This window comes from Muscardinus avellanarius, assembly GCF_963383645.1.
Source record: "Muscardinus avellanarius genome assembly, chromosome: 8".
Taxonomy (NCBI): Eukaryota; Metazoa; Chordata; class Mammalia; order Rodentia; family Gliridae; genus Muscardinus; species Muscardinus avellanarius.
In genome coordinates, this window is record NC_137794.1 from 71,189,892 (window position 1) to 71,310,433 (window position 120,542).

Consider the following 120,542-nt stretch of genomic DNA (forward strand, 5'->3'; position numbering starts at 1 on the left):
GACCAGTTTCAGCAACTTAGTGAGACCCTGTTTCAAAATGAAAATTTAAAACTAAGTTTGGGAGTATAGCTTGAAGGTAGAATGTCCCTGGGTTCAATCCCCAGTCACTCACACACACACACACACACACACACACACACACACACACACACACCAACAAACAAACAAAACCCAATAGAGCTGTTTTCACTCAGTGCAGTTCTTCTCCATACCTGTGATTCAATCATGACAAAGAGAAGAGGACTTTGGGGACAGCACTTTCTCAGGCTGGAAAGGGTTGATAAACCCTAGCAGCTAAGCCTAAATGAGCAGATAAGAGCAGAAAAATATTCTTTTGCAGTGTTTTGCAACATTAGCAGGTATGATAAAGCATGAGCTACTATTGTTTGGAGCCTGTTTCCTTGTGTGGAAAGCAGCAACCGTTATGTCTGTCCTGAAGACCCAAGGAAGCTTTTAGAACAGTGTCTGCCCACATGAAACACATTCTAATTGTGTGGTTTCTTCTTTGCAATCAAATTCTATTGAAAGGCAAAGATTGCATTGTTACTTCCTACATTTATGGCTCAATCATACCTTCACTACAAGCAAGATTACACTGACCACCAAGGCTACTGAAATTGTGCTCTGGGTTTTATTACTGTTATTTAAAAATTCTTTTACAGTCTAGAAAATATTTAGAAAGGATGTAAGGGATTGACTTTATTTATTTGATGCTTCTTTGGATTCTTGGCAGAAAATGAATTACATTTGTATGAGCAACACAACTATAAACATCATCATAATGAAAAGGCTTTTCCTAAATATTCAGTTCACTCTGACCAATCACGCAGTCCAACCACGGTCACCAGGTTGACCTTCAACCCCTAAAATACTCATCTTGCACTGTCTCATGTCGCGACCCTAAGGCTCTGACCAGCAGAGCCTAGGGAAGAACACACAAATGCTGAGTCTGCTGACGATGCTTCCTCTTTAATTCTTCCCTCTTTAATGCTTCCCCCTCAATGCGCTTTAATGCTTCCCCCTCAATGCGCACATCAGGCAAATATATATCAGTCTCATAACCCCTCCCTCATCACTCCACCAACCCCAAGCTTCCCACAGCTAGGGCATGCACATTTCTAACCCTCTCATAGGCGGGCTGGTGGTAGCATGAGGCGCTGTGTCACTGATCATCCGTAGGACGCCTGATAGGGCTCACTGCACAGGCTCAGGGCACCGCCAGCCTCGTGAGCCTTGTGACTTGGCAACATGCCTAGGCGCCATCTTGAGCCACCGCCCCATCCCAGTCTAGCCGAGCGGGCCCTGACAGTCTCATTCGGCAAACAGTTGCTGTTTTCAGAGAGGCTTTCACCTTGTACTTGAGAGAGCAAGTTTAGGCTCTCTCTAGAACACAGAAGCAACTAAATCCAGCTAATGGGAAGCTAGGGTTGAGTTGAATCACTTACCCAGCCTGCTAGCATTTCCTGCCCCCCAGTTAATCAGTCAGTCAGTCCGTCCGTCTGTCCATCCATCCACCCAACACCTCCTTACACCTCTGCTCTGCTGTATGCCCAGCCTGCTACAGATCTCTCATCTCTCACTACTGATTCAGCTCTCTGCCTTTTCCTGCTCTTAGAATTAACTTATTTAAAGGCTTTAGGAATTTTTTTGTTCTTTGGTATTTTGCAATTTTACTACTATGTGTTGCCCATGAATTCATTGTATTGCTTGGGATTTGTGCTTCTTGTACTTTAGGATTTGTGTTTATCAACTATGACAAATTCTCCTCCTTTTTCATTCCCCCTCCTCCCTCTGGATTGAATCTAGGGTCATCCTACTGCCAAGCTAAATCCCCAACCCTTTAAAAAATTTATTTATGTTAATTAATTAATTTTGGTACTCAGGATGAAATCCAGGGGCATTCCACCTTGAGCCACACCCCACCCCTAGGCCCATTTTGTTTTTTATTTGGAAACAGGGTCTTGCTAAGTTGCTGAGAGCCTCACTACATTGCTGAGGCTAGCCATGAACTTGCAATTCTCCTGTTTCAACCTCCCAAGTACTGGGATTACAAGTGTGTACCACCACACTCAGATAAAAAAAATTTTTTTTTTTTTTGGCGGTACTGGGGTTCCTGGAAATCCTTCTCTGGGCTACACTCCCAGACCTATTTTATATTTTTATTTGGAAACAGGGTTTCTTAAGCCAGTGAGGCTGGCTTCGAACTTGCGCAATCCTCCTGTCTCCACCTCCCAAGTGTGGGGATTACAAGCGTGCGCCACCACGCCCGACCAGATGAAAAATTTTTAATTTTGAAACAAGGTCTTACCAAGTTTTGAGGCTGGCCTCAAAATCGTCCTGTAATTTGGCCTCCAAGCATTGGGATTACAGGCATAGACCACCAAGCTCAGCGTCAGTCCTCTTCTTTGTTGTTTTCTTTATTCTCTCTCACTCTGGAATTCCCATTAGGTACCCATCAGAGCTTTTCATTCTATCACTTGAGTCTCTTAATTGATCTTATTTTCTGTTCATCTTTCTGTGTTGCATTCTGGGTAAATTCCTGAAAGAAAATACAGCGTGGTGGTTGAATGAGACTTCAGATTGCCTGATGAAGAGCTACTATTGTTTGGAGCCTGTTTCCTTATGTGGAAAGCAGCAACTGTTATGTCTGTCCTGAGGACCCAAGGAAGCTTTTAGAACAGTGTCTGCCCACATGAAGCACTGTATAGGATTACATACATTCAGGTCACCAGCTATTTAGGAACTATATAGAGGATACCCATAGCCATTGAGATTTTAATTTCACTAAAAATTTAAAATATTCTAGATGTCTGCTAAGTATGGTTGGTGCACATCTGCAATTGCAGTATTTGATAGGAGGGTCAAAGGTTTAAGATCAGCCTCAGCAGTTTACCATGGCCTTCCACAACTTAGTGAGACCCTGTTTCAAAATAAAAATTAAAAAAAGGACTAGGGTATAGTCTGTGGTAAAACACCCTTGGGTTCAATCCCCAGTAACACACACACACACACACACACACACACACACACACACACACTTCTAGATGTTCTATTTATTTGTTTCCAAATTTGTGCTTTTCCATATTTGGTATTTTTCTTGAGTTTTGACATCTTCTTTTAACCATCTGAAATCTAATTTTATTTTTTTTCTCTTTCTAGCCGGGCGTGGTGGTGCACCCTTGTAATCCCAGCATTTGGGAGGCTGACACAGGAGGATCTTGGTTCAAGGATAGCCTCAGCTACTTAGTGAGGCCCTTTGCAACTCAGTGAGACTTGGTTTCAAAATAAAGAATAAAAAATAGGGCTGGAGATGTAGCTCGGAGGCAGAATGCACCTGGGTTCCATCCCCAGTACTGCAAAAAAAAAAAAAAAAAAAAAAAAAATTTAAACCTCTTCCTTTAACACATCTCCTCTCTCCTTTATTGTTCTGATAACATTTATCAGTAATTGCATACATTTTTTTCATTTTTGTTTAGTTATTTGTCTCTCCTACAAGGCTGTATCCCATGAGGAAAAGGATTTGTCTGTTTTATTCTCTGTATATCCTCAGTACCTTAAACAGTTCTCAATTCAAATGTTAAAGGAGTAGTTTTGTGGGCTCTATCCTGTTTCCACCGACTAATTCATTAGTGTGTGTGTGTGTGTGTGTGTGTGTGTGTGTGTGTTTGTGTGTTTTATAGGATTGGAAACTGAACCCAGGGGGTGCTCTGCCACTGAACTACATCTACAACCCTATCTATCTATCTATCTATCTATCTATCTATCTATCTAATCTATCATGCATCTATCATCTGGTATTAGGGATGGAACCCAGTGTCATTCCACCTCCTGGCTATACTCCCAGTTTTTATTTTGAAACAGGACCTTGCTAAGTTGCTGAGGCTGTCCTTGAAACTGCAATCCTTCTGTCTCAGCCTCTCAAGTACTGGGACTATGGGTAGGCGCCATCACACTGAATTTATTTTTTTAATTTTATTAAAAATTTTAAATGTATTTATTATTATTATTATTATTATTATTATTATTATTATTATGTAGTACTGGGGATGGAACCCAGGGGCCTTCTACCTCCGGGTTACACTCCCAGACCTATTTTATATTTTATTTGGAAACAAGGTCTTTTAAGCCAACAGAGGCTGGCTTTGAACCTGCGGGATCCTCCTGTCTTCGCCTCCCAAGCCCAGGAATTACAAGTGTGCGCCACCATGCCCAGCCTATTTTTTAAAATTTTAAATGAAATTTTCTCAGTTCTCTTCCTTGTGAAAATCTTAGGATAGTATCTTTTCATAGTGGCTTTGCATTTGCTTGCCAAGAACACCAGGTAAATTCGCCAGATAAAATACAGAATAAATATTAAATTTGAATTTCAGATTTTTTTTTTTTTGAGCACTGGGGATTGAAAGCCAGAAGTATTCTACTTCTGAGCTACACCCTCAATCCTAATTTTTTTTTTTCCAGTACTAGGGATAGAACCCAAGGGTATTCTACCTCCAAGTGATACCCCCAGCCTTTTTTTTTTGGTGGTTCTGAGGGTGGAACCCAGAGGCTTTCTACCTCCGGGTTATACTCCCAGACCTATTTTATATTTTATTTGGAAACAGGGTCTCACTAAGTTGCTGAGAGCCTCACTAAGTAGCTGAGGCTGGCTTCGAACCCGTGCGATCCTCCTGTCTCAGCCTCCCAAGCGCAGGGATTACAAGCGTGCGCCACCACGCCCGGCTAACATTTGGGATTTTTACAATAACATTCTTTTGCTAGACCTTTTTTCTTCTGTGGCAATCTTGGTCAGACTTTGTTAGCTTGTCAAAAGCAATTTAGAATTTTTTTCTTTACTCTTACGGCAATACCTCCCTTATTTCTTATGTATTTGCATTTTTTTCATGAGTAGTCAGCTGATGGCTGTCTTTTTCTTTTTGGTAGAAGTGGGGATTGAATCCAGAGGCATTCTACCTCTAAGCTACACCCCCAGATGGATTTTATTTCTTATTCGGAAACATGGTCTCTCTAGGTTGATGAGAGTCTCACTACTTACTGAGGCTGTCCTTGAACCTGAGATCCTCCTGTCTCAGCCTCCCAAGTATTAGGATTATAAGTGTGTGCCACCAAACCAGCTCTTGTCTTTTTCCTTTGAAAATTTATTTTAAAAAAATTAGTTCTACTCCCTTTTTACTTCTGGGTACTGACAGCCCACCTGTTACAGCTTTAGGCTGAGCCAAAGATGCCCTGAACCATGGTGAGAATGACAGAAGAGAGCATCTAGTGAGGATGACACCTCCCCACGCGTCACTAATGTTCTCTGAAGAATGTAAGGTGGTATGCATAAGGCAAAAGATATTTTGATTCCATAAGTATCTGTTGGTGAAGAAAGAAAATGTTATAATCTCTCAAGGATCTATGAATCTATGTGAATTTTCAGGAGTTTTTATTTTCTGTATTTATTCAATTATAGCAGAACCATTTTTCATGAATTTCTAATCTAGTTCAATCATCAAAGCCTAGGTTCCATCAAACCTTGTGCTGTTTAAAAAAATGAAATTGAGAAAAGAAAGACTGAGGGGCCTATAATTGCATGTATATTTTCCTCTCTTTCTTTCTTTCCTTCTCTCTTTCTTTCTTTCTTTGCCGCACTGGAGGTGGAACCCAGGGGCATTCTCCCTCCAAGCCCTATTTTTTATTCTTTATTTTGAAACAAGTTCTCACTAAATTGCAGAAGGCTCTTTCCTTCTTTTTGGTTTATTATAGTAGAAGGGGTTGGAGTCATGACTCTGACACTTACTAGCAGTGTGGTTCTAAATAAATGTTATAATTTTCCTAGTTTTCAATGTATTCATCCTCAAAAAGTGATCTTCAAAAAGCCCTCCAGTTCAAATAGGTTAAATAAATATTACACTTAGAATCTGTTGCCCCCTACTGGCAATTCATCAAAGTACAAATTCTACCCTTCCCAAGGTTGTGCTAATTTTTACATTTTTGATTTGTATCTTTTTTCCCCCTTATCAGGCCCAGCATATCCAGTCAGGCTTTAAACCTAGTTACAGGACAGGCAAAGGGGAGAGAGTAAGGGTAGGCTACTTCTGTAAGACCAAGGGATCCAGTAGGGACAGCAGAGGCATGAGGCCCCCATGACATGTTTCAAGGTTCTAGGTTTTCCCTATAAGGGCCTTGACTTTAACAACACAGCAAGGCCTTGGCAGAACATTAAAGTCTCTGAAACTTGGCCACTTTAACAATCAGATGTTTAGCCTAAAGCTTAGCTATTTTAATCCTCCCATTGCAGGAAGGCCTTTTTGAACCCCCACCCCATCAAGAACCTCTGGCTCTCATTTAGGCATTAAAATAGCTAGAGTAGGAGCTGGGCGTGATGGTTACACTTGTAATCCCAGCATTCGGGAGGCTGAGACAGGAGGATCCTGGTTTGCGGCCAGCCTCAACTACTTAGTGAGGCCCTTTGCAACTCGGTGACACCCTGTTTCAAAATAAAGAATGAAAAATAGGGCTGGGGCTGGGAATGGTGGCACACGCTTGTAATCACAGCATTTGGGAGGCTGAAATAGGATTGCTGTTTGCGGCCAGCCTCAGCTACTTAGTGAGGCCCTCTGCAACTTGGTGAGACCCTGTTTCAAAACAAATACAAAATAGGACAGGGGATGTAGCTTGGAGGTCAAATGCCCCTCGGAGGTAGAATGCCTAGTAACACACACACACACACACACACACACACACACACACAAATCTTGACCATATCCTTCAGTCTCTCACTATCCATCTGTTCTTCTATTGATCACTAATGCAAACTAGTAACCAGGCAACTCTGATATTTTTATACTGTTCTCCATATATTTTCAAATGCCTGTATTACTGAACCTCTAAAAAGAATTTTCCTCCATGGGGACATTTTCCCAAGTTACAATCTGTCTGAAGTCTCCAAGACTACCCTCAAGTTAAATGATTTGCTAGGAGGACCCATAGAACTAAACATGAGATCATACTCAAATCTATGATATATTAACAGAGAAGTTCTTAAAGCAAAATTAGTAAAAGGAAAAGGCACACATGCAAAATCCAGAGTCTTCTCCTAATGCTTTGGAACAGGAGTGCCGAATTCCTCCAGCAACAATGTACCACAATGAAGTGTTGGTTCACCAGGGAGTTGTCTGACTGAGCACAGGAGTGCAATTTCATGAGGGTCTGTCATGTACGCAACTTCTCCCTACCAGGTACCAAAATTCCCAGTTCCCATAAAGAAAGCAGGTGTTCAATGTAAATCCTGTTGCTGTACAAACATTTCAGGTACAGTAAACTACCCTTTCCAGTTGCGGAGTTCTGGGAATACTTGTGAATTATGTAGCTGGACACTAGCCAAAGGTCAATCATACACTCAGGGCTTTCTAAAGATAACAGTTCATGCCTGCCACGTTAACTCTTTTCTGTGTATCTTTTGTGAAACGTTGAGCAACTGGGCTGTGACCTTTTGGCGGGTACTCTGTGTATTTCACTTACCAGCCAATATGTCATCCTCTTTACCTTGTGGGGGTGGGAGATCCAGCTCCTAATCCCCAGTTTATCCAGTTTCCTCGAATCTCACTTCTGATCCACTTGTATTAGGTAGGGCCCTCCTAGAAGCAGACAGCAGCATCAGAAAGAAACCTGCTGTGCAAATAGATTTATTAGGGGCAAAGCTGGTGAGAAAAAAATAGATAGGGAGCTTGGAGACAACCAGACCACAATGCAGGCATGATCCCAGGTCAGTGACAACAGGAGGAAGCAGTCCAATGGGAGTTTGACAAGACTGTCAGCCAACGTCCAGGACTCATGCTCTCCCATCAGAGCAACCACCACGGGCCAAAACCTGAAGAGAAGCCGTGGCCTGAGCTGGGGGACCTGACCGTTCAGCGCGTGGCAGCTGGGCTTGCAGCCGGCTCTACCCCTCCTGCTGGAAGTAACAGGTGTGCTCTCATAGCCGCCACCATGGTGGCGGTGGTACTCAACATATACCTAGAAAGGATCTATTATCAAACCAAACATTCAGCACCAATAGCACACAGTAAATTTCAATATTTTTTAAAGCTAGTTATAAAACCCTTAAAATAAAACATAAGCTAATAATGAAAATACAAATCATCTTTTACATCTTAACAAACTGGCCAGGTGTGGTGGTACATGCCTGTACTCCCAGTACTGGGAGGCTGAGACAGAAGAATTGCAGGTTCGAGGCCAGCCTCGGCAACCTAATGAGACTCCGTTTCAAAAACAAAAAATAAAAAGGGCTGTAGGTGTAGCTCGGAGAAAGAATGCCTATTCCTCGTAGCACCCACACAAATCTTATAAACTGAACAGTATCATAAAAGAATGAATTCTGGAAAAAAGCCTTTTTTCAAAACAACTTGGTAAATTGGAAGCTTAATCTAACACAAGAAACATGTAAGTATTGGAACTAAATCAAGGTTATTTGGTGATAAATAGTAAGTTTTTCTAAAATAGTTGTATTTCAAGATGCTTTCTAACAATTTAAACTATTAATGCTTCTTAATTTATTTCACATATAATTTGGGAACTTCCTAGTTATAATTACTTAGATGTTAAAATGGAAGACTATCTTACATACTAATGGGACTGGTTTTTTTTTTTTTTTTTTTTTGGTGGCACTGGGAATTGAACCACTCTCAGCCCAATTCGTGTCTGTCTGTCTGTCTGTCTCTCTCCTCTCTCTCCCCTCTCTCTTTCTTGCTATGCCCCCGACCTATTTTATATTTTACCTGGAAACAGGGTCTCACTAAGTTGCTGAGAGCCTCAGTGAGTAGCTGAGGCTGGCTTCGAACCTGTGCGATCCTCTTGTCTCAGCCTCCCAAGCCCTGGGATTACAAGTGTGCACAACCACACCCGGCTTTATTTTTTATTTGGAGGCAAGGTTGCTTACTTGCACCAGGTTGCTGAGAGCCTCATTACATTGCAGTAGCTGGCTTTGAACTGCAATCCTCCCATCTTAGCATCCCAACTACTGGGATTACAAGCATGTGTCACCATGCCCGGCTGGTTTTCTCATTTTTACGGATATTAGCCTAAAAAATAACATTGGCTGTCAATATTTATAACATAAAACTAAGCTGTATAGATCAGGGCTTTTGCCATCTGCTAAGTTAAAATAGAAAATGATCCCATAGTTGTTCTGACAGCCCCTTCCAATAATTTTTTTTGTGTGTGTGGTACTGGGGTGGAATCCAGGGGCCTTCTACCTCCGGGCTATACACCCAGACCTATTTTATATTTTATTTGGAAACAGAATCTCGCTAAGTTACTGAGAGCCTCACTAAGTAGCTGAGGCTGGCTTCGAACCTGCGCAATCCTCCTGTCTCAGCCTCCCAAGTACGGGGATTACAAGCATGCACTACCATGCCCTGCTGAAACATCAGTATTATATAGGTTTCTTTCCTACAAATGTTAAGATATGAAAATGGATTCCCTGTCTTTTGGAAAAGGCTTATAATTCTTAGTTTATTCCCAAAGACCACATGTTCTAAAATGAACTTTCCCCTAGGTATTTTCTGACGTCTGCCAGGAATCTCACAGCAGCAGCCGAGTGATGTGCTCTCACGGCGAAGCAGGGATGAAAAGAAGACTGGTCTGTGGAATCTTAAACTACTTAGAAAACTTTTATTGTTTATCAGCCCTTGAAAGGAATTTATATCATAACCATTTCATACAATCTTTCAAATTATACACAGTGAACTCACAAAAATGCCAATCTAAAGTTGTAAAGAAAACCTTCTTTCATAGATGTTAGTCATTCTTGAGAAATTGAAGGATTATAGCTCAGTTTCCCAAGGACTCAGTCATAATAGATAAAGAATGATCTATGAAAAGATGCCATGGTCATCCTATCAAGGCTACATTTTGAGATGAGAAGAACATGGTTTCATGTTACAGCAAAAACTTTTATTTTACTTTATTTATTTATTTTTTGTGGTGCTGGGGGTGGAACCCGGGGGCTTTTCTACCTCCGGGCTATACTCCCAGACCTATTTTATACTTTATTTTGGAAACAGGGTCTCACTAAGCTGCTGAGAGCCTCACTAAGTAGCTGAGGCTGGCTTTGAACTTCAGCCTTCCAAGCGCTGGGATTACAAGCATGTGCCACCATGCCCAGCTACAGCAAAAAGTTTTAGATCTGCTACTATTTGTTTTTATTATATGAATACACTAACTAAAATCCAGTTTACAGATCTCATGTTATACACGGGGATGTGTGTTTGGCACAAAGGGAATGCATGGGGGAAAAACCGATCTTTTTCTCTCAAGAGGCCTAGCCTGTCAGTAGCAAACAATAGTATGTAACTTGCTTATTCATTTGTATAATTAAATACTAACTTCTTACAGCCAATGTTAGTGTTACTACAAAGTATTTTATAGTAACAATATACACTAGGAAGTACATTTCTAGTTACAAATTAACATGGTGCTATACAGATGAACAAAACCACGCAAACCATAAATGAGCAACGGTTAAAACATTAAATTTATAAATATAAAAATCATGAAATAAAGTATGTACATTTTATAGATTTAACTTTGAACAAATATATAGTGCATCTGGGAAAGACAGGAAAAGTATTATATCAACAAAACATCTGAATACTAGAAATGAAGATACTGATAATATTCTAACACCTTGCAAGCTTTCTCCTCTTTGTTACTTAAATGTATATCCTTTTAAAACAGTGACATCAGCAAAAATCATCACTTTTATAAATGGAATCAATGTTTTGCTTTTCCCAGAAGGAAGCAATGGCCTGTAGAATGATAAATAAGACACTATGCTTAATCTTGGAACAAGAGAACTAGCAAATTCTTAGAGTTTGTATATGAAAATTGCTTTAGTCTGACAAACTAAACCAAAATAATTACTGTATCAAAATGTCTTTACCTCATCTTACCTACCTTAGCCCCCAGCTTCTTAGTTCACTGGCAAATCAGGTACTTAGAGAAAACTACTTTTTGAATGCAATGTATTTCATTACATAGGAACAAATTCAAGCCTTTCCAGCTAGAAAAAAATGTATCTTTAAGTGCTAGGATTATCACAAGAAAGACAAACTTTATGAACAACTCAAAATGTATTCATCCTCTCTCATGGATTGCAGAAAATAAACATTTGAGGCAAAACATTAATAGCATAATGCTCCAATAACATGCACACAAATTAACATAATTGACAACAGGTATTTTTACGTTTATATCCATTTCTTTTAAAAACCAAAAGTAAAATGTACAGTAACTTTTCAGAAACTATTTCTAGTGCAGCATTGATTGATAAAGGATTGCTTAAAGAAAACTATTTTGTACTGCATTGAATAAAGCTGGAAGGCAAACTTATTATAATAAATGATCATGAAGAACTGATTTAGATACCAGGGCGCACAATAAATAAAAAAAAACCCAACAATTCTTTTAGTTAAAAATGTCAGGGCTACATTTCTTCAATTCATTCAGTCAAGTTCTGTCCTTTGAAACACCACAGTTAAGATCCTGGTATATATAATATGAACTGATTTACTCTCTTGTATTTAGAAGCTGTTTTTTAAAATATATATAAAATCCAGTTAGCACTGTCCTGCTAAATAGGAAAAAAGAACCAAACAAAATAGTAGCATTTCATTTGGTACTTAAGAGCCTAGTAATATTCGTTTAGGAAACACATGCTTTGGTGCTTACAGTCTCAAGAAAATCAAAATTGTTTTACATGCAATAGCTAATTATGGTATACCACAGAAAACAGAAGGTTTATGCATTCAAAATTGTTCACATGAAGCCCTGAGGTACCCGCCTTTCTTTAGGCAACAAACAGCCTCCTTTCAGCTTGGATAGTCTTGGTCATCATCTTCCCTAGTGCCACAACTTCAAAATAGTCTGATTAACAATCTTGTAATGGAGACAGTCAATTTAATACGATTTTTTGTGATACAGACTGTGCAGATCATCTAATTTTGAAGCACTGTCATCTAGTGGAGCTTCACTTGAAGTTCCCATGTCTCCATTTTCATGTGTGTCAGTTACTGGCTTCTTATTATATCCTGAAAGGAAGAAAAGAAAAAAAATAGATACTTTCTGGTATAAAAATATACTTATTTCTAGAATTTTATTACACAAAACACCAATCAAATGAACAAAACAGAGGAATGCTCATTGTCATTAACTGTAGTAAGAGGATGTAAAATAACAGGGTTCTAATCAAGTTAGCAATTCCTAACAAAAGTAATTTTGATTTTTTTTTTTTTTTTTTTTTTTGGTGGGTCTGGGATGGAACCCAGGGCCATTTGACCTCTGAACTACACCCCTGCCCTATGTTCTTTATTCTTTATTTTTGAAACAAGGTCTCACTAAGTTGTGGAAGGCCTAAGTAGCTGAAGCTGTCCATGAATCATGATCCTCCGGTCACAGCCTCCTGAATATGCTGGAATTACAAGCATGTGCCACCATGCCCTGGTAGTAATTTTCATTCTCAAGGTAGATTTCAAACATAGAACAGTTTTTTTTTTTTTTGTTTGTTTGTTTGTTTTTTTGGTGGTACTGGAGCTCTAACCCAGGGGTATTGCAACTCCAAGCTATACACTAGACCTATTTTTTAGTCTTTTTATTTTCCTTCCTTCCTTCCTACCTTACCGTACTTACCTACTTATTTATTTTTGCAATACCGGGGATGGAACTCAGGGGCATTATACCTCCAAGCTACACCCCCAGCTCTATTTTTAGTCTTTTCATTTCTGAAACAGGGTCTCACTGAGTTGCGGAAGGCCTAGCTAAGTAGCTGAGGCTGTCCGCAAACCTTGATCCTCTGGTCTCTGCCTCCCAAATGCTGGGATTATAAGCGTGTGCCACCATCCCCGGCTTCAAACATAGTACAGATTTTAAAGTATTACCTATCAGATCTATCTGCAAATTGTATAAAATTTCCTATCAAGTTTTCTACGAAATTTAGAATTGATACATACAATTATAAAGTTCAGTCAATTGTACAAAAGTACAAATATTATTGAATTGTGAATTATATTTTTATGTTACATTTTTATTTTCATATTATTTAACTTCAGTTTAATGAAGTATATATTGGCTGATTGCTAAAAATCTAGTTGGTTAACAACATCTAGCTAAGAATGAAAAGTAATTGGTTAATCCACAAATAGATGATAGGCGTTAAGTAACACTTAACTATCTCCTAATTTACTGAGCAATACAGTATGAACATATGCCAAACAAGATCAAATACATATATTTGTGATTTGGGTAGGTTGATAGTAACATATCATGAATGTTATTGGTTTTTCAGTCGTATTTAAATTGTCTGCAGTTTGCATAAGTAACAGAGAATTCTTCTAGCTTTATCTCAAAGAAAGGAAGGAACAAGCTTTCTAACCCAGACAAAAAATGAAAAGGGTAAAAGACAAACCATGGGGAGAACAGCTCAACAGTGTAAGGTTCTGACATATTCCTCAAATAGTTTTATTTAAGAGGCATACAGAACCAGGTGTGGTGGCACATGCCTGTCATCCCAATACCTGGGATGCTGAGACAGGAGGATGCAGGTTCAAGGCTAGCCTCTGCAACTTAGCAAGGCCCTCTCCACTTAGTGAAATCTTGTTTCAAAATAAAAATTAAGATAGGGTTGAGGGTTAGCTCAGAGGCAGAATGCCCCTGGCTTTAGCCCCCAGTACCACCTCCCCAGGGGTGGGGGCAAGGGAGGTACAGAGAGAAAAATAATCACTACTGATGTCTTTGCACTGAGTAACACAAAGGTTTACCAAATAGGCCATGAGTTCTCCAACACTTTGGCCTCAGAATGTTTACACTCTACGTACTAAGGACTACAAGAAGCTCCTGTTTATGTGAATTAACAGTTATTGATACTTAACATATTACTTACAGAACTAAGAAATCTTAAAAACTGCTTCATTAAAATGACAGGAATAAAGTCAATAAATGGTAATATAAGCATCCTATTTAATGAGAACTATATTTTCCAAACAAAATTTTAGTCAGAATAGCACTGTTTTTCAGTTTTGCAAATCTCTTCAATATATAGCTCTACAAAAAGCTATATATTTATAGAAGATAGGTCATTCTTATCTCTGCTTCTGTTCATTCTGCTACAAGTATATGAAGGAAGTTCAGCCTCACTCAGATAAGATATGCAGTTGGAAAAGAGAAGAGCAATATTTTTTAGTAGCCCTTTCAAATAACTGTCAATATTATTTTTGACATAACACCAAACCTTGAAAACATGAAATCTGATGTCTTATTAATGAGAAATCTGTTACATTAAAATCCATTTGCCTATCTTGTATTTTAAATTTTGGATGAATTTTTTACCTCTGTATAATCTCACACTTGATAAGTGTATCAAATGACACTTGTCATTTGAGAAATATTGGATTACTAAATTACATAGAAATTCCAAAGCCAGGCATGGTGGCTCAGGCTTGTAATCCCAGCATTCGGGAGGCTGAGACTGGAGGATCACAGTTCGCAGCCAGCCTCAGCTACTTAATGAGGCCCTTTGCAACTCAGTGAGACCTGGTTTCAAAATAAAGGATATAAAATAGGGCAGGGGGTGTCACTTGAAGGTCAAATGCCCCTGGGTTCCATCCTCAGACTCGCAAAAATAAAAATAAAAAGATAAAGAAATTCCAAACATTGACATATTTCATTTTACTACTATCAAAAAAATCACATTCAGAGCCAGGCATGGTGGCACACGCTTCTAATCCCAGCATTCGGGAGGCTGAGACAGGAAGATCGCGGTTCATGGACAGCCTTAGCTATTTAGTGAGGCCCTTTGCAACTCATGAGACCCTGTTTCAAAACAAAAAATTAAAAATAGGGCTGGGGGTGTAGCTCGGAGGTCGTATGTCCCTGGCTTCCATCCTCAGCCCCCCCCCTAAAAAAAAATCCCATTCATGGGCTGAGGATGAAGCTCAGTGGTAGAGTAAACAAATAAGTGTAAACATGTGCCGAGTAAGAACAAATAAATAAGAGTGTAGCTAGTGCCTATAGGCCCTGGATTCGATTCAATCTCTAGCACTGCAAAAAAAAAAAAAAAAAAAAGGAAAAAACTATAATTCATTAATATTACCATCAGCCTCATTAAAAAAGGTATTGAGGGCCGGGCATGGTGGTGCACGCTTGTAATCCCCGCACTTGGGAGATGGAGACAGGAGGATCGTGCTGGTTCGAAGCCAGCCTTACTGCCTTAAGAGACCCTGTTTCCAAATGAAAATGTTAAAAAATAGGTCTGGGAGTGTAGCCCGGAGGTAGAAGGGCTTCCAGGAACCCCAGTACCACCAAAAAAAAAAAAAAAGTATTGAGAAGCTGTCAGTGATTGATATGTTTTTAACAAAATTCTACTTTTCACCTAAGAGCTCACTAACAGATATTACCAGTTGTCTTCCTTAAAGTGATAGATTGTTAATTTTTAAGAAAATGGCTGCCCTACAGAATGGAAGATCTTTACCAGCCACCACTCTGATAGAGGGCTAATATCCAGAATATACAAAGAGCTCAAAAGACTCTACACTAGCAAAACAAATAACCCAATCAAGAAATGAGCACCTGAACCGAATAGACACTTCATAAAAAGAGAAATACAAATGGCCAATAGATACATGAAAAGATGTTCTACATCATTAGCCATCAGGGAGATGAAAATCAAAACTACGCTAAGATTTTATCTAACCCCAATCAGAGTGGCAAACAAAGAAATCAAACAACAACAAATGCTGGCGAGGATGTGGGGAAGAGGAACTCTTTTACACTGTTGGGAGTGAAAACTATTTCAGCCACTACAGAGATCAGTGTGAAGATTCCTTAGAAAACTGGGAATAGATCCACCATATGATCCAGCTATACCACTCCTGGGTATCTGTCCAAATGGGTTTTAAATCGAGACTTCTGGGAAGATGGCGACGGAGAAAAGCGGGGCTTACGAGCCCCACTAACAACCAATCTCTATTACCACAAAATCAGCACCTTTCATAGCCAGAAAACTACATCAGCAGAGAAACAAAAAAGCACCAGGCTCCAGAGAGGAGGGGAACTCAGAACGGAGTTCAGAGCCAGAGAGGAGATACGCCGGCCTCACGGCCGAGGATGCAGCAACAACACCATACTGCCAGTGGCAGCGGTGACTTCACCGGATGGCACCAGACCAATGCACTTAACAGCCCACCAGGCTCCAGAGAGGAGTGGCGGACAGTGAGCCGAGGTGAGCCGCTGCGGATCAGCTGGGCGGGATTCGGCAGATTTTTCGGCACAGGGAGAGTCTAAAACTCCCAGGGGCTGGGCTCAGCACACCCTGCAGGGACTCAGAGTGGAGCTCAAAAACAGAGAAGAAATAAGCCAGCCTCACAGCCAAGGGCGTGCCAGCAGCGCCATATTGCCACGAGGGGGTGGGGGGGACGCAGCAGCGAATTCACCAAGTCCACTACAGCTCCATCGGCGCACTCAACAACAGTGAGTCAAATTGCGGCCCCCACAGGAGAAATCCCAGTACTGACTCGCAGGGACTTAACCCAGTGGGGGAGTGGCGGTGGCAGAGATATAACACTATAGTCACAACTCCATGAAGGAGAACGCCCAGCCTGGCATCCCCCATGGTCTAAAGCAGCCTCAATTGACTCCCTGGGTTTGAGACTTTGCGATACAACCCAGTAAAGGAGTAGTGGTGACTGAGATACCACAGACTCGATATTCAGAGCACCTTAAGTGAAGTTGTAGTGACCCAGGGAAGAACTCAGAGAAGGTAAAAACTTCCGAAATCATGAAAAAGAGAAATAACAATGGAGCAGTGAATGCCCACAACCCCACAACATCAGAACCTGATAAAACAGAAATTCAAAGATTTCTAGAAGATCAAATCAGGAAAATAACTGCAGAAATAATAGAGGTGTTTTGAAAAGAATTCAGAGAGAGCCAAAAAGAGATAAAGGATGTAATCAATGAAGCAAAGGCCTCAATTCAAAGTATAAAGAACCGATTAGACCACATGGAGAATAGAATCTCGCTCCTAGAAGAAGATCAGTCCAAAAATGAACACATAGTTTCTAATTTAGAAAAAAAATCCGACAGCAGGAATCTGACATTGAAAAAATATGGGCCCATTTTAAGAGAGCTAACCTAAGAATAATTGGAATAGAGGAGGGAAAAGAAAGTGAAACCAAAGGGATCAACAATCTCTTCAAGGAAGTAATAGCAGAAAATTTTCCAAACATAGAGCAAGAGGTCGATACACAGGTCCAGGAAACTTATAGAACCCCCGTTAGAGAAGATCCGAGAAGAAGATCCCCACGGCACATAATTGTCAAAATGACCAATGTGGAAGCCAAGCAGAGAATCTTAAAGGCAACAAAAACAAAGGGCCAAGTGACATCCAGAGGCAAACCAATTAGAATCACTCCAGACTTCCCAAACCAAGTCATGAGAGCCAGGAGGGCTTGGAGGAACATATTCCAAATTCTGAAAGAAAACAACTTCCAGCCAAAAATCTCCTACCCAGCAAAACTTTCTATCAAATTTGATGGGGAAATAAGAAGCTTCCATGACAAACAGAAACTGAAGGAATTTATGTCTTTAAAACCAGCACTAGGGAAAATACTCAGAGATTGACTATAAAGAAGAAATAGGAAACACATACCAGAACCAGAGAAACAAGATTTTCCATCCAACAGACAACTAAGATTGGCTATCTTTGGAGATTCATTATTTTTTTTAAATTTATTTATTTTTATTGGTGCACTGTATTCATACATCATAGTAGGATACATACTTTTGTAGACATACATGCACACTTTTCCCAGTCAGCCCCCACCCAATCCCCACCCCATTCTCTCCCTATCCCTCCCTCCCATGCTTGGCTTAGTAGTTGACATCTAGTATTATGGCAATTTATCTAAAATTAAAAATGATAATCTCACATAACAGTTTCATTTGTCTGATACCAAGCTTTTGATGACTTAAAGATAACATTTCAATATTTCTTTTTGCTTTCTTTCTTACCAGAGAATATTTTTTTCTATTTTTTAGGTGAAACTATCATATATTTATATATTTATTTTTCAGAAAAAAATCTATCCTAATATGGAATATGGACTCTAGGTACCCAAAACGATCTTGAAAAAGAACAAAGCTAGGAGATATATATTTTCTGATTTCAAACCATATAAAGCTACAATAATTGAAACAGTGTAGTACTATTCTAAAGGCAGATATATAAACCATGGAAGTTAAATAAAAGCCTAGAGCTAAATTCTTCCATATATTGTCAAGTTATTTTTGACAAGGTTTCCACGAACATTTGGTGGTAGAAATATTAATCTTTTAACTAAATATTGTTAAAAAATAATAATTACATGGAAAAGAATAAAGTTGGACCCTTACCTAATCCCATATACAAATATTAACTCAAAATAGATAATAGACCTAAATATAAATCTTAAGACTATAAACTTTTAGGAGAAAATCTGGGTCATAAAACCTCACAACATTGAAATTGGCAGTGATTTCTTGGTTATGATTTCAAAGGCACAGGCAACAGAGGAGTATACAAACTCCCTAAAAAAAAAAATTGTATATCCAAAGACAATGTACACAGAGTTAACAGTTACTAATAGAATGGGATAAAATATTTCCAAATGCTATATCTGATGGTGTATTAATATTCCAACTAGGAATCCTAAAAATTAACAACAATAAAGGCAAACAATACCCTTTAGAGATAGGTAAAAGACTAACATAAATAATGAATCTCCACAGATAACCAATCTTAGTTGTTTGTTGGATGGAAAATCTTGTTTCTCTAGTTCTGGAGTGTGTTACCTATTTCTTCTTTGTAGTTAATCTCTTTGAGTATTTTCTCTAGTGCTGGTTTTGAAGACATAAATTCCTTCAGTTTCTGTTTGTCATGGAAGCTTCTTATTTCTCCTTCTAATTTGATAGAAAGTTTTGCTGGGTAGGAAATTTTTGGCTGGAAGTTGTTTTCTTTCAGAGTTTGGAATATGTTACTCCAAGCCCTTCTGGCTCTCATGACTTGGTTTGGGAAGTCTGGAGTGATTCTAATTGGTTTGCCTCTGAATGTCACTTGGCCCTTTGTTTTTGTTGCCTTTAAGATTCTCTGCTTGGCTTCCACATTGGTCATTTTGACAATTATGTGGCGTGGGGATCCTCTTCTCCGATCCTGTCTAAAGGGAGTTCTATAAGTTTCCTGGACCTGTGTATCGACCTCTTGCTCTATGTCTGGAAAATTTTCTGCTATTACTTCCTTGAAGAGATTGTTGATCCCTTTGGTTTCACTTTCTTTTCCCTCCTCTATTCCAATTATTCTTAGGTTAGCTCTCTTAAAATGGGCCCATATTTCTTCAATATCAGATTCCTGCTGTCGGATATTTTTTTCTAGATTAGAAACTATGAGTTCATTTTTGGATTGCTCATCTTCTAAGAGCGAGATTCTGTTCTCCATGTGTTCTAATCGGTTGTTTGTGCTTTGAATTGAGGCCTTTACTTCATTAATTGCATCCTTTATCTCTTTTTGGCTCTCTCTGAGTTCTTTTTGAAGCACTTCTATTATTTCTACAGTTATTTTCCTGATTTGATCTTCTAGAAATCTCTGATTTTCAGTTTTATCGGGTTCTGATGTTGTGGGGTTGTGGGCATTTATTGCTCCAGTATTATTCCTCTTTCCCATGATTTCGGATGTTTGTGCCTTCTCTGGGTTCTTCCCTTGGGTCACTATGACTTCACTTAAGGTGCTCTGGATCTCGAGTCAGTAGTATCTCAGACTCCACTACACCTTTACTGGGTTGTATCACAGAGTCTCCGACCCAGAGAGTCGATAGAGGCTGCTTTAGACTGTGGGGGGTGCCAGGTTGCACGTTCTCCTATGGTGTGATATCTCTGCCACCTCCCCTCCCCCACTGGGTCAAGTCCCAGGGAGTACAGTACTGGGATTTCTCCTTTGTGGCCCGCAATTTGACTCACTGTTCTTGAGTACGCAGATGGAGCTGTACTGAACTCGTTGAATTCTCTGCTGCTGCCGCCGGTGGCAATATGGCGCCGCTGCTACGCCCTCGGCTGTGGGGCTGGTGTTTTTCTTCTTGGTTTTGGTTTCCACTCTGAATCCCTGCAGCGTGTGCTGAGCTCGGCCACTGGGAACTTTAGATGCTCTCTGCGCGGAGAAATTCCGCCTGGCTGTTCTGCAGTGGCTCACCTCGGCTTGCTCTAGCTGTCCCGTGAATTCGCCGGCAGTATGGCGCTGCTGCCGCCGCGTCTGCCGCATCCTCGGGCGATAGGCTGGTTATCTCCTCTGTGGCTCTGTTCTCAGTCCGCTTTCTCTCTGGAGCCTGGTGATTTTTTGTTTCACTGGTGATGGTGTTTTCTGGCTATGAAAGGCGCTGATTTTGTGGTAATGGAGGTTTGCTGTTAGCGGGGCTCTTAAGCCCCGCTTTTCTCGGTCGCCATCTTCCCAGAAGTCCGCTTCTTTTTTATTTTTTTATTTTTATTTTTTTCGAGATTCATTATTTATGTTAGGCTTTTACCTATTTCTAAATTGTACTGTCTGCTTTTATTGTTGCTAATTTTTAGGATTTCTAGTTGGAATATTAATATACCTTCATATGTAGCATTTGGAAATATTTTATCCCATTCTATCAGTAACTTTTAACTCTGTCTACATTGTCTTTGGATATACAATATATTTTTATTTTTTAGGGAGTTTGTTTACCCTTCTGTTGCCTGTGCCATTGAAATCATATCCAAGAGAACACTGCCAATTTCAATGTTGTGAGGTTTTATGACCCAGATTTTCTTCTAAAAGTTTATAGTCTTAAGAGTTATATTTAGGTCTTTTATCTATTTTGAGTTAATATTTGTATATGGTGTTAGGTAAGGGTCCAATTTTATTCTTCTTCATGTAATTATTATTTTTCAACAATATTTAGTTAAAAGATTATTATTTCCTCCACCAAATGTCTGTGGAAACCTTGTCAAAAATAACTTCACAATATATGGAAGAATTTATCTCTAGGCTTTTATTTAACTCCAATGGTTTATATATCTGCCTTTATAGCAGTACTACACTGTTTCAATTATTGTAGCTTTATAACATTTGAAATCAGAAAATATACATCTTCTAGCTTTGTTCTTTTTCGAGATCGTTTTGTGTATCTAGAGTCCATATTCCATATTAGGATAGATTTTCTCTGAAAAATAAATAAATAAATGTGTGATAGTTTCACCTAAAAAAAAAAAAATATTCTCTGGTAAGAAAGAAAGCAAAAAGAAATATTGAACTGTTATCTTTTAGTCATCAAAAGCTTAGTATCAGACAAATGAAACTATTATGTGAGATTATCATTGTCAATTTTAGATAAATTGCTATAATACTAGATGTCAAACACTAAGCCATGGGAAGGAGGGATGGGGAGGGAATGGGGTGGGGATCGGGTAGGGGCTAACTGGGCGATGTGTGCATGTATGTCTACAAAAGTTTTTTTTATACCATTATGATGTATAAATACAGTGCACCAATAAAAAAAAAATGGGTTGAAATCAGAAAACTACAGTAACATATGCATAACCATGTTCATAGCAGCACAATTTGTAATAGCCAAAATATGGAACCAACCTTGGTCTCCATCAACAGATGAATGGATTGCAAAATTATGGGAAATACACACAATGGAATTCTATTCAGCTATAAAGAAGAACAAAATTATGCCATTCGCAAGAAGATGGAAAGTCCTGGAGATCATTATGTTAAGTGAGATGAGCCAAGCACAGAAAGAGAAGGGACACATTTTCTCTAATATGCCCAAACTAGGGAGCATTGGGATACCAGAGGTACTCCAGATAATGGAGGGGAAATCTCAGCAAAACTAGAATGGAAGAATAGGAGAGGGAAAAGGCTGAGGTTGATTAATGGAGGAGCTACATCTGAATATGTATAAAAGTATGAATATAGCATGGTTAACCTGTACACTCATTGTTGGGAGGAGGGAAGGGAAAAAACGGAGGGAAGGGCACTAAGCACAGTCTAAATATATTTTCAATATGTTCCACATATAAATAAAATTAAAAAATATTACCTTAAAAAAGAAAATAGCTGCCAAGTTTTTTGAATAACTTTAATTTGCCCATCATCTTTTCAAGTAAAAATTATCTTCAATGAAAAAAATTGGGCAGTTCAGATAATACATAAGAAGCTACTTTCCCTTGAGACAAGCGTCTCTGTGAATTATACAGGATGAGTGCTTTCTGCATATTTATATCTCGTCATCAGAATGTTAAAAAGTGATATACCTTAAGGGTCAATGTTTAGTAAATATCAACAGTTTTTATGGTTTCATCCCCAAATGCCAATTTCACTTAAAAATAAAAAAAGTTGCCCGGCGTGGTGGTGCTTGCTTGTAATCCGTGTGCTTGAGAGGCTGAGACAGGAGGATCGCATGGGTTCGAAGCCAGCCTCAGCTAGTTAGTGAGGCTCTTATCAACTTAGTGAGACCCTGTTTCCAAATAAAATATAAAAAAGGTCTGGGAGTATAGCCCGGAGGTAGAAAGGTTCTGGGTTCCACCCCCAGTACCACCCAAAAATAAATAAATAAATAAATAAATAAATAAATAAATAAATAAATAAATAAAAAGTTATTACTGTTTGATCAAGAATATCTTTAAATGAAACTAGCATTTTCTTTGTTTTTTTTCAGTAAGCATACAGCAAAGAAGAAAACAATGATATTTAGTATAGTTGGTGCCACTGCCTTGATCATGCTAAGACACTAATTGAGTTTTACCTCAATTACTTTTGTATGATCAATGCAAACATCAATATATAGATGATGTCTTGGTATTATTATAAAAAACTCTGACCTTGTGAATACCCTACCACCGCCACCCTGAAGACCTCAGGGACTCTCAAAGATTCATGGATCGCAATTTGAGAAACATTGCTCTCTCTATTTAAAAAAAAGTGCTATAATTTTTTCCTTAAAATGTATAAATGAGCTGGGCATGGTGGTGCATGCTTGTAATCCCAGTACTTGGGAGCCTAAGACAGGAGGCTCACAGGTTCCAGGCCAGTGTCAGCTACTTAGTGAGACAGTTTCAAAACAAGGAATAAAAAACAGGACTGGGGCTGTAGCTCAGAGATAGAATGCCCCTGGGTTCAATCTATAGTATCTGTCTGTCTGTCTGTCTGTCTGTCTGTCTGTGTCTGTCTCTCTCTCTCTCTCTCTCTCTCTCTCTCTCTCTCTCTCTCTCTCTCACACACACACACACACACACACACACACGCAAATGAAAGCAGTGGAATCAAATCAATGATCCTCAGGATCACATATCCTGATTCAAATAAGTTATAACCACTTATTCATATACAGCCTCAATTCACTGTATTATGAGAGAAAAATTTTCATTAAGTAGATAACATTAAGAAACATCTACTCTAAAAAGGTATGTTGGACTTTTTTAAGAGTCTAGAAAATGTGAACATTCTTTGTTATTTAAGTCTAGGATAAATAGAAAAATATATACGTAAATACAATTTTAGCACAGTGGTATACAATAAAACTATAAGCAAGGAAAAGTTATTTATTCCTTTGGTTTTCTTCTTTTTTTTGGGGGGGGTGTGCAATCCAGAGGCATTTTACCTTAGCATTAGACCCCCAGCCGATTTTATTTCTTATTTGGAAACAAGGTCTTAACTAGGTTGATGAGAGTCTCACTACTGCTGAGGCTGTCCTTGAATCACTAATCCTCCTTTCTCAGCCTCCCAAGTACTGGGATTACAGGCATGTTCCACCACATCTGGCATTCTAATTATGAAAACAGTGTTACTTGTTAGGCATGGTGGCACACACCTGTAATTTTAGTACTTGGGAGGGTGAGACAGGAGGGTCACAGGTTGAGACTAGCCTTGCAATTTAGGAGACTCTCAGCAACTTAGTGAGAACCTGTTTCAAAATGAAAAAGGGCTGGGAAGGTATCTCTCCCAGAGCTAGAAGGCCTTTGGGTTCAATCTCCACTAGCACAAAACAAAAAAAACCAAAGAGGGCCAGGCGTGGTGGCGCACGCTTGTCATCGCCGCACTTGGGAGGCGTAGACAGTAGGTTTGAAGCCAGCCGCGCTGGCTTAAGAGACCGTTTCCAAATAAAAAAGTATAAAATAGGTCTGGGAGTGTAGCCCGGAGGCAGAAGGGTTTCCAGGAACCTCAGTACCACCAAACAAACAAACCCCAAAAAACAAAGAAACAGTGTTATTCAAGAACATCTGATTGTTTTTTTAACACTTAAAGAATTTAATAATGAGTATACTCATAGTAATTTTCAGAGCGATTTTTACCTTGTAACACTTTGATTTCCCCACTTGTTTCTTTGCAACTAGCACCAGGATTACTACCTCCTTCTAACTCATCAAGGTACAAACGGTAACGATGTCCACTCTCATCTTCATACTCTACATTTTCATCATCAGAATCCACTTCAGGAGCCACATAAACTACTTCGAATTCAATTTCTCCTCTCTAAAACAGGAGAAGAAAAGAAAAAAGTTATTAATAGCTGTGATTTACAAAGAATTTCCACAATCTTTTGGAGGTGAGGACACTTCAGACATAGCTCCTTTCCAGATACCAAATAATGAAATTCTAGAATCTTAAAGTGTAGAAAAGGTGAAAGACCATGATGTTTAGACCAATGCCATAAATCTCCTTTACATGTAATTTTCTTTTAATTGAACAGTAGCTCTACTGATCACAATTATTTTTGCTGACACATCTAAAAGTTTATAAAGGATGTTTAACTAGTAAATTTACAGAATTTTTGAGCAATTGTTTGGTTTAAATGTCATTTTGCAGCTGGGTATGGCAGCACACACTGTAATCCCAGTATTTGGGAGGCTGAGATTGAAGGATCACAGGTTCGAGGCCAGTCTCAGCAACTTAATGAGACTCACAGCAACTTAGCAAGACTCTGATTCAAAACAACAACAAAACCTAAAAAGATTTGGGGATGTAGCATGGAGGTAGAATACCTCAGTGTTCAACTTACAGGACCAAAGTGTGTGTATGTGAGGGTCATTTTGCCATTTCATATTTTACACAGCAAGTCAGCAAATCCACTTAAATAGATATTAAATAAACTTGTACATAAGAGGATCACACAAACTTTTCCTTACTAGTTCATGAAACTCATACATAATGATTTATTTTTTCTTACTGGATAAATCTTAAACCTTTTCTTCACTTCACTGAGTACCAAAAAGAGTATTAATCAGGGTATTCTGTCTAGTAACAGTAATTACTATATTTATTGTGCAAAATTATAGCCCTCAACCTTCGGACTAACCTCACTGTAGTCTCCTTTACATGTGAGAAACTCCAGTGAGTACTGGAAGTACTTCAGTACTGGAGCTATTAGGAAAATTTCCTAATATAATGAACAAGTATACAGAAAAAATCCAAGTTTGATTCCCAAATCCTTATTCTTTCTATTGTTGCAGATTACATGTGTAATATTTTTGTACTGCTATTCTTTAAATAACTTCATGTTCAAACACAAAAACATAGATCATTTTATGTTTTTTGTTTTTTGTTTTTTTTGGTGGTACTGGGGTTCCTGGAAGCCCTTCTACCTCCGGGCTACACTCCCAGACCTATTTTTACATTTTTAATTGGAAACAGGGTCTCCTAAGCCAGCGCGCGCGGCTGGCTTCGAACCTGCGCGATCCTCCTGTCTCTGCCTCCCAAGCGCGGGGATTACAAGCGTGCGCCACCACGCCCGGCTAGATCATTTTATGTTTTAAAAAATCTAAGCTAGCTGGGTGTTGTGGCACACACTTGTAACCCCAGTTATTTGGGAGGCTGAGAAAAGAGGATTCTGGTTCACAGCCAGCCTCAGCTACTTAGTGAGGCCTTCTGCAATTTAGTGAGACCTTGTTTCAAAATAAAGAATAAAAAATAGAGCTGAGGGTGTAGCTCAGAGGTAGAACACCCCTGGATTCCATGCCCAGTGCCACACAAAAAATCCAAGCTATAATTGGGGCTTAATAATAGATTATGATCACTACATATAAGTCTGGTATTTGCAACCCTGAAAATTATGACCTGCCTTTGTTCAAAAGAAAGCATGCCTTTTTTCCCCTCTGTGCTGCTGAGGACTGAACCAAGGGCCTTGCACATGCTAGGCAAGTGCTCTACCACCAAGCTATATCCCCAGCCCGAAAGCAAACCATTTTTTACTGCTACCTACTGAGTGAGTTTTTTTGATGCTCTTTTTTACAAGCTGCTGGAAAAGGTATACCTGATATATTTAATAGGGACTTAGCATCTCCTTACAACTTATTACTGCCTATCTGTAGCTCCATTATCATAGCTGCCATACATCCCACTCTTGTGCTACTCAACACTAAACTAGATAGAGAAAACACAAACTAAAGAGGATACAAAAGCCGGGCTTGGTGACGCACACTTGTAATCCCAGTGCTTGGAAGGCTGAGACAGGAGGATCACAAGTTCTTGGCCAGCCTTAATTACTTAGTGAGGCTCCCTCCACAACTTAGTGAAATCCTGTTTCAAAATCAAGAATAAAAAAATTGGACTGGGGGTTTAGCTCAGAGGTAGAATGCTCCTGGGTTCCATACCCAGATCAGAAAAAAAAAAAAAAAAAAAAAAGTTATGTAGCATTCTTAGATCTCTTATCAGAAAATGCTTTAAAAATACCACTTTGAGGAGACAGATGGTAGATAATGCAGTGTTCTCCAGTGAAGTTCTAGATAATATAATTAAATCTGTGGTTAGACAGGGATTTCAGGCTTTAATATGAGGAAGAGCTTTCAAAAAATAAGTACTATACAATAATGTAATCAACTGTACTATCATCAGTAAATATTCTTTGTGTGTGTGTGTGGTACTGAGAGTAAAAATAGGCTTTCAACCTCCAGGTTATACTCCCAGACCTATTTTATACTTTATTTGGAAACAGGGTCTCATGAGTTGCTGAGAGCCTCACTAAGTAGCTGAGGCTGGCTTCGAACCTTTGCAATCCTCCTGTCGCAGCCTCCCAAGCACTGGGATTACAAGCGTGTGCCACCACACTGGGCTGTAAATCTTCCTTTTAATGCAATTATTTAAGTAGTTATACTATAGAGGACATATGTGTATCATGCAGACTGAACCAAAGAGCTATAAATTCACACTCAACAAAGATTCAATTCCACAATGGCATGCTACCTGAACCCAGATAATCTCACTGCACTAACAATAACTCTCTAATTCTCTCAATCCTAATATCAAAGGAAAAACTTATATAACAGTTTTAAATACACTGTATAACAAATTTAGCTATTAAACTCTAATTCTATAATTTATTTGCTCTGCAGCCTTAAGCAAACTCTTTAACCTCTAAGAACTTGATACTCTATTTTTATTATATTGTTACTACTATTATTATTTTTTGGTACTGCGGGTTAAACCCAGGGGTATTCTACTTCTGAGCTATTTTATTTTTTATTTCAAAACAGGATCTCAAGCCAGGCATGGTGGTGCATGCTTATAATCCTAGCATTTGGGAGGCTGAGACTAGAGAATTGTGGATTGTGGACAGCCTCAGCTATTTCATGAGGCCCTCTGCAACTTAGTGAGACCTTGTTTCAAAATAAAGAATAAAAAATAGGGCAAGGGGTGTACCTCGGAGGTTGAATGCCCCTGGGTCCCATCCCCAGACTTGCCCCTCCAAAAAAGTAATAATAAACACGATTTCACTAAGTTGCTGAGATTTGCCTTGAACCTGCATGCTTCCCATCTCAACAGGAGAGGGAGAGAGGGAGAGAGAGAAAGGGAGGGAGGGAGGGAGGGAGAGAGAGAGAGATAGATTGATTTGGGCTAGTTGATTTTTTCCCCCAGAGAGAGAGAGAGAGAGAGAGAGAGAGAGAGAGAGAGAGAGAGAGAGATATTGATTGATTGATTGATTGATTGATTGATTTGGGCTAGTTGATTTTTTCCCCCAGCACTGAGGATTAAACCAAAGGGCATTCTACCTCTAAGTTATACCCCCAGCCCTATTTTATTCTTTATTTTAAAACAGGGTTTCTGTTTCAAACAGGGTCTCTGCAGAAGGCCTTACTAAGTAGCTGAGGCTGGCCATGAACCTGTGATTCTCCTGTCTCAGCCTACCAAGTACTGGGATTAAAACCATGCATCACCATGCCTGGCCTTGATGATTTATTTTTTATTTTTTTGGTACTCAGAATTGAACTCAAAGGCATTCTACCATTGAGTTACACTCTGGCCCCCATTTTATATTTTATTTCTAAATAGAGTCTCACTATGTTTTTGAGGGCCTCACAAGATTGCTGAGGCTGGCCAAGAACCTTCCATCCTTCAATCTCAGCCTCCCAAATATTGGGGATTACAAGTGTGAACCATCATGCTGGCTTGGTATAGATGGTTTCTAAGGATCCTTTCAGTTCAATGTTCTATAACTAAAATCAATTCACTTCTAGTGTTGTCTTTTCTAAAATACCTTACATGTGCAGTGTTTCTGTTATTAATGATGCTGCTTTCTAAGCACCATATTGTGTATTTTATAGGTCTATTTCAACCCCTACTGCACAGATGAGGAAACTGTGGCACAGAGGATCTAAGTAACTTATTCCAAGTTACGGAGCCATGGAAAAGAGTAAACAAAATTGCCTGTTCAAATGTCATCTATAAAAGCTCTACATCAAAGAAAGTGTCTAGCTGTAAATACTTTATGCCTTGATAAACTTCATAGGAGTATAAAATATAAAAATTGGTAACAGGAGGAACTCTAGATGAAGAAGGAGAGCCTATAGAGGAGCAAATAAGGTGATCTAACTTAGGGGATGGGAGGGGGGATAGAAGAAAACTCTAAAGCACATGATATACTTAAACATATCAATGTCAATCACTAAGCCATGCAGGGGAAGGAGGGATGGGGAAGGAATGGGGTGGGGATTGGGTAAGGGCTAACTGGGTGATGTGTGCATGTATGTCTACACAAGTCTTTTATCCCATTAAGATGTATGACTACAATGCACCAATAAAAAAATTTAAAAAAGAAAACTAATTGATAGATCCAATTTTAATTACATAAAGGAAATTTACCTGTTGGGAAAGTATGGTTACAGCTTCTTTATGCTTTGTGTCCCTTAGGTTAACTCCATTGACTGCCAAAATAGCATCCCCAACGTGTAGCCCTCCACATCTATCAGCAGGTTGCCCTGGATGGATCTCAGAGATGAGGATTGGAACACCATGTTCCTTCCCACCCTAACAATAACAACAACAACAAAAAGGCAGTAAATTGCCAACTATAGTCACAGACTATTCTAGAAATAAAACATTTTCTTAAAAATACCTTTCAATGAACATCCATACCATCTCTGTAAATGCTAGGTGAAATTTTATTTGCTACTCTGGTAATTATAAATAATTACAAGTATCAAAGAGTTACACCTGGCAAAATGATTAACAATAAGTGCTTTTCTAAAATATATTCTAAAGCCAAAACCACAAAAATGCCCCAAATCCATAAAAAATAGCCTATCCTCTTAACCATAAATAAAAAAATTTTATTTATTAGTATTCTACACTATTTTATCAAATCTAAATTACAGTGTATGATAAGACTATTGTATGTACCACACAGCAGATAACTGTGAAGTAACAAGGTGAATCTTAATTTTTGAAATACTGAAAAGTAAAAAAAAACATGCAGCATAGAATTGGAGAAATAGAGTAATCAGTATCTCTCTAGCCTATATCAGACTAGACAGTGTGTGCGTGTTATTTCTCCTAAAATTTATGTACTTTGAGGGCAGAGAGTTTGAAAATGTACATATTCAATATGTAGATTAGATGAACATTTTATTAAGGAATATTTCTACATTAAGCAATACTAAGAAAAAATGAACCTGAGAATTACCAGATGAAAATTAAAGCTATCTTTTCAGTAGAGCATTAAGACTAAAACAAAATTACTCCCAATATATACTAAACTGCTCTCAGGAATGTTGTCCAAGAAAAGTCTGTAAAGGTAACAAATTAAAAAAAAAAAAAACAGGTAATATCTGGATCCAAGAATAGTGAAATCTGACATCTAAGAATGAGATAAGAGAAAGATAACAAATATCCTAGAGAGAACAACAATACACTCTGAAGCCATTTAGCATAGAAGGAAACAGACATGTCTGGTCCCAAAAAATGCATTCAGTATATGATACAGAACTATGCCTTGAGTCATAAAGAAAATGTTAAACTATGCTTCCCAAAGAAATACTTAAAAGTTGTTAGAAAGATTTATATGCAAAAAGTATTTACACAAAAGCACTGGCATCCAAGTGTTGGAAAAATGTATTTATTTAAAAAGATATCCAGCCAAGTGTGATGGCATACCCTTATAATAATCTCAGTATGTGGGAAGCTGAAACAGGAAGATTGAATAGTTAGCAGCCACCCTCAGCTGCTTAGTGAGGCTGCAACTCAGTGAGACCCTGTCTCAAAATAAAGAATAAAAAATGGGCTAGGGGTATAGCTCAGAGGTAGAATGACCCTGGATTTAATCCCCAATACTTAAGAAAAAAAAAAATGTGTGTGTTTGTGTGTGTAATCCAGAATATTTTGTTCCACAAATGATGTACAACAAAGAAACATAATTATACTAGATAACTGTACAAAAGGAAACTGGAAGCACTACTTCTTACTGTAATTGAAATGCCAAGGCCTTCATGATCTTCTTTAAGGAGGAGAACTTTCCTAATTGGACCAACTCCTTGGCTTTTCTTTAAAGAGTCTTGATCCTTATGGGGGGGGGGGAAGAAAAATTAGTGCCTTTTAAATAATATAATAAATAGAGTATACTCATACTATATAGCTTGCTTTTAGAAATTTTTAAAAATTATCTAGTATAGATATACAGTATAGTTAAGTAATTAATAGGTAAAATGAAAATATAATGTTAATATGGAAAATTTCGAGATAATTTTCTTACCCCTTTGTCAATTTTAAAAAATATTGAGCCAGGAGTGGTGGTAAAAGCTTGAAATCCCAGTACTTTGGAGGCAGAGACAGGAGGATCCCAGGTCCATGGCCAGACTCAGCTACTTAGTGAGACTCTCTGCAAATTAGTGATACTCTGTTACAAAGTAAAGAATAAAATAAGGCTGGGGGGGGGGGGGGTGTGAGTTCAGAGGTAGACTGCCCCTGGTTTCAATTCCCGGTACTGCAAAAAACAAACAAAAAAACAAAAACAACCTTCAAAAAACCCCACATTGATACATATCTTTTGGACCTATATAAAACATTAAAAAATTTATATATATACAATTTTAATACCTACTTAATTTTTTTTTTTTTTTTGGTGGTACTGGGGTTCCTGGAAACCCTTTTACCTCCGGGCTACACTCCCAGACCTATTTTTATTCTTTTTTATTTAGAAACAGGGTCTCTTAAGCCAGCATGGCTGGCTTTGAACCTGCGCGATCCTCCTGTCTCAGCCTCCCAAGCATGGGGATTATAAGAGTGTGCCACCATGCCCGGCCCTATGTAATTTTTTATGGTACTCTGTATTGAACTTAGGGGCATTCTATCTCTGACCTATATCTCCAGCTTCCCAAGAACTTGGATTACAGATGTGTGCCCTCATGCCTGGCCCTCCCTACTTTTTTTTTTCAGTAATGGGGAAATAATGGAGTATAACTACCTCCTAGTTATACTCCCTGACCTATTTTTTATTCTTTATTCTGAAACAGTGTCTCACTAAGTTGTGAAAGGTCTCATTAAGTAGCTGAAGCTGGTCACAAACCTGCAATCCTCCTTTCTCAGCATCTGAGTACTGGAATTACAAGTGTGCACTACCATGCCCCGCTCATCTACGACTTTTTAAAGAATTAACATCCTCCTCTTTTCCTGAGAGCACAGGCAAAGTTCATACTCGGTATATTTACTTCCTTGCCTCCTTCATTTATTATTCTGATCATTATAATTCAGGTTTTGCCTCTAACCTCGATAACTGCAATTTTCTTCTCTATGTTCACTGGTAACTGATATTGCTATATTCAATTACTCTCCTCCTTCCTCCTACACACTTTTTTTTTGGTACTGGGAATGGAACCCAGGGGCATTCGACCCCAGAGCTACACTCCCAGACCTATTTTTTATTCTTTACTTTGAAACAGGGTCTCACTGAGTTGCAAAGAGCCTCACTAAGTAGCTGAGGCTGTCTGCAAATCGCCAACCTCCAGTCTTAGCCTCGCCAATGGTGGGATTACAAGCATGTGCCACAATGCCCAGCTACACACCTCTTTTTAGTACTGGGGATTGAACCCAGGGGAATTCTACCTCTAAGTTATACCTTCAGCCCCTTGTTGCTGAGGCTGGCCTGGAACCTGCAATCTTCCTGAATCAGCCTCCTAAGTCCTGAGAACCACCACACCCAGCTTTAATTAACACTTTTTAGTTCATACCCTATGTTGAATTATAAGAAAGCACTGGTCCCCACCCCTCTTGACACTGGCTCTTTTCTTTGGTTTTAACCACACATTTTTCCTGGGCATCCTCTATCTTAGAGGTCCATCTCAGGCTTCTTCATTTGGTGATTCACTTTCTTTCTTCACATTGTAATTTTCCAATCTAGGTCTCCTTCTCTTCTTCTTCTTCCTCTTCTTTTTTTTGGTGGTACTGGGGTTCCTGGAAACCCTTCTACCACTGGGCTACACTCCCGGACCTATTTTATATTTTTATTTGGAAACAGGGTCTCTTAAGCCTGCGAGGCTGGCTTCAAACTTGCGCGATCCTCCTGTCTCCGTCTCCCAAGCGCGGGGATTACAAGCTTGCACCACCACGCCCCGGCTCTCCTCTTCTTTTTAATTTATACGTACTTTCCCTGATGACTTTATCAATTCCATGGTTTCAATTTAACAACTGAATGATTTCTGTTTTCAACTCAAGGTTTCTCTCCTGTAATCTGGTGATACATCCAACTGGATGGATATTTTGGATGTTCTACCAGCACCTTAAACACTGCCATCTAAAACCGGTATCTTTCCCCCAAAACTTTTTTTCTATTTTTTTTTCTTTTGAGTCAGTGAAAGCGAGATCACATTCTGCTGGCCAAATCAAAAACTTACACTCTTCCTTCTAATTCACCTACTTATCCAATAGCAGTCTAGGGCTTAGTCAAGTTCTAATTCTTAAAGCTGTACTTCCTCTCAAATGCCATTTCCTTTGTCTTCATCATTTTCTCCTTAGATTGTTGTATCTTTCTGATAGCTAGCTAGATACAATATTATAGTATTATGTGTTATATTAGTATTTTGCTTAAAAGTCCCATGACTTAATATTAAAACACCTTTATTTAGTATAAGTCTTATCATCAGCCTTATCTTCAGCTACGTTCATAAGCATGTTTTCATTACTCAAGCACACATGTCACTAACTACTTTGTCTTTCTCCTAACTTCTCCATTTCCCAAGTCTACTGGATCTAGAAATTAATGGAGATCACCAGTGTCTTAGAGAAGTCACTGGCATAAATGTGTACTACAAACCCCATTCCTCTTCCACCAACAATATGTATATATCAATTTTTCTTAAAAGTAATTTTTGCAGAGGCAGTATGCTATTTTACTATTTAAGCCCTGTACTAAGATATGTGAGCTACTAGATAAGAGTCAGATACATTTTCATATGATAAGGTCTGTATTATCAAACATTTATTATAATAAAATTATTTAATAAGGATTTATACAGTTAGAAAGAAAAGCTCCTAGTCTGGCATGGTGCCATAAGCTTGTAATCCTAGAAGCTGAGAGGCTGAGACAGGAGGATGGCAGATTTAAGGACAACCACGGGAACTTAGTGAGTGCACACTTGTAATCCCAACATTTGGGAGGCTGAGACAGAAGGATCACAGTTCACAGGAACTTAGTGAGGCTCTCAGCAACCTAGTTAACACCTTGTTTCCAAATAAAAAATAAAATCAGTCTGGGATATAGCTCGGAAGTAGAATGCCTCTGGGTTCAATTCCCAGCAAACACACACACACACACACACACACACACACACACACACACACACACACACAAATATATAAAAGAGAGAAAGAAAGGAAAGCCCCTGCTGGATGTGGTGACACACACACTCAGTTAAAAGCAACTGTAAGGCTGGGCGTTGTGGTGCACACTTATAATCCCAACATTTGGGAGGATGACACAGAAGGATCACAGTTCACAGACAGCCTCAGCTACTTGTTGAGGCTCTTTGCAATCAGTGAGACCCTGTTTCAAAATGAAGAATAAAAAATTGCCCTAGGGGTGTAGCTTGGTGGTAGAATGCCCCTGGGTTCCATCCCCAATAAAATAAAATAAAAAATAAAAGCAACTGTAATCCCATACTTTGGAGGCTGAGACAGGAGGATTGCAGATTCAAGTCCGGTATGTGGTAATTTAGTGAAACTCTGCTTCAAAAATAAAATAGGGCTGAGGTTTTAGCTCAAAAGTGAAATGTCTGGGGTTCAATCCCCAGTAACACACAGAAAGAAAGAAAGAAAGAAAGAAAGAAAGAAAGAAAGAAAGAAAGAAAGAAAGAAAGAAAGAAAGAAAGAAAGAAAGAAAGAAAGAAAGGGAGAGAGAGAGAAAGAAAGAAAGAAAGAAAGAAAGAAAGAAAGAAAGAAGAGAGGGGGAGAGAGAGAAAGAAAGAAAGAAAGAAAGAAAGAAAGAAAGAAAGAAAGAAAGAAGAAAGGAAAGCAGGAAGAAGGGAAGCTTCTATAGGATGGTGACTACAGAGCAGTCAACTAGACCAATTCTATCTTAACCCAAGACCAAATAGGTATAAATGTTCAAAAATCTACATTTGGATTTGCTACCAAAAATTCCTTACAGAACTTCTCTCAAGTATTTGTCAACTTATCAAAATAACTACACTCTTAACTAAGCTTGAAACAAATTGAGGCATGCTCATTCAGGATGCAGGGGAATTTTGAAATATGATTCAAAGTATCACCAAGGGATCACTGTCTAAAGAAATATCACTCTTGGGGCATTAATTAGTGTAAAGAACCATCAGCCGGGCGTGGTGGTGCACACTTGTAATCCCAGCATTCGGGAGTCTGAGACCAGAGGATCGCGGTTCGCAGACAGCCTCAGCTACTTAGTGAGGCCCTCTGCAACTTAACGAGACCGTTTCAAAATAAAGAATAAAAAATAAGGCAGAGGGTGAAGCTTGGAGGTCAAATGCCCCTGGGTTCCATCCCAGACCCACACACACAAAAAAAAAATTGTAAAGAACTATCAAAATCCCTTTAGGTTACTGACACTTTTAATATGTATCTATTTTAAATAAATTGATTCACATTCACTCTTTTAGTAAAACTTTCATATACTACTAAAAGAAAAAAGAATAGAAAGAATTTGTGATGAAGCAAGAAGGAAGAGGTTGGGTAGAAAGCAGTAGCAAAGCAACATACGTGGCCGGGGGGTGCTTGCATGGGTCGTTTCAAGTCATTGCGTCCTCTACAGGCTCTGATGACGGTTTTGTGACGATGCAAATGTATTTCAGCTTCTAACTGGTTCCAAAGTTTATCATGAGCAGGTCCCTTCATATCTCGTCCTAGTAACTGTATTTGTTGGACCCTTCGTTTTGAGAAAAGAGTTCAGTTAGTTTTTCATCATATAGAGAGAATACAGAAAGATTACTGAATATAAGTAGCTTTTATAAAAATCTCTATTGGAAATAAAACTTAACGAGTTTCCCAATGTTTCTTACAACAATATAAAACCTGAAAATGAAAAGCACCTTCAAGGAAAAAATCAGTTAAAAATATTTTTTTCAAAAAAGAAAGCCAGGCCTGGTGGTGCATGCTTGTAATCCCAATACTTGGAAGGCTGAGACAGGAGGATCAAAGGTTCGTGGCCAGCCTCAGCTGCTTAGTAAGGTCCTCTGTAACTTGGCGAGACACTGTTTCAAAATAAACAATAAAAAACAGGGCTGGGGGTATAGCTTAGAGGTAGAATGCCCTGGGATAAATTCTGGGTACCACAAAAAATACATACATACATACATACATACATACATACATACATATGACTGATAACTCCTTTAGTCATATACTTAATTCAAATATATATAACACAACTTATGAGATGGATGTTGGTGTTTTATATCTTACATATAACCAAGTTAATTAAGGGACTCAGATATACACTATTAAACATCAGTTTCTTTGCTTTTTTTTTTTTTTTGGTGTTGGGAACAGAACTGAGGGACCTTCTACCCCTGAGCTATACTGCAGCCCTTTTTGTTTTGAAACAGGGCTCAAGCCTTGAACCCGCAATCCTCCTGTCCAAACCTCCCCAAAAATGGAATTATAGGTATGCTCTCAGCTTAAATATCAAGCTTTTACATGGCACTGTATAAAAACATTTCTTTTAAAGAGTTTCTTTTACAAAATGAGTGAATTAAATGTGATAGTTATTAGAAAATTAGTGCTTTAAAATAAAAAGGTTTTTTTTTTTTTTTTTTGCTTTGGGTTCTCTTTTTTATTTTTTGGTCATACTAGGGGTGGAACCCAGAGGTTTTCTACCTACAGGATATACTCCCAGACCTATTTTCTATTTTATTTGGAAACAGGGTCTCACTAAGTAGCTGAGGCTGCTTTGAACTTGCGCGATCCTCCTGTCTCAGGCTCCCAAGCGCTGGGATTACAAGCGTGCGCCACCACGCCCAGCTTGCTTTGGGTTCAAGTAGAATTAAAACAATAAGCATAAAGGGACTTTGAACTAATAATAAATCACCAAAGCTGAGCCAGGTGTGGTGGCACACGCTTGTAATACCAGCATTTGGAAGGCTGAGACAGGAGGATCACAGTTGGTGAACAGCCTCAGCTACTTAGTGAGGCCATCCACAACTTGGTGAGACCCTGTTCAAAATAAAGAATAACAAATAAGGCTGGGGTGTAGCTCAGAGGCAGAATGCTCCTGGTTTCCATCCCCAGTACTGCAAAGACAAAAACAAAAAATCACCAAAGTTTATTAATAATTAACTTAACAAAGTTAATGATAGAACTCATTTTTAATGATAAACTATTGTTCACTTAATTCCAACTTTTTTTTGAGAGGCAAGATTTGTGTTCACACACAGAAAAAATACAGAAGTTCTGCTGATCATATGAACAGTATCTGTTATGGCATCAAGGCCGAAAACAGTAGAAAAGTGCTGCTCTACAGAGCTGTCAACATTTCACAATAAGATATTATCAGTATTTGTACATAAGCCACACTTGTTTTATATGTATAAATACATTAGCAATATATGATACTGTCAATAATAACTTAACAAAATATAATGTAATTGTAAAATAATAATATTTTTTTGTGGTGCTGGGGATTGAAGCCAGGGACATTCTACCTCCACGCTACAACCCTAGCCTTGTTTTATTTTTATTTTTGTATTTTTATTTTTTTGCGGTATTGAGGATGAAACCCAGGGGCACTGTACCGCCAAACTACACACCCAGTCCTATTTTTTAGTCTTTTTATCCTTTGAAACAGGGTCTCACTGAGTTGCAAAGGGCCACCATGCCCGGCTCCTATTTTTTATTCTTTATTCTGAAACAGGGACTCACTGAGTTGCAAAGGGCTTTACTAAGTAGCTGAGGCTGTCTGCGAATCGCAATCCTCCTGTCTCAGCCTCCCAAATGCTGGGATTACAAGCGTGCGCCATCACTCCCAGCTTCCTATTTTATTTTTATTTTGAAACAGGATCTCACTAAGTTGTTAAGAGCCTCACTAGTTGCTGAGGCTATTCTAGAACCTGTGATCCCCCTGTCTCAGTCTCCGAAGTACTGGGATTATAAGCATGTACCACTACGCCCTGCTAGCTGTAAAATAATTCTGAAGATAATAGTTAATATTTCATTTTAACAGGTAAAGTTAATCTCATTAAATATTCACTTGTCACCTAGGAATACAAGTAAGCCCAGTTTTTACACACCTTCCTGCCAGTTCCTTATCCAAATACTTGGCAGCCAGTCTTGCCCCATAAACTTCAGCCTGGAGAACAGCTATGTGTCTACGAAGGGCCTCGTTCTCTTTTCTTAACAATCTCACTTCAGCTTCAAGTTGAGCTTCTTTCACTTTTTCCTTTTTGTTTGCTTCAAGCTCTCTTTCCTATTGTAATTTAAAAATATAATTTAACAAGAATTTCTTGATGACTCAACAGTAGACCATAGCAGTTAAAATATACAAAAGCACACAGTCTATAATACCAACAAGATGGCATATGACAAAAATTGCCACTTCTATAAAATGGAAAAGTTTGTGTATGTGTGTGTGTGTGTGTGTGTGTGTGTGTGTGTGTGTGTGTGTGTAGGTTGTTGAGAATCTTGCTATTTGCTGGCTGAAGTTGGCTTTGAACTTTCAACTGTGATTCTCCTGTCTCAGCCTCACAAATACTAGGGTTACAGGTGTATGCCATTGTGCCTAGCTTGGTGTTCTTTCTAAATTAGTACCATAATGTCTTAAAATCATTTCTAGTTTAGATAATTACATGCCATGAGGCATCCTGATATTGATGATAGTAAGAGAAGTGTTTTTCTATAACTAGATAATGGAATCTGCTATTTACTTTCTAAAAATGACTTAAGACACTACAGTAATAAAAAGGTAATCCCTGTTTCTTCCAAATATATAATTAACTTTAACATATCAATTCTATAAAGCAAGTGAAAACCATTTAGTCACATAGGCTCATTTTACATAAACTTATCCTGGAGGACCATAAAAATATATGATGCTTAAATTCTAATTTTTAGAAAACATTTTATTATTTTCTCAGTATATAAATTGAATCTTTTATTTTTATTTATTTTTGTGGTACTAGGGATTGAACCCAGGGGCATCTACCTCTGATCTAAACCCCCAGTCCTATTTTTTATTCTTTCTTTTTGAAATAGGGTCTAAGTTATGAAGGGGCTCACTAAGTAGCTGAGATTGGCCACAAATCTGCTGTCTCAGTCTCCCAAGTATGCGGATTACAAATTGTGCCACCATGCCCAGCGTACTGCTGGTAAAAACTTCATTTAAACATTTATACATTAGCTGGGTGTGGTGGCCGATGCTTATAATCCTAGTACTTTAGAGGCTGAGACAGAAAGATCTCAGGTTCAAGGACAGCCTTAGCAATTTAGTGAGGCTCTCAGCAACCTATTGAGACCCTGTTTCCAAGTAAGAAATAAAATTGGTCTGGGGCATAGCTCAAAGGTTTAACACCCCTAGGTTCAATCACTAGTACCACACACATACACATGCACACGCACGCACACACACACACACCACAAACCATTTACACATTAAAATTTTCTAAAGATAAGTATATCTAGATTGTCACTAAACTTTGAATCTGGCTCATCTATTATCCTGTATGCTTAAAGTAAATGCAGAACTGTTTTCTGAGGAAAACAGTGGCCTCTCTGTCTCCTTAGAAGTAAAATGTTCATGTATTTTCAGCTCAAATAAAAGAATGTCAGGAGGCTGAGACCGGAGGATTGTGGTTCAGACAGCCTCAGCTACTTAGTGAGGCCCTCTGCAACTTAGTGATACCCTGTTTCAAAATAAAGAATAAAAAATAGGGCTGGGGGTGTAGGTCAGAGGTAGAATGCCCCTGGGTTCAATCCCCAGACCCGCAAAAAATAAAAAATAATAAAAACATTTAAAAAATAAAGGATGTCATCCTATGCTCAATTTGGTAGGTGGTCCATCTAACATGAAGAGGTGTTAGCCAGGGACTACAACCTCCAAGACCTTTGACATTACGGTATTTATCACAAGTTCATATGTGAGAAATAATGTTCAATTTACCTTAAAACATAAATTACAGTCTATATATTCCTACAAATTATGTCTTCAGGATTCAAGCACAGAACAGGCAGGCAGCTTCAAGACAAAGTAGAGTACAAAACAGAAGGGACAAGTCCTGCCTGGGGCAAGCAAATTCAAAATCAAATAGGCACATGTGTGTGGCCAAACAACGCCCTACTCAGAGTCAGATATGGGCCCCAATAGGTATTCTCAGCGTTATTTTTGGATCAAGAAAACCACCTAAATACTTAAAGCTTGTATATTCTGAGTAGAACTACTTTTACTGACTTTTCATTTACAGAATCTACAAATCCTACAAAAATATGGTTATATTTATGAGATGCAGAAGACATTGTTCACTGTGCCACTACATCTCCTTTAAATAAAAATCTACTTTATCACCAGGAAAAAAAACCTGCTTCTCTTCAGGAAATGACAATGGTATCATTTCTACTATATGGGCACTGATTAATTATTTCCATTTTTATGCTGGAGACTGAAAAGCTACAAAACAAATTTAAGCAAACTTTTAGCAATTTATTTAATATAACTTGGTACTAATTTAATTTTGAGCAATATAAAATATGATACATTCAGCCAGGTGTGGTGATACACAACTATAATCTCAGTACTTGGGAGGCTGAGGCAGGAGAATCACAGGTTCAAGGCCAGTCTTAGTAACTCAGGGAGACCCTAGCAACTTAGCAAGACCCCATTTAAAAAAAAAAAAAGAAAAAGGCTGGTGGTATAGCTCAGAGGTAGAATGCCCCTGGGGTTCAATCCTCAGCGCACACACACACACACACACACACACACGATAATAATATTAATACTAACAATCCCCAGTACCAAGAAAAAAAAAAAAAAAAAAACACCAGTATCTAGAAATTGCATTGTAGAGCCAGGTGTGGTGGCACGGTGGTGCTTGGGAAGCTGAGACAGAAGGATCGCGCAGGTTTGAAGCCAGCCTTAGCTGGTTTAAGAGACCCTGTTTCCAAATTAAATATAAAATAGGTCTGGGAGTATATCCTGGAGGTAGAAGGTCCCTGGGTTCCATCCCCAGTACCACCAAAAAAAAAAAAAAAAAAAAAAAAAAAAAAAAAAAAGAAAGAAATTGCATTGGAGTTATATAAAATTTCTTAATGAATTAAAAAAATGTCTACTAATCTCTCTTCTGTGAGTCATGTATTTAGTAATTTTTTGTGTTTATGTGTGTGTGGTGCTGGGGATTGAATCCAGGGGAATTCTACCTCTGAGCTACACCCCCAGCCCTATTTTTTATTTTGAAACAGGGTCTAAGTTGTGGAGGGCCTCACTAAATAGCTGAGGCTGGCTGTGACCCGGATCCTCCTATCTTAGCTTCCCAAATACTGGGATTATAAGCATGTGCCACCACGCCTGGCTTAATAAATATTTTAAACAAAGAAAAATGACAAATATAGTCAACATTTGGTAGTTGTTATTAGTTCTATGTATATGTATGTTTATGTACTTAAAATATATATTTGAAAATATGTGTATACTTTTAAACATTATAATATTATGCAATTGTCCTATTTGAATATATCTTTTTTCTGTGTGTGTAGTACTGGAGATTGAATCCAGGGGCATTCTATCTCCAAGTTACACCACCAGCCCGTTTTATTTTTTATTTTGAAACAAAGTCTCACTAAGTTGCTGTGGCTGGCCTTGAACCTGCAATCCTCTTGTCTCAGTCTCCGAAGTACTAGTTTAGGTGCATATCACCATGCCTGTTGATATTATTTTTTAAAGATTTGAAAAACAAATAATATAAAATACTCCTTTTTTTCTTTTTGGTGGTACTAGGTGTGAAACCCAGGGGCTTTCTACCTCTGGGCTATACTCCCAGACCAATTTTATATTTTATTTGGAAACAGGGTCTCACTAAGTTGCTCAGAGCCTCACTAAGTAGCTGAGGGTGGCTTCGAACCTATGCGATCCTCCTGTCTCATAAAATACTCCTTTTAAACAATTTTAGAATTAATAACATCTCAACACTTATTTCAGAATCTATTTCTTTTTTCTTTTTTTTTTTTTTTTTTTTGCAGTACAGGTTATAGAACCCAGGGGCATTCTACCTCTGAGCTACATCCCCAGCCCTATTTTTTAGTCTTTTTATTTTTTGAAACAGGGTCTCAATGAGTTGTGAAGGACCTTGCTAAGTAGCTGAGGCTGTCTACAAACCACGATCCTCCAGTCTCAGGCTCCTGAATGTTGGGATTACAAGTGTGTGCCACCACGCCTGGCCAAAAACTATTTCTTAAAAGGACAGATATTTGTCTCCCCAACCTCAACAAAGTTTTAAAAACATAAACAAAAATCTTATGACATTTAAGATTGGTACCATTTATGAAAAGCATTCCTAGAAGAACAGTATTTCTTTGGTTTATGATGACTTTCAATTACTTTTAATGAGCTATTATACTATATTAATGAAATCTGAGAAACATATTAAGCTACTACTTTGTTTTAATGATTCAGACCCCCAATGAATACAGAAAACTCTCAAGCCTCAAATTAAGAGATGTGAGCAAGAATAGGTATAAGGAAACAAAGTTTATTATTTCTAAATTTAAAGACAATTTTTTTGTTTCTGAGTCGTTATCAGGTAACCACGAGAAGTTTCTTTTATATTTATTTATTTATTTATAATTTATTATAATATGGAGGACTGAACTAAGGGGTATTCTCTAACCTATACCCCTACCTATTTTTCCTGCTTTATTTCTTATTTTAAAACAGGGTCCCACTAAGTTACTACACTCTGGCCTCAAACCTGTGATCCTTCTGTCTTAGCCTCCTAAGTACTGATATTACAGTTCTTTTTTATTTAAATATCCAACAAGTGTATCTTTAAAAGAAGTAAAGCAATAAGACAAGTTGGAACTAAAAAGAACTTACATACTATTATTTTCTAAACTAATTTTTGGTAAGGAATTTTCAAATCCAGTTGTTTTAAAACCACATAATTATTCTCAAAACTAATGAAAAATTCTAACACATGCAAAAAATGAAGAAATGAATATGCCGAGTCTTTTTCTGGGTGTAAATTTAAGTAGAAGCTTAACAGGGTTAAAAACTAGGCCTGTTTAATGTATCTTTACTACCTACCCCTCATGTGGGCAAACCAGTGGCTCTTTTGAAGTAGAGGTTGAGCAAGTTTGCCAAACTCAGAATTATCAAAAATTGATGTGCTCTGAAAATAATGGTTATAAATCCAAACAAAACTCTTCAACATCATGCAGTGAGAAAAGGATAATGACCCATCCACTGAATTTCTCAGGTATCAACATTAAAAAACTGCCATCATTAACACAGTTTTCAAATACAAAGACGACATATAATATGCAAATAAAACAGTAAGAACACTTCAGCATGGCACATTAAAGCAAAACAGAAATAACATACTTACCAGCTCCTCCACAGAAGGGACAGACTTAAGATATAAGAAAAAAGTTTTATAATTAGAAAATCATCACACAAATGAATTTATCTAGTGGTATAATCATTATAAGAAGAAGTTTCATATGTTGAATATCATTTGGGTAAAGTTCATTAGAAAAAATATTTGCAAATCTATGAACAGTAGTAACTATATAGCATAAGATTAAAGTTTTTGTTTCATCAAAATTAGTGAACACACAGGTTAAGTATTTCCTTCCTCTATAGTGCCCTGTTTCAAATTTAATGTTAAACTTCAGGTAAATCCTTTTCTAGTGAAAATGTAGATTATTCTTCAATGTTACTATCAAATACATCAAAGAAGCAGTTATGATCTGACTTTTACTTCAGTTAAGTAAACTACTACTTAGTAAATCTAGATTCAAAGAACTTCAGAATTTAAGAGGACTTTAAGAGAATATGAATGTTTAAATATATTATAAAACATCAATATAAGAAACCAATGAAATTAAGCGAATCAAACAAAAGTTAACTGAAATAAGTCAAACTTTAAACTGTATTACTCTTATCACATCAACATAATCTCAAGTCCTTCCTCTTCAAAGCTTTACCTGTCTTACTTAATGCTCTAATAAAAGTTAATAAAATATCTGATAAACAGTATGTACTCAATACAAATGAAGTTAAACTAAAAAAATGAAGCTTTAAAATTATTTTAACACCGGGCGTGGTGGCGCACATTTGTAATCCCCACGCTTGGGAGGCGGAGACAGGAGGATCACACAGGTTCGAAGCCAGCTGTGCTGGCTTAGGAGACCCTGTTTCCAAAAATAAAAAAAGCATAAAATAGGTCTGGGAGTGTAGCCCGGAGGTAGAAGGGTTTCCAGGAACCCCAGTACCACCACCACCAAAAAAAAAAAAATTATTTTAACCTAGTCGGGTATGGTGGCACATGCCTGTAATCCCAGTACTAGGGAGGCTGAGCTAGGAGGATCACAGGTTCGAAGCCAGGCTAGAGGTGTAGCTCAAAGGTAGAAATGGATCTGGGTTTAATCTCCACTACCAGGGAAAAAAATTTAACTTAAATAAACTATATTACTTAAGAAGGTAATGGTTAATTCATACAATGAAACAACATGTAGACATTATAGAGTGTGCAGCAGCAGGAAAAAATGTATTATACCAAGAACAAAAGAAAGACTGTGCTACTGGCTGACATCCAATTCCATTTTCTTCTTCATTCTTACTTAAGAATTCAAATTTTACTGGACATGGCAAGATGACGATCTATGAGACTGACCTGCAACTAGGGGATAGCCAATGAGATGTTGGCAGAAATTGCTGAGTTTCTTTAAAAAGTGTTTTAAGCATTTGGGAGGCTGAGAAAGAAGGATTGCAGTTGCCGGCCAGCTTCAGCTACTACTTAGTGGAGGCCTTTTGCAATTCAGTGAGACCCTGTTTGAAAATAAAGAAATACCAAAAAAAAAAAAAAAAAAAAAAAATTTTAAAAAGGCTAACATAGCTGGGTGTGTTGGCACATCCTGTAACCCTACTACTTAGGACTGAGACAGGAGCATTGCAGGTTTGACGTCAATTGCAGTAACCTAGTGAGAATCTGTTTCAAAAACAAATAATAAAATAGGGCTGAAGATGTAGCTTGGAGGTGAAATGCCACGGGTTTAAGCCCAGTACCACCAAAAAAGAGTAAGACAGGTGAGAAACATCTTTGTGCCCTTTCCTTAAAGTCTTTCTTCTTTCTGCCTGGAATGCAAGCATGAAGAAATTCTGAGGATGGAAACCATGAGCAAAAAATGGCAGAGCACAATAAAAGAAGGACCCTGGACTCCTATATCTCAGAAGCTGCCGTATATCAACTCTGGACTGCTGCCTTACTGGCGGGGACCACGGGTGTACGTGGGGGTAGTGTGTGTATATGTGTGTAGGTATTTGTATCCAGGGATATTCTATCTCTGAGCTATCCCCCAATCCTATTTTATTTCTTATCTGGAAACAGGGTCTCACTAGTTTACTGGGAACCTCACTAAATTGCTGAGGTTGGCTTCAAACCTGTGATCCTCCTTTTTCAACTTCCCAAATCCTGGAATTACCAGCATGCATCACTACATCCAAGGTTCTTTCAAGAGAAAAATAACTACTATTTAAGAATAGTTCCAGTGTTACTTGGGATTTTTTATTTTTGGTGGTACTGGGAATGGAACCCATGGGCCTTCTACCTCTGGGATACACTCTCAGACCTATTTTATATTTTTTATTTGGAAACAGTGTCTCTTAAGCCAGCTAAGGCTGGCTTCAAACCTGCGCGATCCTCCTGCCGCAGCCTCCCAAGCGCGGGGATTACAAGAGTGCGCCACCACGCCTGGCTCATTACTTGGGATTTTTATTATATGCTGCTGAGTTTAATCCTAACTGATACAATAGAACAAAATATTGTCTATGTTATATATTGCAAATATCTTTAAAAATATATATACATATGTTTTAAATAGGAAAATATTCTACCAATTGATTATTGATATTATTCCTTATCCTCTGGAGATGAGATTGTGGATGAACATATTAATCATAAACTTTATACTTCCTATATTTTCTAAATTTCCCACATTAATAAATATATCAACATTTTTAAATAAAAAAGCAAAATTACAAATATCCTCTAAAATACATGTAAATACATGTTATTCTTTAAATACTTACCAATTTTGCCTTAATGGTACCAGAATCAGCACTTTGGCCAGTTTTAGCATGAAGTTGAAGCTGAATAGAGTGTAACTGTAAAAGCTGATCATGTACTTCTTTTTCCAACACAACTTTCTCCGCTTGGGTCTCTGTCAACTCAGATCGTAGATCTACCAACTGTGCCTTATAAAACAATAAAAACATTAAGTATGCTTAATTTTCTTTTTTGTGGCACTGACATTGAACCCAGGGGCATTCTACCTCTGAGCTACAACCTCAGTCCTATTTATTTATTTTTGCAGTACTGGAGATGGAACCCAGGGGCATTCTACCTGAGCTATACCGCTAGCCCTATTTTTTATTCTTTATTTTGAAACAGGATTTCACTGAGCTGCAAAGGGCCTAAGTAGCTGAGGCTGTTCGTGAACTGTGATCCTACTGTCTCAGCCCCTCAAATGCTAGGATTACAAGGATGCACCGCTAAGCTTGGTTATTTTTTTTTAGTTGAAGCACTTTAGTCTAGCATCATAATGTGGATCACGTTGACAATGGCATATATTCACACAGTACTTGGTGTCCCCCCCATCCCCACTTCCCCCTTTCCCTCCCTCCCAATAATGACTTTGTGTGTGTGTGTGTGTGTGTGTGTGTGTGTGTGTGTGTGTGTGAGTGTGTGGGTCTAGGAATGGAATCCAGGAGTATTATACCTCCAAGCTATACTCCCAGCCCTAGTTTTTATTTTTGAAACAGGTTTTCAATGAGTTGTGAAGGACCTCTTTTAAGTATGAGTCTGTCCACGAACCGTGATTCTCCAGTCTCAGCCTCCTGAATGCTGGGATTTGAATGCTGGGATTACAAGTGTGCACCACCATACCCAGCCTGAGTTGTTCTGAAACAGGGTCTCATGAAGTTGCAGACAGCCTCACTAAGTTGGTGAGGCTAGCCTCAAACCTGTAATTCTCCTGTCTCAGACTGCCAAGTATTATTAAATTCCTGGGGAATTTAATTTTAAAATACTCAGACTGGTATTACAAGCATGCTCTACCATGTCTGGCTATTTTGTTTATAATAATTATTATTCAAGAAGGCAAAGCCCAGCATGGTGGCACACATGCTTGGGAGGCTGAGACAGGAGGATCGCACAGGTTCAAAGCCAGCCTCACTGGCTTAAGAGACCCTGTTTCCAAAGAAAAAAATTATAAAAATAGGTCTGGGAGTGTAGCCCGGAGGTAGAAGGGTTTCCAGGAACCCCAGTACCACCAAAAAAAAAAAAAGGGGGGGGGCAAAGAACTCTCTTTGACAAGTCAGAAAACAAAAACATCATTAACTGAATACAACAAGACTATTAACTGACCAAGATACCCATCCAGACTGACATAAAATCAAGAGTACAAGTGAAATATTTGAATGGCAATAAAGTTCTGCTATAAACTATGTCTTCTAATAACACAGGATGCTGTCCCATTTTACTTTGCTCACTTTAAGAGGTCTTTTTACTGTTTTGCTTTTATCTTGAAAGCTTATAAAAATACCTAAGTATGGGATGGTTCATCATCCTGTATAGACAGTATGTGTTATGGTGGTCCACTAACATTAATAGTACATTAGAGGAGAGGCCAATAGGTGGTGTTCTGTCCTAGCCCAGAGACTAGAAGGCCAAGTCAGCCTAATCACTAGCTAGTAATGCTACTCTCACTGCTAAAGTATCAACTACTGAGTCCACAAGGATCAGAGTCAACTGTAAGCTTTCAGTTACAGCCCAACAGAAAAACTCATCAGGACTCACCCATTTGATTACGTTTTTCATTTTTGCACAACTTGATAATATTTTACCACTGAACACAGGATGTATCCCTTGTCTTTGGTCTTCGCAACTAGCCAACCCAGCAGATTAGTGACCAAGATCATACCACTCTTGTTTTCTACTCAACTCAATATAATTTTACTAAGAACTGAAGGCCCAAGAACTGTGCTGGCACCCTGAAAAAAAAAATACTCTTGAGCTTTCATGTAACTGTGGTGATAAATATGCATGTAACCAACTTTTTTGGGTGGAGTACTGGGGACTGAACTCAGTGGTGTTCTACCTCTGAGCTACACCCCCAGCCCCATTTTAATTTGAAACCAGGTTTCATTAAGTCGCAGAGGGCCTAAGTAGCTCAGGTGGCTATGAACCTGTCATCTTCCTGTCTCAGTTTCTCAAGTACTGAGATTACAGGAAGAAGGCACCACGCCCAGCTGTAACCAGTTTTTAAAAATGAGGCAAGAGCCGGGCGTGGTGGCGCATGCTTGTAATCCCTGAGCTTGGGAGGCAGAGACAGGGGATAACGCAGGTTCGAAGCCAGCCGCGCTGGCTTAAGAGACCCTGTTTCTAAATAAAAATATAAAATATAGGTCTGGGAGTGTAGCCCAGAGGCAGAAGGGCTTCCAGGAACCCCAGTACCACCAAAAAAAAAAAAAAAAGAGGCAAGTTACAGATTAAATATAGAGAGAACTGGCCCTGTCCCCAGGAATTTAAAAGATTTAAAGAAAGTCAGTAATGAAAGCCAGGTGTGATGGGGTACACACCTGTAATCCCAGTACTTGGGAGACTGAGATAGAAGGATCACAGGTTCAAGGCTAGCTTCAGCAGTTTATTGAGATCCTCAGCAACTTGGGAAAATGCTGTTTTAAAATATGGGAGGGATGTGTGTGTATATACATATATATATATACACACACACACATATATATAATCATATATTTTTCATATATATATGAAAAATTCATACTCAAAATGAAAGGCTTTTAAGAAAAATGAAGAGATGGGGAAAAAAAAAAGCAGTGATGAAATCTAGAGATGGGACAACTAGCAAAGGCAAAGAGATAGAGACACTGGAAGTACCTTAGGTAAATTTTGGAGGGCAGTACTGAAGATCGAACCCAGGGCCATTCTACCTCTGAGCTACAACCCCCAGCCCGATTTTTTTATTTTGAAACAGGGTTTCACTATGTTGCAGAGGGCCTCACTAAGTAGCTGAGGCTGGCCTCAAATAATATTTCTTTTTTTGTGTGTGGTGCTGAGGATTGAATCCAGCGGCATTCTACCTCTACCCCAAGCCTAATTTTTATTTTTTATTTAGAAACAGGGTCTTGTTAAGTTGCTGACTTCCTCACTATATTGCTGAGGCTGTCCTTGAACCTATGATCCTCCTGTCTCAGCCTCCCAAGTACTGGGATTACAAGTGTGCGCCACCATGCCCAGCTAAATATTACACTATTCAAGAGAACAGTAAAGTCACTAATAGAAACAGTCATATCAGGATAGTAGCCAATGTAGACTTGTGGAAGAAAGATGGTTTAAATTTTAGACATGCTGATCTCTGTGTAAACCATGATATAATCAACAATAACTATCCCCTTAGAATGTTGGAAATAAACAAGTGAACAGTCAGGTCTTGTGTTGGGATTAGAAGCAGAGATGTGAATTAATCTTCTAAAACTAAGTTACAGGGAGAAGAAAGTGCTAAAGACTTGGGATTAGAAAATAACTAGTCAGGGATGGCCTGAGAGAGGATAGAGGTGGCGTGCTAAAAAACAAACAACAAATCCCGTGACTGATGTGACTTGATGGCGCATGCTTGTAATGCCAGTACTTGGGAGGCAGGAGGATCTCACATTCAGGGCCAGCCCCAGCAACTGGTGAGGCTCTCCAAAATTTAGTAAGACCCTGTTTCAAAATAAAGATTAAAAAAAGGGCTGAGGATATAGATTGGAGATAGAATGCTCCTGGGTTCCATCTCCAGTAACACACACACACACACACACACACACACACACACACACACCCAAAAGAACCTGCATCCCAAAATGTGGCATAAAATATTTTGCTGCTTTCGGTTATTTATTTCTTTTACTTCCTGATGTAATACTCCAATTCCAATATTGGTAGAGCTCCCAGGTTCCTTTTTTATAACATTTAAAAAAATTCTTGTATAAACTCACAGAAAAGTTCACAAATAATGAACTAGATAAACATACCAATTTAACTACGATGCAGGTCTTTATTTTTTATTTATTTATTTATTTTTTGCTGGTCTGGGGATGGAACTAAGGGGTATTTGACTTCTGAGCTACACCCCCTGCCCTATTTTATTCCTCATTTTGAAACAGGCTCTATGTTGCAGAAGGCCTAAGTAGCTGAGGCTATCTGTGAACCACAAACAGCGATCCTCCAGTTTCAGCCTCCCAAATGCTGAAATTACAAGCATGTGCCACCATGCCCAGCTTCAGATTTTTTAAAAAATATCAGGGCTAGCCAAGTATGGTGGCTCACAATTGTAATCCCAGCATTTGGGAGGCTAAGACAGGAGGACTGCACAGGTTCGAAGCCAGCCCAGCTACTTAGGCCCTTTGCAACTCAGTGAGAGCCTGTTTCAAAAAAAGAATTAAAAAAAATAGAGCTGGAGGTGTAGCTCGGAGGTAGAAGGCCCCTGGGTTCCATCCCCAGTACCTTTAAAAAAAAAAAAAAAAAAAAATCAGGGCAATTTTAACACCCCAGGGCCCTCCCTGTAAAACCCCTCTCAATCTCTACCTCCACTTTCATCCAGATAAGACAACCATCAGAGTAACACCCTGACTCAAGATACGGCTAATAGTGTTGGTTTATTTTTTAATGTTATGTAAGAGGAATTATACAATGTGAACTTTTATTTATTATTTTTCTGCTGGGAATTGAGCCCAGGGGCATTCTACCTCTGAGCTACACCCCCAGGCCTAATTTTATTTTTAAACAGGGTCTAATTATGTTGCTAAGGGCCTAAGTTGCTGAGGCTGGCTGTCACACTCCTGTCTCAGCCTCTCAAGTACTGGGATTACAAGCGTGTGCTACCACACTGGGCTACCATGCATTAATTATTCCTGGCTTTTTGTTTCAAGAGCATGTTTATGGAATTTATTTATGCTATACTTCATTCATTTTTGTTTTTATGTGCTATTCACTAATATATTAATTTCATTCTACTTTTGATAAGCTTCTGTGCTGTAATTATAACCTATCTTTGTAGGGGCGGGTACTAGGGATTGAACCCAAGCTACACCCCCAGTTCTATTTTATTTTTATTTTGAAACAAGGTCTTACTGGTTTGATGAGAGTCTCATTGCTTACTGAAGCTGTCTTCAAGCCTGCAATCATCCTGTCTCAGCTTCCTAAGTACTGAGACAAGCATGCACCACTAGGCTCAGCTTTAACCCATCTTCTAATAAATGTTGAATAGACTTCTGGACATGTATCTAGGAGGAAAACTTCTGAGTGATAGAACATGTACAGTTGTCCTAGGAGGTTGTTTCCAGGACCCCCACAGATAACAAAATACACAGATGCTAAGTCCCTTATAGAAAAGAGCACAGTATTTGCGTATAACCTCTGCATATCCTCCTGTAGACTTTAAATCATCTCTAGATTACTTATAATACCTAATGTGGTGTAAATGCTATGAAAATAGTTATTATAATGTATTTCTCAGTAAAAAAGAAAAGTATGTACAAGTTCAGTTCACATATTTTTTTTAAATCCAGAGATGCAGAACCCATGGATACATAAGAGGGCCAACAATATATGTGAAACCTCAGTAGAAAGGGTTGAAGTTTTTCAACTGACTTTAACAGCTGACTTGCCTACCATGTCCACGTAAGGAACACTCTTAACTTACCATTTTTGCCTTCACTTGCCATTACTGTCCTCCCCCTTTTATTTTGGTCTTTTTTTGGTACTGGGGATTGAACCCAGGGGCATTCTACCTCCAAGCTACACACCCAACCCTTTTAATTTTAAAACAGGGTCTTGCTAAGTTGCTGAGGCTGGCCTCAAATTTGCAATCCTCTTGCTGGGTGTGGTGGTGCATGCCTGTAATCCCAGTACTAAATAGGCTGAGAAAAGAGGATTGCAGGTTTGTAGCCAGCCTCAGCTACTTAGTGAGGCCCTGTGCAACTTCTGCAACTTAGACTAATAATAGGGCTGGGGGATTAGCTAAGAGGCAGAATGCTGCCAGGTTCAATTCCCACTGCCACATTAAAACAACAACAACAAGAAAACACTTGCCATTCTCTTTTATCAACCCAAGTACTGGGTTACAGGTGTGCACCACCCAGCTATTACCAATCTTTTTAATGGTAGCTATCCTGGTAGGGATGTAATGGCATTTTGTGTGTGTGTGTGTGTGTGTGTGTGTGTGGTTTTAATTAATCCTTCTTGATTGCTAATAAGGTTGATCATCTTTTCATGTATTTATGGACTATCTGAGTACTCTTTTGTGAAGTACCTGTTAAAGTCTCTTGCCTATCTTTCTGCAGAGTTGCCCATATTTTTCTTATCAATTTGTAAAAGTCGTCTCTCTTATACATACTCTCTCTCACACACAAACGCCTTTATTATGTGTAGTTATATCTTCTCCCTTCTCTGGCATCTTTTCATTTCATTAGATCTATCTCTTGCTGAAAAGATTGCTTAACTTTAATGTAGCTCAATGTCAATACATTCCTCCCTCATATTAAATGCTTTTTGAAGCTAGGCGTGGTGGTGAACACTTATAATCCTAGCATTTGGGAGGCTGAAAGAGGAGGAGAGCGGTTTGAGGACAGCCTCAGCTACTACTTCGTGAGACCCTTGGCAGCTCAGTGAGACCCTGTTTCAAAAAAAAGAATAAAAAATAGGGCTGGGGGTGTAGCTCAAAAGTAGAATGTCCCTGGGTTCCATCCCCAATACTGCAAAAATAAATAAGTAAATAAATAAATATAAATAATGCTTTTTGGCCTGAATTTTACCTTATCTGCTATTAAGTTTGCAATTCTTGCTTTCATTTTATTTCCATTTACTTCACATAATTTTGTTCGGTCTTTTATTTTTAACCTTTTACCATATTTATCAGATTACGTTTGCACAGAGCACACACACACATGTACAGTCTACACTCCTCTCTTTGCTGGATTTAAAAATGTATTTTTGGAGACCGGCATGGTGGTGAATGTTTGTAATCCCAGTACCTGGGAGGCTGAGACAGGAGGATTGCATGGTTCGCGGACAACCTCAGCTACTTAGTGAGGCTCTTTGCAACTCAGTGAGACCCTGTTTCAAAGTAAAGGATAAAAAATACCACTGGGGTTTGTAGCTCGAAGGTAGAATGCCGCTGGATTACATCCCCAGTACTGCAAAAAGAAAAAATGTATTTTTGTATTCTGGAGGCACTGTTGTAATGATTATTGTTACATAAATATCCCAATTTCCTCTTTAGATTGTACATAAAGTATTATCCTTTCCATAAGGAGTAATAAAACTAGTAACATCTTTTCCCTTCTTGCACCCCTCTTCAGATTTAATGAAATGTTATGTTTCCTTCCCAGCTAATAACAATGAGTTTCTTTCTACACTATCAAAATACTCTTCTCCCATTCTGACAGTTGCATTATATCTACAAACCAGTGCAAGCATACAGCATTTAAATATTACTCTGTCATCTTTAGCTCCAACAGCCTTAGTTCCACTATTAAATATATTCTATGCTCACCACTGGAACTTTCACCAACACTGTTCTTATGATATCAGTCCTTTCTCTAGTCTAGAACATTTCCCAGGAAGCTCTCGTAACAATATTCCCTAAGTTCTGGCATGTTTGCAACTCTTTATATTCTTTACACTAAAAATCACTTTGCCAAGGCATAAAATCTTTAGCTTCTAATTGTGTGTGTGTGTGTGTGTGTGTGTGTGTGTGTGTGTGTGTGTATATACGAGCGCAGTGCTGCTGCTGCTGGGGATTGAACTCAAGAGGCATGTACTTTGAGCTACACCCTCAGCCCTATTTTATTTTTTATTTTTTGTGGTACTGGAGGTGGAACTCAGGGGTTTTTTTACCTCCAGGCTATATTCCCAGACCTATTTTATACTTTATTTGGAAACAGGATCTCACTAAGTTGCTGAGAGCCTAAGTAGCTGAGACTGGCTTTGAACCTGTGTGATCCTCCTGTCTCAGCCTCCCAAGCGCAGGGATTTACAAGCGTGCACCACCACGCCTGGCTCCTCAGCCCTACTTTAGTTTTTATTCTTGCTAACTGAGATATTTGCTAAATTGCTGAGGCTGGTTTTGCACCTGGAATCCTCCTGTTTCAGCCTCCCAAATACTCCAAATACTGGGATTACAGGTGTGCACTACCACGCACACCTGGATTTCTTAAGGTTTTTTTTTTGCTTTACTTTTAAAGCTCAGTATTTTACTAACACATATCTCACTGTTAAAGTGTTAATCATTCTAGATCCATGGGTACGCTTTTAATGTGCAGATTTACTCAGGTTATTTTAATAATGCCAGGGGCATCCTACTTCTGAGCTATACCCCTGGCCCTTTTAATTTTCAAACAGGGTCTCCCTAGGTTGTTGAGAGTCTTGCTATATTGGCGAGGCTGTCCTTGAACAGACAAGAACCACCATGCCCTGGCTGGTTTTTCCTTTTCTTTTTTCAAGAGTGCAGTAGTTGGTATTTTTTTGTTTGTTTGTTTGTTTTTTCCCTGAGGCGCAATTCATATAACATTAAATAAGCCATTTTAAAGTGAACAAACCAAGCATTGTTTACATTTAAAATGTTTGCAAGAGCCCAGAAGAAAGTCCAGTGCCTGTTAAATAGTTGCTCTTCAATTCTCAAACTATTCCTTCAGAGTACAAATAAGTCCTTTCTAGAAAGTTCTACACAGTAAACAAGCAAACAACAACAAAAACCCTATAGGATTTTATGGTCTTTGAAACAAAGTGAATACAAAAATAAAAAAGTATTTACATAATATATGTACTTTGAGCAATATGTATTTTATGTTAAAGTCAACATACTCAGAAACTGCTGAAATCCAGCCATTTAATCTTTAACAATTCTCACCTCTTTTTCTATTACATTGACTTTCTTTCTGTATTTGTCTTATTGTTTCTTTGTAGTGCTGTCTAATCTTATAAGCCACAAGTTAAATATGTTATTAGACTCACTTAAATCTTTTTGGTAAGAACATAGATATACTGTGTTTCATCAAAATTATATATATTGTCAGAGCAGGGGGTGGTGGCACACTTTTGTAATCCCAGCATTCGAGGAGGCTGAGACTGGAAGTGCGTGGTTTGCAGACAGCCTCAGCTACTTAGGCCCTTCGCAACTCAGTGAGACCCTATTTCAAAAAACATAAAAGAAAAAAAGACTAAAAAAATAGGGCTGGGGTGCTCAGTGCCCCTGGGTTCTATCCTCAGTACCCCCCACACAAAAAAATTATATACTGTCTGATTGTTCTACTGTGTTTTATCTTTGAAACCATAAACAACATGATTTATTAATAAGTAAAACTTCTGGAGTTAAGAGGTATAACTGGTATTTAACATGGTGGACTAAAATGCAAATCAGATATAACTGTATTGCAAAGGGACAAGGAAAACAGGGCAGTGTGCAGGTCTTCTGAAAGTAGTCTATTACATGGACCCTTTTTTGGGGGTTGGAAGAGGTTAGAGGTTACTGAAATTGAAGCCAAGGCCTGACATTTACTACACAAATGCTCTACTGCTGACCTATATCCCCATCCCTTTTTATTTTAGTTTGAGATAGGGTCTAGCTAAGTTTCTCAGGCTGGCCTTCAACTATGATCCTCCTGCCTCAGTCTTCAGAGTACCTGGTACTGCAGGCATATACCACTTTGTAATAGGTTCTTTCTTAATTTCTTTAGAGGTTGCTCGACTTAAAAAATGAGTAAACAAATTCTTTGAGGTAGCAAAATTCAAAGTCCAAACTTTTAATGGTTACCTTTTAGGGCGATTGAGTGAGTGAGTGAGAGAGAGAGAGAGAGAGAGAGAGAGAGAGAGAGTGTGTGTGTGTGTGTGTGTGTGTGTGTGTGTAATGGTGGTGGTGGTACTGGGGATTGAAACCAGGAGTGTTTTACTACTGAGCTATATCCCAACCCTTTTTCTTATTTTGAGACAGGGTCTCACTAAGTTGATGAGGCTGAACTCTCCTGTTTCAGCCTCTTACGTCATGGGATTACAGGCATACACCACCATGCCTGGCTAAATTTTAGAATTTTTGAATGAAAGAGATCTTAGAGAACAAAAAGACTATGATAACGGCAATTAATTTTTAGATAATGAAACTAAGACCCATCAAGACTGCTTCCCTTAGGCCTACCCAGCTGGTAAGCTGCAAAACAGTACTTGAATCCAATTCTCTGACACTGAGGGCAGGGTGGTGGATATATATATATTATATATATTATCAAGCAGGTAGCCATAAGGAAAAAATTGTTTCTATAGATACAGTAACTATGTTTAACCTATTGACAATATTCATACCACTATAAAGCACACATGTGTCTGCCATATGGCAAAGAAATATATTCTGACATTATCTCTAGTTCTTATCATCTTAAACAGCTAAGGAAACTGGAAGTCAAGATTTAAACTTGCCCAAGATCACACAACTAATAAATAATAGACTAGAAACCAATTTGACCATAAAAAAAATTGAGTGGCCATTTTCAACCTCATCATCTTACCTAGACTACACTATAACCAGTGAAGAGTAAATGTTAAAGAGAAATGGCTGGTTTCAACCCTCAATCTTACTTAAATTTCTGAGTGATCCTCAAAAAAAAAAAAAAAACTTTTTTTTTTTTTTTGGGTGGTACTGGGGTTCCTGGAAACCCTTCTACATCCAGGCTACACTCCCAGACCCATTTTTATATTTTTATTTGGAAACAGGGTCTCTTAAGCCAGCGCGGCTGGCTACAAACCTGTGCAATCCTCCTGTCTCTGCCTCCCAAGCGTGGGAATTACAAGCGTGTGCCATCAAACCCGGCTCAAAAAGTTTTAAGAAAAAGAAAACAAAACAATTAAGGAATATATTACATACAAATTTTATTTGGTGGGCAATCTTTCAACTTTTTCTTTTCTTTTCTTTTTTTTTAGTACCTGAGATTGAACCCAGAGACATTCTACCTCCAAGCTAGAATATAAGGTTAATTTACAGAATAAGTAAAATAAAACTGACCATCAAAACATTCTTTCTCTAGAACTCACTAAGAATAAAAGAATCTGAGGGTCCCTGGACTTTAAGGTTCTGCTTTCACCTAAGCCATTAAGTCAGTCACAGGTATAATTTTCTAAGGCAGTGTCAAATGTGGTCCCTGGATCAAGAGTATCAGCTGGAATGGAGTCAGGAGAATAGATGAAAATTCAGGGCCAATGTCATGAAGGCTGCAAGATGTTTTCTTCGAGTTTTAAGTGTTGGATGCATTTTTAGTTGATTTTGAATACAATCAGAGAGAATGGTCTCATTTCATTCTTTTTCATATGGACATTCAGTTTCCCAGCACCACTTATTAAAGAGAATGTCCTTTCCCCATTGGGTATACTCACCATTTTCCTAAAAATAAGTTTGCTGTGTATGTGCACATTTATTTCTGGGCTTTCTATTCTGTTCCATTGGCTATGTAGCTATTCCAGTAACATGCTGTTTTGGTTACTGTAGCTTTGAAGTATATTTTGAAGTAAGGTAGTATGATGCCTATAGCTGCATTCTTTTTGCTCTCAAAATTGCTTTGGATATTCAAGGTCTTTTGAGATTCTATACAAATTGTTTTTTTTTTTTTTTTTTTGTGGTACTGGGGTTCCTGGAAGCCCTTCTACCTCCAGGCTACACTCCCAGACCTATTTTTATATTTTTATTTGGAAACAGGGTCTCTTATGCCAGCGCGGCTGGCTTCGAACCTGCGCAATCCTCCTGTCTCCGCCTCCCAAGCACACGCTACTACGCCCGGCGTGAGATTCTATACAAATTTAAAGATTGTTTTTCTATTTTTGTGAAGAATGTCATTGGCATTTTGACAAGATTGCCTAATTGATGTACACAGAAGTGCTGGGTGTGGTGGTGCACGCTTGTAATCCCTGTGCTTGGGAAGCAGAGACAGGAGGATGGAAGCTAGCCTTGCTGGCTTAAAGAGACCCTGTTTCCAAATAAAATTATAAAAAATAGGTGTCTGGGAGTGTAGCCCGGAGGTAGAAGGGTTTCCAGGAACCCCAGTACCACCAAAATAAACAAACAAACAAACAGAAAATCTTTCCATTCTGTTGTGCCCGATTCCATCTCTTTTATCTGTGTTTTATAGTTTTGGATAAAACCTCAAAAGCATAGCCAGCAAAAGCAAAATATAGACAAGTGGGACTGCATCAATTAAAAAGCTTCTGCACACAAAAGAAACAACCAAGCAAAGAGACAACCAAAGAATGGGAGAATATGTTTGCAAACTATACATCTGATAGGGAATTAATATCTAAAATATACAAGGAATTAAAAAAAAAACACAAGAAGTAGACAAAGCTGGGCGTGGTGGCGCACACTTGTAATCCCCGCGCTTGGGAGGCAGAGACAGGAGGATCGCGCAGGTTCGAAGCCAGCCGCGCGCGCTGGCTTAGGAGACCCTGTTTCCAAAATGAAAATGTAAAAATAGGTCTGGGAGTGTAGCCCAGAGGTAGAAGGGCTTCCAGGAACCCCAGTACCACAAAAAAAAAAAAAAAAAAAAAAAAAGAAGTAGACAAAAAGCCAGGCATGGTGGTGCATGCTAGTAATCCCAGCACTCAGGAGGTTGAGACTGGAGGATCACGGTTCGTGGACAGCCTCAGCTACTTAGTGAGGCTCTTTGCAACTCAGTGAGACCCTGTTTCAAAATAAGAAAAAAAAAAAAATATATATATATATATATATATAGGGCTGGGAGTGCAGCTCTGAGGTATAATGCCCCTGGATTCCATCCTCAGTACTGTAAAAAAATAAAAATAAAAAAGTAGACAAAAACTAGAAATGGTAGCTCAAACCTTTAATCCCAGTACTTGGGAGGCTGAGAAGAAGGATTGTAGATTCTAGGACATCCTCAGCAAGCAGTGAGACTCTTATCAACCTAGCAAGAACTTGTTTCAAAATAAAAATAAATTAGGGTTGAGGGTGCAGCTCGGAGATAGAATGCCCCTGAGTTCAATCACCGGTTCCAAACACATTAAAAAAATACAAAAGACCTAAATGGAAAAAAAAAAAATTTTTTTGTGTGGTATTGGGGGTTGAACCTAGGGACATTCTACCTCCGAGCTACACTCCCAGCCCTATTTCTTATTCTTTATTTTGAAAGAGAGTCTCACTGAGTTGCAAACAGCCTAAGTAGCCGAAACTGTCTGCAAACTGAGATCATCCTGTCTCTGCCTCTCAAATGCTGAGATTACAAGCGTGTGTCACCATGCCCAGCCACATACTATATTTCTTAACATCCAAACTTTTCTTTGAAGGCAATTACTTTTGTGTGTGTGTGTGTGTGTGTGTGTGTGTGTGTGTGTGTGTGTGTGTTACTAGGGATATAACTCAGAAGCATTCTACTTCCAAGCTATACCTCAAGCTCTGTTTTTATTTTATTTTATTTTTAAACAGTCTCACTGAGCTACAGAGGGTTTCACTAAGTTCCTGAGGTTGATGTTGAACCTGTGACCATTCTGTCTCAACCTCCCAAGTACTGGGATTGGAAGTGTGGGCCACCACACCTGGCTTCTAATATAATTCTTAACTACTGTATTTCACTCTGTAGCACCAATATTAAAGTAACTTTTATTAAGATTTTTCTATTATTACACTTTATTATGCCTAAATCCTCTGGCTATATAATCTTCTAATAACATACAATTTTTTCTTTCCAAACATAAAATAAGTTTTATTTCTAGACCATCTTATGTATAAAAATATTAATTGTTTTACCTTAAGCACCCTCTTAAAAACATGTTTTGGTGGAGGATCAAACTAAAACAAGACGTTACTGAAGATGAGGTTACAAGAGGAGAACTTGATCCAGCTCATCTATCAGTTTCAGTATAACTACAAACTTGATAAGATTTTAAAGTACAAGGAACCTAAACAAACCTGATAAAACACCTTCATTTTGCACAAGCAGGAATTGAGGTCAAGGAGATTATGAGTTGCTCTAAATTACAAAAGGTACAGGATAGAAACTTGGACAGTCTGATGTCCGTTGTAATTCTAGCAATACAAGGAAAACTGGTGAAGAAGTCCATGAGATTACTTCCCCAATCTCAGGACTAGATCACCCTCTCCACCCTTAGGAAGTTCACTATTAATGAGGCATGGTGGCACATACCTGTAATCCCAGTAGTTAGGAGGCAGAGAGGGAGGCCAGCTTCAGCAACTGGCAAGGCTCTCTGCAATTTAGCAAGACTTTGTGCAAAAAATTGAGTTGGTGATGTAGCTCAGAGGTAGAATGCCCCTAAGTTCAATTCCCAGTAAAATATAAACACACGCACTCACACACGTTCACTATTAGATAGAAAGAGATAAAAATACATTTCTAATTATAATACAAGGTATGGTATGTACTATTTTAGAGGCATCTGTGATATACCAATTCAAAAGAGGTAAATGGAAGCAGTCAGAAAGATGATGTTGAAGGAAGGTCTAATATGTATAAGTGGTAAAAAGATAAAAATCTAAGTAAGTCAGGACAATGATTGGTATTTACTGTGTGAGTGCCAAATTTTCAATTTTAAAAAAGGAGCCAAGCTGGGTATGGTGGCGCACGCTTGTAATCCCAGCATTCGGGAGGCTGAGACCTGAGGGTGGTAGTTCACAGACAGCCTCAGCTACTTAGTGAGGCCCTCCGCAACTTAATGAGACCCTGTTTCAAAATAATAAAAAATAAAAAATAGAGTAAGGGAGTATAGCTCAGAGGTAGATCTGGGTTCCATCCCCAGATCCACAAAAAAAAAAAAAAAAAAAAAAAAAAAGCTGGGGTGGTGGTGCATGCTTGTAATCCCAGTTTGGGAGGCGGAGACAGGAGGATGGCGCAGGTTCAAAGCCAGCCTCTCTGGCTTAAGTATCCTGTTTCCAAGTAAAAATATAAAAAATAGTAGCCGGGAGGTAGAAGGGTTCCATCCCCAGCACCACAAAACAAAAACAAAAACAAAAAAACAATTCTGTAATCCACTATAAACCAACTTTATATCTGTACTATAAGAAATTACTCCATACTCAGTGTGATTTGGGAGCATTATAAAGAAAACAAGACCAAAACTGATTCTCAAAGAGATTATGCTAATCCCCTAAATGAGCTTTCAAAAAGCTCACATTATTTTATCTAGAATGTAAGCTGAGAGGCAGAGATGTGGCAACCACTAACTATGGCAAGTATCTCACAAATCCAGTAGTCCAACTGAGTTCAAGGTGTCAGAACAGCTTTATTCTATAGAAAGCACAGAAGAGTAGGGTGAGGATCTTCACAGAGAGGTGATTTAAGTGGAGTCTTGAGAGATGAATGCATGTTTAAAACTGTAGACAGAGGAAACACAGAAAGCATTATACATGAAAGCCTATGCCTAAACAGAAGTGCCATGAAAGAACAAGACCTATTTATTTAATTTTTAATTGATACATTGTATTTATACATCTGCAAGGCCTATTTAGAAAACTGTAAATAGGTTGTTTTTTGTTTGTTTGTTTTGTGTGTGTGTGTGTGTGTGTGTGTGTGTGTGTGTGTGTGTATAGTATGGGGGACTAAAACCAGGGACATTCTACCACCAAGCTACACCCCCAATCCACTTTGGGTTTTTTTTTTTTTTTTTTTTTGCTTTGAAATAGGGTCTCACTAGATGCTAAGAGTCTGGCTATGTTGCTGAGGCTGGTCTCAAACCTGCGATCCTCCTGCCTCCACCTCCCAAGTGTTAGGATTATGGACATAAGCCACCACAGCTAGCTAACAGACCAGCTTTGAGGTAAAAGCAGCTGAGAAAGGATGACAGTGACAAATGATAAAGACAGAAAAGCCAGTACTGATCATACATGTTAAAGAATTTGAATTTTAGCCGGGCGTGGTGGTGCACACTTGTAATCCCTGCACTTGGGAGGCGGAGATAGGAGGATAGCGCAGGTTTGAAGCCAGCCGCACTGGCTTAAGAGACCCTGTTTCCAAATAAAAAGTACAAAATAGGTCTCGGAGTATAGCCCAGAACTAGAAGGGCTTCCAGGAACCCCAGTACCACCACAAAAAAAAAAAAAAAAAAAAAAAAATTTGAATTTTAAGCTGGGTGTCGGTGCACACTTGTAATTCCAGCATTTGGGAGGCTGAGACCGGAGGATTGCAGTTTGCGGACAGCCTCAGCTACTTAGTCCCTCTGCAAGTTAGTGAGACCCTGTTTCAAAATATAAAGAATAAGAAATAGAACTGGGAGTGTAGCTCACAGGTAGAATGCCCCTGGTTTCCATTCCCAGTAGAGTTTTAGCCAAAACATAATAGGGAGGTATAAAAAAAAAGGTGACAGAATTATATTTGTCTGTTTAGATATGAACCACTAAATGGAACATTTTAGAATGATTAAAGCTGGGTGTGGTGGTGCACGCTTGTAATTCCAGCACTTGGAAGGCTGAGACAGGAGGATCACACGGGTTCCAAGCCAGCCTCAGCTACTTAGTGAGGCTCTCAACAACTTAGTGAGATCCCATTTCCAAATAAAGTATAAAAAAAAAAAAATAGGTCTGGGAGTATAGCCCGCCCGGAAGTAGAAAAAGCCCCTGGGTTCTACCCTCAGTACAACAACAACAACAAAAAAGGAATGATTGAGCATCAAAAAAAGTTTGGAGTGGCTAAATTAGAAGATTATGTTAGTAATATGTAAAAGATGAGGACCTTAATTACACATAATATCTTAAACATGACTTCATTACCTTTCCCACCAGTTGGGCTCCTTCTCCAGAATTCTGTACGTCAGTGAATGGTATTATAGTAGTTTCCTAGGGCTGTCATAAAAAAATTACTGTGAATTTGTTTAGCTTACATACTTCCAAAAGTGATATACAGATTCAATATAATCTCCATTAAAATACTAACATCATTCTTCATTGAAATAGAAAAAAATCACTTCTAAAATTCCTATGGAAAAACAAAAGACCTGAAATAACCAAAGCAATTCTTAGCAACAAAAACTATGGTGGGGGGCATCACAACACCTGACTTCAAATTATACCACAAAGCTCTAGTAAGAAAACAGTATGGCGTTGGCATAAAAACATAGATCAATGGAACAGAATAGAAGATACAGACACAAATCCTCACACCTACAGCAACTTGGTCTTCGACAAAGAGGCCAAATACAGGCACTGGAGAAAAGATAGCCTTTCCAACAAACGGTGCTGGGAAAACTGGTTAACCATTTGGAGAAAATGGAACTAATATACAACCTCTCGCCTTGCATAAGAGTCAACTCGAGATGGATAAAAGATCTAGAAATTAGACAAGACTTTGTAAGTATTAGAAGAGTACATAGGATCAACTCTCCATAGAGGCACAGATAGAGATTTCCTCAAAAAGATACCCAAAGTCCAGGAAATAAAAATAAATCAATAAATGGGACTACATCAGATTAAAAAGCATCTGTGCAGGAAATGAAACTATCAAGAACCTAAAGAGAGAGCTTACAGAATGGGAGAAAATCTTCACTTGCTACCCCTCTGCTAAAAAATTAATGTGTATAATATATAAAGAGCTTAAAAACTCAGTATTAAAAAAGAACCCAATTTAAAAATGAGCAATGGACCTGAATAGATACTTTTCAAAAGAACTATAAATCACCAATAAATATATGTAAAAATGTTCAACATCATTAGCAATCGGGAAATGCGAATCAAAACTACACTGAGATTCCATCTAACCCTGGACAGAACGACAATCATCAAGAACACAAACAATAATTGCTGGTGAGAATGTGATGAAAAAGGAACTCTCACACACTCTTGGTGGGATTGCAAATAAGTACAACTGCTAAGGAGATAAGTAGGGAGGCTCCTTAAAAGACTGGGAATGAGCCTGGCATGGTGGCTCATGCTTGTACTCCCCGCATTCAGGAGGCGGAGACAGATGGATGGCAGGAGGATCATGTTCAAGGACAGCCTCAGCTACTATTTAGTGAGATCCTTTGCAACTCAGTGAGACCTTGTTTCAAAATAAAGAATAAAAATAGGCCGGGGCGGGTGGGTGTGTGTGTGTGTGGGAGATGGCTCAGAGGTAGAATGACACTGGGTTCCATCGAAGTACTGAAAAAGAAGTTGAAGAAAAAAAAAGGACTAGGAACAAAAAGTCAGGCGTGGTGGCACACATTTATAATCCCAGAACTTGGGAGGCTGAGACAGGAGGATCTAGGGTTCACAGCCAGCCTCAGCTACTTAGTGAGGGCCTCTATAAGTTAGTGAGATCCTATTTCAAAATAAAGAATAAAAAATAGGGTTGGGGGAGTATTTCGAAGGTAGAATGCCCCTGGGTTCAATCTCCAATACTGCAAAAAATAAAATATACATAAAAATTTTTAAAAAGACTGGGAATAAAGCACATTATGACCCAGACATACCACTTTTGGGGATCTTCCCAATGGCATTGAAATTAGATTACTATAAAGATACGTGGATTTCCTTGTTTACAGCAGCTCAATTCACAATAGCTAAATTATGGAACCAGGTTAGGGTGTCCATCAACAGATGAATGAATTATGAAATCATGTAATCCTTGTTTAAAAAAAAAAGGGGGGAATAATCATACTAATAAACCCATTTCAGAGCTGGGCGTGGTGGCACACGCTTGTAATCCCAGAGCTTTGGAGGCTGAGACAGGAGGATCACACAGGTTCAAAGCCAGGCTCAGCTACTTAGTGAGGCTCTCAGCAACTTAGTGAGACCCTGTTTGCAAATAAAGTATAAAATAGGTCTGGGAGTATAGCCCAGAGGTAGAAAGCCCCTGGGTTCCACCCCAGTACCACCAAAAAAATAAAAAAATTCATGGGATTGTTGTGAGAATCAAGATGAATCAATATATGTAAAAAACATATGACAGAGTCTGGTCTACAATAACTGACCAATGAGGTTAGCAATATCATTACCACTACTAATATCTCATCTCCATCTATCTATTCAGGCATCTAGCTGTAAAAATAAAAAATAAAATAAAACTGACATCATGTAGTCATCCTTGAATTCTCTTGTCTCTCCATTCCAATTATTCCTAAATTTTCTTGATTTTGTTTTTACCTCAAGTCTAATTCTAAGTACTTTTCTCCATCTCCATTATCTTACTTTACAATATCATCATATCACATGGGTAATGAAAAGAATCTCCTAAATGGTTGCCTGCATTTACTCTTGCCATTCTACCAAACTTTCTCCACACCAAAGCCAGAGTGACCTATTCTATCTTCATATATGAGGCTATTATCTGGTTTAAAACACTTTCCACTGGTATAAAGCCCTGAATCTCTTCCATTGCCTTAAAAACCAATGGATCTGGTCCCTTCCTACTTATTCAAAGTTATCTCACTTCTTCTGCCTTCTGCTCTCAAGTACTTATCAACTCTTTCTCAGATCTTCACATATGCTGCTGCTTTCTACTTCCTACTCCCTTCCATTGTAATACAGGATGATAGTCTTATTTTTCTTAGCCTAATTATTAGCTACACATCCTCTGTGTTTTAGTTTAATGGTAACTTCAGGGAGCTATCCTTGACACTTACTCTATGTATTTTTCATTGCACTTATCAAAGTTGCAATTTCTCATTTATGGCATTATTTCTCCAACAGATTCCTTCAATAGAACCCAAGTTCTTTAACAGCAACGACTATGTTCTTTTTTGCTATTTTATTCCAAGTGCCCCAAAAAACATTTAGTACATAACTAGCCTTTAATTAATATATACCAGGTCAATATTAAACTTCAATGTTGCAAAGTAGCCCATTCTGAAACAGGAAGACTTAAGCCAAAACAAGGACAAGTATATCATCAGTTCATTATCTATGTGGTTCTAGATGAACGTTAAAAGATTTTCTACTGATTTAAAGTCACTTTCAGAGTGAGGTATGGCAGCACACACTTGTAATACCAGTACTTGGGAATCTGAGACAGGAGGATCGAAGGTTCACGGCCAGCCTCAGCTACTTAGTAAGGCCCTTCTGCAACTCTGTGAGATCCTGTTTCAAAGAGAAGATTAATAGGGCTGGGAATGTATCTCGGAGGTAGAATGCCCCTGGGTTCCATCTCTAGTACCACTAAATGAATGAATGAATGAATGAATGAATGAATAAATAAATAAGTAAATGAATAAAGTCACTTTCATACTAATTAAGCAACTGTGGAAGGAGAGAATGTAGTAGGTGTATTGTTTTGCTGCTATTTATTTTATTTTTATTTATTTTTGTGGTACTAGGGATGGAACCCAGGGGCTTTCTACCTCGAGGCTACACTCCCAGGTCTATTTTTATATTTTATTTGAAAACACTAAGTTGCTGAGACCCTTACTAAGTAGCTGAGGCTGGTTTTGAACTTACGTGACCCTCCTGTCTCAGCCTCCCAAGTACTAGGATTACAAGTGTGTGCCACCATGCCCTGCTTTTGTTTTGCTGCCATTTTAAAGAAGTAAATAGCAGAATATTGTATTGCAAGGCAGAAAGGTAAGGTTTTATAAAGTATTGATTCACAACCCTTGTTCCATTCCAACATACTTTCTATGCCTACTAATACTATTATTACTAGTACTACTAGCCAATCAGTGCTGGTGACTACAGCTCAGACATGAAGTAGCTTACCACAGAAGGAATTCTCAAAGCAGGTGGAAAGTTTGAAACAGATGTGAATAATCTGAAACAATACTGCCTCAAAATGTTCTGATATTCTCTCCCATCCCCTTCCTTTTATATACATATTTCTTTCCAAACATAACTTATGGCAAGAAACTGTTATGAGGATGTCATTTGTATTTAACTTAAAAATGCAACTTTTCTGGGGGGGGCTGTTGCAGCAAAAGTGTTTTCCTAACTACCAGATTATTATGAAGTGGAGTGTTACCTAAAAACACAAGGCCTGGGCAGAAGAAATGGCAATCTGGGAGGATACTCAAGACCAATTTAAATATGTTACCCACACTGGCAGTATCATTGTTTGGTAATATAAAAATATTTTATTATGATAACATGGCTTAAAGAATCTCTACAAACCACTAAACTTGGTGTACATTTATTATCCAAATCCTAAGTGCTGCAAAATAATGTCTTAATGTCCATATAATTATAATCATAGAACTACTTCATCTGCTTAGTAAGAAACAAATCTTTTGTGTGGGGTACTGGGGATTGAACCCAGGAGCATTTTACCTCTAAGCTACAACCCCACCCCTATTTTTTGTTTTTAATTTTGAAACAGTCTCACTAAGTTGATGAAAGTCTCAGTACTTGCTGAGACTGGCCTCACTTCAATCCTCCTGTCTCAGCCTCCCCTGAATTGTATTTACAGACATATGCCACTACATCATCAGAAAATCTCTTAAGATTTCAAGATCTCAGCCAGGCATGGTGGTGCATGCTTGTAATTCCAGTACATGGGAGGCTGAGACAGGAGGATCGCGAGTTCTCTGCTAGTCTCAGCTACTTAGTGAGGCTCTCTGCAACTTAGTGAGACCCTGTCTCAAAATAAAAAATAAAAAATAAAAAATAGGGCTGGGAGTGTAGCTCAGAAGTAAAATGCCCCTTGGGTTTCATCCTCAACACGGGAAAAAAAAAAAAAAAAGATTTCAAGATCTCCAAAAATTGATGATAGTGTATAGAACAACCTCTGAAATTCTGCAGATGATGTACTTGCTAGTCTATTCTGAAAGGCACTTCTGACAATAAGCCTTTCCACAGCGATGTACAACTGATTCCACGAAAAAATGTAGATGTTGCATAGGTAGATTACTACCAAAGAGAGATTAATCAGGTGTAACTGAAAATACACATAAAATAATCAAATTATTATCTGGGAGTGATGGCACATGCTTGTAATCCTAGTGTCTGGGAGGCTAAAACAGGAGAATCATAGTTTGTGGACAGCCTCAGCTACTTAGTGAGACCCTTTGTAATGCAGTGAGACCCTGTTTCAAAATAAAGAATAAAAATTAGGGCTGAGGGGTATACCATGGTGGTAGAATTCCCCTGAGTTCCATCCCCAGTACTGCAAACAAACAAACAAACAAACAAACAAACAAACTATGCCTCTCCCCTCAATTTTCTAAGATCTCTGAATCAGAGGTTTCATGGTCATTGAAAAAGCATGTTCACATTTTGACAAATAATGCTAGTGCCTAAGCTAGGACATGGAATTTCTGAAAAACAAACATGCATAATTCATTACAACTATGAATATGCATCTAAAATATTTAAAGATAAAAAATGAGCAACATGGCCGGGCGTGGTGGCACCCACGTGTAGTTCACACGCTTGTAAATCCCAGCGCTTGAGAGGCGGAGAGAGAAGGATTGCGCAGGTTTGAAGAAAGCCGCGCTGGCTTAGGAGACCCTGTTTCCAAATAAAAATATAAAATAGGTCTGGGAGTGTAGCTGGGAGGTAGAAGGGTTTCCAGGAACCCCAGTACCACCAAAAAAAAAAAAAAAAGAGCAGTACTTTTTCACAGAATGATACTTCCTTTTAGTTTTATTATTTTTTTATATCTAACATAAAATGTTTTATGCTAGATTTAACATTTAAAAAATCACTGTTTAGCTTTCGTAGGTCATTTAAAAATAAATTAGAGGATGTTTCACTTTAATAAGCCATTTATCCCCAAAAGATACATTTAGGTTGTAAATGATATGAAAATTCATATTTGGTAAAAGTTTCTTTTGATCTTTGTTCTTTAAAGCTAAAACACCATTTCTTAAAAAAAATAAAATCAAATTTTACTATCTGAAAAAAGCTATCTTCCACAAATTACCACTAATCAAGAAATCAAGAGAAGCCGGGTGTGGTGGTGCATGCTTGTAATCCCAGCATCATGCATGTAATCCCAGCATTTGGGAGGCCGAAACCAGAGGATCGTGGTTCGCAAACAGCGTCAGCTACTTACTGAGGCCCTCTGCAACTTAGTGAGACCCTGTTTCAAAATAAAGAATAAAAATAGGGCAGGGGGTGGTAGCTCAGAGGTCAAATGCCCCTAGGTTCCACCCCCAGACTCACAAAAAGAAGAGAAGAAAAGAAAAAAGAAAAAAGAAATCAAGAGATATTTTCATTTGCTCAATAAGTGATTACCTTCATAACAGCAATTTATTCCAACCTTAACAGTCTCCAGTGTAGAAAAGACACAAAGTCCTGGTATGTAATCAAAGGTTGATTATACCACATATTTCATGGTTAATAGGAAAGAGAAATAATGCTGACCAGAAGCAAGGAGAAATGAGTACCTGACAAAAATATTAATTTAGGCACTCTCTATGTATTACCATTAATAGTAATGATGATTTAAGAAAGGTAATGCTCAAAGAAATTTACACATCATGAGTCAATTATCCCATTTATTTACTTTAAAATGAAGGACCTAGTCTCTTATTTAAATTGCCTGGTTAGAAAGTGTTCTCTATGTAATAATGTTACTCGCAATTTTTAAATATTGCATTATTGCCCTAAATTAACTTTCTGTACAATGTGGTAGAATTTATAGTTTTGTTGTTTAGAAATCACCACCACTCCCCCCACAACCACACTCATGATGAGAGACCAAAGTAAATGATTATTCTTTACATACTCTCAAAAACAAAACCAGATTTTGGGATATACAGTAAAGTACCAACACAACTCTCATGTTAGAATTCATTTCAATAATTACAGGGAATTCTGGAGATATCTGCCTGTAATTTAAGGACCAAAATGTGAAAGTAAACCGAGACGAGACAATGATACTCTGGTATATATTCCACTAAATTTTCCTAAGAGCTTTGATCAGATTTCCCTAAATAGTTCATGCATGTCTCTGTGCAACCACAGACGTTGATCTGGGAGATATGAAAATAATCAGGGTTCTACCTGTTTGAAAATACACCGATCTGGCTAGTTAACGTGAAAGTCCATCTGCAAAACTCAAAATGTCAAAAGGTGGGCTAAACCAGGCGTGGCGGCGCACGCTTGAAATCCCAGAGCTTTGGAGGCTGAGACAGGAGGATCTCATAGGTTCAAAGTCAGCCTCAGCTACTTAGTGAGGCTCTCAGCAACTTAATGAGACCTTGTTTCCAAATAAAGTATAAAATAAGTCTGGGAGTATAGCCCGGGGATAGAAAAGCCCCTGGGATTCACCCCCAGTACCACCAAAAAATTAAAAAATAATAGTATTCTGACAGAATTTTCGTCAGAGTTGTTAATGTAACACCTACAAGGGAGGCTAGTGTAATTAATGTAATTAGTTCCTGGTCCCTTCTCAGTGAGATATTTAAGAAAGTGAATGACGGTACGCAGGTCTACATCCTTTTTTCTCCCCAACCTCATTTCACCCTTGTGTGTGTGTCTCTGTCTCTGTCTGTCTGTCTGTCTGTCTGTCTGTCTGTCTCTCTCTCTCTCTCTCTCTCACACACACACACACACACACACACACACACACACGTGCGCGCACGCGCGCGCTCTCCCATCACTGAATTCCATGCTCAGGTGCCCTAGTGGGCAGTTCTCCCGGTCGTTTCACCAGCGCGTTAAATGGTATCCATCGCCCCGCGGCAGCCTGGGGTGGAATGCCACGCTGCCGCTCCCCACGGCTCACCTCCAGCTTGTGGTTGATCTGGGACACCGTCTGGGCTTTGTGGCAAAGCTGCGCAAAGCAGGAGCTCAGGCTGGTCATCTTCTGCCGCCCCTCATAAGTGATGTCCGCCTGGTCGGGATCGATCTCTCCCAGCAGCAGATCCACATCCACGAAGGCCTTGTCGAACTCTTTCTCCAGCACCTCCAGCCACCGGAACATGGACACCCCGCCGGGGGAGACCCCCACGGCGCAGGAGGCGCCCCCTGGGCCCCCTCCGGCTCCCGCCGGGCAAGGGCCGCCCGCCGACATGGCGCCGCCCAGGGCCTCCCCGGACTGCTGCGGACCCTCGCCGCCCCCCGCCGCGCGAGGGGAACTGCTGGGAGTGCGGGGACCCCCGCGCGCGCGTACGCCCGGCTGTGGCCTCCGGTCCCCTCGCGCGGCCAACGCCGGCCAGGCAGCCCCAGGGCGGCGGGAGCGGGGAGGCCGGGCAGCGGCAGCGACTCGCGGAAGACTCGGGCCGCCCCACCTCCCGGCCCGCCCCCGCTGCGCATGCGTAGAGGAGAGCGCGACCGACGCGGGCCGAGGACGGAGTGGGCGGGGCCCGGGGCGGCCTCAGCCTATGAGCGGCCTCGGCCTCGGCCTCGCGCCCGCCCGTCAGCCGCCATGTTGACGACTGGCAAACAGAGAGACAGCGGCGCCGGCTCCCTGCTTCTAAGTCGGAAAGGCCCTGAGGAAGAGAAGGGTGTCCACGTCGCAGAAAGGAACGGCTTCCACCAGTTCGGCTTCGCAGTGGGTGGGAGCCGTTCCACAGTCGTCCCGGGATGCTGCTGCAGTGGCGTCCAGGGGCAGGGAAGGCGGTGTGAGCATGCGCCGACAGCCACGTTTTACCTTTTCCCTGCCAATTCCTGGGTGGGGTGGGGTGGGGTGGGTGGATGCACTGGCTGTTCTTGGTAAACCGCACTCTTAATTCTAGTTAGGAACCGCCCCTAGAACATGGCCAACCAGGTTTTGACTTAATTAATAGAAGGCCTTTTTTCTCACGATTAAGAGTCAGACCTGGTTTCTCTCACCCTGTCGCCTACTAGCTGCTCCACCCCGGTTGTATTAGTTAACTAAGCTAGAAGCCTACTTTCCGAATTTCTCTTAACTCAGCAATAAGGTAAAATGTTCAGCATCAGTGCTTGGCATATGCTGTTCACCTTATTACACGATAGGTCATACATTTCTAAAGCAACTACTTTCTTTTTTTTTTTTTTTTTTTTTTTGACGGTACTGGAGATGGTACCCAGGGGATTCTACCTCCGAGCTACATCCCCAGCCCCCCTTTTTTTTTTTTAATTATTCTTTATTTTGAAACAGGGTCTTACTGAGTTACAAAGGGCTTAAGTGGCCGAGGCTGCCCACGAACCATGATCCTCCGTTCACAGCCCCCCACCCCAATGCTGGGATTACAAGCATGCGTGCGCCATCCTACCGGACCTTTATTTTTGAAACAGAGTCTTACTGAGTTGCAAAGGTCCTTGCTAAGTAGCTGAGGCTGTCCAGGAACCGTGATGCTCTGGTCTCAACCTCCTGAATGTTGGGATTACAAGTGTGCGCCACCACACCCAACTAAAGCAACTACTTTAAATGGTGTAATTATTTTTTTAAAATGAGTATAGTTTTCCCACAGGAACAAAATTATGAAGATTCATAATTAGTAAATACACTGAATGAAGACCCTAGTTGAGGCAGTGAGGACACAAAGACTAATGAGAGAGATGTGGCCAGTCAAGCTTTTAATTGACTAGTGAGACTCTTAAAATTACTGTGCCAGTATGGGGAATGACCTAGGAAGATTTGGGAAAGCTCTGATTATTAATATATTTCAAAAGAAAATAATTGGTATATTTCAAAATAGTTGTGTCAAAATGGAGGCAGACATGGATAAAGAAAGAACTTGGTTTCGGCCTAACAACAGGCAGCTATTCCAGTGTAAATCAACCTAGCTCAAAGTACTTAACAAGTCAATAGAGGAGAGTTGGGGCTTCCTCTTTCTAAAGACAGATCTACATGATCTAGTGGGGATGGGGCAGGGTTTGACCTTGCCCTTTATGAAAGAAGACACCTTACCACACCTTGCTAGGGGAGGTACCTTACAGGGACGTTCATGTAAGAGTCACGCAAACAAGATGGAGGTCATGGGTATAAAAAGGCCAAGTCCACGTGTAAGCCCTTTGGTGTACTCATTCGAGTCATCCCCTCATGCCATCTTGGCATGGGACTGTATTTCTATTTTCTGTATTTCTATCTTTCTAATAAACTTCTTTAAATCTTCAGCAGCTGTCCAAGGGATGAATACTTATTCTTAGCTTAGGACAAGAATCCACGGTTTTTCTGTTTGTCTGTCTGTGTGGTGGTGGTGGTGGGGGGGGGGGGAATTACTTCTCCCCACACACAAACCACGCACCTCCCCCCCCCGCAACAATTACAGCTTTATTATTTTTCGTGGATTTAGGAGAATTCAGGAACTGCGCGTTACTTTCTGCCTACGCACTCTTAACCCCCTTCCAGTTCAAGAGTAGTCAGTGCTGGAAAGACAAGGAGAAAACCACTCATTAGTGTAGGCCAGTAGGAACTGTCTCTCCTGTATTGCCGAGGGAAGTGTTTTGTGGCCAAGAACAGAATTTCCTGTGATCTGTTCTTGGGACAGACCCTTCTGATTAATCAAATAAAGCTTGCACTGGATGCCCTCGCAACGCCAGTGAAAAACAGGAAATCGTAGCTTAAGTTTGCAAAGTTTGTACTCGGGTTATTTCAGCACAAACTGATAAGCATCAAGCAATAAAGTCCTCTGGCTTCAGCAAACTTAGTTTAGCAAAACTATCCATTAGATATTTGCCTTGAGCTTAAATAGTAACCTTCATATAGGTCTTAGTGCTCAATAAATAAAACTAAAATTTACATCTCTCCCCATTCCCTTCACAATTAACTTTATTTATTCTGTAGCATTTGCAAGAACATCATTGCTACAGTGACCAAACTCCCAGCCACTTTCTCTGCACATGATTGACAATACATTTTCAGAAACTTGGAGTAAAATATTAAAAATTAGTGAGGAAAGGAGGGAAATTATATGGAACCATAAAAAACAGCTTTTTGTGTGTGTGTGGTACTGGGGTTCCTGGAAGCCCTCCTACCTCCAGGCTACACTCCCAGACCTATTTTATACTTTTTATTTGGAAACAGGGTCTCTTAAGCCAGAGTGGCTGACTTTGAACCTGTGCGATCCTCCTGTCTCTGCCTCCCAAGCGCAGGGATTACAAGTGTGTGCCACTACCTCCAGCATAAAACAGCTTTCTTTTGTTGAGTACTTAATTCGTGTTGGGCATTGTGCTATTTCCTTTACTTCTTTGACCCTTATAAGGTCCTGTGAAGGAGGTAGGACCACTTTTCTTGTTCTTAGCTTTTTTGTTTTAGGAACTTTTCTTTTCTTTTCTTTTTGGTACTGGGAACCAAACCCAGGACATTGCACTGGTGGGGTAAGCACTTTGCCACTAAGCTACATCCCAGCTCAGATCCTACTTATAGATGAATTATAGAAAGCTAAAGTATCTTGGTAAGGTCACACAGGTAGAAAGCTACTGATTCAATATAGGTGTCTTTTTCTCCAAAGTCTTTGTTGTTAACCAAGGGATAAAGAACAAAAAAATCAATTTATTTTTATAAAATTATAATTATACATACTAGTAGGACTCATTGTATTATGTTTATATATGCACATAAAATAATCTGATCAATTTCATTTCCCAGTACTTCCCCTTCCTTGCCCCCAACCCTATCCTCTATAGTCATGAAATCTCCCCTTCCCCCTTTTTTCCTCTCTTGCTTTCACATATGAGCGAAAATATATGACCCTGTACTTTGAGTGTCTTCACTTAGCATGATATTCTCTAGTTCTACCCACGTTCCTGCAAATGACATAATTTCATTTTTCTTTGAATGAATAAAACTTAATTGTGTGTATGTATATATATTTACATTTCCTTTATCCATTCTGTTGATGGTCCCTGAGGCTGGGTCCATATCTTGGCTATTGTGAATGGTGCTATTATAAACAAACTGCATGTATTACCAGAGTATGCTGACTTTAATTCTTTTGGAAAAATACTGAGGAGTGGCATAGCTGGGTAATATGGTGGTTCCATTCTTAGTCCTTTGAGGAATCTCTATACTGGAGAATTCATTTCTTTTTCTATAAGTTTCCAGTATAATAAATTGGTAAATTACAAAAGATATCTTCCAAAACAATCTTCCCAGTTAGTGACCATATACAAATTTACTCACATATAAGAAATATTAACAATAAATAATTGTATTGCATATCCATTTTCTCTTACAACTCTTTAGTTTATATACACATTTACTCACATATAAGAAATAGTAACAATAAATAATTTTATATCCATTTTCTCTAACTTACAACTCCTTAGCTTATATGGCTCACACTTGAATATAATTTGTATTTCCTTAGAAAACATTATTCAGCCAGGCGTGGTGGCACATGCCTGTAATCCCAGCATTTAGGAGACTGAGACAGGAGGATCGCAGTTCATGGACAGCCTCAGCTACTTAGGCTCTTTGCAACTCAGTGAGACCCTGTTTCAAAATAAAGAATAAAAAATCGGGCCGGAGGTATAGCTCGGAGGTAGAATGTCTGTGGGTTCCATCCCCAGTACAGCAAAAAAAACATTATTCAACTTACTGCTATATTGTATGGGTGCAGCCGAACTGCATTTTAAGAGTTTATGTGTCCAGTGCTCTGTTAGTTGATGAATATCCCTGTTTTCCAGATGGTAGAACCCAAATCCACTCCTGTTCCTACCTTTATAATTCCACAGATCACACCTTCTGTTTTTCTGAACAGTTCATGTCATATTGTCCCTTCTCATAATACGCAGCAGTTGCTACATTCTTATCTGCTTGCCATCTTGGTACTACATGTCTATTTCAAATGCTCTTGAGCTGTCTTAGTGTAATCCTCCTTTGCCCTCCACAACTGGGTTTTTGCAGTTCTGCAAGTCACAGCAGAACATGGAAGTGGAAGAGGGCTTGATATTCAAGTGCTGCCATCTATTGTCAGTGTACTCTCTCTACACATATTGCCTTATCTTTCCATACTAAGAAATTGTATTTAATCTCAGTACTTGTGTGATTTGATTTGTTTTCACACTGCAGGGGGGAACTTGATACTTCTATTTCTACTTGGATTGGCAGGAAATTCCATTTTCACAAATCATGATTACATGATTTAAAACAGTCTAAAATGTGACAGTCTTATTTTATCGCCACATAGTTTGCCACTCAGAAAAAGTAGGGAAAGAGGTGAGACACTAAATGTTTCTTTGTTAGGTATTAATGATAGCTGTAGCAGAGATCCCCATACTTATTGGACTCACTGCCTCCTTTTCAGGAAAAAAAAAAAATTCACTCAGCACCCCTCTAGAGACTCACCTTCTTTAAGTAAATAAACAGAAAGATGCAGTGACAAATTTGAGTTATTTTATATGTCTATATTTTGTCCCAGAGCCTCTCCCTATATTAGTGTATGGTTTTAGAAACCCTGGATTAGTATATATTTTAGATAATTATAGAACGCCATTAACCACAAAGACACTGTAAAGGACATATAAGACCCAGCTTGGGAAGGGACTACCAATTTATTGACCTCTACTGTGTTCTGGTCTCTGTACTAAGCTTCACTTGTTTTAGTTAATTTCCCTCATGGAAATAGAAGAGAAAGGGAGATTAAATAAGTGTTATTAGTGGCTATAAAAAGTTGTATGAAGAATAAAGTCAAGAAAATTAACATTTTACTTGAATAATTTGTGAAATCCCTGGAATATTATATACTCAGGTATTTATTATATTTATTAGGTTCATTTCTCATGTTGCCAGCAATTTGAAATTTTTTAGAGCCAGGTGTGGTGGCGCACACTTGTAATACCAGTATTCAGGAGGCAAAGACTGAAGGATCATGGATCGCAGTCAGCCTCAGCTACTTAGGGAATCCCTTCACAACTCAGTGAGACCCTGTTTCAAAAAATAAAAAAAATAAAAAATAAGGCTGGGGGTGTAGCTGGGAGGCTGAATGCCTCTGGGTTCCATCCCCAGTTCTGCAAAAAAGAAAAAAAGAAAAAAGAAAGAAAGAAAAGAAATTTTTAGATAGTCATGCTAAAGAAGTAAATTTGGACAAGTAAGTAGCTGAGGGTGGCCATGAATCAGCAATCCTCCTTTTCAGCCTCCCAAGTATTGGCATTACAAGCATGTACCACCATACCTGGCTAAATTTGGGTTGGTTTTTTTTTTTTTTTTTTTTTTTTTTCTCCAAAGGGCCTCACTCACTAAGTAGCTGAGGCTGTCCGTGAACTAAGATCCTCCTGTCTCAGCTTCCTGAATGCTGAGATTACAAGTGTGTGCCAACACACCCAGCTCATCTCCTGGTTATTTCTTTTAATGTGATGGGACAATTTGTTCTTAAAACTTGAGAATTTTAATGGAATACTTTAGGATATACTCAGACTTTTCAGACCCCCTCTTCTCCCAAGAAGGAGATTAGCTCAGACCCCTCCTTTCCCCAAAAGATTCTCTTCTCATGTAAAACTATAGACTCTACACCTATTTGAACTTTCTGCAAATACCTGCTATAGCAATTATTATAGTTTTGGAGCCCCCTAGACTGTGAGCCCCTTTCTTATTTCTGAATGACACAGAACCTAGAATATGATGGGAATGCTATAACTATTTGTGGGAAAGCGGCAACAATTAAGATATTCCAGTACTGGGATTATAGTACTTGGAAGGCTGAGACAGGAGACTCACAAGTTTGGGACTAGCGTCAACAATTTAGCAAGACCTTGTTTTAAAAGATTATAAAAGAAAAAAGGCTGGAGGTGTAACTTGGAGGTAAAATGCCCCTCGGCTTCACTCTCTAGTTTAAAAAAAATTTAGCATTATTCCTAGGAATTCTAAATCCAGTTGCTTTTCAACACATACCTTTAGTACATGCTAGGGAGCATAACTAAATAGACTTTTCATGTTGTCTCAGCTATTTGGAAGACCTATAAAATACGCATCAGTCTTTGAAATTTAAGGAAGGTTTTTTCCCAACTTTAAAAGACAGATTTACTTAACAATGATCTGGCACATTGCAATAATATATTTAGCATAATTTAAGTTTCAAGAATTACTTTCCCTATTTCTTACTTAAAATTTATTAAATATTATACTTTTTATGGCATACCCAAATGTAAAAACAAACATAATAAAAATTTAAGCCTTGTATTGCTTTACACACACTGTGCTTGTGCTCTGTGTTTCCGCTGTTACCTGGTCTACATTCCTTATTTACCCTTTCCCACAGCTCCAGGTTTGGTTCATCATTGTCTAGAACCACTGTTTATCAACAACGGTATCAATGGCTTACTAGTCATTGATTCTTCCTCTTTCATCCACTGTCAAGTCACTGTTTATTTCTCAGATGGTCAGACTTTACAGATCAAACATAGGCTCCCCTCATCAGCCCCTGTCATTTGTGTTTCTTATAGATTAGTTCTATAAGGGCCCCCAAACAGGTGCATTCTAAGCCCTTATCATCATTAGTTATCTTTTCTTTGCACTTTGATTAAAAAATATAAAAATACCTTAAATTATCTAATTACAATTTGTATGGCCTTAAAAACAAGTCAGAAGAGTAGAGTAAAACAATTACACAAAAAGCCATGTCATAACAGTTGTTGGAAATCATTCATTTTGTCTCTAGTTGATTGTAACTCACTCAGAATTCATTTGGCTTTTGTGGCCATGGTGAGCAACAGAAGTGAGAGCAAAGAAGACTTATATAGTGAAAACTTGCCACTACATATGGGGACTGTCCACATTTGAACGTTCTCCTTCTGTTTCAGAAGTTGCATACCTTCCTTCCATAATGAACTGAAAATGTCAAATAATAACTTTTTAAGCTCTGTGACAGCTAGAGCATAGGCATTTGAGCTAGGGTAGCTAACTAACTGAAAATTTTAACCTGAAAAAATTAACATGTTGATAGGTAAGGATGGAGAGAATAGAGATGAGGGTGGAGACAGTGGCATCCAGCGTAAGCAACAACTCTGCCAACACTGGTATCCAATTTCTGGTTTGTAGTGGAGACCAGCAGATTGATGATGTCTAGTGGTGGTAGCAATGGTGTCCTCATTTGACCAAGATGCAATTTTGCTTGTAATTCTGACAATAACAGCCTTTTTCTTTTACTTTTGCCCATTTCCAAATCTTCTGTGGTATCTCGTTTTCTTTCAGTAATTCCTTTTCTGCTTTAATCAGCCAGAATTTTGTTTCTGTTGCATTCAATAACCTGGGTGAATTTGACAAGCCTTGGCTCATTTCATTTTTTTCATTTCTGTAAAATGAAAATTATTTATCTCATTTTTATCTTCATTTGATAGGAAATAAATGAAGCTTTGGAAGGTTAAGCATTGGGAGATTTTATATTTTTGCTTTATTTCAAACACTCTCCATGGAACATACTCCAAAATAAGCAAAATATTTAAAAAGAATCATATGTACAATTTTTTATTTTTTTATTTTTATGGTACTGGGGGTGGAACCCAGGGCTTTATACCTGCAGGCTATACTCCCAGACCTATTTTTATACTTTATTTGGAAACAGGGTCTCACTAAGTTGCTGAGAGCCTCACTAAGTAGCTGAGGCTGGCTTTGAACCTGTGCAATCCTCCTGTCTCAACCTCCCGAGCACTGGGATTGTAAGCGTGCGCTACCACGCCCAGCTAATTTTTTTTTTAACATTTCTTTTATCTGAGACAGGTTTCAATTTTAAGGCCTTCTGTTTAGCTTTCAACTGATTATTCTTATAGCTGGGATCATGAGCTGATGTTTCTAGTCCTGAGTCAGAAAGAATTGGGGCCAGCCATGGTAGTTACACACCCTTGTAATACCAGTACTTGGGAGGCTGAGACAGGAGGATTGAGCTTAGCAGCCACCCTCAGCCACTTAGTGAGGCCCTTGGCAACTTAGTAAGACCCTGTTTCAAAATAAAGAATAAAAAATAGGGCTAGGGGTATAGCTCAAAGGTAGAATGCTCCTGGGTTCCATTCCCAATACTACAAAAAAAAAAAAAAAAAAGGAAGGAAGGAAGGAAGAAAGAAAAATTAATGAATTTGGGTTACTCACTTTTTGTAATTCAATTTCCTAGTGGGAAAGAGGATACTTACTAGATTATCTTCAAGTTTCCTTCCAGTGCTGACATTCTATGAAACTAATTAAAATTCATCAATGTCAAAAACAAAATTAAAGCCTTCTTTTAACCGAAACAATATTTTTTAAAAAGAGATTTCTAATAGGTCTGGGAGTGTAGCCCGGAGGTAGAAGTGCTTCCAGGAACCCCAGTACCACCACCAAAAAAAAAAAAAAAAGAGAGAGAGAGAGAGAGAGATTTATGCATTTTTTTTAAATTCTGGCATAATATGCCTTCAGTAATGGCTCCCAAAATACTACATATATTAGGTAACTCTATGGTTTTGGCTAATTATTTCTTGCTTTTGCTTTTAATAAATCAAGGAAGGGCAGTATTCATTTCATAGAGGTATACACTTGTGTCTATTGCAGGTTCTCTTTACAATGGCACTACTGACATTTTGGACAGTAGTAGAATTTGTTGAGGGTCTAATCTGTACATTGTAGGGTATTTAGCAGCATCCTTGGCCATTACTCACTAGAGGCCAGTGGTACTATCCCCTTCCCTAACATTTTTTGTGATAATCAAAAGTGTTTCTAGGGAGGATAAAGATTTTTTAAAAAAAAGAAAGTCACAGAGAATCCTGGTTAGAGAATCTGAACCAATAATCCAATCCAAATTCAAGAACAAAGCCTTTTCCATAAGATGGCTTTTCTTTCACATGTTGAAAGACTAAACCTGGATTCTGGGCTGGATGTTGAACAGAGTTGCTAGCTAAGTCATTGAGCTTCCATATGTGAGAGAGAAACCCATGTTCCTAAGCCAAGTAAAAACAATCAGATAAGGCATTGTTAAATCCTTTGGAGAAAAGAACTGCATTCCTTAAGAGCTAGAAACGTGAACTTTACACCCATGACCCGTAGTCAACCTTTTAGAGTTCTAAAAACTCCTTAAGTCAGCCAGAAGTCAGCTAGAAGCTGGGCAATGGGGCAGCTTGCATGGCTACTTCCAAGTATAATAAATATGCAAAGAAGCCTGTTACCTCCAGAGCAGGTACAATAAACCAGGCAAGCCCTTCACCAACCCAGGCTGTATTTTTGTATTATACTTTCTCTGCAGTTTATAGTATCAACAAGACTTTCCCTTCTACCTTTTGGTACTGGAGATTGAATCCCAGGACCTAGGGTCATTCTAACTCTGCAATATACCCTCTGGCCCTTTATTTTATTTTATCTTTTTATTTTGAAACTGGGTCTTGCTAAGTTTATGAGGGACTCATTAAATTGTTGAGGCTGGCCTCAAACCTGAGACCCTCCTGCGCCCCACAGTGCCTGGATTCAAAATTAATTTTCTCTTAATCTAAATAAATAGGTTCAATCTGTAGACCTGAAAGACAATTTCTCTTTTCTTTTCTTTTCCTTCTTTTATTTTTGTGGCACTGAGAATTGAACCTAGGGGTATTCTATCTCCAAGCTATAAACCCAGTCTTATTTTTTATTCTTTATTTTGAAATAGGGTTTCACTAAGTTGCAGAGGGCTTCACTAAATAGCTGAGGCTGGTTGTGAACCTGTGATCTTCCTGTCTCAGCCTTCTAAGTACTGGGATTACACGTGTACACCACCACACTCACCCTAACAATTCCTTTATCCTTCAAAGAATTCTCAAATGTTTTATGTTCAAAGTTATTTTCATTTATAATTATAAAATTGGGAAGCAACTTGAAATCCAATAGTTAGAAAGTAGTTAAATTATGAGCAATACTCTTTTTTTTTTTTTTTTTCTGGTCTGGGGATGGAACCCAGAGGCATTCTACCTCTGAGCTACAACCCCTGCCCTATTTTTTATCCTTTATTTTAAAACAGGGTCTCACTAAGTTGCAGAGGGCCTCACTGAGTAGGTGAGGCTGTCCAAGAACCATGATCCTCCCGTCTCAGCCTCCAGAATGTTGGGATTACAAGCATGCACCATCATGCCCGGTGGCAATACTCTTGATAGAGACTAAGTTCATTTATGGAGACTATGAAATAATTTGAAAAATATTATAATAGTTAAAAGATAGAGTATAGCTGGGCATGGTGGTGCACGCTTATAATCCCAGTATATGGGAGGCTGAGACAGGAGGATCACAGTTTGTGGCCAGCCACAGCTACAAAGTGAGGCCCTTTGCAACTCCATGAGGCCCTGTTTCAAAATAAAGAACAAAAAATAGGGCTATGGGTGTAGCTCAGAGGTAGAATGCCCCTAGGTTCCATCCCCAGTACTGCAAAAAATATAGAGAGAGAGTCAAAATTATGTGTTTATTACCTGACTAAATAAATCTATTCATGATATAATATTAGGAATAATATCAAAATTTTAATAAAACTAATAGAAATACCATAAAAGAAGAAAAATTATACAGTATAACAATCTAAGAAGAAAAAATTAGACAATCTTTTTGTTTTCTTTCTTTTTTTTTTTTTGGAACTGGGGACTGAATCCATGGGGGGTGGATTTCTACCTCAAAACCACACCCCCAGTCCTTTTTCATTTTTTACCTTGAAATAGGATCTCACTAAGTTGCTGAAGCTGGATGGCTTCAAACCTGTGACCCTCCTGTCTCAGCCTCCCACATACTGGGATTACAGGACTCAGCTCAGTATAACTAAGGCTTAATCAAAGAAAAAAAGAATCCTATGGCCACCAATGAAGGATAGAAAATGTAACTCATTGCTGTACTGCATAACAAAAAATTGTCATTAATGGTAGATGAAAGGATAGGATTTTGTATGCATTTTATTTCAAGTAACTTAATATGAATTTACCTTCTTAGCAGGATACACATAAAAGTATTCAGTGAGTATTTATCTTGTCTTTTCAGAGTTAAGAATAAAAGCAGCACAGTACTGGCACAAAAACAGACACCTAGACTAATGGAAGAGAATAGAAGACAAAGAAAGAAAGCCCCATACCTACAGCCAGTTGATCTTTAATAAAGGTGCCAAAGACATACACTAGAGAAATGGCAGCCTTTTCAACAAATGTTGTTGGAGGAACTGGCTATTCAATAAGTAGACAAATGGAATTAAAACCTAACCTCTCACCCTACAAAATTCAACTCTAGATGCTTCAAAGACCTAAAAGTTAGACCAGAAATTTTGAAGCTGCTAGAAGAGGGTATAGGACCAACACTCCAACATGTAAATACAGGTGGAAACCTCCTCAATAAGATTATCACAGATCAGGAAATTAAAACAAGAATTAATGAATGAGGTAGTATTAAATTAAAAAGCTTCTGTGCAAGCCAGGCGTGGTGGTGAACGCCAGTAATCCCAGCTTTCAGGAGGCTGAGACAGGAGGATCAGGGTTCGCAGACAGTCTCAGCTGCTACTTAGTGAGGCTCTTTGCAACTCAACTCATTGAGGCACTGTTTCAAAATAAAGAATAAAAAATAGGCAAGCCGGGCGTGGTGGCGCACGCTTGTAATCCCCGCGCATGGGAGGCTGAGACCAGAGGATCGCACAGGTTCGAAGCCAGCCTCTGCTGGCTTAAGAGACCCTGTTTCCAAATAAAACATAAAATAGGTCTGGGAGTGTAGCCCGGAGGTAGAAGGCCCCTGGGTTCCATCCCCAGTAACACACACACACACACACACACACACACACACACACACACACACACAATAGGCCTGGGGGTGTAGCTCAGAGGTGCAGTGCCCCTGTGTTCCAATCCTAGTAACACACACACACACACACACACACACACACACACACACACACACAGAAATAGGGCTGGGCATGTCACTTGGAGGCAGAGCCCCCCTCCAGGTTCCACCCCCAGTACCGAAAAAAAAAAAAAAAAGCTTCAGTGCAGCAAAGGAAACAATCTAGATTCTACAGAGAGCACCTGCAGAATGGGTAAAGATCTTCACCACCTACCCATCATACAAAGGTCTAATATCTAGATTATATAAAGATCTTAAAAAGCTTAACACTAAAAAACCCAAATAACCCAATTAAAAATGGGCAATTGAGCTGAATAGATACTTTTCAAAATAAGAAATGCAAATATCCAACAAATATATGAAAAAATATCCAGTTTTTAGCAATCAGGGAAATGCAAATCAAGACAACACTGAGATTCCATCTCATTCTAAGTAAGATGGCAATCATCAAGAACACACATAATAATAAATGCTGGTGGGGATGTGGGGAAATAAAAACCTTATTACACTGTTGGTCTGACTACAAACTAGTACAGCCGCTTTAGAAATCAGCGTGGAGGTTTCTCAGAAGATTGCAAATGGGATTACCATATGACCCCACCATAACTCTCCTGGGTATCTTCCTAGAGGAAATGGAATCAAAGTATTTATTATTATTATTATTATTGTTATTATTATTATTATTATTAACGGGGGATTGAACCCAGAGATACCTACCTCTGAGCTACACCCCAGCCCATTGTTTAAAAATTTTTATTTTGAAACAGGGTCTCATAGGTTGATAAGTCTCACTACTTGCTGAGGCTGTCCTCGAACCTGCAATCCTCCTGTCTCAGCCTCCCAAATACTGGGATTACAGGCATGAGCCACTGTGCTCAATTTTAAATAAAATTATTATAATCATACTTGCATATCCACATTCACAGCAGTACAATAGTCCAATTGAAACAAGGTCTCAATATAATAGTCAAACTAAGGAACCAGCCAAGATATCCATCAATGGATGAATGGATCACAACACACAATGGACTTTTACTCAGACATAAAGAAGAACAAAATTAGACCATTTGGCCAGTTGTGGTGGCCCCCACTTGTAATCCCTGTACGTGGGAGGTGGAGACAGGAAGATCACAGCCAGCCTCAGCTACTTAGTAAAGTCTTTCACAACTTAGTGAGATGGTTTTAAAATAAAGAATGAACAACAGGGCTGAGGGTGTAGTTCAGAAGTCGAGTGCCCGTGGGTTTAATCCCTAATACCACACATACATAAAACATTTAGACCCTTTGCAGGAAAATCCTGAGTATTTAAGTGAGTATATTCAGTCCCAAATAACAAATAGATGTATGTTCTGTCTTCTATGTGGAAGGTAGAGAGAGATTTGGCAATAAGGGCAACATCAGATAGATAAGCAGAGACTCCAGGGGAAGTCTCTGCTTTCTAGTCTGACAGTGACTAGAAAAGTGGGGGGGAGTCACAAAGAATTCATGAATACAATACAACAAATAATGCTAGGAACATACACAAAATTGCCAATTCCAATCTCAAAGACTTGTGGCGGGGACCTAGTGGGGAGGGTAACAAGAGTGTGTGAAAGTAAGAATACTAACAAAACAGAACTTTATCACTCTTTATGTCTGATAATTAAAGAAAAAATAAGCAGAAAAGAGAAGGAAAGTCTTTTGGGAAGCCGGGTGTGGTGGCACACACTTGTAATCCCTGCATTCTGGAGGCTGAGACCAGAGGATCACAGTTTGCAGACAGCCTTTGCTACTTAGTGAGGCCCTTCTCAACTAAGTGAGACCCTATTTCATAAATAAAAAGACTAAAAATATAGGGTTGGGAGTATAGCTCAGAGGTACAATGCTCCTGGGTTCCATCCCCAGTACTATGAAAAGAAAAGTCTTTTTGGGTGCTGGGTGCAGTGGCATATGCCTGTAATCTCAGTACTGGGAAGCTGAGACGGGAGAAACAGAGGCTAAAGGCCAGAGCAGTAATTTAGCCAGTCCTGGTTTCAAAATAAAAAGTAAAAAGGGCTGGGGGTGTAGCTCAAGGTAAGATGCCTCTGAGTTTGATCCCCAGTACTACAAAAATAAATAAATAAACAAAAAGTCTTGGGAAAAGCACACAAAAACCCTCAAGATGAAAATAAACGGAATTGATTAGAACAAAGATACTTTGGCTTCAAAAGGCAATTGTAGCAGGGAGAAAGTAAGGTTGAAGACCAGAGTGGAGAAGCTTTTCAATGTTAAGAGAGTTACTTTGGAGCAATCTGCTAAGGCTCATCAGCATGAGGAAGTTTAGCTCTACTTTGTAATCTTTAGCTTGAAATGCTTTAGGGAGCCTCAGCAGGACTACCAGGAGCAAGACAAAAAGTCACAACAAAGAAGGGCCTTGGATAAGTGAGCTTCCCCCCTTACAGTCAGGGAAGTGGAGAGAAAATTACTCTAAAGAAGCCAGAGGTCCTTTCTACCATTATTACAAGCAGATTAAGAGAGTATACCCGTTTTGATATTTGGTTCTTAATAAGGTCAGCAATATTTTTTACTGACAAGGATATTTTTCAAAATATATTTGGATGGCAAGTGCTAACGGAATGAAACAAGTTATCTGTGGCTCTCCATAGCTTTCTATTATACCCAATTGTTTCATCTAGCAATAAAATGTCACAGAAACAACAATAACCAATGTAAAACTTGCTGATTTCCCCTCAGAGTTAATGTGAGAAGAAAACACCTGCCAGTTTCAGTCCTACAAAAATGGTTTTGATATAGGGTCACAGAAAATTCAAAGGTTTTATGGCCCACTATAAAACAGCTCTTTGTCTTTTCGCCCTAATTCCCCAGTGTCACATTTAACAAAACAAGGAACCTACAGATAATAGAAGTGTTTGCAGATTAGCCTTGCAAGCCATAAATAACACAGGGTTTTGCTCACCTACAAATATTAAGGCAGCTTATCAATGTTTAAGCCCCTTCCTCTTTGTAATGCTTGCTAACATTTTAACCCAGGCAAATTGAGAATTTTTTTCTTTCCCGTCTTCTTACATTGACAGAGTACACATTCATAAGATTCTATTATCAGATTTCATGGTATAAAGAGTGAGACCTCGTTGAAACACCTGCCTGCTACCTGAGAGCCCCTTGTTTTGGAAGATGCATCTGCTTTACGCTCTCCTTGTTTTATTGTCTCTCAGCAATGGTTTCAGCCTTAACTGTCCTGGAAGATGTAGCTGTGATTCTGTGCACTCGGTGCAATGCTACAGACTAATGGAACTACCATTTGGTATTCCTCCTACCACCAAGAGGCTCTACATTAGCCACAGCAAAATACACCACCTCCAGGTAACTATCTCATTCCGTACCCAAGTGGTTGCAGTTTTATTCTGTGAGCTAGGATGGGAGGAGTTGAGTGCAGAGTTGCTAAAGGTGATTTAAACAATCATAAAAGTGCTAGTTAGCAAGATAGGGTATTTGCACCAACTACCTGCCTGCATGTATTACTAAAATGGCATATGCCTCTGGATATTTCTTTTTAGAGGAGAAAAAAAATCTGAATCTATCATTAATGATTTTATTTCAGTATTTGTTTAAAATATTAAAAAACTATGTTGTTGCAAAGCAAAAGTAAAAAGGGGGGGCTACTTCTTAAAAAAAAAAAGAGCACATTGAGCCAGGGGGGTTGGTGCATGTTTGTAATCCCAGTACTTAGGAGGCTAAGACATAGGATCACAGGCTCGCAGCCAGCCGTGGCTACTTAGTGAAGCCTTCTGCAAATTAGTGAGACCCTGTTTCAAAATAAAGAATTAAAAATAGGGCTGGGAGTATAGCTCAGAGGTAGAATGATCAGTACTGAAGAGTGTGTGTGTGTGTGTGTGTGTGTGTGTGTGTGAGAGAGAGAGAGAGAGAGAGAGAGAGAGAGAGAGAGAGAGAGAGAGAGAGAGAGAGAGAGGAGCATATGTCCCCAGGCTAAATACTAAGTCTTTTAAGAAAAATAGTCTTATTATGTTAGAGATGGTAGATGATATCGCATAATAGGGCTATCAGGATGAAACCCAGCCTTACAGAATAATTCTGGCAAACCCGCATACCAGCCAGGTATCAGGATCTTTGTGGAAATGTATACAGGGAGAATGTGTTGTGTTGTTGTTGCTATTTCAAATTCTCTGTAGTTTTCATTCTATCTGCTTTTAATTATGACTTTTTATGCTCGCCATCCACTGGACCCTGGGAAGAGTGCTAAAAAATTTTCTGACTTTTACAACATGAAGGAAATTTATGTTTGATATTTGCTTTTCTAAAAGCTGTCAAGAGACTAGGGTTTTCACCCTCATTTTCTCAATAGCTAGATATTTGACCATCTTAGACAAGTTGTTAAAAAAACCCCAAAAAACTCTGAGCCTAATTTTTTTTTTACCTTTAAGAAGTAAGGAGGCTAGATTAGGTAAGTGATCACAGGCCTCTTCCAGACAGAAAATTCCATGGCTCTGATTTTCCCTTTCCTCTCCTCTGCTTTCTTCCTTATAGATCAAAATCCTAAAATAAGGAAATGCCTGAGAACTAGGTGCAGAGAGGCAACAGTGTAGTTATCTTTCCTTCAAATAGACACCCCTTTCTTACATGTTAAGAAATACCCAGTAGGTCAAAGTTTAACATATGTGGCATGGTATTTATGTCCAGCTGCAATAGCACAATTGCATAATATCATTCCATTTACTTTCCTCCATTAATCCAGTACTGCCCAAAGCCAGAGAGTGAGTCTGACCCTTCCAGGTCTAAGCCTGTAAGCAAGACACCTAGTTAAAGGATAAGAAGCTTAAATATTTGCTCTGAGGAGTTGGATTGCCAGTAAACTGATGTGTCAACTAAGTCTGGTGATGATCCTACTCTGCCACCTTGTAGCCAATAAAATGAAATTATGCTTTTTATTGGAATCAGTTATTGTATGAGTCAATTTGTCACTGGCTTAGGCTTGCTAAACCATAGCACTGCCACTTGCCCAACTTTAACCTAGTTGTCTCTTGGAAAGATAGGTCACATCAGAAAGACTGAAAAATTATGAGATTGTTTTCTTAAAAGAAAACAAAAGGCTTTGAGCAATATTTCTCTTGAAAATGTCCAGTTTTAAAATGACCATATTTCACTGGTACTGGGTAAATACAATGTATATTTTGTTAATTTGGCTTGAATTTATAGAACCAGGTACCTTTTTTTATACTAAAATGCCTTAAAATCGATCCTCAGGTTAACAATAATAAATAATAATATATAAAAGTTATATGCAATTATATGCATGTTACAATTTAAAATACCTATATTGTTTGTTCATACAATTCAACTGTGTTTGAGACTGTGAATGTCGTGTTTAAAGTTGAGGATAAAAGATTTAAAAATTTAGCTGCGTGTGGTCATGCACACTTGTAATTCCAGTACTTGGAAGGCTGAGACAGGAGGATCACAAGTTCTCAGCCAGCTGGGTTCCATCCCCAAGACTGAAAAAAAAAAAAAAGTAGGCTTATAATAAAGTGAGCCTAGGCCTTAGCTTCAGTAACACCATGATGTTACCCTAGATGACCCCAAGCACTAATGTTCATCCCATGCAAGTCATGCATAATTGCCTGTTTGGCTGCAGTAACTCTTGCTTAACTTGTAGCTGAAGAAAAAAACTGTTAGAAACTTTCTATCCTTAAAACAATCAAAAGGTGGACAATAGAAGGGACAGACATGGGTTGTTGAGCTCCTGAACAAAGCTCATCTTGGTTTCTGTACTTTCTGTTTAACTTGCACACTCACTGAAAGAAACTGTTGGGAATTGTCCATATCTGTGAAAATCTAAACTCTTCACTCCTGAGCTTGTGATTTTGACACAAAGGAGCCCTGAAAAATGACTCAGGGCTGCACTCAGGACTAAACACCGTGTAGTGTAATCCCTGGCAGGCTAGTAGACTTTCTATTCAGCTTAAACTAAGTCTAAGTGGTCTTCTCTGGTGGTCACTCTGTAACAAGTTAATTTTTCAAATTATAGTTGAAAATGTTTCTTGGTTAAGTATGTCTTTGTAATAGCAGAATCTAGGACATTTACAATTTTTACTTTTAACCCAGAGGCTACAGGGTCTCACTGAGTTGCGAAAGGCCTCACTAAGTAGTTGAGGCTGTCCACGAACTGTGATCCTCCGGTCTCAGTTTCCTGAATGCCAGGATTACAAGCGTGTGCCACCATGCCTGGCCTTACTATTTTTACTTTTAATGTTTAAGTAAAAACATTAAAAAAAAGTAATTCATAATTTTTTGGGGTACTGCAGATTGAACTCAGGCTCATTCTACCTCCCAGCTTCAGGGTTTTACTAGTTTGCTGAGAGTCTTACTACATTGCTGGGGCTGTCCTCGCAACCTAGGATCCTCCTGTCTCAGCCTTCCAAGTACTGGGATTACAGTTGTACACTACCACACCTAGAATTAGAAACTGTTAGCAGCTATAAAGATTTATAGATTGCTTAATTTATTTCTCTGTGTGTGTGTGTGTGTGTGTGTGTGTGTGTGTGTGTGTGTGTGTGTTACTGGGGATGGAACCCAGGGGCATTCTACCTCTGAGCAACACCCCAGCCCTATTTTTATATTCTTTATTTTGAAACAAGTTCTCACTGAGTTGCAAAAGGCCTCACTAAGTAGCTGAGGCTTAATAGTTTCACTAAGTAGCTGATTCGTGAACACAGATCCTCCTGTCTCAGGCTCCTAAATGGTGGGATTACAAGCCTGCACCACCATGCCCAGCTTTAGATAGCTTAATTTCTGGCAATTATAAGATAATGAAAGAAAAACATTCTAATACATGAGTCATTGTGCAATTTGTAATGATTCTTTTGCCTAGAAGTGAATTTCCTGGATTGGAGAATATGCAGTCAGAGTTGACTGATATTATATGTCTAATAGTGTGTGATAGTACTTTGAATATTTTTATTATCTCACATGGATGTTAGCAATTATAAATAAAGACAGGATCTGAATTTTAAGCCTTTCCAAGAGATGATTTTAAATAGAATCTAAAGCAAAATCTGAAGCATCATCAGTATTGTAATGATAACATATATGGAATTTTTTTCACAATTTTTGTCGTATCCCACTTTTGTTTTTTCTTTAGCAATCTAACTTCACTGGAATGTTGGCTCTAGAAGAGTTCATTCTGCTGGCCAGTGGAACAGAGTCTGTAGAAAATGACACCTTCAAAACTCTAAATACCTTGAAGACCTTAGAACTCTGGAAAAATAAGTTACGCCGAGTTCCCAGTGCTCTCCCAGCCAGTCTTGAAGTGTTAAAACTAAATGATAACTCAATATATGCTCTATATCAATCAGATTTTGAAGGACTAAAGAAATTGAAAGTCCTAGAACTTAATAACAACCTGATCTCTTCCCTGTCTCCCAGCATGCTCTCCACCCTTGTCAGTTTGCAAAGTCTGATGGTGGATGGTAACAACATAGAGTCTGTAGCAGGGCCCCTGAACCTTCCCCATCTGAAACACATGAGCATGGAGAATAATAAACTGCATCTTATATCAGATACCCTCTTCACGTCTCTGCAATCTCTGCAGTTCCTCAGTTTCAGTGGTAATTTTCTGACCAAAATTCCTATTAACTTACCCAAATCCTTGCTATCTTTAAAGATGGAAAGAAACCAGCTCAAAGTGGTTAGGTTTCGAGATGTGAAACACTTGGAGAATCTTTCCCATCTGTACCTGTCAGAGAACTTCCTCTCTTCCATTGATGGAGCACAACTCCTGGCCAATTTAACTACTCTTGAGGTGTCCCAAAACCAACTTCAAATGTTGCCCCTCAGACTACCAGTAAGGCTGCAAAAACTTGACTGCAGCAGTAATCTGATTCAGAGTGTTACAGCCCGAGACTTCCAGGACCTCCAGGACTTAAAACATCTGTTTCTGGACAACAACATTGTCAGCTTGTTCGAAGCTGGGGCCCTTCAGAGGTGCTCTCAGCTGTCCAACCTGGCCCTGGAGCAGAACCTGCTGTTGTCTATACCACTGAGGTAAGCGAGTGCTCACTTATTGTAGCCACTGTGAACATTTTCCCAAAGATTGGGACACAACTGCATATCCTGCAAACATAACAAGGGTTTAAGGGATAGAGGTTTTAACAGAGGTTCAAATTGAATCCCATACTATCTTGCCTATGGGGAAAGCCACCAAGGTAACAGATGCACAGACACACATACGATGAAGATATGGCAAAAAGTATGTCTTAGCATGTGGTGTGGATAGCCAACAGGCAGATTGGGTCTAAGAAGCCACAAGCAAAGCAAGGATACCAGGAAACATTGAGGGGGAATGGACAGGAGATGCTTGTATTTCTGAAAGCATAGAAGTAGTAGTTCTGGGGGGAAAAGAAAACTTTACAATGTAATTCTGTGTTTGTTTTGGATTACTTGTCGGGGAGCCTGGTGTTCTCAGTGCTGTGACCTTCAAAGGGCTTAGTCTGGCTCTGGCTTCCCTTCTGTTTCTAGTTTTCTTTTCAGCTCTCCTTTTCTCTCTAAGTTCCTGAATCCCCCTTCCTCATTTTTCCTCTCGACCCTTCTCTTCTTCCCTCCCTCCCTCTTGCCTCTTTCCCTCTCCTTCTCTATTCCACCCTCTTCCTTCCCCCTCCTTCTGCCTCCTTCTCTCTCATACACACCCCACACCAACAGTACTCAAATATCCCTCCCTCTATATCCAAATCACTGCACTTGTCCCCGGCTACTTAGGATCTACAACTGATATACATTACCTTAATTGATCCTGTTTATTTGAATTTTGTTTCATGTTCTATATTTTAAAGTAGATAAATAAAAATAGTTGAAGAATGAAGCACTATTATTCTCTTAGAAAAGATACCGAGTTATTATAAGTGCATATTAGAGGATTGTTTATCCTTTCAACATTTTATTGGAGAAAAAGGCTTCTAGTCTTTTTCACATTTCATATAATTAATATACCAGTATGGCTTCTGTAAAATCTGGTGGCTTTTCAAATTGCTTAATTTCATTTCTAGTTATTATAATTTTTTATCAAAAAACTTATATTTGATATGTACAAATGTTTATGTTTTATCTAGTTGAAAAATAAGTTTTCATTATATAGTATGGTATCTGTGCTTAGTGCAAAAATCAAAGTGATTTTTTCCAACTAAAATTAATATTTTATATTATATATAAAATATACATAATATAAATATAAATATATATTATATATTAAATACATATATATATATATATATATATATATATATATATATATATATGCATGCAGTACTAGGGGTTGAACCCAGGGACATTCTGTTTCTGAGCTATACCCCCAGCCCTTTTTTTTATTGAGACAGGGTCTCACTGAGTTACAAAGGGCCTCACTAAGTAGTTGCTGAGGCTGTCCATGAATCACGGTCCTCCTGTCTCAGCCTCCCAAATGCTGGGATTACAAATGTGTGCCACCATGCCCACTTAAGATATATATTAAAGACAATTTAAAAGTAATATATTTATTTTAAAGAATAAGCACATACATGCAAACCACATGCTTAACTCTTTTTTATTTTTTATTTTTTGTGAGTCTGGGGATGGAACCCAGAGGCATTCGACCTCTGAACTATACCCTCTGCCCTATTTTATTCTTTCTTTCTTTCTTTCTTTCTTCCTTTCTTGGTACTGGGGTTGGAACCCAGGGGCATTTCTACCTCTGGGCTATACGCCCAGACCTATTTTATACTTCATTTGAAAACAGGGTTTCACTAAGTTGCTGAGAGCCTCACTAAGTAGCTGAGGCATATTCTTTATTTTGAAACAGGGTCTCACTAAGTTGCAGAAGGCCTCACTAAGTTTGCAGAAGGCTGTCCACAAACCGCGATCCTCCGGTCTTGGCCTCCCTAATGCTGGGACTACAAGCATGAGCCACCACTCCCGGTTTATTTTTTGTTTTGAAACAGGGTCTGGCTAGGTTGTTGAGGGTCTCTCTAAGTAGCTGAGACTGGTCTCGAATCTGTGATCTTCCTGTCTCAGCCTCCCAAGTACTAGTATTATCTAGAAGCAAGCACACCTTTTTGACGGAACTGTAGTAGTCAACTTTCACCACTGTGACCAAAATATTTGACTAATTTAGAGGAGGAAAGGTATATTTGGCTCGGAGTTTCAGAGGTTCAGTCTATAGATGGCCAGATCCAAGATAAAATCATCAAGGCAGCATGTGATGGAGGATAGCTGCTCAGCTCATGGTAACCAGGAAGCCAGGGGTGGGGGGGGGGTAGATCGCTCAGCTCATGGTAACCTGGAAAGCAGGAAAGCAGGGGGGAAGAGGGAGAGGGAAGGAGGGAGAAAAAGAAAGATGAGAGAGAGAAAGAGAGAGAGAGAGAGAGAGAGAGAGAGAGAGAGAGAGAGAGAGGCGCCACACCCTACCTGCCTTCAGTTACCACATAGTAAATTCATTCAAATTATTGATCCATCGATGGACTTATCCATTGATGAGGTTAGAGCCCTGATTCAATTATTTCATCTTTTAACATTTCTGCATTGTCAACACATGAGCTCTTTGGGAGACATTCCATATCTGAACCATAACAACAACACAGAACTGAATAACTATACTTGTTTCCAAGAAAAGCTGGCTTACTAATTTTTGCCATCTAACATATCTAACATTTTTTATGTGATTTCTGTGTACTGAGTACTTTTATCTTTAGGGTGGAAAATCAGAAGCTTTAAGAGGAGAAATAGCTGGGCATGGTGGTGCATGCTTGTAATCCCAACATTTGGGAGGCTGAAACAGGAGGATCACAGTTCATGGACAGGCTCAGCTTAGTGAGGCCCTTTGCAACTCAGTGAGACCCTGTTTCAAAATAAAGAATAAAAAATAGGCCTGGGGGGAGTGTATCTTGGAGGTAGAATGTCCCTGGGTTCCATCCCCAGTACTGTAAAATAAAATAAAGAGGAGAAATAGCATCCTTAAAGTCACATAGTGTAACAGTTGAAGTAATGCTACATATGTATACAAAATTATCAATCTCAATGTGTGTGTGTGTGTGTATGTGTGTGTGTCGAGGGAAGTTCTCCAAGAGTTTTGTGTATGTCTGCTTCTATCACTCTATACCCCAGTATGATGTATAATAACAATGCACAAGAGAAAAAAAAAAGGAAAAGGAAAAGGAAAAAGAAAAAGAAAAAGCCACACACTGGTTCAAGCTGGAATGCAAGTCTTAGTAAGTAGGGACATTTGACTCTTCACTTTATTTCCTTGTGCCTTTCCCCAGTTAGGCTCTCCTGCCCTCTGCAATGAGCGGAATCTTGCTTGCTACTAAAATTAGAGTCTATTAGTAGACCATCTTTCCTTGGAAAAAGAAATTTTTCATATGCCTTTTTTGGGGAAATTTGCCTTATATAAGCTCATATATGAAAGTATATTCTATATTTTATTGAAGATTTTTCTTTCTTTTTTTCCCCCTTTTTCATGTTTCTATGGGAAGTTATAAAATAACATCATAAGAGAAGATGCCAATTATCCTGGTTTAATCTTTGATAGTCATTCAATGGTTTAATACAGTTTGTCTTTTTAAGTCTAGCTTGTATCAGAAGGTAGTTTTAATTTGAAGGCAAACATGCATCTAGAACTACTATTATATGTTCTTTAGGTTTTGCCAGTAGATGACACTTGACTGTAAATTACATTAAGCACAAATTGCTTAATGTTTATAGAAAGCTACTCTGGATATTGAAAATATCTACAGAGAGGATTAAAGTAGAGATCATATAGCTGGGTATGGTGGTCACACACTGGTAATCTCAACTTGGCAGGCTGAGGCAGGAGGATCACAGGTTCAAGGACAGCCTCAGCAAGTAGAAAGATTCTCATCAACCTAGTGTGTCCCTGTTTCCAAATAAAAAATAAAATCCGGCTGAGGGTGTAGCTGGAAGGTAGGATGTCTCTGGGTTCACTCTCTACTATCACACACACACACACACACACACACACACACACACACACACAAGAAAAGATGATGTAACTTCTGTTTGTTCAGTAAGCTGCAGATTGATGAAATTTGAAGGAGAGAGAAGTGAGGTGTGGCTCCTGGATATCCTAAGTAGTACAGTGTATTGCTGATAGTAAAGTAAAGGTAGGATTGTGACTGGTTAGCCCCTTCACTGGATTTAAACTACTGTGTTCAAGTTCATTATTGAAGATATTTTTGGAGAGCAGGGTTGACTTGATGATGTACAGAACAGTAGTTTATAGGCCTGCCTAGCTCCTGCTTTCAGTTCTTTTGGATATAAACCCAAGGGTAGAATTGTTAAATTGTATGTTAATTCTATTTTTTAAATTTCTTGAGCTACCATACTGTTTTCCAAAATGGTTGCAATCTTTATATTCCCCCAACAGTGTACAAGGCTCCCAATTTCTCCCATCTTAACCAGTGCTTTTTATTTTCTGTTCTTTTTATAGCCATCCAGATGGGTATTCTATTAGTCTTTGAACATTTCATTGCTTTCTGGCTCAGAAGTTTTGGGCTTTCCTCACCTCAGAAAGGGGAATCAGCCATTTCTCCAAGAAGTCCTGGTTCCTTTCAACAGAGACTCAAATTCAGAGACTAATATCTCTGTGTTTGGTGTGCCCATTTTAATGGGGTAGCACTTGCTTTTAGATCTTTTCAAGATACAGAGCTAGAAACTATATATTTTTTAAATTATAAATTCAGTGGTTGGGAATGTAGCTCAATGGTAGAATGCTTGCCTAGGTCATACGTGTGAAGCTCAGGGTTTGATCTGCAGCATTGGAAAATTAAAATAATGAATCCACATTGACATTTCTAGTTCATATTTAACATCAGAGAGGAAAATTTTCATATATATATGAGAATTTTTTTTTTTTTGGTGGTACTAGGGATTGAATCCAGGGACATTCGATTTCTAAGCTATGACCCCACCCCATTTCAGTTTTTGCTTTGAAACAGGGTCTCACTATGATGCTGAAACTCTTGCTAAATTGCTGAGGGTGGTCTCAAACCTGCAGTACTCCTGTCTCAGCCCACCAAGTACTGAGATCATAGGTATGTTCCACCACATCAAGCAATCTTGGTTCTTTTTGTGTGTGTGTGTGTGTGTGGTACTGAGGATGGAACCCATGGGCTTTCTACCTCCAGGCTATACGCCCAGACCTATTTTATACTTTATTTTCAAACAGGGTCTCACTAAGTTGCAGAGAGCCTCACTGAGTAGCTGAGGCTGGCTTTGAACCTGTGCAGTCCTCCTGTCACAGCCTCCCAAGCGCTGGGATTACAGGCGTGCGCCACCACGCCTGGCATCAATCTTGGTTCTTAATAAAATGAATATATTTACTTGTTTTGTCTCATGGTATTCATTAGAAAGTTTCAAAATTGTATTAGTAACATTAGTATTAACAATAAGCATACTGAAAAAAAAAAAAACCCCACTTGGATCCTTTTGTCTGTAGAGTTCAAAGCTTATTAAATGTCCTGCCAGAGCACTTTCTCTTCTTTCTCTATGGCTATGTTATCAACATATTTTTTGATTAATTAGATTTTTTTGTTTCTGTATGTGCTCAATGTTAGGGCTTGGTTTGGTTTTCCTTTTGTGAACATGTAAAACATTGACATGATTCAAAAGTTAAAACCACGTGGAACCAATCATCCATTCTGAGTAACCACTTTTATTCATTTGTGGATTATCATTCCTCCAAGATAAGCAAATATATATATAGTGTGTGTGTGTGTGTGTGTGTGTGTGTATGTGTGTGTATGTGTGTGTGTAAAATTTTTATTTCCCCTTTTCTTTCACAAAACTAGCATACTATAGATACTATTTTGTTCCCTGCTATTTTCTTTTAAATGATACTTTCTGGAATATGGTAATTCACAGAGACTACATTGGCTTCTTCCTTCTTTTAAGGCTGCACAGTAGCTCCTTTGAAGGACTGAGCTGTATCCCAGTACTTTTGGGAAGGTATTGTGAATTGAACCTAGGGGAATTTTGCCTCTGAGATACACCCTCATCCCTAGTTTATTTCTGAAACAGGGTCTTGCTAAGTTGCTGAGGGTCTCACTAAATTGTGAAGGCTGACTTTAAACCTGTGATCTCCAGTCTCAGCCTCCCACATACTCTGAGATTACAGGTGTGTACTACCACACCTGGCTCTTCAGTTATTAAGAACGTCTTTACAGTGGGGAGATTAGCTGTTCATTGTAACAAAAGGTACAGATATTTCCACGGAGTTTATCATCTGTCTTTTGTCTGCATATGTCTTTTGCCATATGCAATTTCTTTATTGTTTGTTAAAGAAAGTTGATTTATTAATTTTTTTTTGGTGGTACTGGGGGTAGAACCCAGGGGCTTTCTACTTCCGAGCTATACTTCCAGACCTATTTTCTATTTTATTTGGAAATAGGGTCTCACTAAATTGCTGAGAGCCTCACTAAGTAGTTGAGGCTGGCTTTGAACTTGTGCAATCCTCCTGTCTCAGCCTCCCAAGCACAGGGATTACAAGTGTGCTCCACCATGCCTGGCGATTTACTAATTTTTTAATCACAGTTAGAAAATAGTTTTTGCAGAATTAGTATTTTAAGCCAGGAGCACACTTGTAATCCCAGTATTTGGGAGGCTGAGACAGGATTTTGAGTTTGTGGGCAGCCTCAGTAACTTACTGAGACCCTCTGAAATTAGACCCTGTTTCCAAATAAAACATAAAATAGGGCTGGGGGTGTAGCTCAGAGGTAGAATGCCCCTGAGTTCAATCCCCAGAACCACAAAAATATTTTAGAAATTATTTGAAAATGTGATTTTTATAATCACAGAATAGCCCATTACCTACTAATTTACAAATTATTGGACATTTGTCTCTTAATACCTTTTTTTTTTTAATGTATGCTATTGGGGATTTAACCCAGCGGCAATTTACCTCTGGATTTTTTACTAAGTTGCAGAGCACCTCATTAAGTTGCTGAGGCTGGTCTCAAACCTGAGATCCTCTTATCTCAGCCTCCCAAGTACTGGGATTACAAGTGTGTACCACTACCTCTGGCTCTATTTTGTTATTTTAAAATAGGGTTTCACTAAATTTCTGAGACTGACTTCAAATCTGTGATCCTTTGGTTTTAGCCTCCCAAGTACTGGCATTACAAGTGTGTGCTACAATGCCTGACTTCTCCTCCTCCTTTTCCTTCTTTTATCATAAATTGGTCTCCATAAATTTGGTATCTAAATTATTTCTAAAGTGGGTTTGTACTCTCACCAACTGTTTTTATTCTCTACATCCTCAACAATAAATTTTAAAATTGAAAACCAAATCATTTGTAAATCTGACACAAAACATTTCGATATTTTTTTAATTTGCCTTCTATTTTGATTCCTGAATAATCACCTTCATGTGTGTGTGATACTGGGGATGGAACCCAGGGGCATTTTACCTAGGAGCTACACCCCCAGCCCTATTTTTTTTTTTTTTTTTTTGCCAGACTGGGGATGGAACCCAGTAGCATTCTTCCTCTGAGCCATACCCCCAGGTCTATTTTTTAGTCTTTTTTTGATTTTTGAAACAAGGTCTCACTGAGTTGCAAAGGGCCTTACTAAGTATCTGAGGCTGTACTCACCACAATCCTCCTGTGTCAGCCTCCCAAAAGCTGGGATTACAAGCATGCGCCACCACGCCCAGTACTTTTTAAATTATTTTTGTTTAGCTAGGCATGGTGGCACACACCTGTAATCCCAGTAATTGTGTTGTATTTCACTAATTTGCTGAGGCTGGCCTCAAATCTTTGATCCTCTGATCTGCTGAAATAGCAGGATTGCAGGCTCAAAGCCAGCAATTCAGTGAGGCTCTCAGCAACCTGGTGAGACCATGTTCCAAAACAAAAAATTAAAAGGGCTGAGAGTGTAGCTGGGAGGTAGAAGTCCCCTGGTTTCAATCTCTAGAAATGTGCACACGCATGCATACACACACACACACACACACACACACACACACACACACACACACACACACAGCTTAGTATGGTTCTTGTCAACTAATTTAAACTAATTCAACAAGAAAATTAAGAATTTTATGAGTAGGAGCCAGAAAAATCAAATAGCTAAAAAGTAGGACCCATGAGGTCTATGGGATCAGCTAAATTCGTGCTTATATTTAATTTTCTAACCTACAATTCGTTTCCTAGCTTGCTCCCTAGACAGGAACAGAACTGCACAGAAAAGGCTGGTCTTCTGAGTTTCTGTTGCCTAGGCAGTTATGAAGTGATCACCACAGGCTCCCTTCATATTCTTTTTTTTTTTTTTTTTCCAGTACTGGGGATGGAACCCAGGGGTATTGTACCTCCAAGCTACACCCCCAGCCCTATTTATTTTTATTTATTTATTTATTTATTTATTTATTTATTTATTTATGCGGGTCTGGGGATGGAACCCAGGGGCATTCTACCTCTGAGCTACACCCCCTGCCCTATTTTTTATTCTTTAGTTTGAAACAGGGTCTCACTAAGTTTCAGAAGGCCTCACTAAATAGCTGAGGCTGTCTGCAAACTGCGATCCTCCAGTCACGGCCTCCAAAATGCTGGGATTACAAGCGTGTGCCACCATGCCCGGCTTTCTTTTTATTTTAAAACTGGGTCTCACTGAGTTGCAAAGGGCCTCACTAAGTAGCTGAGGCTGTCTGCGAATCTAGATCCTCCTGTCTCAGCCTCTCAAACGCTGGGATTACAAGCGTGCGCCGCCATTCCCGGCTTCTCACATCCTATTTTTCACTCTTTCCAGGCTCCCCAAGACCTTGGCCAGGCTGGACCTAAAAGGCAACGCTATCCAGGACATTGCTGAGCGGGAGCTCAAGGACCTCAAGCAGCTGCAGGTTCTAAACCTGCGGAACAACAAGCTCTCGGCCCTGGACCTCAGAGCCTTGGAGGGTCTGCCCCGCCTCCGGCACCTGTACCTGGACGGCAACCCCTGGAACTGCACTTGCAGCCTCCTGAGGGCCAGAGAGGTCCTGAAGGCCAAGGGCACAGACGTGCGGGGAGGACAGTGCGCAGCGCCCGCCGAGCGGCAGGGCGAGAGCTGGATGTCTTCCAAGAAGATCACGCGGCAATGCGAGCCTCAGCTGCACTCGACCGAGACCAAGAAGAAGCTGAAACCGGAAGACGCCTCCAGTACCAAAGTCAGCCCGGACGACGACGATTATGATTATGAAATAGATTAAGTACGAGCTGTATGGTTCAGAAAACAACTTTTAATGTCCAATCTTGTAAGCAGAGATACATACTATATTTAGATATTCAAGGCTCCCTTAAGTGGTTTTTGTTTTCGTTTTTTTAAGAATGAAATTAGGGGATTAAGATAATTTGAGGTGGGGGAGAAAAGTAGAAAGGGAAAATAGTAAGAAGATGTAAGGTGTTTATTTTAGTTTGTTTATGCTGTATTCTGAAATCTAGGCAAATACTATCAAATAAAATAATCATATGGGTTCTTGAAAATTGAGAATTTTATTTTATCAAATAAGAATTAATTACTTTTTTGGGGGGGTACTGGAGATTTAATTCAGGGTATTCTACCTCCAAGATACACCACAACCCTTTTTTATGTTGAAACAGGGTCTAAGTTACTGAGACTGGCTTCAAACCTGCTATCCTCCTATCTCAGTCTTCTAAGTACTAGGATTAAAATTGTGTGCCACCAAGCCCAGGTGAGTGTGACTTTTTTTTTTTTTTTTTTGGTGGTACTGGGGTTCCTAGAAACCCTTTTACCTCCGGGCTACACTCCCAGACCTGTTTTTTATATTTTTATTTGGAAACAGGGTCTCTTAAGCCAGTACAGCTGGCTTCGAACCTGTGCGATCCTCCTGTCTCCGCCTCCCAAGCTCGGGGATTACAAGCGTGCGCCACCACGCCCGGCTGAGTGATGACTTTTACATGTGAAGCTGGTACAATAGGCCTATACTACATGTTTCTGGCTGTCAACAATAAAAACGAACTCTGACTTACTTACCCATGAAAGAACTTTCTGGAGAGATTTTGAGACCGCTTATAGAATCAAAGGAAAAGCTACAGAGCCCTAAAAGGATAGTGTGTTAGTAACTGTCACCATGACAGAATACCTGAGATAAACACTTATAAAAAGGAAAACCTTATTTTGGCTTCTGTTTTCAGAGGGCTTAGCCCATGGTCGTGTGGTCAACAGGGTTGCTTTGAGTCTGTGGCGGCACAGTACCTCATGGTGGGGACACACAGCACAGGGGCCTGTTCACTTCAAGGTAGCCAGTAGACAAAGAGAGAAAGGAAGGGGCCACAGTCTGATACCATCTCAAGGGACACCCCGAATGACTAAACTCCCTCCAATTAGGTCCAACTTCTTAAAGGTTCCACTACCTCCCAATGGGGCCACATGGTAGGGATCAAGTCTTTGGATCCAAACTTTAGCAGGTAGGAATCAGAACTGCTCCAGGGCCCATGCAGAAGGATGTAATGGAGAGACCTTTAGTTTCTTCAGGACTTCTCCTCTCTGTAGTATGAAGCACCTCACACTCTCTTCTCTCTTTCCAAGATCCCTGTCCTAAGTGGGAAAAACCAACTGTCTTAGCTTGACTCACATGTGTAGGTCTTGGCTAGAGGATAGAAGGTCTGGTTTGACAGTCTCGCTAGGACCAAGAGAAACCTGAAAGGGCAATGTAGACTGACACCTTAAATACCATAGATGTCCCTACAACAGTCTTCCTGAAAGGAGTGTGCTTTGAGTTTTATTCTTTCCCTGAGTTAACCACAATTCTCACAATGCCTTCCTTTTTCGGCTGCATTTCTTTCTTTCTTTCTTTCTTTCTTTCTTTCTTTCTTTCTTTCTTTCTTTCTTTCTTTCTTTCTTTTTTTAGGTCTGGGGATGGAACCCAGGGGCATTCAACCTCCGAGCTATACCTCCTGCCCTATTTTTTATTCTTTATTTTGAAACAGGGTCTCACTAAGTTGCGGAGGGCTACACTAAGTATCTGAGGCTGTCCATGAACCACAACCCTCTGGTTTCAGCCTCTGGAATGCTGGGATTACAAGCGTGCGCCACCATGCCCAGCTTAGCTGCATGCTTTTGAGAGTTGTGATAGAGTATGGCTAGAGAGAAATATTTTTTATCAATCTATTTGTGAATACAATCTACTTGTGAATAAATGCAAAACCCTACCCAAAATTACTTTCTATTTTCATTAGTGAGGCTTATCTACTGCCATCCTGAACAAAGTTTTCCATCAAAACACTGCTAATGGAAGAGACAGTAAATAGTAGAGATGGTGTAGATGAGCAAAGATCACACCAAAAGAGAGAATCTCTTCAGAGGTATGTGTGTGTGTGTGTGTGTGTGTGTGTGTGTGTGTGTGTGTGTCCTGGTACAGGGGATTGAATCTGGGGGTATTCTACCTCTGAGCTAAAACCCCAGCCCTATTTTATTTTTTATTTTGAAACAGGATCTCACTAAATTGCTGAAGGCCTCACTAAGTTACTAAGGCTGGTCATATACCTGTGATCCATCTGTCTCAGCCTCCCAAGTACTGGGGTTACATGCATGCATCACCATACCTGGCTAGAGTCATGCTTTAAATTAAAATTTTATAACAATTTTTCACTACCTGCTTTATATTCATAGTTTGTTTTTAAAAAATCTTTGTAAAAGTGATACTCATTCCTTGGAGAAGAACCTGTTTATATTGAGTTTTCTTGTATTCCTTAGCACAATGACACATACCTACAAAAGCATAAAAGTACAGATATAAGGGGACTCTTAGGGAATTTTCCTTGTTGTTGAGTGGAACTTCGACTCTTCTTAATGTTTTAAACAAACCTATAGCTCTCTCTTGAAAAGACTAACGATGGTGATATATAATAATTGTGTGTATGTGTGTGTGGTAAAGGGGAGTGAACCCAGGGGCATTCTTCCCCTGAGTTACGCCTCCACCCCTATTTTATTTTATTTTTTTTGAGATAGGGTCTTACTAGGTTGATGAGAGTCTCATTACTTGCTGAGGCTGTTCTCGAACCTGTGATTCTCCTGTCTCCGGCCTCACAAGAACTGGGATTACAATCATGCACCACCATGTTCACTGTATTTCATTCTTTGGAAACAGGATCTCACAAAGTTGCTGAGAGCCTTGCTAAGCTGCCAAGGCTGGTTGCAAATCTATGATCCTCTTATTTTAGCCTCCCAAGTATTGGGATTACAGACATGCACAACCATGCATGGCTCATATGTAATGATTTATAGCCATTGATATTACTTGGATATTTATAATCAAAATTCACAAGCTGTAATGAGAGCACGGTTTTAAGAGAGGTGAAATGGCTTGAGTAGAGACTTAAAAAATCAAATAAAAGCCTATTAAGCTTGGAAAACAGCCAGAGAGCAGGACTGGGATACAGGGCAGGTAAAATTGGGAAGAAATGGTAAAATATGGAAAACTGCCTCCAGGCCTTGGGAGGTATGTGTAGGTTTAGGGTCACTGCATTGAAAGAAGTCTTCTTGCTTCAAGGATCCATACAATGCCCCAGGGAAGGATTCCTTAGGGGTAGATAAGGAAAGGAGCAGATTCACCTTCAGAGACTAGTTTTTCCTGTATTACATTTCAGTACATCTGTTTCTTACTCTGTAAAATGGTGATTATAAAGGTGCTACAATTGAACCAATATGGAAGAAAAACATTTTCCTAACTCTCCCATGAACAACAAATCTGCCCCTCTCTCCAAATGGAGATATTACTCAGCACCCCAAATACCAATCACGTGGTCATACCCCTCCAAGGCTCTGCAGTGGGCACCCGGGTCCATACTAGAAGCCCTCTCTTCCTGTCCTGGAACCCCTGACATTTCAAATCATGCCTGCCAAGGCCTGCCAAAGTCCAAATTGAGCCACCACAGACCTTACCATTCTGCTGACTGCTCTTTTGGCAACACAAGTCCTCTTTACATCACCTCCTCTAAGAACTTGTGTTCTCAGCTGAAGGAACACCTTCCACTTGGTCTCAAAGGAATGTAATCAGGGTTTGCAACTCCAGGAAAAACACCTGATAGGAATGACCTGGAATTATCTGAAAAGAAGATGCTTGTATTTGAGAGGCTAAGACAGGAGGGCTGTAGGTTCAAGGCCTGCCATAGCAACTGAGCAAAACCCTTCAACACACACACACACACACACACACACACACACACACACACACGCGCTGCTCTATTTTGGCACACATGCATTATCATGTGAAAGTACTGCTTTTTATTAGAGCTGTTTCTTTTTATTAATGAGCATTCTTAGTTATTACTCAGACTTACTCAAAATGTGCAAATTTTAAAGGGGTTGCTAACAGACTTCATATGTTCTGTTATGAACATATGTAATAGCAAGAAATGCTGGACACTCATAGCGCTCCACTAGGTGGGCTTTCTGCTGATGCCTTTGTAAAGGGGCTCACAAGTCCCCAAAGCTGCCTATTGCTCCTGTGAAAGATCTCCTTCCTTACTTCAGAGCAAGGCAATGTGTGGATGTCTCAGCTTCAGAAGGTGAAGATACCTTCCCAGAAAACTCCTACTCCAGGGGTGTTTTTCCATAGCCATTTCTATGTCTTCTCATCAAAGAATGTTCTGTTGTTGAGGCTGTAATCCAGAATTCTGGTCTCTTCATTATAAAACTATGTGTGTATTTGTGTTGCTATTTTAATGCCTTCATCCTTTTGATGTGCAGGTTATATGGATTCACTAGAACTGAGAAACAGAATATATTTTATCTTTTTATCTAGCTAATCTATTTATCTTTTCAACTAATATTGAAAGCCCTATTTAGTCACTGGTCATGGTTCACTTTGACACATAATTTAATTAGATATTTGGCTCTTAGCTAAATTTGCTTAACTCTATATGCACACATATAAAATAATTACTGTATTTTAAGTCACTCAGAAGTTAAATACTTTTCCATCATATAACTGTGTGATGAATGTTAAAAACTGGATTCTCAGCAGTGTATCAGTCCAAAACACTTGGAATGAAAAAATTTCCAAAAATAATCCCAGAATTAGGAAGGCTGAGAGGCAGGAGGATAAGCTACTACTTAGTGAGGTCCCTTGCAATTCAGTGAGACCCTGCTTCAAAATAAAGACTAAAAAATAGGCCTGGGAGTGTAGCTCACAGGTAGAATGTCCCTGGGTTCCATCTACAGTACTGCAAAAAGAAAAGAAAAAAAAAGAATAACTTTGTGGTACTGATGTCACCCTTGTAATAATAACAGATTACCTTAACAGTTTGACTCCATATCTCTGAGCCCTAGGAGTGCCTTTATTCTAGATGCTATTTGTTTTTGACACGAAGGAGCTGGTATGATGGATTTACCTATTTTTTTTCTAAGGCAAGATATTGTTATACTCTATTGGCCTCCATAAAACACTGTTCTTAAGAATCCAATGTAGAAGATTTAATTTAATAGCCATTATTCAGCTTTTAAAACAGTCACTGACAACTGCCTTTAGTGAGGTTGTTCTTAACCTGATCTATCTTAGATTCACAAAAATAATTTATAGTCACTTAACTCCAGTTATTTTCTTTCCTTTCATAGAATCCCACCACCCCCACCACATACACACAGCCTTCTCAGCCCCGGATTGGGTCACTGTTATTCAAAAGTACAGTATTCATTTCTTCTTAGTATTTATCAACACCTTTTTTTTTTATTACCACAAATTCCACTGAAAATAATTTAAATAGACCATAAATTTCTATGTATCATATGAAAAGTAGCGCACAATAATGATTTATCTGGAAATGTGATGAAATTCCAAAATTGGATCCCTATGTTAAAGGCATGTGTATTGTTAATTTTAATTGATCAAAATTACTTGACAGCCAGGTGTGGTGGCGCACGCTTGTAATCCCAGTAACTTGGGAGGCTGAGACAGGAGGATCACAGGTTCACAGCTAGCCTCAGCTACTTAGTGAGACCCTGTTTCAAAATAAAGAATAAAAATAGGGCTGGGGGTGTAGCTTGGAGGTAGAATGCTCCTGGATTCCATCCCCAGTCACACACACACACACACACACACACACACACACACACACACTACTTTTACAAGCTAACTATAAAGATTACTTCCTCTATATGCTGTTTCAGCTCACACTCCAATGGCAGTGTGTGTAGAGCCTGATTCTACGAGGCCATCAGCATTTATCTTCAGTCCTCATTTTGGCCAGTCTGGAGTGAGGAAATGGTATTACATTGATTTGAGTTTTACTTTCCTGACTACTCATAAGGTGGAACGTGCTTCTATATATTTGATAGCCTTTGCAGTTCCTCTTCCACTAATTATTAGATTATATACTTTTCCCATTTAAGAAAATTGAGTTTTTTTTTCTGAAAATCAATTTGTAGAATTTTTTATAGTAGCGATATTAACTATCTTGTCACATATATGATTTGAAAATGGTTATCCCAAATCATCATACTTCTTTTGGCTTAGCTTATATGTTTTTGCTTATAGAAAATGTAATCCTCTGGGTAATCTCTGGGTAATCAACTCAGTTAATCATTTATATATAAAGCACATATCATGCTATACATATGTACATATATACATGCTGATATATTTTATTATAAATATATGTAGTGTGGATATAGAAACATATTTATGCATACCTTAGTGACAAATACTTCAGTATTCTATGTTGCTTTAAAGTTATCTATGTAACTCATTTCAATTACTTAATTAATTGGTCTTAATTAGTGTTATTTTCAAGTCCTTAAGTTAATTTAGGATCTTCAAAATACTACTGAAGATGGCAAACTGTTGATCGTAGTTTTGATATAAAAAGTTTGTTGTAATTTTTTTTTTTTTGCAGTTCTGGAGATGTAACCCAGCGACATTCTAACCCCAGCCCTATTTTTTATTCTTTATTTGAAACAGGGTCTCACTGAGTAGCATAGGGCCTCACTAAGTAGCTGGGGCTGTCTGTGAACCGCGATCTTCCTGTCTCAGCCTCCCGAATGCTGGGATTACAAGCGTGCTCTGCCACGCCTGGCTTAGTTTGTTGTAATTTATATAGTTCCAAGTTGCTTATCATGTAATTTTATATACTTTCCTAATTATAAGCATTATATGCGAGTAAAGTTATCTGATCAATTAACCAGTGCATAAAGCTCAAGAAATTTATATAAGTAAGTCTCCTGATGTGAAGCCAAATCCAAGAAATGGACTTACAAACTTTTTTAAAAGCTCAAATTGTCAAGCAAGTATTTACCTAAGGATTTTGGATTCTTACATAAAAATATTTCTGATCTAGAAGTTTCTGTAAGCAAGGGATTTTTTTCCCCTTAAAAATCTAGCACAAATCCGGGCATGGTGGAACATGGTTGTAATGCATTTAGGAGGCTGAGACAGGAGGATCATGGTTCGCCTCATCTACTATTTGGTGAGGCCCTTTGCAACTCAGTGAGATGAGACCCTGTTTCAAAAAAATAAAGAACAAAATATAGGGCTGGGAGTGTAGCTAGGAGATAGAATTCCCCTGGGTTCCATCTCCAGTGCCATGTACACAATAAACAAATAAACAAACAAACAAACAAATAAAATCTAGCACATAGTTTTCTTTCTTTCTTTCTTTCTTTCTTTCTTTCTTTCTTTCTTTCGTGGAGCTAGGGATTGAACCCATGGGCACTTTACCTCTGAGCCCCAAACCTTTTTATTTTTTATTTTGAAACAGGGTCTCCCTAAGTTGGTGAGGCTGGCCTTGAACCTGTGACCCTCCTGTCTCAGCCTCTCAAGTACTGGGTGGGATTATAGGCATGCATCACCACACCCAGTTTAGTTTCTTATTTTCTGGGTATTTGGGAACTCCCAGCCCCAACATATGATAACTGGCCCCAGTGTACCATGAGACACAAGAAAAGAAGCAGACAGACCAAGCACTAAAGACAGTGTGATTTACTGGATGGACCTACTGAGAGAAGTGTGATCCTGGGTAGTGGCAAGACCAAGTAGATACCTAAAATTTAGGTCAAAGAGCAGGGTATATGTAGGTGTTAGGGCAAAAGTAACTTCACCCCAGCTGGAATGCACATGGTTTATCTTAAGCTAGGTGTCAGGCACATTTTTGGCTCCAGGGTCTGGTTGTAAAGGTCCATATAGTACTCCCATGGTTTGGTTTGTACAGATTTCTGGGAAACTATTTATGAAAAATTGAGGAGGGTTACTCTGGGGAAATCATGCCGGTTACCAATTAAGATGGCTACAGCCGTGCCATATACAAAAAAATTTGAAAATTCTGGAGATTCTAGAAATATTAGACTTATCCAGGTACTTCTTAGCCTTTTTAAACTAGTCAGAATTCACTTTCTTTTACTGAAGATATATATTTTTAATACTGGACATTGAAACCAGGGGCATTCTACCTCCAAGATCATTTTATTTATTTATTTATTTTTGTGTGTGTGGTACTAGGGATGTAACCTAGAGGCATTCTATATCTGGGCTACATCCAGCCCTGTTTTATTTATTTTTGTTTGCTTGGAGACAGGGTCTCACTAGGTTGATCAGAATCTCACTGCTTGCTGAGATTGTTCTTGAACTTGATATCCTCTTGTCTCAGCCTCCAAAATACTGAGGTTTCAGGCATGCACCACCATGTCCAGCTTTATCGTTTTATTTTTTTTGAAACATGGTTTCACTAAATTGCGGAGGCTGGCCCTCAATCTGTGTCAGCTTCCCAAGTACTGGGGTTACAGGTGTCACCTCACCCAGTTTACTGAGAAGATTTTATAATCAAAAGCAGGTATTGCTTTTTTCGCAACGGGTTTGCTGCCAGAACACAGCTGTCATGAAAACCACTTCTAAATCAAAGCCAAAATGGGAAAGGAAAAGACTCACATCAACATTGTTGTCATTGGACACGTAGATTCCGGCAAGTCCACCACTACCGGCCATCTCATCTACAAATGTGGTGGGATCGACAAAGGAACCATCGAGAAGTTTGAAAAGGAGGCTGCCGGGATGGGAAAGGGCTCCTTCAAGTATGCCTGGGTCTTGGATAAATTGAAAGCTGAGCGTGAGCGTGGTATCACCACTGACATCTCTCTGTGGAAATTTGAGACCAGTAAGTATTATGTGACTATCATCGATGCCCCCGGACACAGAGACTTTATCAAAAATATGATTACAGGCACATCTCAGGATGACTGTGCTGTCTTGATTGTTGCTGCTGATGTTGGTGAATTTGAAGCTGGTATCCAACAATGGACAGACCCGTGAGCATGCCCTTCTGGCTTACACACTGGGTGTGAAACAAGTGATTGTTGGTGTTAACAAAATGGATTCCACTGAGCCACCTTACAGCCAGAAAAGATCCGGGGAAATCGTTAAGGCAGTCAGCACCTACATTAAGAAAATTGGCTACAACCCTGACACAGTAGCATTTGTGACAATTTCTGGTTGGAATGGTGACAACCTGCTGGAGCCAAGTGCTAACATGCCCTGGTTCAAAGGATGGAAAGCCACCCGTAAAGATGGCAGCGCTAGTGGAATCACAATGCCTGAAGCTTTGGATTGCATCCTGCCACCAACTCGTCCAACTGACAAGCCTCTGTGGCTGCCCCTCCAGGATGTCTACAAAATTGGAGGTATTGGTCCTGTCCCTGTGGGCAGAGTGGAGACTGGTGTTCTCAAGCCTGGCATGGCTGTCACCTTTGCTCCAGTCAACGTCACAACTGAAGTGAAGTCTGTTGAAATGCACCATGAAGCTCTGAGTGAAGCTCTTCCTGGAGACAATGTGGGCTTCAATGGCAAGAACGTGTCTGTGAAAGATGTTCGTTGTGGCAACGTGGCTAGTGATAGCAAAAATGACCCACCAATGGAAGCAGCTGGTTTCACTGCTCAGGTGATCATCCTGAACCATCCAGGCCAAATCAGTGCTGGCTCTGCTCCTGTACTGGATTGTCACACAGCTCACATTGCTTGCAAGTTTGCTGAGCTGAAAGAGAAGATTGACCGACGTTCTGGTAAGAAGCTGGAAGATAGCCCTAAATTCTTGAAGTCTGGTGATGCTGCCATTGTTAATATAGTTCCAGGCAAGCTTTTGTGTGTTGAGAGCTTCTCCGACTATCCTCCTCTGGGTCGTTTTGCTGTTCGTGATATGAGATAGACAGTTGCTGAGGGCGTCATGAAAGCAGTGGACAAGAAGGCTGCTGGAGCTGGCAAGGTCACCAAGTCTTCCCAGAAAGCTCAGAAGGCCGAATGAATATTACCTCTAACACCTGCCACCCCAGTTTTAATCAGTGGTGGAAGGACGGTCTCAGAACTCTTTGTCTCAATTGGCCATTTAAGTTTAATAGTAAAAGACTGGTTAATGATAACAATGCGTCGTAAAGCCTTCAGAAGGAAAGGAAAATGTTTTGTGGACCATTTGCTCTTTTGTGTGTGGCAGTTTTAAGGTATTAGTTTTTAAAATCAGTACTTTTTAATGGAAACACCTTGTACAAAAATCTGTCACAATTTTGAGACCCATTAAAACAAAAGTTTAATTAGAAAAAAAAAAAAGCAGATATTGGCAGCCAGGCGTGGTGGCGCACGCTTGTAATCCCAGCATCTGGGAGGTTAAGGCAGGAGGATCCCAGTTCGTGGACAGCCTCAGTATATTCTGCAAGTTAGTGAGACCCTGTTTCAAAATAAAGAATACAAAGTCAGCTGGGGGTGTAGCTCGGAGGTAGAATGCCCCTGGGTTCCATCCCCAGTACTGGAAAAAAAAAAAAAAAAGCAGATATTGGAAAATTTTTTATGTAAATGTCAAAATAATATATATTTTAGACTTTGTAGGTCTTCAGTTCTCTGTTGCAACTATTGAACTCTACCATAAACTATGCATATGGCTTGTGTTTCAATAAAATTTTATTTGCAAAAACAATTTCTTTTTTTTCCTTTTTCCTTTTTTTGATGGTACTGGGGGTAGAACCCCGAGGGTTTCTACCTCTGGGCTATACTCCCAGACCTATTTTATATTTTATTTGGAAACAGGGTCTCACTAAGTTGCTGAGAGCCTCACTAAGTAGGTGAAGTGACTTTGAACCTGTGAGATCTTCCTGTCTCAGCCCCCCAAGCGTGTAGATTACAAGCTTGTGCCACCACACCCGGTGTGAAAACAATTTCTGTTCTGGCATGTAAGGAGATTGAAAATCACCAATCCATACTCACAAAAATCAATAACATATTGAAACATTAACAACTATTTTAAAACGTCAGAAAAGTGAAGTCATAGGGCAAACTGCATCAGCAAGTTACTACTGAAAAAAATCCCAACTTGCTGGAGCACAAACTTATGTGTAGAAACCTTCAAGGAAACGAGTCTTAGGGAAGGAAAACCCAAACTGTAACTGGTCAAAGGAACCTCAAGAGAAAACAAAATTCTTTGTAAATAAAAATACAATTTATCAAAATGTGTGGGATGCAGCAAAAGCAGTGTCTGGGTGAAACTTAAATCACTTAATGCATATTATAAAAGAAGAAATTTAAAATTAAAAATATATGGTTTCACCTAAGGAACAAGATGAACACATTAAGTCTAACATAAGAATAGAAAAGAAATAATAAAAATAAATAAAATCAAAGAAAGGAAATCAATAGAAAAAACAACAAAAACAGAAGCTAGTTCTTAAAAAAAAATCAGTATGATTGATAAGTCTCTGGCCAGTGATAAGTCAGGTCCCTCCCCTCCTCCAGGTGACCACGGTGGGGACAGGAGGCAGAACCCTGGAAGTGGAGCAATCAGGAGACTACAGATGTCGCGAGAGAAGCAGTGTTCCCACGCTTAGTCCCATCCCTCAAAAAACCAGCTTAAAAGCAGAAGTACTTCTGATCCACCATGTGGGCGACTCAGTGGGGTGATCTGGACTACTCAGCAGGACTCTCCAGGCAGATGGCTCGCCAGGCAGATGGCTCGATGGTCCCTTCTCCGACCTGCTGACCTCGCACCAATCCCCATCTCCGAACGTGCCAAGTTCTTTCTTATTCTTTCTGATTAAAAGCAGATTCTGGAGCCGGGCGTGGTGGCGCATGCTTGTAATCCCCGCGCTTGGGAGGCTGAGACAGGAGGATCGCACAGGTTCAAAGCCAGCCTCAGCTACTTAGTGAGGCTCTCAGTAACATAGTGAGACCCTGTTTCCAAATAAAATATAAAATATAAAATAGGTCTGGGAGTATAGCCTGGAGGTAGAAAGCCCCTGGGTTCTACCCCCAGTACCACCAAAAAAAAAAAAAAAAAAAAAAAATCTCTCTAAACCCCTTATCTCCCCAGGACCCCTATTTTCAACATTTCAGCCAGGATAATAAAGGAAAAAAGGAGAAGATAGAGATTCTAAGATCAGAAGCGAGAGAACATTACTACAGATCCCAAGGTTATTAATTAAAACAGTAATAATAGAATATTATAAACAACTTAATGTTCACAAATTTAGTAACATAGATGAAATGAACCAATTCTTTGAAAAACACAGTCTGCCAAAGCTCACACAATAAGGAATAAACCATTTGAATAGGCCTATAGGTACAAATATAGAAATTATTTTTGTTTGACTTGTTTTCCTACTTCATATCTCACACAAACCCTTTTAATAGAAGATCATATATATCAATTTTTATTCTAGCATGTAAAATTCTATATTGTCGCGACCCTAAGGCTCTGACCAGCAGAGCCTAAGGAAGAAACACACGAATGCCGACTTGCTGATGAAGCTACTTCCTCTTTAATGCTTCCTCCTCCCTCCCTCTCATAGGCGGGCTGGTGGTAGCATGAGGCGCTGCGTCACTGATCATCTGTAGGGCGCCTGAAAGGGCTCACTGCGCAGGCTCAGGGCACCGCCAGCCTCGTGAGCCTCGTGACTTGGCAACATGCCTAGGCACCATCTTGAGCCACCGCCCCATCCCTGTCTAGCCGAGCGGGCTCCAACATCTCCCCCTTTTTGTTTTATTAAAATTAAGGCTCGGGACCGTGCCTGTCTTAGGTTGTCGAACCTCAAGGATCATTCTTACCCGTCATCGGGAAAGCAATAGCATGATTACTCCCCTGTCTTAGGTTGATGTGATCCCAGGGACGATCGTACCCGTCTTTGACTACCGATCCAGCATATTGAGCCATACGTGGGGAGATGAGCCAGCTTCAAGGGCAGCCAGAGCTTGCACCAGCATGTGCTGTTGTTGCACAGTTTGTTGTCAAATACACCTGATATATCCAACCAGGACACAGCATACTACCACCAGCAAAAAATGCCCAGAATGCCACGCCACCCCAATCTCTTAAGAAGCCTACTGTCCCCTGTATCAGGTCCATCCATTGTACTGAGGCAATCTTCATGTGGGTAGATTTGATCGCGACAATGGACGCTCGAGGTTCTGTCATAGTCTGTTCAAATTTATGGCTCCAATTTCCCAGAAGCATTCTGCCTATCTGTCGGGATAGATTGCCTGCATGGGAAAAATTCTGATACTGCACAGAGGTTATGCATAATCCAGACAATTTTTGAATACATGGTACCATGGCCATCTGTCCCAAGATGTCGACCTGTTCTTGTAATAGGTCCACTCTTTGATTTACCATTATTATCCCTGCTTTAAGCTGCCCATTTCTTTCACTCCTCCCTTAAAAAGAATCTTACAGAGAGCCTTTTTGACATTCATAGTAGTAACCTTAGACCCCATGATAAGTCTTGCTTCGTCGCAATCCGAGAGCTTTCTACTTCGTCGCTAAATCCTGCGAACCTACGCAGCGCTGTCCCTACGTCGCTTACCTGCGAACTTACCCCACGGCGTTCCTGGGTTTCCGCACCACTTGTCCTGTCCCTAAGGCTCTGACCTGCAGAGCCCCAGGAAAGAAGACACAAACGCCGAGTCTGCTGATGATGCTTCTTCTTTAATGCCTCCCCCTCAATGCACACAGCAGGCAAATATATATCAGTCTCATAACCCCTCCCTCATCACTCCACCAACCCCAAGCTTCCCACAGCTAGGGAATGCACATTTCTAACCCTCTCATAGGCGGGCTGGTGGTAGCATGAGGCGCTGTGTCACTGATCATCCGTAGAGCGCCTGATAGGGCTCACTGCGCAGGCTCAGGGCACCGCCAGCCTCGTGAGCCTTGTGACTTGGCAACATGCCTAGGCGCCATCTTGAGCCACCACCCCATCCCGGTCTAGCCGAGCGGGCCCCAACACTATATACTGTGTTTTTAAATGACTTTGAAATTGTCTTTGTCTTGGCCTCATAACATCAATGTTCAATCTTTCTACTCAGGCTTTCACCTTAATTCAAGTAATGTGTGGTGGTGGTGGTGGTGTGTGTGTGTGTGTGTGTGTGTGTGTGTGTGTCTCGTTTATTTTAATGGGTTGGACTCAGTGAGCAGATGGATGGATGTTTCATTTTTTATGTGATTTTCTGTTATGATGGTATTACATTAGTGTTATAGTTGTCCAATAATTTTTAAAGGTAATTTTTAAACTAAATTTAAATGTTAAATTTACCTTTTAAAACATATAAAAACACATGCATGCACTAAAATGACATAAAATCATTTCTATTCTCAGATAGCTAAACATTATTAATATACTGTCTATATGTGTGTGTGTTTGGACATTTACCTTAGTGTTATTTTTTTTCATTATATTGATTTTCTTGAGAACAGTACACTTGGTTTTTTTTAATATTTATGTCACAACTCTCAGTACCCTGCTGAGTGCATTCTGAAGACCTAATCAGTGTTAAAACCAGATATAATAAACTTACAAGGCATTCAAATCAACAGTTCATTTCCTCTTTAACGTTTGGGTTAATGATACTAATACCAATTAGTAGATGTCCTAGCTAATGAAATAAGACAAGAAAAGGAAAAATAAGATTTATTGGTTGAAGCTGGGCGTGGTGGCGCACACTTGTAATCCCAGCATTTGGGAGGCTGAGACAGGAGGATCGTGGTTCTTGGACAGCTTCAGTTACTTAGTGAGATCCTTTGCAACTCAGTGAGACCCTGTTTTTTAAAAATAAGAATAAAAAATGGGGCTGGGGGTGTAGCTTGAAGGTGGAATGCCCCTGGGTTTCATCCCAGTACCGCAAAAAAAAAAAAAGATATATTAGTTGGGAAGAAAGAACTAAAACTGTCTTTATTTGTAGACAATAATAATAATAATAATAATAATAATAATAATAATAATAATAATAAACAACCTACTAGAACTAGTAAGCAACTATTATAGCAAAGTTATAGTATATATTAATATACAAATAATTATTTTCCTATAGACTGAAAATGAACAAGTTGAATTTGAAATTAAGAGCATGATGTCATTTACACTATTTCTCACCATGAAATCCTTAATATAAGTCTAACAAACTATGTATAATATCTATATTAAGAAAATTACAAAGCCGAGCGTGGTGGCGTACGCTTGTAATCCCAGCGCTTGGGAGGCAGAGACAGGAGGATCACGCAGGTTCGAAGCCAGCCATGTGCGCTGGCTTAGGAGACCCTGTTTCCAAATAAAAATGTAAAAATAGGTCTGGAAGTGTAGCCTGGAGGTAGAAGGGCTTCCAGGAACCCCAGTACCACCAAAAAGAAAAAAGAAAAAGAAAATTACAAAACTGATGAAAAACTCAAATAATAACTAAGTAGATAAATATTCTGTGACCTTGGAAAGAGAGACTCAATATTGTCACAATGTCAGTTTTCTCACCTTGATATATAGATTCAATGTTATTCCAATATAAATCTCAACAAGTTATTTTGTGGATATTGACAATTTTGCAGTTTCTTACAAGACTACACAAAGTCTTACAATATGATCCAGCAACTCTGCTCTTTGGTATTTACTCAAATCCGTTGAAAACCTACACACACACACACACACACACACACACACACTCACACACACACTATATATATATATATATATATATATATATATATATATATACATACATACATACATGGATATTATAATGTCTTTATTCATAATTGCTAAATCTCAAAAGCAACCAAGATGTCCTTCAGTAGGTGACTGGATAAATTGTGATACATCCAGACACTGAAAAATTAGCACCAAAAAGAAATGAAGCCAGGCGTGGTGGCGCACGCTTGTAATCCCAGCACTTAATAGGCTGAGACAGGAGGATCACAGTTCACAATCAACCTCAGCTACTTAGCGAGGCCCTTTTCAACTCAGTGAGACCCTGTTTCAAAATAAATAATAAAAATAGGGCTAGGGACCCTGTTTCAAAATAAATAATAAAAATAAGGCTAGGGGTGTAGCTCAGAGGTAAAATGCCCCTGGATTCCATAGCCCCCAAAAAAAACTAAACGAGGTAGGAAACTATGAAAAGACAGGAACAAACCTCAATACACACTAGTAAGAGAAAGAAGGCAATATAAAAAATGTACATGATTCCAAGCGGGGCGTGGTGGTGCACGATGTAATCCCAGCGCTTGGGAGGCTGACAGGAGGATCACATAGGTTTGAAGCCAGGCTCAGCTCTTAGTGAGGCTCTCAGCAACTTAGTGAGACCCTGTTTCCAAATAAAGTATAAAATAGGTCTGGGAGTATAGCCCAGAGGTAGAAAAGCCCCTGGATTCCACCCTCAGTACCACACACACACACAAAAAATGTACATGATTCTACTATATAACATTCTGAAAAAGGCAAAACTATGGGGACAGTAGAAGGATCAGCGACAGTCAGGGCTTAGAGGAGAGGGATGAATAAGTGGAACGCAGAGGCTTCTCAGGGCCTTGAAACTATTCTGTGTGATATGACTGTGATGGGTACATATCATTATAGACTTTTCAAGACCCATAGAATTAGCTGAGCCCTGGGCACATGCCTGTAATCCTAGTACTTGAGAGGCTGAGAAAGAAAGATTGCAAGTCTGAGACCAGCTTCAGCAATTTAGCGAGACCTTTTTACAAAATAAAATATTTTTAATTGGCGGTACTGGGGACTGAACCCAGCAGCATTCAACCTCTGAGCTATACCCCCAGCCCCATTTTTTAAATTCCTTATTTTGAAACAGGGTCTCACTGATTTGCAAGGGCCTCCTCTCACTATGTAGCTGATGCTGGTCAAGAACCCGGATCCTCCTGTTCAGCCTCCCAAATACTGGGATTATATGCGTGCACCACCACGCCTGGCTCAAAATAAAATTTTTAAAAAAGGGCTGGGGGGTGGCGAGGTAAATGGGACCTCTCTGTACTATATGTTTTTCTTTTTTTTATTTTTAAAATTATGAATATGAGCCGGGCGTGGTGGCGCACGCTTGTAATCCCAGCATTTGGGAGGCTGAGACCTGGAGGATCACGGTTTGCGGACAACCTCAGCTACTTAGTGAGGCCCTCTGCAATTCAGTGAGACCTGGCTTCAAAATAAAGAATAAAAAATAGGACAGGGGGGTGTAGCTCGGAGGTCAAATGCCCCTGGGTTCCATCCCCAGACCCGCAAATAAAATAAAATAAAATAATGAATATGTTTACTGACAAGTTCAGTGTGCTGTGTATCCATATTTCTGAGTATCCTTTCTTTTTTCTTGTTTTTAGTATGAAGACTTTAAGCTTTTATTATTAGCAAGGATATCATTACAAAACTTTAATTTTGTATTTTTTTAAAATACTTTTTCCATTGTTTTATACAGGGCCAAGGATTGAACCCAGAGCTTTGTGTGTGCTAGGCAAGCACTCTGCCACTGAGCCAAAGCCCCAACCCCTACACAACTTGATTAAAACTCACTGTCTTGCTTTGTGTGCTTTTACATTTCACCAACTGTGTTTTAAATAGTCTCGTTTTAGATTCCTGTACTGAGCTCTATTCTTAGAATGTGACTCGGTGGATATCAGAGTTTGCTATTTGGGGTAACATTTTTCTCCATATCGCCATTCTATAGGTTTCAAGGCCCAGCCGTTGAACTGGGACCAGGCCTCTTTATTTTTACTCAGAAGACTTTTACCTTCTAATAAGAAAACGACCCATTTTAAGGGCTATTTGTGCCAGTTCAACCACAAGGTTTTAACTGTCTAGAATAAACACTGTACTATGGGATAATGTTCTTCCTAAAAAAAAGTATATTGAAATTTTGCCTCATTTTTTCCTGCAGTGGATTAAGTGAGCACTTGTGACTACCGATGTGCGAAGCACTTCATGTCCACCGTTGTCTTACGTCTGACAACAGTCAGCCAAGCCAGGAACTTTACCACCGCCACAGCACTGCCTCCACTTTACTGATGAGGATGCAGATGAGGATACAGAAGTGGAGGGTGATTGGGTTGAACTGAGTCTACAGACTCCCATTCCAACGTCTTATTTATTGTTCTTCATTGTCTGCTCCTCTCTTTAATAATTTTCTTTTCTATAAAAACCAAGATGGTTCTACAGAGTTCATATGTTGATTGTGAGAATTAAGATAAAGGAATGTAAAGCATTTTGACTGAAAAGCAAGTCAAATATTGTCCTCATATGTTTGGGACTTAACATCTTTCTCAGGCGATATACAACTGTCTACATTTTTCTGTCCCTGGACTGATTTTGGGGTTGAAAGTTAAACATGTTTAAAAGGTCCCAGTTTTATTTTCTGATTTCCCAAAGTTCCTTAAAGTGCCATGTTCAGTTTTTTTTTTCCTGAAATAGCAATATAAGAAAAATCTTTAAAAAATGAAGGATTCTACAATTTGGACTGAATATAGATACAGAAAAAGATATCCAGTATGGTTTTCCTGTCATTCATAACTATGCTGAGAATGAAAAGCATTGAAACTATTTCCTTTTCATTATTATTATTATTATTAGTAGTAGTAGTAGTAGTACTCAAGATTAAACCCAGGGGCTTTCTACCTCTGAGATATACCCCCAGCCCTTTTTATTTTATTTTTTTATTTTGAAACAGGATCTTGCTGAGGCTGGCCTTGAGCCTGCAGCCCCCCTGCTCAGCCTTCTAAGTACCAGATTACAGTTGTGTACCACCTACCTCCTTTAAGTATAAAGCTTAATCTACCTACCTCCTGAATCTACCTACCTCCTTTAAGTGTAAAGAAGCAGCCAGTAGTTGGGAACAACTATCAAATGCAAAGCAGGTTCCCTGCACATTAGTTACTGTTTCTGCCCACTACATCTTGAGAGGCACTGAGTCTGGAGAGACAACACTTGCACACACAACAAATTACTTCCAGTGCATTTATTCCAGAGGCACAGGAAGAGACACCGGAAGCCTCCAATTCATGGAGTCTCTCTCCCAAGGGTCAAGAAAGCTGTCCAGGAAGAGAAGGTCTAATTTGCATGTATCTTCCACTGCAGCCAGGGACCCTGAGAGCAGCCTACCCTGGGTTTTATAAGCTGAGGAAACTTTGTTACGCTAAAGTGTTGGAGGACACACTGCTGTTTCTAGGAGGGACTAGATCAGGGCTGGGCTGTTCAGGCCAGTACCATCATATCTCAGCATGCTACATTCCCAACCCATTCAACAGTTACTCTTGAGAACTCCAAGTGAGAGAGGGGGACCGTGTCAGGCCAAGGCCACAATGAGACTGTCCTGCATAAGATACCTCCATCGCTAGCCAACTGAAAGTGTCAAAGAAGAAAAGCAGGTCCCCATGGCCCTACCCATTTTCAGGGAGCTGACCATCCTTAAGCCAAGAGAACTGTTAACCTGCCTCTGACTACTCAGAGAAGCAAGCAAGCAAACAAACAAAAATTGGTGAGAAATGTCAGGATTTGCATGTTAGTGGGGACTGTTAAATGGTCAGGACCCTCTAGTTTAAGTTTTTAATACAAAGAAGGGAAGGAAGTGTGGCATGTGTGTGCCGGCAGATCTGAGAGCTGGCCATAGGGCCATGAGATTTATGGCTCTAAATTTGTCAGAGTGCCAAGCACTGGGGCAAAGAAGTGAGTACGTTAGAGAACTGTGGCAGGGTGCCAGGGTGCATGTAGGGGGGGTTAATGTTTGCAGAATAC

At 39.3% G+C, this 120,542-nt stretch overlaps 2 protein-coding genes and 1 pseudogene across 4 annotated transcripts; 2 read left to right on the top strand and 1 right to left on the bottom strand.

Moving 5' to 3' along the window:
* Positions 1 to 11,937: 11,937 nt before the first annotated feature.
* On the bottom strand, positions 11,938 to 70,934 carry GOPC (golgi associated PDZ and coiled-coil motif containing; the record flags this gene model as incomplete). Of its 2 annotated transcripts, XM_080700792.1 has the most annotated exons (9): positions 11,938 to 12,068; positions 24,376 to 24,556; positions 29,159 to 29,323; positions 30,757 to 30,852; positions 35,516 to 35,681; positions 38,041 to 38,216; positions 43,339 to 43,362; positions 46,044 to 46,208; positions 70,647 to 70,934. In XM_080700792.1, the coding sequence occupies 9 exons, from the start codon at positions 70,932 to 70,934 to the stop codon at positions 11,938 to 11,940; spliced, it is 1,392 nt and encodes a 463-aa protein (XP_080556918.1). The 2 variants fall into 2 exon arrangements, with proteins under 2 accessions (XP_080556918.1, XP_080556919.1); XM_080700793.1 differs by lacking the exon at positions 43,339 to 43,362.
* A 15,777-nt stretch (positions 70,935 to 86,711) lies between these two features.
* LOC308265966 (nephrocan-like) lies at positions 86,712 to 100,776 on the top strand (the record flags this gene model as incomplete). The annotated part of the gene is made up of 3 exons (XM_080700028.1): positions 86,712 to 86,900; positions 90,694 to 91,595; positions 100,341 to 100,776. 3 exons carry the CDS (start codon positions 86,712 to 86,714, stop codon positions 100,774 to 100,776), a joined length of 1,527 nt encoding a protein of 508 aa, XP_080556154.1.
* Positions 100,777 to 109,425: 8,649 nt separating this feature from the next.
* Positions 109,426 to 110,812, top strand: LOC308266080 (elongation factor 1-alpha 1-like; annotated as a pseudogene). Its single transcript has one exon. The product of its transcript is annotated as an elongation factor 1-alpha 1-like (transcript).
* The last annotated feature ends 9,730 nt before the right edge of the window (positions 110,813 to 120,542 follow it).